Source organism: Tachyglossus aculeatus, chromosome 9 (assembly GCF_015852505.1).
Source record: "Tachyglossus aculeatus isolate mTacAcu1 chromosome 9, mTacAcu1.pri, whole genome shotgun sequence".
Lineage (NCBI taxonomy): Eukaryota > Metazoa > Chordata > Mammalia > Monotremata > Tachyglossidae > Tachyglossus > Tachyglossus aculeatus.
This window is the reverse complement of record NC_052074.1, coordinates 23,386,535-23,513,890: the sequence shown is the minus strand read 5'-3', so window position 1 is coordinate 23,513,890 and position 127,356 is coordinate 23,386,535. Positions and strand designations below refer to the sequence as shown.

Genomic DNA, 127,356 nt, shown 5'->3' with positions numbered 1-127,356 from the left:
CTTCTCTTTCCCCTCTCCCCAAACCCCTACCCCTTCTCTTTCCCCTCTCCCCAAACCCCTACCCCTTCTCTTTCCCCTCTCCCCAAACCCCTACCCCTTCTCTTTCCCCTCTCCCCAAACCCCTACCCCTTCTCTTTCCCCTCTCCCCAAACCCCTACCCCTTCTCTTTCCCCTCTCCCCAAACCCCTACCCCTTCTCTTTCCCCTCTCCCCAAACCCCTACCCCTTCTCTTTCCCCTCTCCCCAAACCCCTACCCCTTCTCTTTCCCCTCTCCCCAAACCCCTACCCCTTCTCTTTCCCCTCTCCCCAAACCCCTACCCCTTCTCTTTCCCCTCTCCCCAAACCCCTACCCCTTCTCTTTCCCCTCTCCCCAAACCCCTACCCCTTCTCTTTCCCCTCTCCCCAAACCCCTACCCCTTCTCTTTCCCCTCTCCCCAAACCCCTACCCCTTCTCTTTCCCCTCTCCCCAAACCCCTACCCCTTCTTTCCCCTCTCCCCATACCCCTACCCCTTCTTTCCCCTCTCCCCAAACCCCTACCCCTTCTTTCCCCTCTCCCCAAACCCCTACCCATTCTTCCCCTCAACTCAAACCCCCACCCCTTCCCTCTCTCCCCAAACCCACCCTTTCTTTCCCCAACCCAAACCCCTACCCTCCTTTCCCCCCACCAAACCTGCCCCTTCTCTTTCCCCTCTCCCCAAACCCCTACTTTCTCCTCCCCAAATCCCTACCCCTTCTTTCCCCCACCAAAGCCCTGCCCCTTCCCTCCCTTTCTCCTCTCCCTAAGCCCCTACCCCCTTTCCCCCACCAAAGCCTTGCCCCTTTCCTCCCTTTCCCACCTCCCCAAAACCCTGCTCCTTCTCCCTTCTCCCCCTCTTTTGGGGGCGGGGGGTCAGCCGGAGGAAGTGGGCAGCGGGGGCGGCTCAGCTGTTTATTATAGCCGGACAAGCAACTCCGAGTCACCCGAGATCTGGACAGACGTGGCAGTGGATGGGGCCCGGGGCCATGGGTGGACAGGGGTGCCGGTGGAGTGGATGGAGGCCCCAGTCCCAGTCTCTCCGGCCCCACGGCCTGGCACAGACCAAAATCTTGGGCACTAGGGGGTGAGGTGCCAGGTTGAATGGGGCAGCCCCCGTGGGGGGCACCAGGTATCCTGCCCAGCAGCCAGGCTGGCAGAGTCAACGGCTGAGGGGTCTAGTAGCGGCCCAGCACAGTAGCAAGGAGAGCCATACGCATGTACATGCCATTCTCCGCCTGGCGGAAATAGGCAGCCCGGGGGTCTGAGTCCACCTCCAAGCTGCGGGAAGAGAAAGAAAGAGTTACCACGAACCCCAAAGAATCGTGCCGTCCCAGCTACTCCCCAGGGCAGAGGGAGATCAGATGTCCCACGTCCCTTCACCATCCCGGGGGTCCGTTTGATAGCAGGGGCAGACCCCATCCCTACCGCTGATTGACTGATTCCACCTGACCCCTAATAATAATGGTATTGTTAAGTGCTTACAAGCTCTGGGGTAGTTACAAGTTAATCACAACAGAATCCCTGTGGGCTCTCAGACCAGGGGGTAGGGGGAGGAACAACAGTCATTAAATCCCTGGTGGACAGGGAATGTGTCACTTTGTCATTCTGTACAGGACATCTCATCCAGTGGGTGCTCAATAAATGCTAGTAGTACTCCTACACCGTCTGTGTCCTTCCCACTTTCGACAGTGAGTCCCTACAGGTCAGGGCCGGGTCTAATTAATTTCACAAGGATTCCCGCTATAGTCAAAAGAAATAAACATTTGGGCTTGACCGATCCGATCCTTCCTCTCCTTCGGCTCCCCAGGGACCCCTTCGTCCGAATGCCAGGTTTCAAGTGATCTGGAATCACCGTGCCCCCCGGCCTCCCCTCCCGCCGGCAATCCGGAGCTCTTCTTCCATCTCACCTAATCTCATTGACCCGGGGCATGGGATGCATCACCACCATCTTCTTCTTGGCCCGGGTCATGATGTGAGGGGTGAGGATGAACTGGCCGAAACACTGAAGGAGAGAGTGTTGCCTGTCACCTGACCCAGGCCTCCTGCTCCAGGGCCGGGGGTTCAGGCCGTGCCTCACAATGTCGGCTGAGCCCCAATTCACCTCCCCTGGGACCCTGAGACCAAGAAGCTTCTTGGGAAAGTAAACGTGTCAGAGTCACCCCACATCCTTGGATGCAAATCCCAGTCGTCCACGACGTCATCTTTTGAGTATCTTATGCTGCAAGTACGTCTACCAGCTCTGTTATACTGCACTCTCCCAAGCGCGCAGTACAGTGCTCTGCACATGGTAAGCGTTCAATAAATAGCACTGATTGATTGACTAAGCCCCCTCCCTCCCACCACGTCCGCCTGGGATGCTAGCAGGGCCCTGCTAGAGTCCTGCAACCTCAACTACAGCTGGTGCTGCCGCCAGAGAGGACGGCTCCCACCTCCTGGCAGCGCACGCCCACCCTTCTTGGGGACTTAATAAATACGATTGATGATGATGACTTGCACCCTCCCTCCGCTGCACTCACAGACTCGTACTCCTGGGCAGAACCAAACCGCTCCTTCTGGATCCGGGTCATGTAGAGTACGTCTGTGTCAGGCAGGGCCTCTTCGATGCTCTCAAACTCCTCCTGGCAGGGATGGGAGGGAGGGGTGATGGTGGAGGGGCAGACCAGAGTCGGCAGCTCCGGGCCGCCCTCAGCCTCTGGTGCCCGGCAGGGCTGTGCCACTCCTGGCTCCACCGGCCCAGCACTACGCAGCTGGGGGGACTTAGCCCAGCAAGGCCCAACTTTAGAAGAGTGAAGGAGGCGAAAGGGTGATGGCTAAAGGAGAAGAAGGGCAGCGAGCAGCAACCCAGGGCTCCACGGGGGACGGGGACCGTTCTCGATCCGAGTCACCCTATCTGTTCCGATTCCCGGCCCAGTCCCCGGCATGAGGGAAGCGCTGCCCGAATGCCGTAACTCCTGGGATGAAAGACCGGGAGAGCTAACCTGCTTGGTGCCCCTGGCAGCGACAAAGCCGAGGATGTCAGGGGGCATGCGCAGGCTCGGGGGTGCCACGTAGCGCAGGCTGACGCGGTACTGTGTGAGGAGGCAGGCCAGAGAGTGCACCGTGCGCCCGTGCTTCAGGTCTCCCACCATGGTGATCTGGAGTGGGGAGAGGGGGGAGACAGCCAGAGTGTGGATCTTGGCCCCCAACACCTGCCCGGCCTTCCAATCTCCCATTATAACCAGCATGAGCACGGAGGGCCCACTTGAGCCTCAACCTCGAGCCCCAGGAACCCTCCCCTAAGACACCTTTCCTCTCTCCCCCTCCTTCCCTCTCTTTCCTTCTCTCCTTCCCTCCCTCCCTCTCTTCCAATACTCTCTGGTCTCAGCCAGGGTTCAAACAAGCTGGTTGAAGGCTGGCAGTTTGAGGGGGTTCTAGGTCATCTGACTAACGATCATTATTACTCCTGATGAACAACTGAAGAAAAACCTGACCCCTACTTGGATAAGTTATTAGGACTTTAAAAGGGAAACTCGCCGATAGCTAGAAGTTATCAGCCCTGACCCATGATGTCGAGTTTAGCCTGCAGAGTCGCTTTTGCTCCCCGGTGTTCTGGATGATGAAGTCACTGATGGCCCCAAGAAGCTTGGAGAAGACCATTTCCTACCGGAAGCAGTGGGCACCTTTTGAAATGCCCTCCATCGAGCTAAACTCAGCACCTGTACGATACTTTTCTTAAACCCCCGGGCCTGTCCTTCTCTGGTCCCACCGGCATTTCTGTGGTGTGCTTTGTACGTGCAATTCATATCAGCAGCAAGCATCTCCCGTCCCTGGGGGCTGCCGTCCTCCGCTGTGCTCAGCGAGAGGGAAAGGGAATTTCCTCGGCGTCTCCTGGCTGCCCCCGTTGGTTCTGGGCATCCCAGAGGAGGGTGGGAAGGGAGCCTCGAGGTCTCTATCCCGAGGGCTGGGGGTGTGCGCGTGTGTCTGCCCTCCCTTACCGTCATGCCATTGACGGTGCCCAGCTCCTCGCGGATAGTGAACACGTCGAGCAGGGCCTGGGTGGGGTGCTCGCCAACACCATCTCCGGCATTGATCACCGGCCTCCGACAGTGCTTGGCCGCCAGCTGGGTAGAGGAGAGGGCAGGGAGGCGGTGCTGGCGGTCAGCCCCGTGCCCGGCCCCTCGGCACCCTCCTGCCGCCCGCCCCGTGGGCCCCTCGGCACCTCCACCGCCCCGGGCTGGGGGTGCCGGAGCACCACGACGTCCGCATAGCAGCTCATGGTCTGGACGGAGTCGGCCAGGGACTCGCCCTTCTGGACGGACGACGTGGCCTCGGAGAAGCTCAGCACGGACCCGCCGAGCCGGGCCATGGCCGCCGCGAAACTGCTGCTGGTCCGCGTGCTCACCTCATAGAACATGGAGGCCATCACCTTGCCCTGGCAGGGGACGGGGGCGGGGCGTGGGCGATGGTCGGCTAGCCGGGGCCGCCGCCGTTTCCGCGGCTCCCAGACCTGGGGGTCCCCCGGGCCCCGCCTCCCCCCAGCCAGGCCGGCCGGCCCCTGACCTTGAGGATGTCCAGGCTGCGCTCCTTCTGGACCATCATGCGCAGGGTGTGGGCCACGTTGAAGAGGTGGGACATCTACAAGGGTTCACATCCAGAGGTTATGTGGGCCGGGTCCCCACCCAGGCCGTGCCCACCCCCCCCGCCCGTCACCCCGGGGCCACCAAGTACCTGATCCTTGGTAAACTGCCGGACCGAGAGGATGTGCTGGCCCACGAGGGAGTGTAGCAGGGGGGAGGTCTGGGGGTGTGCCAGGCTGGAGCCCCCCAGGTTCTGGGGTGAAGCTTGCCTGGGCACCGGTGGAAGGTAGCCTTCAGGGGTTCCCGCGAGCTCTGGGGGCGGGGAAACGAGTGAGAGATCAGGGGCTTCCCCCCCGGCCCCTCCGCCGCCCCCTGAACCGCCGGCCAGCTTGGCTCTCGGAGTCCACTTCTAGGGACGCATGCAGGGAGCAGGGAAGCCCCACCTGGCTCAGCCGCCTTTCGGAGGGGCTTCTCCTTGGAGTCGTCAGCTACAGGCGGCGCAGAGACGACGGAGCAAAAGTGGTCAGGGGCTCTGGCCGGGGTCGGCAGCCAACCCCCGCCCGACCCCTCACCAACCCCCACACTCGGTGCAGGTTAGACCAAATTCACACCAAGAGGCTACGGCTGGTTAGTGGGGCGAGGGGAAGGACGACGGGAGGGGAGGGCGATGGGGTTGGGGGTTACGCGCACGGCCATCTCGGCCCCACGGCCGCTGCCGTCTACGCCCGGGGTGGAGTCCTCTGGTCTGGACCCTCCCCTAGGGGCTCTTCGAGAGAAACCCTGGCCCCCCAGCCCCCGCCCCCTGGAGGAGTCACTGCTGTGTGAGGAGGAGGAGGAGGAGAGCGAGGAAGGGGAGGGGGAGGAAAAGGCGACATAGGGTCACAGCAGCTGGGGGAAACCCCAGATTTACCCCACGCTCGGATGCCCTGTGGGGTCCTGGCTCCCGGGCGGAGGAACGCTGCTGCCCATGACACAAGAGAGGGGCTGGTAAGGAGGGGCTGGGGAGAGGCCATTCCTTCAGGGCCTACTTACCGGGGTGGGGGAGGAGGAGGGAGAGGAAGAGGAGGAGGAGGGAGAGGAGGAGGAGGAGGTGGTGGGAAAGAAGCAAGGGGCCCAGAAGAGGGAGACCGAGGACTGGAGCAGAAGGAGCAGGTGAGAGCAAAGGCCTCAATGGCTGGGGGCTGGCTCGACCACCCTCGCCTCCATCACCTCTGAAACCAGCCTGGGGGCGTGCGGGGGGCGCGTTGGGGAGGGAGCCCGAGCCTGGATTCCCTGTTTCACCGCCCCCCACCCTGACACCTCTCACAGACGACGGCAGGCCCCCGGCTTACCTGGCAGGCCGGGGTCTGAGGCCCGGTGGATTCGGGGTGGCAGGTGGAACCGCCCATCAGGGAGACCCGGGCCGCCCCGGCGGGGTCGCTCGGGGGTCTGTGGAGGCAAGCGCTGCCATTGCCCCGCGGAAACCACACCTCGCCTTCCCCACCCCCCACCACACCCAACCACTCTCCTAGGAAACACATTTTGGCCAGGCCCCATCAGCTTGGGACTGTGTCTACCTTCCACCGGGGGATTTTGTTGCCAAGGTTTGGAATGGTGTTTGGCACACTCGAAAAACACCATCACTACTACTAGTACTACTAGCTAGTACTGATCCTCATGCCTTCTAGACTGTGAGTCCGTCGTGGGGTAGGGACCGTCTCTAGATGTTGCCGACTTGTGCTTCCCAAGCGCTTAGTCCAGTGCTCTGCACACAGTAAGCGCTCAGTAAATACGACTGAATGCCAGTTTGCTTCTCCCGCAAGCGACAGGCTCAGCTGCAGGCCGGGCCGGGGCCCCCACGGCGGGTACCTTGGTGATCTCGTTTTGGGGGGCCGTCGGGGCGGCAGGTAGCAGCTGGGGCACGGCACCTTGTGGCCACTTCCTCACGTCCTGTCCGTAGCCCGGGGCCACCAGGACCTGCACACGGGACCGTCGGGGGAGGTTGGAAGGGGGGCCCGGGGACAGAGTGAAGAGGGGGACGCGGGCCGGCTGGAAAAGGGGGTGGGAAGCCTCGCGGGGTTGGGGGACCACCCACCTGGCCGTCGATGTAGGCAACCTCACCACGCAGCACCACGCGGCGGACGGTGCCCTTCACCCGCCGCCCCTCAAAGGGGGTCCAGCGGGCCTTGGAAAAGGGCATGTGGCTGGGGATGGTCCACTCGTGCTCCAGGTCTACCTGCCCCGCAAAATAACCCTTCAATCAGCACCGTTCGGCCAGTGCTCCCTAGGTGCCGAGCACTCTTCTCGGCACCCGGGAGAGTCGGCGGGGTAAGTAGACGCGATCTAGCAGACGCAGGGCAAAGCCAGACAGGGACCAGTGGGCAAACACCAGGGCACCACGCCATCCAGCGTCCCAAGAGAAGCTCCCTCTAGCCCACCCCCGCCCACCTACCTCTATGTACGTGTCCTCCTGGGCGGGCAGGTGGAAGATACGCCGAGGGTTGTGGTGCAGCCGCTGCAGCAGGTCATCCAGACTGAGCCGGCCCTCGCTCACAGCGGTCAGCAGCAGGGGCAACATGGTCTCCAGCCCGGGGAAGCCCGGGGGTGGGGAGGGCCCGGTTTTCTCTTCCAGGGTGTGGGGGGCTGGGGAAGGGAGAGGCAAGCGTGCCAGGGGGCTCGCATCCATCCCCCGCTCCGAGAGCGGGGCAGGGGCCCGGCCGTCTCCGGCACCCTGGGTTGGCATCCCAGGGTCCGAACTCCACTTCAGGTGGGAGAGGGCGAGGGCATGCTGCCAACCACCCTGCCTGGGGCTGATCTTCCCCCACACCGAGGTGGAGGGGGCAGAACAGGAGGAGGGAGACAGCGAGGCCGTGGGCCCAGACGTTGGCCGGCTTTCCCTCCCCCAGGGCACAGCGTGCCAGCTAGTCAACCAACCGCCTACCCCCTCCTCCTCCTCCTTGCCATCCAGGGGCCGGTCAGGGGGTGCGGGACGGGATTCTCGTGCCCCTCACCGTGATCGGTGGCGAAGCAGTCGATGACATCCATGTTGTTCCAGAGCGCCTCCACGTCCTGCAGGGAGCCGAGCGCGGGCCGCACCTCCGCCCGGCCGGCCCCGAGCCGCCCCAGGTCCTCTCGGCTGAGGAACAGGTGGTGAGGCGTCACCTCGCAGGTCACCGGCAGCCCTCGGGCCTTCGCAGCTTTGATCAGCAGGATCTGGGGGTCGGCAGGCCATGAACTCCAGGGCTTAAGGCCAGAGACGCCTCGCCCAGAACTCCTACCCCGATCCGGGCTCCCTGTGCCCGGGCACTGGGGATGGACGGTGCCCACGGGCACGATTCCCCAGTCACTGCATGCTGGAAGGTCTGGGCACTGCCTGGGGCAGGTCCCCTTCCCCAGAGCGAGGCTGGGCCCAACCAGGTCAGGCCAGGCTTCGGTCCAAATGCCTGGATTTGCCCCCGCTATCCCCCGGCAGCCCCAGGCCACCCAACTCTCTGGGCACTTCATCTCCATTTTCTGGGTTACAAGGCGGAGGAATACCCGAAGGATGGGGGTTTCCTTGCCTCCCCAGGCCCGCCCCCAAATCCCTGCGGACTTCCTGCCATAAGCCCCTCCCTCCGAGGCCACCCTCATCGGCACTCCCAAGCTCCCAGGGAAGGAACGGACAACCGGTGCTGCTTCATCGCCCCTTCGGGGCTGGAGCCTCGGTCTCGCCCCTGCCCGTGTGCCCACCTCACCTCCTCTTTCCGAGCCACGTGGCAGATGTGGACGGGGCGCTGGGCCAGCTGGGCCACCATGAGAACGGCCGCCACGCTCTGTCGCTCGGCGTGGGCCACGATAGGCAGATGGGAGGGCCACATCTCAAAGTGCTGGGGGAGCGAGGCAGCATCAGGGTGGGCACGGGGGCAGCCGGAGCCCATCACGCCCGGGATCCACGACGCCCATCCGCTCTTTCCCCGGGCTCACCCACTGTATCCTCCCTCAGTCCCCCACCCCCCGACATTCCCACCTCCATCCACTGTGCCAGGCTGTCCAGGCGCAGCTCGGAGAAGGTCTCGTTCAGATATAGCTTCAACCCGGCGGCGGCAGGGGCCAGCGCTCCCAGTGCCCCCACGTTCTCCACGGAGGCCCCAAGGAACAGGGCGAAGTCGCAGCGGGCTCCGGCCTCTGCCAGCTGGGGAGGAGGAGGAGGAAGATGAACCGGGGATGAGGGGAGCGGCACCACCAGAACCCGCCAACCCCCCAAGAGTTGAGACACCGGCCCAGGCTCGCTGTGTCCCTAGGAGCTCAAATACGAGGGACCACCAGGACCGGGGAGGGGGTGCCGGGAAATCGGCACCGCCCAGACGCTAGCGACACTCACCTTCTGTGCGAGGGCCAAGGAGGGGGCGTCAACGACGGGAGGCCGGGTATTGGGCATGGCGCAGACCATGGTGACCCCCCCGGCGAGGGCCGCCGCGGTGCCTGATGCGAAGTCCTCCTTGTGGGTGCCCCCAGGTTCCCTCAGGTGCACGTGCACATCGATCAGGCCTGGGAGAGAGGGAGAGGGCAGAGACGGGGTCAGGGGCAGCAGACCAATACCCATGCCAAGCTGGGTCATGCCAACGGTCCACGCCTGCCCAGGCTGTCTGACTTGGGCGGGGGACGTGTCTCCCAACCCTGTTTTACTGTACTCTCCCAAGCGTTGAGTACAGTGATCTGCACACAACAAGTACTCGATCAATACCACTGACTGATTTCCACCCTGACGTCCAACCGCGGGGTTAGGGACGGACCACCCGACACCCCCCAGCATGTTCTCCTGATGGTGCCAGGGCCGGGGGTTGAGGAGGGAAGGGATTATTGGGTGTAGCTCCCTGACTGCCCAACCAAACCAGCCTTCTCTGTCCAGGGCCCCCCTGCCTAGAGACCAAACTTGCTGCCCGCTCTCCGAACTGACCGGGCAGCCGGACCAGCTTCTGTGAGGTCATGCAGTCCACGTGCACCTTCAGAGGGGGAGCTGGGCCGATCTGTCCCAGTGCCTGCGGGAAGAGATATTCAGCTTAGTCCAGTGCTCTGCACACGGTAAGCGCGCAATAAATACGATTGAATGAATTCAGCTGAGGGTTGGATCATCGGGAGATGGGGGCTTTTGCTTTTAGTATGTGTTAAAAGCGTGTGTACATTCGTATACATGTTTGTGCGTATTACTCTATTCATTCTATTTATTTTATTTTGTTAATATGTTTTGTTTTATTCTCTGTCTCCCCCTTCTAGACTGTGAGCCCACTGTTGGGTAGGGACCGTCTCTATGTGTTGCCAACTTGTACTTCCCAGGCGCTCAATACAGTGCTCTGTACACATAAGCGCTCAATAAATACGACTGAATGAAACGTTTATGTTTTAGGCACTATTCCAGGTAATTGGGTCCCACAAGGGGTTCAGCCTTAATCCCCATTTTACAGATGGGGTAACTGAGGCACAGAGAAACGGCTTGCCCAAGGTCACACAGCAGACGAGGGGTGGTGTAAGGATGAGAACCCAGGTCCGCTGTGACTCCCAAGCCTGTGCTCTAGCCACTAGACCACGTTGCTTCCTTCCCCTCCATCTTCCCATCCTCCCTCCCGGGGACGGGGCAGCTGCGGTGGAAGGCAGAGGGAGGGCGGCCCCGGACCCGTGTGCCCACGGAGCCTGGCGTGAGGGTCCCCGTCTGGCCGTCCCACCCGTTCCCCCAGCCGGACCCCCGAGTCACCTCGACGAAGAGCTTGGTGCACTTGATGTCGATGATGAGGGGCACGGAGAAGTCGGCCGCCAGCCGGCGGGTGCGGTAGCCCTTGGTGACGAAGGAGGAGAGACGCCGGCCACAGGCCCCGCGCATGGACAGGTTGATCACCAGCTCGAAGTGGTTCTCGGCCAGCTGCTCCAGGATGCTGCGCTGAGGGGGGCACTCCCCATCCACCCCCTCCTCCAAGTGCCAGTCCACCGCCGTCACCTGGCCGGGCCGCGCCGCAGACAGACCGAGGGAGGTGCGGGGAGGGGAGCCCGTCAGTCTATCTTATTTATTGAGTGCTTACAGCACGCGGAGCGCTGGACTAAGCGGTTGGGACAGTACAATAGTACGCTAAACCTACACGTTCCCTGCCCAAGATGAGCTTACAGGCGGGAAGACAGACGTTAATGTAAATAACTGACAGATATGTACATGAGTGCCGAGGAAATGGGATGGGGATGAATAAATGGAGCCCCCCAGGGCGACGCAGAAGGGAATGGGAGAAAAGGAAAGGAGGGCTTAGTCGGGGAAGGCTTCTCGGAGGAGATGTGCCTTCAGTAAGGCTTTGAAGGTGGGGAGAGTCATTGGCTCTCGTCCCTGAGGTGGGAACACCTACCTTGACGCCGTGCTCGGTGTAGAAGTCGGCCGTGCCCAGGCTGGCGTACAGGCTGTAGCCCAGGCTCTCCAGCAGCCGCACCGTGGGGAGCAGCTCGCTCTTGTTCTGTGGAAGATGCCCAATCCAGGGGAGCGGTGCCCTCCGACCCCAACTGGGGGAACCCTCTTCCCTGCCGCCCCCCGGACTTCCAAAACCCACCCTCCCCCGGGCCCGGCCCCACCGGCCCCTCACCTTGTAGCTACCGATCGTCAGCAAGATGTTCTTCTTGGGGATCTTGAAGCCGGTGCTGAGCATGGCCTTCAGGTAGGCCTCGCAGCGGTTCTCTCCGAAGCCGGCCACCTCCCCCGTGCTGGTCATCTCCACCCCCAGCACCACGTCCGCCCCGGCCAGGCGGGAGAACGAGAACTGGGGCACCTGGCCGGAGGACGAGCTTGGGTTAAAAATGGCGAGGGCAGAGGGTGCCGAGCAGAGGGAGGTCCCTGGGGAGGGACCGCTTCTCTTAGTGGCCGTCCTCTCCGCTGGCCTCCTTTCAGCTCCTCCAGGGCAGGGATCGTGTCTGCTACCTCTAGCGTATTTAACCACACGCTCAATATAGCACCCCGCCCAAGGTGCTCAATAAATACCATCGGCGGGCCAGAACGGGATCGGCAACTCCTGTTCTCCCTGCCCTCCCTCCCCGTCTCCTACCCTGCAAGTGGGCAAGGAGAGATGGGCAGGAGGAGGTAGGACACAGCTGAGATCAAAGAAGGGCTACTCGTACTGGCTTCCCAACCCTTCCATCCCCTCTCCGACCTCTTCCCCGTCGCCCCATCCCCTCCCTCACCTTGACCCCCACGACTCCGGTGCCAGCCATGAGCCCCACAGGCTCCACCTCCTCGCCCATGATGATCCGCGTTGCCAGGGCCACCAGGTCCACCCCAAGCGTCTTAGAGACGAAGGGGAAAGAGCGGGAAACCCGGACGTTGCATTCGATGACCTTCAGCTGATCGTCCTAGGGAGGGAGGGAGGGTAGGGGGTCAGAGTCGGGGGCCCCCGAGGCCGCCCGAGCGTGGAGGTGGGGCCGCTTGGGCCCTCCGGTCCCCGTTACCTTGGCGATGAGCTGCAGGTTGAAGGGCCCCGTGACCTGAAGCTCCTGCCCCACAGAGTGGACGATGGCTTTGATCCGCTCCAGGGTCTTGGGAGTGATGTCTTGGGGCGGGGTCACCAGGGTGGCGTCCCCCGAGTGGACCCCCGCGTTCTCCACGTGCTCCGAGATGGCCACGGCCACCACCACGCCGTCACAGGCCACCGCATCCACGTCGATCTCCTGCGGGAGCCCAGGGTCCAGACGGTATTACCGGGGGGCCTGAGGGCATCGTCCCTTCCGCCCTGTCCCCCTTGCCCCCTAGCCGGTCTCCAGAGGGGCACACGGGGAGCACGTCTCCTCCGCCCCAGGGTCCCGGGCCCCCGGCCGTACCTTGGCCTCCTGGATGAACTTGGAGATGACCACGGGCTGCTCTTTGGAGACGGCGGCGGCGCTGCTCAGGAAGCGTTCCAGGTCTCCGTCCGTGTAGGCCACGTTCATGGCAGCGCCGCTCAGCACGTACGAAGGGCGCACCACGCACGGGTACCCTACGGTCTGGCAGAACTGGCGGGCCGACTGGGGCGCAGACAGCAGTCGGGCAGGGCCCGGGCACCGTCACGGACCCGTCCAGGAACCCTCCTCCCCCGCGTGCGCCCGCCCGCCCCTCCCCAGCTCCCGCCTCACCTCCATGTCGCTGAGCTCCCGCCACTGGGGCTGGCTGATGCCGATGGTGTCCAGGAGCCGAGAGAACTTGAAGCGGTTCTCGGCGGAATCGATGGCTTCGGGGGAGGTGCCCAGGACCCGGCACTGCTGCCGGTGCAGGGCCATGGCCATGTTGTTGGGCAGCTGCCCGCCCATCGACAGGATCACCCCCTCGGGGTTCTCCAGCTCGTAGATGTCCATCACCACCTGCGGCGGGGGGAGGGAGACGGGGGGCTCAGAGGCCGCCGCCGCAACTCTCTCCTCCGGCCCCACGCCCCTAACCCGACGTCCGCTCACCTCGAAAGAGATCTCGTCGAAGTACAGCCGGTCACACATGTCGTAGTCGGTGCTGACGGTCTCGGGGTTGTAGTTCACCATGATGGTTTTATAGCCCATCTGCCGAGCCGAAGCCGGGGAGGGAGGGAGGGGTGTCAATCCAGGAGCGGACCCCTCTCTCTCCCCCATCGGGGGCCGGGGACCCACCCTACCGCCGGGCCCGACGGCTGCGGCGGTGACCGCAGGGACGCCCGCCTGGGGCCGGGAAGGGGCCGGGGAGCCGAACGTCCCGCTGACCTTGCGGAGCTGCCGGATGCAGCCCACCGCACACCAGTCAAACTCCACGCTGGAGCCGATGCGGTAGACGCCGGAACCGAGGACCAGGACGTGGGGGGTCCGGAAGGCCAGGTCGTGGTCGGACCCTCCGTAGGTCAGGTAGAGGTAGTTAGTCTGGGCCGGCCACTCCGCGGCCACCGTGTCGATCTGCTTCACCGCGGGACGGATCCCCAAGTCCTGGCGCAGCTTCCGCACGGCCAGTTCGGTGCTGGGGGGGGGGGAAGAGCGGGCGGATGGGAGGATCGGGCCGGTGGGAAATGGTGACTGATCAGGCTGTGGCCGCCACCACCCAATCTGGGTAGGACCCTTTCTTCCACATTTCTTTTTTAATGGTACTTGTGAAGCGCTTACTATGTGCAAGGCACCATTCTCAGCGCTGGAGTACATACAAGGTAATCGGGATGGACCCAGTCGCTTGTCCTCACGTGGGGCTCACGGTCTTAACTCTCATTTTACAGATGAGGTAACGGAGGTACAGAGAAGTGACTTGCCCGCAGTCACGGGGCAGAAATGTGGTCGAGCTGGGATTAGAACCTCCTGGGCCCGGGCTCTTTCCACTACGCCACTTCCAGCCCCCCGCCAGCCTGCCCACCCCCGCCACCACCCCCCGGAAACCGACGCTTCCGCCAACCTGAGCACAGCGAGGGCGATCTGCTTGTCGGAGAAGCCGAGGCGCTTGGCCCGATGCAGCAGAGCAGGAGGCAGGGGCTGGCCGCGGTGCTGCTGCAGCTGCCGGGTGTGCTCCACGATGCGCTGCATGCGATGCAGGAACCAGCGGTCTATGCGCGTCAGGCCGTAGAGCCGCTCCACGGAGTAGCCAGCCCACAGCGCGGCCGCCACCACGAAAATCCGTTTGTCGGTTGGCGTCTCCAACTCCTGCGCGTGGAAGGGGAGGACGAGGGACAGTGTGTCGGCGGGAGCAGTCGGCCCAGCCAGGGTGGGGAGGGGACGGGCCCCAGCCAGATTGCGGGCGTGTGGGGGGCCGGAGGGGCAGAAGTCCTCACCACGTCGCTCACGGGCTTCACCGTGTGGTCGAAGCCGACGCAGTTCTCGTCCACCATGCGCAGCGCCTTCTGGAACGCCTCCTCGAAGCCACGTCCGATGGCCATAACCTCACCTGGGGGGTGGCGTTGCGGGAAAAGAGATGCCGTTGGGGCGGGAGGGGGGAGAACGGGATGCCGGCTGGGAGTCCCAGGGCCCGGGGGAGTCTGCCGAGGGTGCTCAGGCCGTATGCTCGTTGAGGACGGGGAACGCGTCTGCTGTGGCGTACTCTCCCGAGTGCTTAGCGCAATAAATGCGAGTGACTGACTGGAAAGCTGGTGGGGGCCGCCGAGAGGGACGTGGGGAGAGGGAGCCGGGGTAGGGGGTGGCACGTCTCTCTCACCAACACTCTTCATGCAGCTGCCGATCTTGGTGCTGACTCGCAGGAATTTGCTGAGGTCCCAGCGAGGCACCTTCACCACACAGTAATCCAGGCTGGGCTCAAAGGCCGCCGTCCCCCCTGTCACGGAGTTCCTGAGGACGACCGAGGAGTGAGACCCTCACGGCGCCCCTCAAATCCCCCACCCTGAGGCCGGCGTCCTTCCGGGAACCCTGACTCGGCTGCGACTGTGCTCGTCCTCCTCCCCCGCCCCTCTCCTCGGTCTCCTGCTCCTCCCTGGACCCACCCCTTCCTCCACGCCATACCTGAGTTCGGGCAGAGGGATGCCCAGAGCCAGCTTCGCTGCCACATAAGCCAAGGGGTAGCCAGTGGCCTTGCTGGCAAGGGCTGAACTGCGAGAGAGCCTGGCGTTCACTTCGATGATGTAATACTGCAGGGGGTGGGAAGGGGAGGGGAGACGGGGAGTCAGAGGCCAGAGCCCCACGGTCCCCCTCTTCCTCTGGGCAGGGGAGCCCTCTCCCCACGGACAGGAAGGCCCAGGGCGGCCACAGGGTGGGCGGTTGGGCGGTGGTGGGCTCCGGGGGGGTAGAGAGGGGGCCGACACCCAAGGCCCGGAGAGGGCCGTCAGCCTCGGGACCCCCGGCTGACCCCGAGGGGATTCAGAGGCCTCACTTTAGGAGCCGTCAGCGCCAGGTCCCGGGCCTCCGGCGGCCAAAAGGGCCGGGGCAGAGCCTCACCTGCTCCGACTCTGGATTCAGGGCGTACTGAACATTGCACTCCCCTATGATGCCCAGGTGCTGAGTCACTTTAATGGCCGTCTGCCGCAGCAGCTGGTACTCCCGGTCATTCAGAGTTTGGCTCGGCGCGACCACGATCGACTCGCCCGTGTGGATTCCCAGAGGGTCTAGGTTCTCCATGTTGCAAACCTGGAGAGGAGGGGGACTCCAGTCCTCACGGCAGGGCCTCGCCGAAGGCCCGGGGAGGGGGGTCGCCTTCGCCCACCCCCACCCAGCCCAGGCTCCCGGCCCCACCTCCGCCCGCCCTCCGGGGCCCCGGCCGCTTACAGTTACACAGTTGCCGTAGGCGTCCCTCACGACCTCGTATTCGATCTCCTTCCACCCCTTCAGGGACTTGTCCACCAGCACCTGGCTGGTGTGGGCGAAGGCCGGGGCCACCAGCGCCGACAGCTCCTCCCGCGTGGACGCGAAGCCGGAGCCCAGCCCGCCGAGCGCGAAGGCGGCCCGCACCAGTACCGGGTACCCCAATCGCTCCGCCGCCGCCTGGGCCTGCGGAGGAGCCGGGGAAGAAAGCAAGTTGGCGACGGGACCGCTCGCTCCCTCTGGCCCTGAGACTCCCGGTCACCCACGGCTTGGGGAACGGCGAGGGCTGCCCCCGTCCCAAACCCTCGGCTCTGCCCCCGGCACCTGCTCGAGAGAGTTGGCTGCCTCGCTGGGGGCTACGTGCTCCCCGATCTCGGCCATCCTGGCGGCAAAAGCCCGCCGATCTTCCGTCAGCTCGATGGTCTCCACGGGGGTGCCTAGGACCCGCACTCCGTAGCGGGCCAGCACCCCTTCTTTGGTCAGTTCCACCCCGCAGTTCAGGGCCGTCTGGCCCCCAAATGTCAGCAATATGCCGTCCGGACGCTCGTTCCGGATCACCTGGGAAGGAAGCGGGGAGGGAGAGTGGCCGCGGCGGCGGCGGAGGACCCGTCGCGGATACCCAGGTAGACCCGCGGCCTCTCGCCCACCACCCGTCCCCGCTCCAGAAGCCCACGCCGACCGAGTCCCCTCCCCTGTTACCTGGGTCACGTAATGGGGGGTGATGGGCAGGAAGTACACTTTGTCAGCCAGGCCCTGTGAGGTCTGCACTGTGGCGATGTTGGGATTGATCAATAGGGTCTGGATGTTCTCCTCTTTCAGAGCCTTGATTGCCTGGGGAGGGAGCAGTCACCACGTCATCCGGAAGGCAGGAGAGAGAGAGAAGGGAGAGAGGAGAGAGAGAGAGAGAGAGACAGAGGATGTGGTGACCGCTCCCTCCCTCACTAGCTCAGAGTTTTTCAGCCTCCCGGCAAGGGAAAACAAGAAGGAAACCCGGGGGAAAGGGGAGCCCCAAAAGAGCCTCATGAAGGGAGGGTTTGGGGTCAGGCCCGACCTGGGAGCCGGAATAGTCGAATTCTCCAGCCTGGCCGATGGAGAGGCCCCCGGAACCGAGGATGAGCACTTTGCGGGGGGGAGGAGCGGCTTCCCCAGGGGAGAGGGCATCCGGAGGACAGAGCCGCGCCGTCAGCCGCTCCCGCACTGCCAAAGGATGAGGCGGAGAGACCGTCACCACGGTTATCTCCCTCTGTTCCCATCCCCTCCCACACCTGGAGCCGACCCCTTCTGCCCCGAGTTCCCCCCCAACTCCCTCCTGACTGCCTCGGGCCCCCTACCCGTCTTATTCCCGGGCCCCCCAATGTTGTTCTCCTTGACAGTTTCCAGGAAGATGTCAAACAGCAACTCCATGTCCGAGGGGCCGGCTCGATGCTCCGGGTGGAACTGGACACTGGGGAGAGAGGGAGGGAGGGATGACGCTCCGACGTCGTCGTTGGCAATGGCTGTCCCCGCCGACCCAGCGCCCAAGGCCGGGGGCTCCCTGGGGCTGCCCCTGTTGGTACGGTCACTGGGCGTGCGCTTATCGAGCCCCCTCCCCTTCATCCCTGGCCGCCCCCACCTGAAGAACGGCAGCCTCTCGTGCACGATGCCTTCGTTGGAGCGGTCGTTGGCGTTGGTAAAGAGGGGGGCCCACCCAGCGGGTAGCGAGTCCGGAGCTACTGCAAAGCCATGATTCTGGGATGTCAGGAAGCAGCGGCCGGAGCCCTCCAGCAGGCACGGCTGATTGTGACCCCGATTACCGTACCTGGGGTGGGGAAAGGATCGGCAAGGGGAATCTCCCATACTCCTCCATTTCCACGAACGCGTGCCCCCCACCCAAACCCAGTCCTCAGATCTGTCCAAACACTCTGTAATCCTTCGCATTGGCTCTGCGGCCGCCCTCCAAGATCCCCCCAACTCCTCCTCCAGGTTAAATCCCACCTCCACCTCTCCCCCCCGCCCCACCTCATCTTGTAAGTCTTGGCGCCGACGGCCAACGCCAGCAGCTGATGTCCCAGGCAGATGCCGAAGATAGGCCGGGGTTTGGGTTGGGCCAGGACGCGGCTCAGTGCAGCCACCACGCCGGGGTAGGAGGCCGGGTCCCCGGGGCCGTTACTCAGGAACAGACCTTCGTACTCTGAGGTGGGATGGGGGGGTGTCAATGGACCGTCTACAGACCCTTCACCCCCCCCGAGGTGTGTAGTCTCCTCCCCTGACCCGCTTACCCTGGCTGTCCAAAGGGTGGTCCCAGGGCACCACGGTGACCTCGGCACCCCGCTGGCATAAGCAGCGGATCTGATTGAACTTGAGGCCACAGTCCAGGGCGAGGATCCTCGGCGTCCCTCCGGCATTGAACACCCGCGGAGCCTGAGGGCGGGGAGGAGGCTGGCACGGCGGGGCTCAGAGCTCTCTCATGGTTTCCCTCTGGGAAACCAAACCCACTTAGTGCCCACCAGGTACCCACTCCCTGGAGGCCACAGACCACCGACGACCAGCAGCCCCTTCGGGGCCGGCGGCGGCAGCAACGCCAACCACTTGCCCGGCCCTCCCGCTCCATGCTTCCCGCACCTTAATGGAGACCTCAGGCACCAGGGGGAGGGCGTTGGGATCCAGGAAGGGAAGGGCGGTAGGATCTGTCCCATCCTGTACCAGCTTTCCCAGGAGGGAGCCTTGCTCCCGCAGCTTCTTGGTCAGTTCCCGTGTGTCCACACCTGTCAGAAGAGCAGCCCAGAAACGAGAAGCCACCAACTCAGAGTTGCCCTCAGCTGGGGTTGCCCTCTTGAGGGTCTTGACCGTTTCGGGAAAGCCCAAGCCCTAGATTTTACCCCCACCCCCTTTACCATCCCCCAGGACTCCTCACTTCCTCTCTTTCAACGCCTGCTAGACTGTAAACTCCTTAAGGGCAGGACCTGAGTCTTCCAACGCTACAGTACCGACTCTGTTATATCATACTCTCCCGAGTGCTTAGTGCCGTGCTCTGAACATTAGTAAGCATTTTTCTTCTAATGGCATTTATTAAGCGCTTACTATGTGCAAAGCACTACTCTAAGCGCTGGGCAGGTTACAAGATTGTCCCCGCGTGGGGGGCTCAGTCTTAATCCCCATTTTCCAGATGAGGGAACTGAGGCCCAGAGAAGTGACTTGCCCAAAGTCACACAGCTGGCAATCGGCGGAGCCGGGATTTGAACTCATGACCTCTGACTCCACACCCTGTGCTCTTTCCACTGAGCCACGCTGCATTTGATACGGTACTCCCCCAAATGTTTAGTGCAGTGGTCTGCACACGCTAAGGGCCTTGGAAATACCGCACATCGTTTGACTGAACGATTCCCTCCCACCTCCTCCACCCTCAAACCTTGCAGGCTAGGTGGAGTGGCAGGCGGCCCTAATTTTCCTCCCCCATCACCCCCGTCCCCCATGCTAGGTGAGGCAGGCGGGGCCCCGGCACCCCCGCTTCTCCCAGCTCCACAGCCCCCGGGTACCTTCCAAGCCAGGGACACCGTGTTCCTTGAGCCACTGGTGCAGCGTGCGGTTGGTACTCCAGTGGCTGGGCGTAGGGCAGCATTCCCCCACCACCAGCCCCGCCACGTGAATCCCCGATGATTCGAACCACTGCAACGGGCAGGAAGGGGGGGGGGCGGGGGTCAGACAGGCCCATGACCACTCCAGCAGTGAGCTAAACACCACCTGGGGCCTGCCTCTGGCCCACCGCTATTTCGAGCTTGCTTGCTCACTCTCTCGTCCTCTCTATATATACGAGAGACCGCACGTGAGAATATCGGATTCATGTTTATTAATACATCTGTAGGTATGCGACTTGGTGAAAACAAGGCGTTTTTCACATGGTACCAGTTCCGTGGCTAGGTACCGTGAGCCCCAAATGTCTCATAAGCGCATCCCTCGGCAATTTGCTAAAGTTGGTTTAGTGGCTCCCTCCTTCCCATCCCAACTGCCCATCTCAGCCCTTTGGCATTGACACATTGTCACCGACGCCTTATCGGCATTTGAATTATGCTTTATAGAACGGAGAAGAGAGAATGAAGTTGGAGAGGAGTCCAAACCAGGACATTGCCGGACTCTAGAGAGGGGAAACAGCAAACTGGATAATTTGCCCGGAGTGAGAAGAGACTGAAAAGTGGCCCCTTTGGGGCCTATTTTGGTTACTTATTGTAACTCTATTCTTCTGGCCAGCTGAATGTGCGACTAATGGTTGTTTGTAATGGTTCTTGTTCCACGTGAATTCTTGTGAGACACGACCACGTCTGTTTTGGTTATTTTTCAATTTACCCCAGCACTTGGCAAATAGTAAGCGCTTAATAAACGCCACAAGTAACCGGCCAATCAATGGTACTTATTGAGCGCTTACTGGGCGCAGGGCACTGTACTGAGCCCAACCTGAGCGGTCCAAAAAGGCCAGCCCCTTGGCTACCCAATGTTACGGGACGGGGGAGGTGGTGTCGCGGGTAGATGCCCGTGCCGGGGGGCCTATTGGGGTCGGAGGGCAACTTGGCTGGGTGACACCGGGTTGAGAGATGGGGAAATTCGTTATCTCCCGTCTAAATCCTTCCTTCTTCAGGATGTTTCAAAGTTCCTCCCCAGTCCTCGGGGATCCAGGGTGGGATTAGTGTGGTCTGGGTGGGTCGGGCTGACCTGGTTTGGAGGGGGGCACCTGGGTTGGGGGGAGGTGGCAGCCCCTGACCCCTCGCCCTCCGGGGGTACCTGGCTGAGGCCGAACTCGTCTTCCTGATCGGGGGGGACTCCGTAGTTGCCGATGAGCGGGTAGGTGAGGACGAGGATCTGGGCCTTGTAAGAGGGGTCGGTGAGCGCCTCGGGGTAGCCGACCATGCCCGTCTGGAACACTGCAGGGGCGACAAGGGGCTGAAGCCGGGACCCCCCACCCCCGACCCCGCTGTCCAGGCCCCGGGAGCCCTCATTCATTCATTTAATCGTATTTATTGAGCGCTTACTGTGTGCAGAGCACTGTCCAAGTTGGCAACATATAGAGATGGTCCCTACCCAACAACGGGCTCACAGTCTAGAAGGGGGGAACAGGCAACAAAATATATTAACAAAATAAAATAAATAGATTAGTCCAGGGCGACAACGGGCTCACAGTCTAGAAGGGTGTCGGGTGGAGGGGGGCAGGCAACAGAATATATTAACAAAATAAAATAAATAGACTAGTCCAGGGCAACAACGGGCTCACAGTCTAGAAGGGGGGGGACAGGCAACAAAATATATTAACAAAATAAAATAAATAGACTAGTCCAGGGCAACAACGGGCTCACAGTCTAGAAGCGGGGGGGACAGGCAACAAAATATATTAACAAAATAAAATAGACTAGTCCAGGGGACGGGGTGGGCCAAGAGACGGGGGTCGCTCTGCTCTATCTGTCCTCTGTCCCCCAAGCGCTCAGTCCATTCATTCATTCAATCGTATTTATTGAGCGCTTACTGTGTGCAGAGCACTGTACTAAGCGCTTAGGAAGTCCAAGTTGGCAACACATAGGGACGGTCCCTAATCAACAGTGGGCTCACAGTCTAGAAGGGGGGGCCAGACAACAAACCAAAACATATGAACAGAATAGAATAAATATGTACAAGTCCAGTACTGAGCACACCGTTAGTGCTCCATTTCTAGATGGTGAGCCCGCTGTTGGATAGGGACCGTCTCTATATGTTGCCAACTTGTCAAGCGCTTAGTACAGTGCTCTGCACACAGTAAGCGCTCAATAAATGCGATTGATTGATTCCCAAGCGCTTAGTACAGTGCTCTGCCCACAGTAAGCGCTCAATAAATACGATTGATTGATTCCCAAGCGCTTAGTACAGTACTCTGCACACAGTAAGCGTTCATTAAATACGATTGAATCAATCAGTCAATCGCATTTATTGAGCGCTTCCTGTGTGCAGAGCACTGTACTAAGCGCTTGGGAAGTACAAGTCGGCAACACACAGAGACAGCCCCTACCCAACAGCGGGCTCACAGTCTAGAAGGGGGAGACAGAGAAGAAAACCAAACAAACTAACAAAATCAAATGAATAGAATAGGTCTGTACAAGTAAGATAACTGAATAGAGTAATAAATATGTCTGCTAGGCAAGTCATTATCATCATCATCAATCGTATTTATTGAGCGCTTACTGTGTGCAGAGCACTGTACTAAGCGCTTGGGAAGTCCAAGTTGGCAACATCTAGAGACAGTCCCTACCCAACAGTGGGCTCACAGTCTAAAAGGGGGAGGCAGAGAACAAAACCAAACATGCTAACAAAATAAAATAAATAGAATAGATATGTACAAGTAAAATAAATAAATAGAGAAATAAATATGTACAATCAATCAATCGTATTTATTGAGCGCTCACTGTGTGCAGAGCACTGTACTAAGCGCTTGGGAAGTACAAATTGGCAACATATAGAGACAGTCCCTACCCAACAGTGGGCTCACAGTCTAAAAGGGGGAGACAAAACCAAACATACTAACCAAATAAAATAAATAGAATAGATATGTACAAGTAAAATAAACAAATAGAGAAACAAATATGTACAAACATATGTACAGGTGCTGCGGGGAAGGGAAGGAGGTAAGATGGGGCCCAGACTGTGAGCCCACTGTTGGGTAGGGACTGTCTCTATATGTTGCCAGCTTGGACTTCCCAAGCGCTTAGTACAGTGCTCTGCACACAGTAAGCGCTCAGTAAATATGATTGATTGATGGGGGGGATGGAGAGGGGGACGAGGGGGAGCCTCGGTTCCCTCATCTGTAAATGGGGATTGACTGTGAGCCCCACGTGGGACAACCTGATCAAGTTACATCCCCCGCAGCGCTTAGAACAGTGCTTTGCACATAGTAAGCGCTTAACAAATGCCATCATTATTATTATTATACAGGTATATATATACATATATGTATATATACATATATAAGTGCGATTGATTGATTCCCCAGCGCTTAGTACAGTGTTCTGCACACAGTAAGCGCTCATTAAATACGATTGATTGATTGATTAAATACGATTGAATGAGTGAATGAATGGACAAATAGGGTGGAATAAAGGCGGGAATGGGGGGTGGGGGGGCTGGTGTCGCTTACCCACTTCCCCGGCGGCGGCCCCGGTGGCCCCGAAGGGCTGGCCCCGGAGCACCGTGCCGTCCTCCAACACCAGGGCCGCCATGGAGGGCGGTCCGCCGGAGCTGCAGTAAGAGGGATCGCAGGAGAGAGTCGAACCCACGTGTTGCTTGGGGGGGGGGGGGGGGGGGGCGCGCTTGCCGGGCGCCGGCCACGTGGTACGGGACGGCGGGAGCCCGGCCGGAGTGACGTCATCGGAGGGGGGCGGGGCCTCGGGGAGGGACAAACCATCTCGGGGGACGCGGGGGGGGAGAGGAGGACCCCGCTAAAATGGAACCGGCTAGAAATGGAACAGACCACGTCGGCCGGAGGGGGAGGGCGACCGGACCACGGCGGGTGGCGGGGCCGGCCCAGATTCAGTCAGTCAATCAATCAATCGTATTTATTGAGCGCTTACTGTGTGCAGAGCACTGCATTAAGCGCATGGGAAGTACATGTTGGCAACATCTAGAGACGGTCCCTACCCAACAGTGGGCTCACAGTCATTCAGTTATTCAGTCAATCATATTTATTGAGCGCTTACTGTGTGCACACAGTAAGCGCTCAATAAATACGATTGATGATGATGATGCAGAGCACTGTACTAAGCGCATGGGAAGTACAAGTTGGCAACATCTACAGACGGTCCCTACCCAACAGCGGGCTCACAGCCTAGAAGGGGGAGACAGACAAGACAAAACATATTAACAAACTAAACAGAATAAATATGTACAAATAAAATAAATAAATAGAATAATAAATACGTACAAACATGCATTCATTCATTCAGTCATATTGAGTACAGTGCTCTGCACACAGTAAGCGCTCAATAAATACGATTGATGATGATGATGATTTATTACTCTATTTTACTTGTACATATCTATTCTATTTATTTTATTTTGTTAGTATGTTCGTTTTTGTTCTCTGTCTCCCCCTTTTAGACTGTGAGCCCACTGTTGGGTAGGGACCGTCTCTATATGTTGCCAACTTGTACTTCCCAAGCGCTTAGTACAGTGCTCTGCACACAGTAAGCGCTCAATAAATACGATTGATGATGATGATGATTTATTACTCTATTTTACTTGTACATACCTATTCTATTTATTTTATTTTGTTAGTATGTTTGGTTTTGTTCTGTCTCCCCCTTTTAGACTGTGAGTCCACTGTTGGGTAGGGACTGTCTCTCTATGTTGCCAACTTGTACTTCCCAAGCGCTTAGTACAGTGCTCTGCACACAGTAAGCGCTCAATACGATTGATGATGATGATGATTTATTACTCTATTTTACTTGTACATATCTATTCTATTTATTTTATTTTGTTAGTATGTTTGGTTTTGTTCTCTGTCTCCCCCTTTTAGACTGTGAGCCCACTGTTGGGTACTACAGTGCTCTGCACACAGTAAGCGCTCAATAAAAACGATTGATTGATTGATTGATTAACAAAATGGAACAGACCACGTCGGCTGCGGGGGGGGGGGGGGAGAGGAGGAGGCGGGACCTGCTAAAATGGAACAGACCACATCGGCTGGAGGGGGAGGAGGAGGCGGGACCTGCTAAAATGGAACAGACCACATCGGCTGGAGGGGGAGGAGGAGGCGAGACCTGCTAAAATGGAACAGACCACATCGGTTAGAGGGGGAGGAGGAGGCGGGACCTGCTATAATGGAGCAGACCACATCGGTTAGAGGGGGAGGAGGAGGCGGGACCTGCTAAAATGGAGCAGACCACATCGGCTGGAGGGGGGGAGGAGGCGGGACCTGCGGCGGTGGGACAGACCACATCGGCTGGAGAGGGAGGAGGAGGCGGGACCCTCTAAAATGGAACAGACCACATCGGCTGGAGGGGGAAGAGGAGGCGGGACCTTCTAAAATGGAACAGACCACATCGGCTGGAGGGGGAGGAGGAGGCGGGACCCCTTAAAAATGGAACAGACCACATCGGCCGGAGGGGGGAGGAGGCGGGACCTGCGAAGGCGGGACAGACCACGTGGGGTAGCGGGGGGGGCGGGACCTGCGAAGGTGGAAGAGACCACGTCGCGTGGCGGGGGGCGCTAGAGGCTGCCTTCCTCCTCCTCCTCCTCCCTGGATTGGGACCCCACCCGTGGATTTTCGTTTTACCTCATCAATGGCTTTTACTGAACGCCTGATTACTGGTCAGCTGTGTGACCTTGGGCGAGTCACTTCACTTCTCTGGGCCTCAGTTACCTCATCTGTAAAATGGGGATTATTTCATTCATTCACTCAATCGTATTTATCATCATCATCAATCGTATTTATTGAGCGCTTACTATGTGCAGAGCACTGTACTAAGCGCTAGGGAAGTACAAATTGGCAACATATAGAGACGGTCCCTACCCAACAGTGGGCTCACAGTCTAAAAGGGGGAGACAGAGAACAAAACCAAACATACTAACAAAATAAAATCAATAGAATAGATATGTACAAATAAAATAGAGTAATAAATATGTACAAACATATATACATATATACAGGTGCTGTGGGGAAGGGAAGGAGGTAAGGGACGATGCGATCAATCTGCGCATCAAGCAGAAACTCCTCACCCTGGGCTTCAAGGCTGTCCATCACCTCGCCCCCTCCTACCTCACCTCCCTTCTCTCCTTCTACTGCCCAGCCCGCACCCTCCGCTCCTCCACCACTAATCTCCTCACTGTACCTCGCTCTCGCCTGTCCCGCCATCGACCCCCGGCCCACGTCATCCCCCGGGCCTGGAATGCCCTCCCTCTGCCCATCCGCCAAGCTAGCTCTCTTCCTCCCTTCAAGGCCCTGCTGAGAGCTCACCTCCTCCAGGAGGCCTTCCCAGACTGAGCCCCTTCTTTCCTCTCCCCTCGTCCCCCTCTCCATCCCCCCGTCTTACCTCCTTCCCTTCCCCACAGCACCTGTATATATGTATATATGGTTGTACATATTTATTACTCTATTTATTTATTTATTTATTTATTTTACTTGTACATTTCTATCCTACTTATTTTATTTTGTTGGTATGTTTGGTTCTGTTCTCTGTCTCCCCCTTTTAGACTGTGAGCCCACTGTTGGGTAGGGACTGTCTCTATGTGATGCCAATTTGTAGTTCCCAAGCGCTTAGTACAGTGCTCTGCACATAGTAAGCGCTCAATAAATACGATTGATTGATTGATTGACGAGGGGGAGAGGAAGGAAGGGGGCGCTTACTGTGCTTACTTATTGAGCGCTTACTGTGTGCAGAGCACTGGACTAAGCGCTTGGGAAGTACAAGTTGGCAACATAGAGAGACGGCCCCTACCCAACAGCGGGCTCACAGTCTAGAAAGGGATTATGATTATGAGCCCCACGTGGGACAACCTGATCACCTTGTAGCCCCCCAGCACTTAGAACAGTGCTTGGCACATAGTAAGCGCTTAACAGATACCATTATTATTGTTATTATTATTATTATTATGCTGGATGAACTCCAGCGCTTACTACAGTGAAATGCTCTGTGCCTGTTACTCATCTGTAAAATGGGGATTAAGGCTGGGAGCCCCGTGTTAGGCAGGAGGTGTCTATCTGTTGCCGAACTGTACTTTCCAAGTGCTTAGTACAGTGCTCAGCACACAGTAAGCACTCAATATATACGACTGAATGAATGAATGAGTGTCCAACCTGATTAGCTTGACTGACTTGTATCTACCCCAGCGCTTAGAACAGTGTTTGACACATAGTAAGCGCTTACCAAATACCGCAATTATTATTACAGTGTAAATACAGTCCCTAACAAGTAGTAGGCACATAATAATAATAATAATAATGGTATTTGTTATGCACTTACTATGTGCCAAGCTCTGTTCTTAAGTGCTGGGGGGGATACAAGGTGATCAGGTTGTCCCACGTGGGGCTCGCAGTCTTCATCCCCATTTTACAGACGAGGTCACTGAGGCACCGAGAAGTGAAGTGACTTGCCCAAAGTCACACAGCTGACAAGTGGCAGAGCCGGGATTAGAACCCACGATCTCTGACACCCAAAACCGGGCTCTTTCCACTAAGCCATGCTGCTTTTCCAGTAGTAAGCACTTAATCAATACCATAATTATTATTATTACAGTGATGCTCATTATGGGCAGGGAAGTGTCTGCTAGTTTTGTTGTACTCTCCCAAGCACTTAGTACAGTGCTCCACACAGAGTAAGCGCTCAATAAGTACCAATGATTACCAGATACTATCAATGTTGTTTACTGAACAGCTGATCATACTGAACCTAGCTCAGCACTTAGTACAGTGCCAAGTCCCTGGCGAGTAATAATAATAATGATGGCATTTATTAAGCGCTTACTATGTGCAAAGCACTGTTATAAGCACTGGGGAGATTACAAGGTGAGCAGCTTGTCCCACAGGGGGCCCACAGTCTTAATCCGCATTTTCCAGATGAGGTAACTGAGGCACAGAGAAGTGACTTCCCCAAAGTCACACAGCTGACAATTGGCGGAGCGGGATTTGAACCCATGACCTCTGACTCCATAGCCCGTGCTCCTTCCACTGAGCCACGCTGCTTCTCTGCACTACAGTACTAGGGCATGTGTCTACCAACTCTGTTGCGCTCTCCCCAATTCACAGTACCGTGCTTTGCACACAGCAAGCGCTCAAAAAATGCCATCGATGGATTGATTAACTGAGCACAAAGAGCTGTACTAAGTGGTTGGGAGAGTAGGATAAAAGCAAGGCACAGGTTCCCTGCCTTCGATGAATGGGGAAAGACAGAAATTCTTTACAAGAATCATGAGCAACAACGAAGAAAAAGGATGTAACCTGACGCATGGTCTTTATACCGGGATGAAATCACTGAATAAATTACTGAGTGAACAAGAGCACATACACAAATGCATCTGTTTAGACGGAGGATGAGCAATGTGCAAAAAATTTCTTTTATTCCTAATCCCATTCACCCGAGCACTTCGTATGCTCCCTTCTGTCATAACATATGCTTTCCCTACGTGTTTTGGCTGGAAAGTTGTTAGAGAATCAGGGAACATTCATCCAACAATGCAATCCTGTTAGGAAGCGGTGTGATGTGGGACTGGGATAAACTTTGCGTTTATATGTGTGGCTTTACATACACGGAGTAGTGAGTACAGCAACACAAGTTTTCCGTACCAGGAGTTTGGGGGAAGGAAAGGATTAATGTTTAGCAGGTTCCTTATGGTAAGGAGGTCCTAGTTCCCCACAGCACCTGTTTATATGTATATATGTTTGTACATATTTATTACTTGTACATATCTATTCTATTTTATTTTGTTAATGTTTGGTTTTGTTCTTTGTCTCCCCCTTCTAGACTGTGAGCCCACGGTTAGGTAGGGACTGTCTCTATATGTTGCCAACTTGTACTTCTCAAGCGCTCAGTACAGTGCTCTGCACACAGTAAGTGCTCAATAAATACGACTGATTGATTGATTGATTTCCAGGGGAACCAGCTCCCTAAGATAACGATGTGTAAAGAGGAGGATGACTAAGGCAACAATGAAAGCCACTTGCTGGCACCAATTGGAAACTGACAAGGCACCCCTCCTGCGGACCACCTAGAAGTTGACCTGCATCTTTGCCATAGCAACTAGATATACGCAGCAGCAAAGATGATGATTTAGAGGGATTCTGTGAGAGGTCATGCTAAACAGGGGTAAAACATGTGTGCATACTGAGCACACACAGTAGACACGTCGGATAGAGAAGTGACCAACATGGCTCCACCCTCTTGAAGCGCTCACATGAACCACGGGGTATAAAATGGGAACCCGAACATGGGACGGGTGCTCTTGCCCCTAAAATCGGCACCGATCAATCGGTTTTATTTAATGAGCGCTTACTGTGTGCGGGGCACTGTACTACACACTTGGGAGAGGACAATATAACAGAGTTGGATCTACTGGGCATTGCGTCCTTCGGGGATCTCTGCCTATTGCCAAGAGCGCTTAGGGGGGCAGGATCCTTGCCCTCAAGGAATTTACAATCCCACAGAAGTAGCAAGACACTAACATAAATTGCCGATAGGAAAAAATAATGCAGTGAAGGAGCGTGGTCGAGTGGAAACACGGGCCTGGGAATCCAAAGGACCTGGGTTCCAATCCCAGCTCGGCCACTCGTCTGCTGTGTGACCTTGGGCCAGTCACTTTTACTTCTCTTTGCCTCAGTTACCTCATCTGTAAAATGGGGATTAAGGCTCTGAGTCCCATGTGAGGCATGGATTGTGACTAACCTAACTTGTATCTACCCCTGTGCTTAGTACAGTGCCTGGCAAGCAAATAACATAAAGATATGTACAAAAGTGTTATAGGGGTATGTATGTGTGTGATGAGGCACAGTTTGTGCTCTGTCTCCCCCTTCTAGACTGTGAGCCCACCATTGGGCAGGGACCGTCTCTATATGTTGCCAACTTGTACTTCCCAAGCGCTTAGTACAGTGCTCTGCACGCAGTAAGCACTTGATAAATACGATTGAATGAAAGATGTGCTGAAGTAGCAGTTGTGTGGGGGGTGGGGGGATATCAGAAATTATCTTATTGGCCAGATTAGAAATGAACAGACGGCATCCTGGAGGAGATGTGATTTCGGAAAGGACACGAGCCATCTTTCCCTAAAATAGTGTTTATTAGAAACGGACGTCGAGTTCCGAACACTAGACCACCAAGTCGCCCTTTCCATCCTTTGCTTTAGATTGGGGAAGCTGCCTGCAGCTTCCCTTCCCCATTCCCTGCATCCCTAAGGTAGTGCCATCTACCTTTCCTTCTCCATCCCCTGAGGGGGATCTTCCCGAGGAGGTGGCGGGGTCCCAGTTCTCCGGGTCAGCGGCTGGCCGAGGCTAAGCCCGGAATAGCCCCCGGGGGGTCAGACCTTGACCTTACGGCGCTGCGTCCCCCAGAGCAAAACGGAGATGGAAAATGTAGCGGTTCCCAGGATTCCGAAGAACAGAGGTACTGGGAAGGAGCCCTGGGAAAACAACAATAGTGAGGGCTCTTAATGAGCTCCCGCTGAGTCTCAACCGGGGCATTAGGGAAAATACAACGGGCGCGCAACACCTACCACCTGTCCGCAAGGGGCTTACAATCTAATGGAGGGAGACAGACGTGCCAAGTCATTTAGAGGAGGAGAAAAAGGAAGCCCAAGGACCAGATAGGATGTAGAGCCAGGATGAAGTGAAGCAGCATGGCCCAGTGGAGAGAGCCCAGGACTAGGAGTCAGAAGGACGCGGGTTCTAATCCCAGCCCCGCCATTTGTCTAGTGTGTGACCTCGGGGAAGTCACTGCACTTCTCTGGGCCTCGGTTCCCTCGTCTGTAAAATGGGGATTAAGACTCTGAGCCCCACGTGGGACAGGGACTGTGTCCAACCCGATTATCGTCCGCCTGCTCCTCCTCTTCCTCGCCCCAGTTCCGCCATGCCCAGCTCCGTCCCGTGCCCCAGGCTTACCTGGCGCAGGCACTTGTAACCGTGGAAGCCGTCGGCACAGAGACACTGGAAGAGGCTCGGTCCGTCGGGGGCACAGTGCGAATTCTCGGGGCAAACCACAGCTGGAGGCGGAAGGCGGAACGGACCCAGGCCGTCAAAAACATTTTTCCCAGCCCGCTGTGCACCGAGCCAGGCTCCCCTTGACCCTCCCGGGCCGAGAACGACAGGGGACAAGGGGGGCCAGCCCCTCTTCGACTCTTTGATTGGAGAGTTGGAGAGCACATTCCCCAGAGCCGGGATGGCGGAGCAGAACCGGTCACTACTAGGAAATCTAGGATCGGTTTAGATGCCCAGCTTCCTCTACCTAAAGGCGACTGAGGCTACCGGCGGGGATGGGGGGCGGACAACATAGGACAACTGAGGGCCGAGGTCGGGGCTTGGGCTCACCCGCCTTCATGGTACCACCGCAAGTGTTCTTGGGCCTCTGGCAGATTTGGCTGCCGCCTGACTGGGTGATGTTGTCCCAAGAGGCGCTTCCCCCAGGACAGTCCACGGAAAGAGGCAGCAGCCTGCACACAAAGAGGTCGGTTATGCATCCCATCAAAACCCACCTCCTCCTCCCGCCCCCCCCGTCGACTCTTCAGTCACTCACAGAGTCTGGAGCTGGGTGAAGCCACGGAAGGAGGAAGCCAATAATTCCTGGAGAGGGTTTCCCTGCAGGTCCCTGCAAAACACACCCATTCCGCCTGTCGTTTCCTGCTCCCTAGGGAAACGCCCTTCCCTTCCCAGTCGACGTCCCGTTCCTCATCGGGGGTCCTCCTGGTTACAAAGGGGAGCCTTAAGATCTCCCTCCCCACCCCCAGGTAGCTGGCAGGCATCGCAAAACTCACAGGACCACCGCAGTGCGAGCCTGAGGGAAGTGGCGGACCAAATGCTCCAGGGCGCAGTTCTGAAGATCGAGCCTGAGGGGAGAGAGAGAAAGAGAGAGAGGAGTCGGCATATTTATTCGCCTCTGCCCTCTGGGAGGGTTTGGGTGGCCCTCTCCCTTCCCAGATTGCCTGAGGCTACAAAGCAAATGTCAGCAGAGGCATCAGTGCCTCCCAAGGGCCCAGATTCCCCTCTCCGGGTGGTAGGTCGGACCCAAGGAGCTGTTCTGGAACCCAAGACGCGATGCCTTCCTCTCCCTCACCCCACAATGGTGCCCTGCTGGGTCAGGCAGCAGCGATTCTGCAACTCCAGCCCTGGCTCCTTATCACAGTAACGGGCGACCTCCGAGCTATTCTGCAGGCTTCCGGGACACTCGGAACACACCTGTGGAAGAAAGGAAGATGTCAAGGGCACCGGAAAGGGAGAGAGAATCCAGTGTTCACCAGGCACTTAGTACAGTGCTCTGCACAGTGTAAGTGCTCAATAAATACCACCCACTGATTCCCTGCAAGGCTAAGGCGAAGTCATCAGACGGCTGAAATTCAGGGCCAGTAAACGGCCAAGACCCATTGGAAGCCTCCTGCCCAACCCCTGTTCTTCGAATGGAAAATACCGATGTGAAATTTAGGAAACTCTCTGCCTGGGAATAGAAGCAGCGTTCCCTTAAGTCAGTCCGTTGGCCGATCACATTTATTGAGCACTTAATGTGCGCAGAGCGCCGTACTAAGCACTTGGGAGAGTACACTACAACAGACACGTGCCCTGCCCACAGTGAGTTTACAGCCTGGGGCAGGGGGGATAGAGACGTTAATATAAATTACAGCCCAGTGCCTCTCCACAGTGGAGACAGGGTGAACTTTGCCTGCCTCAACATTTGTCCTCTCGAGTCTGGTGGCGACGACACCACTCTCATCCCTAACTTTTCTAATAACCCATTACGAACCCGTCATCCACAGAATCATCTAAACCGCGAAACTATACTTGCTGCTGCAATCACTTCCCGTGGGCTAGCTTCGACAATTGACGACTACTGCCCGCTTTCCTTTGGTCTTTTTAGACTGTGAGCCCGCTGTTGGGTAGGGACTGTCTCTATATGTTGCCAATTGGTAATAATAACCATAATAATAATAATGATAGCATTTATTAAGCGCTTACTAGGTGCACTGTTCTAAGCGCTGGGAGGATACAAGGTGATGAGGTTGTCCCACGTGGGGCTCACAGTCTTCATCCCCATTTTCCAGATGAGGGAACTGAGGCCCAGAGAAGTTAAGTGACTTGCCCAAAGTCACACAGCTGACAACTGGTGGAGCTGGGATTTGAACCCATGACCTCTGACTCCAAAGCCCGGGCTCTTTCCCGCTGAGCCACGCTGCTTCTCTACTTCCCAAGCGCTTAGTACAGTGCTCTGCACACAGTAAGCGCTCAATAAATACGATTGATTGATTCACAACAAAACACTCCTTTCACTTCCTTCAGACAGGAGCTGGGCACTACCCTCAAAACCCTGGACGACAGAGACATTTCCTACTCCATGGCTGAAAACTTAAAAATGTAACCTCTGCCGCCCTGTTCCTTCTCTACCTCAGTGGAAAGAGCCCGGGCTTTGGAGTCGGAGGTCATGGGTTCGAATCCCGGCTCCGCCACATGTCTGCTGTGTGACCTTGGGCAAGTCGCTTCACTTCTCTGAGCCTGTTACCTCATCTGTAAAAATGGGGATGAAGACTGTGAGCCCCACGGGGGACAACTTGATCACGTTGTAACCCCCCCAGCGCTTAGAGCAGTTCTTTGCACATAGTAAGCGCTTAACAAATGCCATTATTATTATTATTTACCCCCACCAAATCATGCCAACTAAGAAGTTCCACTCACTGTTCAGGTGGCCTGAACAGGACCTCTACTGGGAGTCCAAAGCAGCATGGCCTAAAGCTCGGGCCCGGGAGTTAATCAATCAATCAATCAATCAATCGTATTTATTGAGCGCTTACTATGTGCAGAGCACTGTACTAAGCGCTTGGGAAGTACAAATTGGCATCACATAGAGACAGTCCCTACCCAACAGTGGGCTCACAGTCTAAAAGGGGGAGACAGAGAACAGAACCAAACATACCAACAAAATAAAATAAGTAGGATAGAAATGTACAGGTAAAATAAATAAATAAATAAATAAATAAATAGAGTAATAAATATGTACAACCATATATACATATATACAGCGACCTGGATTCTAATCCCGGCTCCACCGCTTGTCTGCTGTGGGACCTCAGGCAAGTCACTTCCCTTCTCTGTGCCTCAATTACCTCATCTGTAAAACGGGGATTAAGACTGTGAGCCCCCCACGGAACAGGGATTGGGTCCAACCTGATTAGTTTGTATCTACCCCTCTCTGCCACTTGTCAGCTGTGTGACCTTGGGCAAGTCACTTAACTTCTCTGTGCCTCAGTTACCTCATCTGTAAAATGGGGATGAAGACTGTGAGCCCCACCTGGGGCAACCTGATCACCTTGTATCCCCCCCCAGCGCTTAGAACAGTGCTTTGCACACAGTAAGCGCTTAACAAATGCCATCATTATTATTATTATTATTATTATTACAGTGCCTGGCACATAGTGAGCGCTTAACAAATACCGTTTAAAAAAAAAACCCAAACCAATTCTGTCTGTCCGTTCCATGAGATTGAAGGGGGCTGCAATACCCTGGTCAGGCTAATTGGGGAGAGAGAATAAAAAACAAAGCACCCCACAAAAATTGGGTGGTTCAGTTAGTGTTTTCTGACAGGAACAGTTGCATTGCAGGGCCAGACTAGTCAGAATGTCAATCACCCCTTCAATCTTTTTCCATGGGGGAAGAGAGGGACTTGGGCAAAAGGGATAAACTTGCCTGCTGAGTGACCTTACGCAAGTCACTTCACTTCTCTGTGCCTCGGTTGCCTCAACTGTAAAAATGGGATTAATGCTATGAGCCTCACGTGGGACATGGATTGGGACCAACCTAATAGGCTTTATTGTCCGTTGGGTAGGGACCGTCTCTATATGTTGCCGATTTGTATTTCCCAAGTGCTTAGTATAGTGCTCTGCACACAGTAAGCGCTCAATTAATAATAATAATAATAATTATAATGGCATTTGTTAAGCGCTTACTACATGCTAAGTGTTCTAAGCACTGGGGTAGTTACAATAATAACGGTGGTATTTGTTAGGCGCTTACTATGTGCCAAGCACCGTTTTAAGCGCTGGGGTAGATGCAAGGTGATCAGGTTGTCCCACGTGGGGCTCACAGTCTTCATCACCATTTTACAGATGAGGCCACTGAGGCACGGAGAAGTGACTTGCCCAAAGTCACACAGCTGACCGGTGGCAGAGCCGGGATTAGAACCCACGACCTCTGACTCCCAAGCCTGGGCTCTTTCCATTATAATAATAATTTTGGTATTTGTTAAGCGCTTACTACGTGCCAAGCACTGTTCTAAGCGCCGGGGGAGATCCAAGGTCATCAGGTTGCCCCACGTGGGGCTCACAGTCTGAATCCCCATTTTTCCAGGCAAGGTAACACTGCCACACTGCTTCTTTAAATCTAAATATGACTGAATGAATGAATGAATGAATTTATAATAATAATAACAATAATAATGATGATATTTGTTAAGTACTTACTATGTGAAAAGCACTGTTCTAAGCGCTGGGGGGATACAAGGTGATCAAGTTATCCCACGTGGGGCTCACAGTCTTAATCCCCATTTTACAGATGAGGGAACGCGAAGCGCAGAGAAGTTAAGTGACTTGCCCAAGGTCGCACAGCCGACAAGTGGTGGAGCCAGGATTTGAACCCATGACCTCTGACTCCCAAGTCCGTGCTCTTTCCATTGAGCCACTCTGTTTCTTCAATAGTCTATACTGAGGGCTTCCCAGGTGCGAAGCACTGTACTAAGCGCACGACAGGATTATTCATTCATTCGTATTTATTGAGCGCTGTATGCAGAGCACTGTACTAAGCGCTTGGGACGTACAAGTTGGCAACATATAGAGACGGTCCCTACCCCACAACGGGCTCACAGTCTAGCCCCCTCCTCATTCCCCCCGCCTTACCTCCTTCCCTTCCCCACAGCACCTGTATATATGTTTGTACGTATTTATTACTCTATTTATTTATTTATTTTATTTGTACATATTTATTCTATTTATTTTATTTTGCTAATTTGTTTTGTTCTCTGTCTCCCCCTTCTAGACTGTGAGCCCGTTGTTGGGTGGGGACCGTCTCTCTATGTTGCCAACTTGTCCTTCCCAAGCGCTTAGTCCAGTGCTCTGCACACAGTAAGCGCTCAATAAATACGATTGAATGAATGAGTGAATGCATAGAAGGGGGGAGACAGACAACAAAACAAAACATGTGGACAGGTGTCAAGTCGTCAGAACAAGTAGAATTAAAGCTAAATGCACATCATTAGCAAAATAAATAGAATAGTGAATATGTTCAAGTAAAATAGAGTAATAAATCTGTACAAATGTATATAATAATAATGGCATTTATTAAGCACTTACTATGTGTAAAGCACTACATATAAACAAGTGCTAGACTGTGAGCCCACTGTTGGGTACGGAATGCCTCTATATGTTGCCAACTTGTACTTCCCAAGCGCTTAGTACAGTGCTCTGCACACAGTAAGTGCTCAATAAATGCGATTGAATGAATGAATGACTGAATGAATAGAAGGGGGGAGACAGAACAAAACATGTGGACAGGTGTCAAGTCGTCAGAACAAATAGAATTAAAGCTAAATGCACACCATTAGCAAAATAAATAGAATAGTAAATATGTACAAGTAAAATAGAGTAATAAATCTGTACAAATATATATAATAATAATGGCATTTATTAAGTGCTTACTATGTGCAAAGCACTACATATAAACAAGTAATAAATCTGTAAAAATATATATAATAGTAATGGCATTTATTAAGTGCTTACTATGTGCAAAGCACTACATATAAGCAAGTGCTAGACTGTGAGCCCACTGCTATAATAATAATGGCATTTATTAAGCGCTTACTATGTGCAAAGCACTGTTCTAAGCGCTGGGGAGGTAACAAGGTGATCAGGTTGTCCCACAGGGGCCTCACAGTCTTCATCCCCATTTTACAGTTGAGGTAACTGAGGCCCAGAGAAGTTAGAGAAGCAGCGTGGCTCAGTGGAAAGAGCCCGGGCTTTGGAGTCAGAGGTCATGGGTTCGAATCCCGACTCCACCACAAGTCAGCTGTGCGACCTTGGGCAAGTCACTTAACTTCTCTGAGCCTCAGTTACCTCATCCGTAAAAATGGGGATTAAGACTGTGAGCCCCACGTGGGACAACTTGATCACACTGTATCCCCCCTCCCAGCGCTTAGAACAGTGCTTTGCACATAGTAAGCGCTTAACAAATGCCATCATTATTAATCTTTTAGACTGTAAGCCCACTGTTGGGTAGGGACTGTCTCTATATGTTGCCAACTTGTACTTCCCAAGTGCTTAGTACAGTGCTCTGCACACAGCAAGCGCTCAATAAATACGATTGATGATGATGAAGTGACTTGCTCTAGGTCACCCGGCTGACAATTGGCAGAGCAGGGATTTGAACCCATGACCTCTGACTCCAAAGCCCGGGCTCTTTCCACTGGGCCACGTTGCTTCTCACTGTGGGGTGGGGACCGTCTCTAGATGTTGCCAACTTGGACTTCCCAAGCGCTTAGTCCAGTGCTCTGCACACAGGAAGCGCTCAATAAATACGATTGACTGATTGATTAGTCCAGTGCTCTGCACACAGTAAGCGCTCAATAAATACGATTGATTGATTGATTAGTCCAGTGCTCTGCACACAGTAAGCGCTCAATAAATACGATTGATTGATTGACTGAGGTAGGGCAGGGGGATGGGGAGGAGAAGAGGAAAAAGGGGGCTCAGTCTGGGAAGGCCTCCTGGAGGAGGTGAGCTCTCAGAAGGATTAGTGGACACGTTCCCTGCCCTTAACGACCTCTCAGGCTGGGGGGGGGGGGCGCTTAGGACAGTACTTGACATATAGTAGACGCTTACCAATACTATATTTTTTTTTAAAAAAAAGACAGTGTGAACTGGAGAGAGACTGGCGAGCTCACCTCCTCCAGGAGGCCTTCCCAGACTGAGCCCCTTCCTTCCTCTCCCCCTCTCCATCCCCCCCATCTTACCTCCTTCCCTTCCCCACAGCACCTGTATACATGTATATATGTTTGCACATATTTATTACTCTATTTTACTTGTACATATCTATTCTATTTATTTTATTTTGTTAGTATGTTTGGTTTTGTTCTCTGTCTCCCCCTTCTAGACTGTGAGCCCACTGTTGGGTAGGGACTGTCTCTAGATGTTGCCAGCTTGGACTTCCCAAGCGCTTAGTACAGAGGTCTGCACACAGTAAGCGCTCAATAAATACGATTGATTGATTGATTGATTGACCCCAACCCCCCTGGGTACCTCGGGAAGGTCCAGGGCCCGCCCCAGGCTGAGGGTGAGGAGAAGGACCAGGCCCCTCAAGGCCCGCCACACCCTCGAAGCCGCCATTTTCCGGCTTCTCCTCAGGGGACGACCACCTCTCTCGTCACGTGCCGCAAGCGCCCTCGTCACGCGACGCACGCACTCCCCCCGTCACGTGACGCCACCCCTCTGCACAAGACGCCCGCCCTCGTCACGTGACGCCGCACCCCTCTCCATGCGCCACACGCGCCATCGTCACGTGGTGCCCCTCCTTCCCCCCCGTCACGTGACGGGATCCTCTCCCGAGAATCCCGGACTCGGGCCGAGTCCGCTGCTCAGCATAATAATAATAATAATAATAATAACAATAATAATAATAACAATAATAGTGTTGTTATTTGGTAAGCGCTTACTAGGCACCAAGCACTGTTCTAAGCGCTGGGGGAGATCCAAGGTCATCAGGTTGCCCCGCGTGGAGCTCACAGTCTTCATCCCCATTTTACAGACGAGGGGACTGAGGCACGGAGAAGTGACTTATTATTATTGCTATTAATATTATAATTATAATAAATAATAAAAAATAATGATAATAATAGTGTTGGTATTCGGTAAGCGCTCACTAGGTGCCAAGCACTGTTCTAAGCGCTGGGAGAGATCCAAGGTCATCAGGTTGCCCCACGTGGGACTCCAGTCTTCATTCCCATTTTACAGATGAGGGGACTGAGGCACAGAGAAGTTACTTATTATTATTAATAATAATAATAATAGTGTTGGTATTCGGTAAGCGCTTACTAGGTGCCAAGCACTGTTCTAAGCACTGGGGGAGATCCAAGGTAGTAGGGTTGCCCCACGTGGGGCTCACAGTCTTCATCCCCATTTTACAGACGAGGGGACTGAGGCACAGAGAAGTGACTTATTAATAATAATAGTGTTGGTATTTGGTAAGCGCCTACTAGGTGCCAAGCACTGTTCTAAGCACTGGGGGAGATCCAAGGTCATCAGGTTGCCCCGCGTGGGGCTCACAGTCTTCATCCCCATTTTACAGATGAGGGAACCGAGGCACAGAGAAGTGACTTACCCAAGGTCACACAGCTGACAGTAATAATAATAATGAGGGTGGTATTTGTTAAGCGCTTACTATGTGGGAAGCACTGTTCTAAGCGCTGAGGGGGGATACAAGGTGATCAGGTTGCCCCACGTGGGGCTCACAGTCTTCATCCCCATTTTACAGATGAGGGAACCGAGGCACAGAGAAGTGACTTACCCAAGGTCACACAACAGACACTAATAACAATAATGACGGTATTTGTTAAGTGCTTACTATGTGGGAAACACTGTTCTAAGCGCTGGGGGGGGGATACAAGGTGATCAGTTGTCCCACGTGGGACTCACGGTCTTCATCCCCATTTTACAGATGAGGGAACCGAGGCACAGAGAAGTGACTTACCCAAGGTCACACGGCTGACACTAATAATAATAATGATGACGGTATTTGTTAAGCACTTACTATGTGGGAAACACTGTTCTAAGCGCTGGGGGGGGGGATACAAGGTGATCAGTTGTCCCACGTGGGACTCACAGTCTTCATCCCCGTTTTACAGGTGAGGGAACTGAGGCACAGAGAAGTGACTTACCCAAGGTCACACAACAGACACTAATAACAATAATGACGGTATTTGTTAAGTGCTTACTATGTGGGAAACACTGTTCTAAGCACTGGGGGGGTTACAAGGTGATCAGTTGTCCCACGTGGGACTCACAGTCTTCATCCCCATTTTACAGATGAGGGAACCGAGGCACAGAGAAGTGACTTACCCAAGGTCACACAGCTGACACTAATAATAACAATAATGACGGTATTTGTTAAGCGCTTACTATGTGGGAAACACTGTTCTAAGCACTGGGGGGGGATACAAGGTGATTAAGTTGTCCGACGTGGGGCTCACAGTCGTTTTACAGACGAGGGAACTGAGGCCCAGAGAAGTGAAGTGCTTAGAACAGTGCTTGGCACCTAGTAAGCGCTTACCAAATACCAACACTATTATTATTATTATTATTATTAATCTATTCATTTTATTTTGTCAGTATGTTTGGTTTTGTTCTCTGTCTCCCCCTTCTAGACTGTGAGCCCACTGTTGGGTAGAGACTGTCTCTATATGTTGCCAACTTGTCCTTCCCAAGCGCTTAGTCCAGTGCTCTGCACCCAGTAAGCGCTCAATAAATACGACTGATTGATTGATTGAGCCACGCTGCTTCTTTGCTTCCCCCCTTCCCGGAATGACAATGGTCCGGCCCCATCGGACCACCCGACCCCCCCCCCCCCCCGTCCGTCGGCCAAATGGTCTCGTCCCCGTCGACCTCTGGCAGCGAATGGGCACGTGCCCCCGGGCTCCGCGGCCCCGCCCAGTCACGCCCCCCTGACTGCTGATTGGCTGAGACCGCGGAGGTGTCCAGGTTTGCCGCCTCGCCATTGGTCGGGGCGTGGGTGGGCGGGGCCTCGGGGGGATGATGTCATCGGGCGCGCGCCCGGCGGAGCCGGCTGGCCTGGCTGAACCACGCGGGCCCACGTGCAGAGGGGTCGAGGGGAGGAGGCAGAGTGACAGCAAAACCGTCTAACAGGTAGGGGAAGAGTTAGGGAAGAAGGAAGAGGTCACAGCTACCCCAGAAGAGGAGAAGGGGAGAGGTGGGGGGGGACAGCTAATAATAATAATAATAATGATGGCATTTATTAAGCGCTTACTACGTGCAAAGCACTGTTCTAAGCGCTGGGGAGATTACAAGGTGATCAGGTTGCCCCACAGGGGGCTCACAGTCTTCATCCCCATTTTACAGATGAGGGAACTAAGGCCCAGTGAAGTGACTTGCCCCAAGTCACACAGCTGACAGTTGGCAGAGCCGGGATTTGAACCCACGACCTCTGACTCCAAAGCCCGGGCCCTTTCCAGTTGCTTCCCCAGATGCCGTATTCCTGCCTGGGAGGGGAGAGAGGGGGACGGGGAGATCCCGGAACCCAGCCTGGAATGGGGGGAGAGGGGGAGGGAGAAATCAGGGAGCCCGGCTTGGAGTGGGGGGAGAGAGGGAGGGAGAAGTCGGGGAGCCCGGCCTGGAATGGGGGGAGAGAGGGAGGGAGAAGTCGGGAAGCCCAGCCTGGAGTGGGGGAGAGAGGGAGGGAGAAGTCGGGGAGCCCAGCCTGGAATGGGGGGAGAGAGGGAGGGAGAAGTCAGGGAGCCCAGCCTGGAATGGGGGGAGAGAGGGAGGGAGAAATCAGGGAGCCCGGCTTGGAATGGGGGGAGAGAGGGAGGGAGAAGTCAGGGAGACCGGCCTGGAATCGGGGGAGAGAGGGAGGGAGAAGTCGGGAAGCCCAGCCTGGAGTGGGGGGAGAGAGGGAGGGAGAAGTCAGGGAGCCCAGCCTGGAATGGGGGGAGAGAGGGAGGAAGAAGTCAGGGAGCCCAGCCTGGAAGTAGAGAGGGACGGAGAAATCCAGCATTCCAGCCTGGAAGGAGAGAGAGAGGGCGGGAGAAATCCCGGATCCCAGCCTGGAAGGAGAGAGAGAGGGCGGGAGGAATCCCGGATCCCAGCCTGGAAGGAGAGAGAGAGGGCGGGAGGAATCCAGGCTCCCTGCCTGGAAAGAGAGAGGGACAGAGAAATCCCAGCCTGGAGGGTGAGAGGGAAGGAGGGAGAGAGCCGGTATTCCAACCCGGACGGGTAGAGGGAAAGGTACCGCAGCCTGGAAGGTATGACGGATGAAAAGATAGTTGCAGAATCCCAGACTGGAAGTGGGGAGATCCATTATCCCAGCCTGGAAGGTGAGGAGGAGGGAATGATAACTAGAATCCCAGCCTGGGAAGTGAAGGGGAGGGAATGATAGCTATACAGTTGCAGTCTGGAAGGTGAGGGGGAGAAAGAGATCCAGTATCCCGGCTTGGAAAAATGGGAAAGAAACTGGACTCTGAGTCTCTAGAGAAGCAGCTTGCGTAGTGGATAGAGCATGGGCCTAGGAGCCAGAAGGTCGCGGGTTCTGATCCCGGCTCCGCCACTTGTCTGCTGTGTGACTTTACTTCTGTGTGCCTCAATAACCTCATCTGTAAAGTGGGGGTGGAGACCGTGAGCCCCACATGGGACAGGCACTGTGTCCAACCCAATTTTCTCTTCTAGACTGTAAGCCCGGTGAGGGCAGGGATTATCTCTCATTGCTGAATTGTACTTTCCACTCAATAAATACGATCGATTGAATGAATGAATGGGATGGGGGAGAGTTTGAGATCTCTGTCTGGAGTGAGAGGAGGATCCAAAATTTCAGATTAGTAAAGGGGAGATTTAAGATCTCAGGCTGAGATGGGATGAGAGGAGAGGGATGTAGAGCCCGGCTTCCTTGGTGACGGCTGTAACAGAGTAAGGTAACAGGAAAAGGAGGAAAATTCCAGGGAGAATTGACCTCAACACACACAGACTAGACCGTGCTTCAGTAAGGGAAAGGGGAGGACAGGACTGAAGACAAGGAAGGAACAGGGGTCATAAAAGGGGTGGAGGAAACGGAACAGCAGGTCCAAGGAGCTGGAAGGGCCGAGGGAGTCAGGTGGGCATGGGTTTGCAGATCGTGGCGGAGGGCTGGGGATGGGAAGTAAGAAGAGCATGGTCCGGGATGGCAAAGATGCTGTGATCAGATCCCCACAGCCCCACTTTCTTTCCTAGAGAAATAAGTGATGAGAGGCGAGAAGGAGCCAGGAGCCTGGGGAGATTCTCTAGCCGTGGTCCCTGAGCAGAGCAGGTAAGGGAAGCACAGTCCAGGGAAGAATAAGGAATCTTCGTTGGTGGCATTGGAGGTGTTTGTGCGTGCGTGTGTGTGTGTGTGTGTGTGTGTGTGTGTGTTGTGCTAAACGGGAAGGGATACTGCAAACAGTGGTCTAAGGGATTGAAGGAAACTCTGCAGGAAGGGAGGGGTAGAGTAGGGGGATGGAGGGAATTTGCAGGGAACTCCTTGACTGGGAGAGGTTGGAGGTGGGAGGAGGGGTGGGGAGAGCTTCTTCTCCTCTCTCGTCTGGATTCCAGTGGGGCAGGGAGTCTGTGCTTAGGGAGTCCTCGGCCCTGATGTGTCTCCTCCCTGGGAGGTTCAGAGTGCAGAAGCTGTCTGAATGGGGCTAGGTTGTCTCCCCAGACGTGCAGGGGCCTCTGTCTGGGCATGCAGCAGGGCCCTGGGATGGGGGTGGGAGAGGGACGAGGGCCAGGCTCACCTTTCCCCTACAGTGGGAGGGGACAGAGGGGAGGTGTGGGGATAGGTTAATCTGTCTCTAAATTATTTGGAGTATAAACTCTGTTCCAAGGGTGACAGCCAGCGCTTCCCACTTCCTGCTCCCTCCTCCTGCGGCTTTTGAAGGCAAGGGGGCAGGGGTTGGAGCCGGGGAAGGGGGATTTGAATACCTTCGGAGAGGAGCTGACCCGGGTTAAGCATTCCCTGGCTCTGTCCCTTTCTCCTCCTGACACCATTGGCCCCTCAGGACATGTGCTGTTCTCCCCCTTCACCTTCCTCCTGTGTTGAAGAACTTCCCCATCCCTAAGGCAACCTGAGTTTCATCAGTCATTCCCCTCTCTCTTCTCCCCCCCCCCGCCGCCCCCCAATCCCTCATCCCCGCTTCCCTCCTCCCATACACACGGTGCCAGCTGGGACCATGTGGGAGGCCTAATCCCTCCAGGAATGCCTCTTCAGCTTGGACCCATAGCCCAGCCATGACCATTCCTGGATCCCCCTAGACCTTCTTGTTCCCCCAAAGCTCGGTTTGGGGGGCTGCAGGGCTCCCGTTCTCTAGAGGGCAGCTAATAAGTCGGAGGTGAAGAGATTTGAAGCTTAGGGACTGCCAGTCACCGGTGTCTGGGGGCTCACTGTATGCCGAGCTCTGCAATAGGGGCTGAACGGGGCCACGTCAGGAGCTTTTTGGAACCCCTCCATGCTCACCTTCCCCCCAGGGGCAGCTCCCACAGGGAGGACTGGACGGACCTGTACCATAAAGAGGCTCCCAAACCCCCTAAGGCTCTACATTTGGATCAAGTGCTTTGAGAGTTCAGTTGTAGCCAACCAATGCTCGTGTCCAATTCTTAGGTGATGTCGAAATTTGCCCAGGGACCTACATGGTCCTTTTTCCCCCTCTACTATTTTGAGAGCTGCGTCCAGGCTGAGGAAGCTCCTGTGTGGCAGCATGCCCAGTGTGTTGGCACTTGTGCATATTCTCAGCAGCCTACAAGGATCACCGGGCACATGCAGACGTACCATGGGTATGGAGTAGCGTCCCCCTTCTCCCTCCTGCAGCCCCCATCAGATGACCCCCCCCTTGCAGTGCTAACTATGGCTAGACCACGGGCCGGGAGTCAGAAGGTCATGGGTTCTAATCCCAGCTCCGCCACATGTCTCGTGTGTGGCCTTGGACAAGTCACTTCACTTCTCTGAGCCTCAGTTACCTCATCTGTAAAATGGGGATTAAGACTGTGAGCCCCACGTGGGACAACCTGATCACTTTGTATCCCCCCAAGCGCTTAGAACAGTGCTTTGCACATAGTAAGCGCTTAACAAATACCAACATTATTATTATTATTATTATTATTATTCTCTGGGCCTCAGTTACCTCATTTGTAAAATGGAGATGAAGAGTATGAGCCCTACGTGGGACAGGGACTGTGTCCAACCCGACTAACTCATATCCACCTCACCGCTTAGAACAGTGCTCGGCACATAGTGAGCGCTTCAAAGTACCATAATTAGCATATAAATTCCCTATGCGTCCTTAGGCAAGAAAGTCCTTAGGCAATGGGGTCCCAGGATTCTGGTTAGGTCCAGAAGGGTGGGATCAGGCTAACTCGGGCTGGGCAAAGGCTCTATTAGCTTCAGTCTGCATCTCCACTCCCAACCCTCCCCTACTCCTTCCTTCCCTTCTTTCCCTCCTCACCTTTCTCCCGCTCCCTTGACACCTGCTCCTCCACCCCCAGCCCGGGCAGCTTTAGTGACAGTTGACGGGATGTGCTTCCTTTGATTTCCCCAGCCTTCATATCCCCTGCATAGCACTGCCTAGGGTGCAGAGGAGGGGATTGTGGCCACAGTGATTTCCTCCCCCCAGCCTCCTGGCCCCACCCCAGCCTCCTCCCCACAGGCCCCAAGCTGTTAAAAAGGCAGCCGTCCAGCCCCTCGGCAGCAGCAGCCCGACCCAGCTCCAGAGCGAGGACCTCGGCACCAGGTACATTCCCCCGCTCCCGAACCTTGCGACCATTCCCATCCTCCCCCCGGCCCTGCCTTCCTAGAGCCCCGGTCACTGCCTCTGCTCTTCATTGTTCCCCAGGGACCTTCTTTCCCTCCTCCCTGCTCCCCTGCTCTGGTTGTAGCTGGCGGCAGTGGGAGTGGGGTGGGTTTCGCGGTGGGGAGATGCAGGCAGCGGGACTACGGGTGGCCGACCGGGTTTAGGGTGAGGGGTTGGGGCTCTGGGGGAAACCCGCCGAGGGGCAGGGTGTAGGGGCTGGGGAGCGTGGCCGGGGTGCCGAGAGCAGCAGTGCAGCAGTTAATCCGACATCCCTCTTCCCCGCTGGGCCCCGGCGCCAGACTGGGCTGCCCTGGCTCAGTGAATTGGGATGGCTGGAGCTTTGCCAACAGAGAAGGGCCGGGCCCACGGAGCCATAACAACTCGGGACCCCCGCGGTTTCCAATCTGCGTTTGGGTCTTTCCACACATCCGAGCCCTCCTCCTTCCCCGGGCGGCCCGCGTCGCCAACTTGCCCCAGTCCCACACTTCCCCCTCCAGGTACTTCCTCCAGCTGCCCGGCCACTGAGATGTCCCATTTTAGCAGAACGCATGGGCGTAGCTAATGAAGAAGGACCCAAAGTCTGACGAGAAAGTTCACCGGGTGACGGCCCAGAAATCGGTTCGCTCTAGTAATAATTAATCTCACCTGAACGGCTTGCTGCTCTCTCAAAGAACGGTATGTGAACAAAAGGCACCGGAGCTGGGATACTAGAATTAGATCGAGTGATTGGAGATTGAATATAAGTACTCTGTGTACCTGTGGGCCAGGAACGCGTCCCCCGACTCTGTTCTTTTGTACTTTCTCCAAGTACCGTGCTCTGCGTACAGTGAGCTCTCAGATACCGTGGATCGGTACAATTTAGGCCAACGTCTAGCCACGGGGCCACGTGATGGGTGTGAGCCGGCCGGTCTCCGGATGCAGGGGGTGGGGCCGAGGCCCACGGCAGGTGTTCTGGAGGATGGGGAGGCGGGGGAACCGGTTGTGGTCCTGATTGGCCCCGGTCCCCCGACAGCTCGACGTGTAACGATGCCCCCCGGCAGCCGAGGAGAACCGTGAAGAGCCCAAACGGGGCGTAACCTCCGGGCCCCCTGCCCTTTCGCTCCCGGATGGCGGCCGGAACGGCAGGGCAGAGCCCGTGAGGGCGGCCCGCCTGAGACATGGGCCCGGGTGAGGATGGCCCGGGTGGGGGGTCGACCCCCTTGCCCCCGACCCCCACGGCGGCGGCCCCCGCTGGGTCCTTATCCCGCTTCTCGCCCGTGGACTACGCGGTGTTCATACTGCTGCTGGTGCTGTCCGTCTTGATCGGGCTGTTCCACGCGGTGCGTGGAGGGGGCCAGCGCACCATCCGCCAGTTCCTGATGGCGGACCGGAGCATGGGCTGCCTGCCCGTGGCCCTCTCCCTGCTCGCCACCTTCCAGTCGGCCGTGGCCCTCCTGGGGGTTCCCGCGGAGATCTACCGGGCTGGCACGCAGTACTGGTTCTTGGGCTGTTCCTACGTGTTGGGGCTGCTCCTTCCTGCCCACGTCTTCATCCCCGTCTTCTACCGCCTGCATCTCTCCAGTGCTTATGAGGTGGGTGGGGAGCACGGGGAGGCTCCTCTCCTCGGCAGAGCGGCGCCGGGGGTGGGCAGGGGTGCGGTTTGCTTCGGCCCCTGCCTCCCTCCGCCTCCGCCCGGCACAGGATCCTGGATCCCGAGGGAGGGGACGCGGGCTCCGAGAAGTGCGGTGCAGTAGATGCCGTCGACCAGTAACACCCCTTTCCTTCCTAGTACTTAGAGCTGCGCTTCAATAAGACCGTGCGGGTGTGCGGGACCCTGACTTTCATCTTCCAGATGGCACGTAGGGGAAGGATGGGCGGGAGCTTCCTCGAGAGCGGGGCGGGAGGTGGATTTAGGGCCCCACCGCAGAGCTTTCTCAAGCCCATGCTTTTGCAGTTCGGGTCTCGAGCCGGGGCCCCGGGGCGAGCGGGGATGGCACCCCCAGGCAGGCAGGGATGACTTTCCTTAACCCGGGGACTCAAAGCACTGGAGCGCTGAGGGTAGTCCTTTTGTCAGGGCCCATCGGGGCTCTCTTGGGATGGGGCAGAGTCAAAAGAAGCCAGGAGGCGCTTGGTGGGTCAGAGGGAACGGCAGAGGACATTGGGAGTGAGCGAAATCCTTATCTGTCTGTCTTCTCCCCGCCTCCGCTGCATGCAGGTGATATACATGGGCGTTGTACTGTATGCTCCTGCCTTGGCACTCAATGCAGGTAAGGAGCCACGGCCGTGGGCTCCCCGCCGAGCCCGGCTCCGGGACGGGTCCTAGGCGATGAGTCCAGGGAGGGACAGCTGTCTAGGAAGGGGCGAGACCCCTGTGGCAGGGAAAATCCCAACTGCGGTGGGGGGATCGGGGTACCGAAATGGCCTCGCTCCCCATCAATCCAAGTGAATTTAACATCCCGTGGCGGCGTCCTTCACACTCACCTCTTCGGGGTTAGCGGACGATTCGCTCTCATACTTCGGTCCTTGGGCAAATCGAGCGTGGTGTCACTAGGGCAGACCTAGACCGGTGATTTCAGGAGCAGAGAAGAGGAATCGGGGGCTGTTAACTAGTGCTTGTTTCTCATGTGTTTGACACCAAGAGTTGTTAAAGCAACTTCTCCAGCTCCCATCCCAAGGGCGCCCGAGATGGAGCCCAGAGCAGAGAGATCAGTCCAACCAGGGACCCCTTCCACCCTCCTGCTGGAGATCACCCTCTCACCTGCCCAGGACACCCCCTGGCATCCATCTCCCGCTCTAAGGCTACTGGCCGTGGGTTTGGGGAGAGGTTTGTCCCTGGAGGGAGCCCCTCGCCCCTAAAACGAGAATCTTTTTTCTGCTTCCAGTGACGGGCTTTCATCTGTGGGGATCGGTGCTGACCCTAGGCATAGTCTGTACCCTCTACACCACCCTGGTAAGTTCCCGCCGGATGGGCGTGGGGGGGACAAAGCCCTCGGTGGGGGTCCCCACGGCGGGGGGTCAGGGACAAAGCCTCGGTGGGGGTCCCCACGGCGGGCGTCCGGCCAGGCGAGCACGGAGAAAGGAAGGAAGGAGACCAGGCGGCGGCTCGCGGCGGGACCCCGCGACGGATGTCTCTCTCCCACCCGCAGGGCGGGCTGAAGGCCGTCATCTGGACGGATGTGTTCCAGGCGTTGGTCATGTTCCTGGGGCAAGTGACCGTCATTGCCGTGGGCGCTGCCAAGGTGGGCGGGCTGGGGCATGTGTGGAATGTGGCTGACCAGCATGGCCGGATTTCTGGGATTGAGTGAGTGTTCGTTCCTCTAATAATAATACCGCGAATGAATATGGCTCATTATGGGATTTTTTTTCCCCCCCAAAGCACCTTCACACGAGCCCTCTGTCCTCACTGCATCCCGGGAGGTGGATCGGGCAGGTGTCGTTATCCTCATCGGATAGGCGAGGAAACGGAGGCTCCTTGAGAATAAATGACTTGCCCCAAAGCAGCGTGGCCTAGTGGAAAGACCCTGGGACTCAGAGGACCTGAGTTTTAATCCCGGGTCTACCGCTTGTCTGCTGTGTGGCCTTGGTCAAGTCACTTCACTTCTCTGTGCCTCAGTCTCCTCTGTGGCAGAATGGGGATTCAATAATCCGTTCTCCCTCCTACTTAGACTGTGAGCCCCACGTGGGGCAGGGACTGTGTCCGACTTGTATCTACCCCAGTACTTAGGACGATTTTGACACAAAGCGGTGAACAAATACCATTATTATCGCCACGGTCATAGACCGCTACTCAGACTGTGATTCCCTTGTGGGACAGGGACTGTGTCCAAACTGATTACTGCATGACATGAGGGATAGAGCCCAGGCTGGAAGTCACAAGGTCATGGGTTCTAATCCCAGCCCCGCCACTTGTCTGCTGTGTGACCTTGGGCAAGTCACTTCACTTCTCCGGGCCTCAGTTACCTCATCTAAAATAGGAATTGAGACTGGAAGCCCTACGTGGGACGGGGACTGTGTCCAACCCAATTTGCTTGTATCCACCTCAGCAGTCAGTACAGTGCCTGTCACACAGTAAGCGCTTAACAAATACCGTAATAATAATTATTACTACTACTACTGATAGTATTCGTATTATTATTGTCATTAATATTAGTTATATATAATAGCCACTGAGCCCTAGCGTGGCTCAGGGGAAAGAGCCCGGGCTTTGGAGTCAGAGGCCGTGGGTTCAAATCCCGCCTCCGCCACTTGTCAGGTGTGTGATTTTGGGCAAGTCACTTCACTTCTCTGGGCCCCAGTTCCCTCATCTGTGAAATCTGGATTAAGACTGTGAGCCCCCCCGTGGGACAACCTCATCACCTTGTAACCTCCGTAGCGCTTAGAACAGTGCTTGGCACATAGTAAGCGCTTAATAAATGCTATCATCATCATCATGGATAGTTTTTAAAAGGCAGAGCCAGGACCCAAACCCAACTCTTCTGACTCCCAGCACAGCTCTCTGTCTCCTAGGCCATGCTCCCTTACCTTGCGAGGTACCCACCTCACCCCAGGTACCGTGCAGGGGGCAGCTTCTTTAAGCAACAGGTGGATTGCTGAAGCAGGGGGAATTCCAGGCCAAAGAGAGAAGCCGGAGGGAGCCAGCGTGGCCAAGAGGGGCGGGAAGCCACAGCTTCTGTCGAGGAGTCAGGGCAGTGATGAGACACCAAAGAAGGCAGGATCTGGATCTTTTCCCGTTCCATCCCAGGCTTAGCAAAGGCCTCCTGAGCTGACCGAATTGGGAGCCCGATTGGCCTGTGGAGAAAGGAGAAGTGGACTGTCCCACTGTTACCTTCCCCATCCCTCCCGGGGGTGATCGCTTTTCCCCCCCTTCTGCCCTCGATCTTCCCAACCCTGGGCTAGTGGTTGGTGTGAGGTGGGGCTTGCCCGCCTCAGGACCAGCCCCAACTTCCATCCTCTGCTCTGCTCCCCCCCGATCCCGACCCGGGGAGGGGGGCAGGGGGCAATGCGGACCACCGGGCCTTGTGTTGCAGGCTGGACCCGGACCCGTTTGTGCGCCACACCTTCTGGACGCTGGCTTTCGGGGGGGTCTTTATGATGCTCTCCCTGTATGGCGTGAACCAGGCCCAGGTGCAGCGTTACCTCAGCTCCCGGACGGAAAGGGCGGCTGTTCTGTGAGTGGGAGGGGGTACAGGGCGGGAGGGGGGGAAGAGGGCACATAAGGTGGGACTGGGCCACCGCCCCACGCGAACTGCAGATCAGAGAGGTGAGGGGCCGCGTCCCCCAAGCCCCTTCTGGGGTCCAGGTGTCATGCCCTGCCCACTTTCCTCTCTTATAGCTCGTGCTATGCAGTGTTCCCCTTCCAGCAGGTTGTACTCTGCCTCGGCTGCCTCATTGGCCTGGTCATGTTCACCTATTACCAGGAACACCCCCAGCCTCCCCACCAAGCCCAAGCTTCCTCCGACCAGGTATGTCTCCCCCCGGGTTCGCTCTTCAATCAGACGTCCCCTGGCCCGCGGGCACCAGCCTCCCTTCCTCATAATTAACTTTGCCCTCCCTCTGGGAACTCCGCCAACCAACATTGGCAGGGAGAGGGAAAAGCGAGGGGTGGTCTCCGCCCGCCGCTATCGCAGCACTCGCCACCCTCCCACAGCTGCTGCCAACACTACTCCTCCATCGCCCGAAGCCCCTTGCCCAGCTCCGGAGTGGGTGACGCCGAGCCGGGTTCCCAGCCCACCTGATAGGGTTGGCAGAGGAGCTGTGTTAGCCTAGTTGCCCGCTGCAGAGGGCCACAACTTCCAGCAGTCCTTGCAAGAGGGCCAAAGGGGTACAGTTGGAGGCACCGTTAAGGTGGCGTTTCATGTGCCCACGAGCCTGGTCCCGTCTCTGAGATGCGTACCCTCGGGGAGCATGCCGGAGTAGGAAAAGGTGGCGGGGCCGGGGTTGAGGAGCTGGAGCTGGGTGCCGTAGCTAGGAGAACAAAATGTAGTCTTGCCCTTTTTTCCTTATGAGCCATAGAGGAAATAGTAGTAGTCAAATAAAGGTATTTATTGAGTGCCCATCGGGAGCAATACGCTGGTCTCAGCCCTGAGAGAAGCGCAGAAGAGTGGCGAGGACCCCGTTGTTCCCGTGACGCAGCTTCCGCCCGCTTCCTCAGTTGAGGTGGGGGGTGGGTGGGAAGGGCCAAGCCCTTGGGCCTGGGTTCCTCACAGGAAGACGTCCTGGTGGGGAGGGGTCCCGGCCCCTGAACTTGCCCAGTGAGGCCTCTCTTCTTTTTCTGCTTCGCTCCCAGATGGTTCTCTACTTTGTGATGGACATCCTGGGCGGGCTGCCGGGCCTACCCGGGCTCTTCATTGCCTGCCTCTTCAGTGGCTCCCTCAGGTACCCCGCTCCTCCCCACCCCAGACGGCCCAACTCCACCCCCGTAGCATCCCCAGGGCGTGGAGGGACTGGGCTCTCTTCTGCCTGAAAGGAGGAGAGGGAAGGAGAGAAGGCAAACAGCCCAGGGAGAGAGCAGAAGGCCTTGTCCTTCCTTCAGAAAAGCTCTCCTGCCCTCTCGCTCCTGGGGCAAATGGAAGCAGCTTGGCCTAGTCGGAAGAGCATGCTCTCCCCATGGGCTTGGAAGTCAGAAGGACCTGGGTTCTGATTCTGGCTCTACCAATTGCTTACTGTGTGAACTTGGGCAAGTCGCAACTTCTCTGTGCTTCCATTTCCTCCACTGCAAAATGGGGATACCTGTTCTCCCTCCTTAGACTGTGAGCCCCTGGTGGGGCAGGGACCGAGTCCGACCTTTCATTCGTTCATTCGTTTGTATTTATTGAGTGCTTACTGGGTGCAGAGTACTGTACTAAGTGCTTGGGAGGGTACAATGCACAATTAACTTGTATCTATCCCACCACTTAGAACAGTATTTGACACATAGTAAGCGCTTAACAGATAACTATTTAAAAAACAACTCTTCTCATTCATTCATTCATTCATTCAATCGTATTTGTTGAGCGCTTACTGTGTGCAGAGCACTGTACTGAGTGCTTGGGAGGGTACAATGCACAATTAACTTGTATCTATCCCACCACTTAGAACGGTATTTGACACATAGTAAGCGCTTAACAGATAACCATTTAAAAAACAACTCTTCTAATTCATTCATTCATTCTATCGTATTTGTGAGGCGCTTACTGTGTGCAGAGCACTGTACTGAGCGCTTGGGAAATACAGATTGGCAACATATAGAGACGGTCCCTACCCAACAATGGGCTCACAGTGTAGAAGGGGGAGACAGACAACAAAACAAGTAGGTGTCAATACTATCAGAATAAATAGAGTTATAGCTATATACACATCATTCTAACAATACTTTTGGTATTTGTTAAGCACTTAACTATGTGCCATTCATTCAGTCGTATTTATTGAGCGCTTACTGTGTGCAGAGCACTGTACTAAGCACTAGGGTGGGTACAAGCGAATCAGATTGGACACAGTCCCTGTCCCGCGTAGGCCTCACGGTCTTATTGCCCATTTTACAGATAAGGTAACTGAGATCCAGAGAAGTGACGTGGCTGGCCTAAGGTCACACAGCAGTCGAGTGGCAGAGCCGGAATTAGGACCCATGACCGGCTCTACCCACTACGCCATGCTGCTTCCCTACCACCCGTGCCACCCTCCCTCCTTACGCTAGCGGTGGCACAAAGCCAGGCCCCAAAATGCCAGGAGCCCACCCTCGGAGCTCTGCCCCACACACTCTGAGGAGCCCATATCCTCAGGCTTCCTCCTCCTCCTTCCTTTCCCAAAACCCATGCCAAGGCTGCTGCTTGTCACCCCCGAGGCCCAGTTGAATGCGGGAGGGCTGGGGAGGAAGCGGGAGATTGAGCCCCCACGTCTCCCACACCTCAGCCAGTATTCCCAGGCAATCCCTCACCACCCTCTCCCCACTCCCTTGGCTTTCCAGCACCATCTCCTCAGCTTTTAACTCCTTGGCGACTGTTACCATGGAAGATCTGATCCGGCCCTACTTCCCCAGGTTCTCCGAGGCCCAGGCTACCAGACTTTCTAAGCTCCTGGGTGAGTCTCCGTTCGCTTTCCCCCCTCCTGCCCTCTTTGACCTCCAATAATCTATTTATCTTCATCAGCAATTCAGAGAAGCGGTGTGGCCTAGTGGAAAGAGCACGGGGGTGCCTGGGAGTTGGAGGAGCTGGGTTCTAATACCGGCTCTGCCAGTTGCCTGCTCCGTGACCTTGCCTGTGTTTCCTAATCTGTAAAATGGGGATTCAAAACCTGTTCTCCTGCCTACTTAGGCTGTGAGTCCCTTGGGACAGAGACTGTATCTACCCTAGCACTTAGAACAGCGCTTGACATATAGTAAGTGCTTAATAAATGCCTTTTTTAAAATAAAAAATAAGGAAGGTTTATTACAGGCCCACCTGAGCAAGTGAAACAATTGATTCATGCCCTCTTGGAGATTCCAGTTTAAGCATCTCCTGGGCTTTTTTGGGGTGTGGGAGAAGACCCCTTGCTCCAAGGTGAGGAGGGCTCTGGGTTGGTTAGAGAAGGCAGCAAGAGGAAATCCTTTGCTTAGATGGGAAGCATGGCCTCATTTCTCCCTTCCTGACCCCCCTCTCTCCCTCCTCAGCCTTTGGCTATGGTCTGCTTTGCCTGGGAATGGCCTATATCTCCTCTAAGATGGGCCCTGTGCTGCAGGTGAGGACTGCGGAAAGGTAGGAGGTGGAGGTCAAGGCGGTAGAAAAGGCTGGGCGGGAGTCTGGGGGAGAGGGAAGGGGAGATGGGGAGAGGGAAAGAGAGACAGGGCCTCTGCCTTCATTTGGGGCACAGGCAGAAGTTCCTGGGTGCAGGGAGCAGAGCTCCCGTGGGCCAGAAGGGTCCGGGGGGTCTGGGCCCCTCCCACCTGGCACCCAGGGGGGCTACCCAAAAGCTTCTCTCGCCTCAAGGGTGAGGGTGGAGAGTTGGCGGTGTGGGAGGGATGGAAGTCTTGGCTGCCCTCATTTCTCCCACAACTGCCTTTGCTTGCCCCCTCGCTCCAGGCAGCCATAAGCATCTTTGGAATGGTCGGGGGGCCGCTGCTCGGACTGTTCTGCCTTGGCATGTTCTTCCCTTGTGCCAACCCAGCTGTGAGTACTCTCCTCCTCCTCCTCCTTTTCCTACCAAGTGGAGCTGGGGCCGGGAAAGGACCGTGTCGGTACCCTGGGTCTTGGGGTGGTAGAGAGCAGACCTCAGCCCTTGGATTTGGAAGGGCAAGGAGGGCTGGGGTGTGGGGACGCTGAACAGGAGGGCATTCTATGTCTCCGGGCAGGGTGCGATAGTAGGCCTCGTGGCTGGCCTCCTCATGGCTTTCTGGGTTGGCATCGGGAGCCTGGTGAGTAACGCGAATGCCGGGGTGGCCCTCTCTCCGCCCAATGGGACTAGCTTCCCTCTGCCCGGCAACCTGACCACTGCTGCTGTGACAACCATGCTGGCCTCAACGACCGTCATGCCCAAGTGAGTGTTTATCCCAGGCTGCTGCCACTTCTGGAGGTGACGGAAGGGCCCTGGGGATTGTACCGACTGGGGAAAGTGCCCTGGGGCCAGGGCGGGGCAGACCCGGCTGAGGGGATGGATGTGTCCCGGAGGCAGTTCTGATCTCGTGGGGTCCCAGGGCCCACACCAGGGTGTGTTGGGGGGACTGTAGGGGCGTGGGGGGAGGGGGAATAACCTGAGTGGGTCACCCCTCCCCTCTCCTCCCAGGCCCACGGGGCTGCGCCGTTTTTACGCCCTGTCCTACATGTGGTACAGTGCCCACAACTCCACTACCGTCATCGTCGTGGGGCTGCTGGTCAGCCTGCTCACAGGTGAAGTTGGAGGAATCTTGGGGGATGGGGCGTGGGTACCAGCCCGAATGGAGTTGTCGCTTAAGGGGAGGCACTGAGTCAAGCCATCAAGTTTGTCGGGGGCCCCGACCTTTCCGTAGCACCGAGATACCTTAGCCTGTTGCAAATGGGGGTGGGCCAAGGCCACGGTCGGGACTAGGTGGATGGAGAGCTGCCTAGTGCCCGGTCTTGTCCGGGACCCGGGGCAGGGCTGAACAGCCGGGCACACCCCCGGCATGGGTGGCGAGGCTCACGGGATCCTAAGGAGAGCATCTCTGCCGCCTCCAGGTGGGATGCGGGGCCGTGACCTGAACCCTCGCACCCTCTACCCGGTGATACCGCGCCTCCTCGCCCTTCTGCCGTACTCTTGTCGGAAACGCCTGCCCTGCCAGGATTGCAGCCAGGTAGAAAGTTGGTTCCTCCAGCCTCTTCCCGCCGCCTCCCCCGGAGCCCTCCCCATGCCGATTTGGTGCCGCCCCACTCAGCTCGCTCGCTCGCAGTTCCCTCCCTGACGTGGCCCGAGGGCGAGGGCTCAGACCTCCTGCCTCCCGATTCCCTCCTTCAGCCCCACTTCACTGGTCCTCCTCTCCCACCCCCACCTTGTCTGTCCTCCAGGAACCCTCCTGGGGCCCAGACGGCTGCCTGACACCTGGGAAGATGAGTAATGGTGGGCTGCATGCCTTTGGGGAGGAAGAGGTCAGAACAGGGCCCCAGCAGGACCCCACTCACCAGGCTGCCGGTCCTACCTTCGTGCTTCAGGAGACATCACTGTGACCCGGGGGCAGAGACCCTCCGCCAAGCCCACCTTCCTGAGGCCAGGAGTGCCCGACACCCGGGCCGCACCAGCCGGGAGCCCTTTCCCTCCCCTTCTGTCTTCGAAGCCTGGCTGGGGCCTTGGACTGGTCCTGGGTTAGTGAAGGGGGAGAGAGAGGAGGAGGAGGAGGACAGAACCACTCTCTCCACCATACCCAGACTCCTAGGAAGGGCTGCTCCTTGCTGATGAGACTAACCCGGTTGGGCGACATCCAATGGCCCCGGTGCCTTGGGTCTGTTTCTGCTAGCCAGGCCCTCCACCCCCACAGCAGACCAGCTGGGTCCTTTCTACCCTCTTCTCCCTCTTTCTCCCCCTCCCAAGTCCAAGTATGACACTGACAGAGCTGAGGCCTCTCCCTGCCTCATTCTGCCCATCCCCTGATGCAGAAGCAAAGCCCCCATCCAGGAGAGCCCTCCACCCATAGGTGACCTGAATCCTCCACTCCCTCTGCTGCTAAGTGATGTGAAGGGAGGGTGGGGGCAGTGGACTGACCTCAGCTCTTCACTCCTGCTGCTGCTCTTGCGGCCACCGCTGCTAATAGACCCACTGTGGGGAGGGGGAGCCAGCCTGGGGGTGGGGGTCGTCCATCCGGAGAGCACTGGGACCAGGGCCGCTCGGTGGTCTCACCCCTCCGATCCCGCCCGTGCCTCGGGCCGGGCCACCTCGGTGCCATTTTGCCATGCCCTGTTTCTTTCTCCTAGGAATCCTTTGTCCAGATGAATAAAATGGTCATTCCAGCTGAACTTGGTCCAGTGGAACTTGGTTCCCTCTGGGGTCAGTCCTGGGCTAACCACGGCCTCCCCAGACGAGAGCTATGCCCTTTGGAAAGTTAGATCTGAAGTCAAACTGCAAACCAGGAGGGAGGAGGTCAAAGACCTAGCTACGGCCTCTAAGAAGGGGCCGGTTGCCCCAGGCGACTTAGAGGATCTGGATGGGGCTGGGGGGAGATTAAAATAAATGCAGGAGGGGCAGGGTGGGGTATGCTAGAGGAAAACTGAAAACTCTAAGCCTGACCTGGGCTAGGCCCAGCTCCAGGCCAAGATGAGAGATTACCCACCTTGGCTCATCTTCCCTGCTGCCTGTGGGCAACCTCCAACATCCTCTTACGCCATACCGGAGTGCAAGACTCCCAGCTTCTGGGAAGTGGGAGCTTCGGGGTAGGTTGGGAAGGTGCTGCCTGGCTGTGGGCCAGACAGACGACTGGAGCCAGCACCACTTTCACCCAAGTGTTGAGAGCTCTCCTGTGGAGGTGGGAAATGGGGCCACCCTGAGCTGGGGACGACAGAAGGGCCAAAAACCTCATCTCTCTCCACCCTCATCCCCGCAGCTCGACTTCGCCTTGGGCCTCAATCCCCGCCCTTGCAAGTAAAAGTGCCAATAACCGGTGGGACCTTAGTGGGCTGAGTTAAGCAGACCTTTTCTCTTTGCCCAAGGCCCGGCCTTGAGTGGAATTTGAGAAGGCTCCAAGCCCCACCTCCACGGTCCTGAGCTTCCTTCAGTCAGTTTCCTGTCTATGGGGCACTGGGAGAAGTCATTAGCCCATTTGTGCGGTGTTCACAACCTCCCTCTGTTTTCCACCCACGCATCCACCAGTCCCCACTCCTTTAGACAGATGTGGCCTTTTAACATTAAAAATAGAAAATTAGACTTGGATTTTTATGGTCTCAGGCGTGAGGAACATTTTGCTCTCACACCTGGATTCTTCCCCATCTCCTGGTCCAGCTGCCTTAGCAGTAGTTCTGTCCAAGCTCCCCATAGCTCCCAGGCAGCTGGCGAGGCCCAGGCAGATTTATGAGTTCAGCCTTGGCCAAAGACTCCTTCCCATGGCTCCCAGCCACATCTCAGTACCTCCTCCACCTCCCAAGCACAGCTAGACCTGTGACCTGTTCCCTCTTCCCCTCACAAGTCCAACCCGCATTCCCATCCCTTAGTTTCCAACTCTTCCTCAGCCCTCCAGGCCCCTTAACCTCTTCGTCTCTGAACCAACCCTTGTCTTTGGCCCACGCTAGCCCCACTGTTTTGGGATGAGTGTTATCCTCGTTCTAAGGCCCAAACCGCCATCCCAAAGTTTCCCTGCATCCCCAGGATCTGGATTCTGCTCTAATAATCACGGCTTTTGTTAAGCGCTTACTTTATGCCAAGCAAGTGCTAGCGGGGGATACAAGATAATCAGGTTGTCCCACGTGGGGCTCACAGTCTTCATCCCCGTTTTACAGATGAGGTAACGAGGCCCAGAGAAGTTAAATGACTTGCCCAAAGTCACACAGCTGACAAGCGGCAGAGCCGGGATTAGAACACATGACCTCTGACTCCCAACCCCCGGGCTCTTTCCACTGAGGCACACTGTTTCTCTTGCCCATCCTCCTTGGGGGTTCCAGTGGCTGCCTGGAGAACCTTTGGCCTCATATCACAGACACAAGTGTGCACAGATAAGCCTTCCCCTCGCCTATTCTTAATTCCTCAGAGCTACCATGGGGCTCCTCAGATCTTTCGGAGATGTCCACTGTGTGATCTTGACAAGTTGAAAGGCTCATAGGCCAGTTGGCTGGCCCCCCTCCTCCTCTTCCCTTGGCCCTGTTTCCCTTTCGACTTTTGGGATCGTGTTCACCGCTCTCTGAGGGTGGATTCAGGAATTAGAGAAGGTCAGTGGGCAGGGTGGAGGTTTCACACGGTCCCAATCTAGGCAACAGGACCGGACTTCCCCCAGCCCAAGAAAACATAGGTAGCTGTGCCTCACGGGCGGCCCACCATCTTTTGCAGGTTCACTGCTTCTGAAACAGCTGGGCCTGTGGACTCACAGGGCCGGGGGCATACCGTGAGGTGGGCTGGGAGGCTTGGAGTCCCAGGTGGGGCGAGGGGAGGCCAGCACAGGGGAAGAGGGTAGGGATCGTCTCTGGGATCCAATTGCCGTCATTTGCAACTAAGCGCTGGTGAGATGGTTCTAGGAGGAACGACTTCCATCAACTCCCCACAGACTTGGAGGCCGTCCTCTGGGCCCCACTGCCTCTGCCCAGAAGCAGTGACCACTGGAAGGTCAAGACCAAGGGTCCCCAGGGCTCCACCGTAGAGACGAGAGCGCATCGGCCACTTCTGCAAGACAGGGGTTTGCGATGGGTCAGCGATTCATCCCCAGAAACCTAGAGCCCAACGCCGACTTCTCTCTGCGTTCAAGAACCTCAAACTTCCCAGCCCGGCCGCCCCTGTATAATTTCCCGGCACCTCTCTTCTCCAACAATCAAGCCCCAGGATCCTGACAGTGACCCGGGCAACATTTTCCTTGCTTCCTGGGCTCGTGAAATCTGGCTCCAGGTAAGCACCTGTTCTGCCAGCGGGGCCCCGCTGAAGAGGCCACTAGACCGGCTCACGAAGCCTCCTGTCATGGGGCAGAGAGAACCTTGCTCCTTGACCCCCATGTGACTTGCCCTGCCCTGGGAAAGTACTAGGGTCAATCCCAGTTCTTCTCGCCTCGACTTCCAGTCCCTTGACCCCCCCAGTCTCTCCCCTGCTCCCACTGTTCCTCTCTGGGCAGGATTTCCACTCCCAATTCACATGGAGAAACAGGTACGTTGGGGTAAAAATCCCTATCATCATCATCATCAATCGTATTTATTGAGCGCTTACTATGTGCACAGCAATGTACTAAGCGCTTGGGAAGTACAAATTGGCAACATATAGAGACAGTCCCTACCCAACAGTGGGCTCACAGTCTAAAAGGGGGAGAAAACCCTATAGAACCCATATTTGGATAAAAACCCCAAGACGGTCCACAATTATTACACTTATTATTACACTTTAACCGAAGTAATGAAATGACTGTAGTGCAGAGTCCTGAACATTCATGTCAGTAGTGTAACTCCAGTCCTCCCTGCCTCAAAGCACCAGCCACTGAATGACTGACTGCCCCCACCGCCCCCCACCCCACCGAACTTGGGGCCCCGCATTCCTTCCATCTCTTACGGGGGCAGTTCGGGTTCAGGAAGCTCCCCGGCTTATCCACTGCGAAAGAGGGGATTGGGCTCTTTCCCCAGCAGCTGTGTCCTTGGCTCTATGTCCCCCCAGGGGAGCGGGAAGCAGCTGGCCCCAGACCAGGGGAGGGATCCTGGCAGACCCAACGATCCAGCAGGATGGGGTTCAATCAGTCATCAGTCTCCCCTCCCGTCCCCCCACTATGCCCTGCCTCGGTGCCATACCTTCATGGGATGCAGATACTGGGGTCCCCGCCGGAGCGGAGGCCCGGCCGGGTCAGGCGGCTCTTGGCGCAAGGCGTGGGTAAGGTGGGCAATGTAACTTGTGGCCAGGACCAGGATATCCAGCTTGGAGAGCTTGGTGTCGGGTGGCACCGTGGGCAGAGCCGCCTGCAGCGTCCGGAAAGCCTGGCGCAGTGTCCGTACCCGGCTCCGCTCCCGGGCTGCATTCTCGGGTCTTGGCTCGCCCTGCACGCGGGATGTAAGGCAGACGGGGGTTGACGGCAGGGCCGCCCTCGACCCCGTCTTCCCTTCCCCAAAGGGAAGAAGGATAGGGATACCTTGTGCACCCCAACCCCTAATCCAGCCCGGAAGCTGGGTCAGGGAGCAGAGGGCCAGTCTGAGAAGACACTCGAGCTTGGTCCGGGGCGGGGGTGGGTTAAGTGAGGGGAGGTGAAAATTGTGGCGCATTTCAAGGTTGAGGCTTAGTGGAAGGAGCCCGGGCTCGCGAGTCAGAGGTCAAAGGTTCCAATCCCAACTCCGCCACTTATCAGCTGGGTGCCTTTGAGCAAGTCACTTAATTTCTCTGTGCCTCAGTTACCTCACCTGTAAAATGGGGATTAAGACTGTGAGCCACAGGTGGGACAACCTGATCACCTCGTATCTACCCTTAGAACAGTGCTTGGCACACAGTAAGCGCTTAACAGATACCCTCAGTGGAAACAGCACGGGCTTTGGAGTCAGAGGTCAGGGGTTCGAATCCCTGCTCCGCCACATGTCTGCTTTGTGACCCTGGGCAAGTCACTTAACTTCTCTGAGCCTCAGTTCCCTCATCTGTAAAATGGGGATTAAGACTGTGATCCCCACGTGGGACAACCTGATCACCTTGTATCCCCCCCCCAGTGCTTAGAACAGTGCTTTGCACATAGTAAGCACTTAAATGCCATCATCATCATCTTTTTTTATTATTATTGCCCCCTCCAAGGATCCTTTCATCCCCTCTTAGGACATATCATCCCCTCCAAGGACCTGGTCGTTGCCCTAGAGCCGGAATTTTTGTACAGTTGGAGCTTCATTTTTACCCCATTCTAGATTCATCTCGATCACGAAGTCCGTTGTTAAGCACCCTGCCCTCAGTCCCGGCTTCCCTTTGGGGAATTCCTCTTCAACCCCACCATGCCTAATCCCAACTCTCCCCTTTCCTCTCTCCGTTATCCGTCCCAACAAATCCACGTTCTTCTTACCTTGCTGCCGGCCAGGCTCCCAGTTCTGGGATGCGGTGCGGTGGGGCCGGCTCGGCTCCGTCTCCAGCTGTTGCGACCGGGCTCTGCCCACAGGCTCCGCTTCACCCCGCGGGCACGATTCCTCTTGTCTGTGGCCGGTGCCAGCCGCGAGCCGTCACAGGGGCCACCCAGTCCGGCCTCCCTCCTGGCACCCAAAGCCTCCCCCCGGACGAAGCCCCACTGTTTGGATGGGGTGCTGCCCAGGGGCCAGGGAAGCTGCTCCTGTGAGGACCCCATAGCTTGGGCTGGCTGGGCTGGGGCTGGGCGGTCAGCTGGCCGCTGAGAGTCCTTATCGGAGGGAACCGGCGCCAGCCCGGCCCCCGCTCTGCTCCTCGCTCTGGGAAAACCGCCCACCCGAGCCAGCCCCCGCGTCGGCCTCCCGCCTGCCTTGCACCCAGGCCTGGGCTGGGGGAGGGCCGTGGGGGCTGATCCTGATCAGGGGCAGGCAGGATGTTGGATGGGATCTGATGACCGCTTTTGCCACCCCCTGAAGTCCCACTCCATCAAGACTCGAGTCCCATAGCTGCCCCCAACCCGAGCTCAGTGGTTGGAGAGAGAAGCTTCCAGGGGGGTCCTGTAGCCCCGATATAATCCTGGATGGTATCTTATTCCCCCACCAAGAGTCACTGCCACGCTCCCCCTCCCCTGTACCAAGCTAGTGAGCTCTTTCCTTTCATCCATTCATTCGTTCAATCGTATTTATTGGGCGCTTACTGTGCGCAGAGCACCGTACTAAGCGCTTGGGGAGTACAAGTCGGCAACATATAGAGACGGTCCCTACCCAACAACGGGCTCACTTCCCCGCAGGACACCCAGGCCTGAGAATCCCTGATACAACAGTGTAGTCCAGTGGCTAGAGCACAGAAAGATGTGGGTTCTAATCCCGACTCCACCACGTGTCTACTGTGTGACCTTGGGCAGGACATTTCACTTCTCAGAGCCTGCAGGCCTGGTCCCCCCCCCCATTCTGGTCCGCTGTGCTCCGGGACCCCCCAACTGGGTCCACCCTAGCCTGTCTTGTTCTCAAACCATGCGAAGCAGCGTGGCTCAGTGGAAAAGAGCCCGGGCTTTGGAGTCAGAGGTCATAGGTTCAAACCCCGGCTCCGCCAATTTGTCAGCCGTGTGACTTTGGGCAAGTCACTTCACTTCTCTGGGCCTCAGCTACCTCATCTGTAAAATGGGGATTAAGACTGTGAGCCCCACATGGGACACCTGATCACCTTGTTACCTCCCCAGCGCTTAGAACAGTGCTTTGCACATAGTAAGCGCTTAATAAATGCCATTATTATTATGAGAAGTCCTTCTAGACTGTAAGCTCTTGGTGGGCAGGGAATGTGTCTGCCAACTTGTTATATTTTTACATTATACCCTCCCAAGCACTTAGTACAGTGTTCGGCACACAGCAAGCGCTCAATAAATGCGATGGATTGATTGATTGATTGACTGAGACCAAATGGCACCATAAAAGAGGGATAGACTCCCTTAAGTTCCTTGTTGAACCCAGCATTCCTGGACTGGAGGTAGCCAAAAAAGCAACTGAGTCCCCTCATCCCCCTCTGAGCTCTGCCCTCGGTAATGCTGTCCCCGGGTGCAGTGGCCGCTTCTTTGCCTCAGAGAGAACTGAAGCGCCAAATCACTCCCAGATTGATCAATCAATCAATCAACCAATCAATCAATCGTGTTTATTGAGCGCTCACTATGTGCAGAGCACTGTACTAAGTGCTTGGGAAGTCCAAGTTGGCAACGTATAGAGACAGTCCCTACCCAACAATGGGCTTACAGTCTAGAAGGGGGAGACAGAGAACAAAACCAAACATTAACAAAATAAAATAGAGTAGATATGTACAAGTAAAATAAATAGAGTAATAAATGTGTACAAACATATATACAGGTGCTGTGGGGAAGGGAAGGAGGTAAGGCGGGGGGGTGGAGAGGGGGGTGAGGGGGAGAGGAGGGAGGGCATTCCAGGCCAGGAGGATGACGTGTATCCACCCCACCGTTTAGAACAGTGCTTGGCACATAGTAAGCGCTTAACAAATACTATTTTATTATTATTATTACTGTTTCCTGCCCCGCACAAAGATGGCGCAGGTAGCTTGAGGGAGGGAGATTGATGTGCCCTATTGACAGGGCCTCGCCGCTTTAATGAGTAACGTGCTCGAGTAATGTGCTTTAATGAGGACAGTGCTTGGCACATAGTAAGCCCTTAACAAATACCATTATTATTATATTATCATTATTATTATTAATGTTCTCTGCTGAACAGAAAGGGAACTGAGGCCTGGACAACACCAGGCCTCAATACCAGGGTTCTGTTCCGGCTCCACCACTTGTCTGCTGTGCAACCCTGAGCAAATCACTTAACTTATCTGTGCCTCAGTTCCCTCATCCATAAAATGGGGATTAAGGTTGGGTGCCCCATTTGGGACAGGGAGTGGTCCAACCTGTTTACCTTGTACCCACCCCAGCGCTTAATACAGTGCTTAGCACATAGTAAGTGCCTAACAAATACCTCCAAAAGAAAACAACACTACAGGGTTACCTGGAGAATACGGGACGTTCCTACTTTCATCCTAGAAGCAGCTTGGCTTTGTGAAAGGAGCCCGGACTTGGGAGTCAGAGGTCGCGAGTTCTAATCCCACTTCCGCCACTTGTCAGCTGTGTGACTTTGGGCAAGTCACTTCCCTTCTCGGGGCCTCAGTGACCTCATCTGTCAAATGGGGGTTAAGACTGTGAGCCCCAGGTGGGACAGCCTGATGACATTGTATCTCCCCCAGCTCTTGGCACAGAGTAAGCGCTTAACGAATGCCATCATCATAACTGTTATTATCACCGCTTTTCATATTCTGCTTCATCTCCCTCCTTTTCCACTTAGGGCACGTTCCCTTTAAAGGCCCTTGGGTGTTCAAATCCCGACTCCGCCAATTGTCAGCTGTGTGACTTTGGGCAAGTCATTTAACTTCTGTGCCTCAGTTCCCTCATCTGTAAAATGGGGATGAAGACTGGGAGCCCCCCGTGGGACAACCTGATCACCTTGTAACCTCCCCAGCGCTCAGAACAGTGCTTTGCACATAGTAAACGCTTAATAAATGCCATCATTATTATGATTCACTGAGGGACCGGGCTGAGGGCCGGAGGCCTTTCCGAGAAGTCTGGGGGAAACCTACCAATCAATCAATCAATCAATCAATCGTATTTATTGAGCGCTTACTGTGTGCAGAGCACCGTACTAAGCGCTTGGAAAGTCCAAGTTGGCAACATCTAGAGACGGTCCCTACCCAACAGCGGGCTCACAGTCTAGAAGGGGGAGACAGACAACAAAACCAAACATATTAACAAAATAAAATAAATAGAATAAATATGTACAAATAAAATAGAGTAATAAATCTGTACAAAGATATATACAGTCCATCAATGGTATCTACTGAGCGCTCGCTGAGGGCACAGCACTGTACTAAGCTGGATGAGTACGATATAACAGATCTCATTCCCTTTTAGACTGTGAGCCCACTGTTGGGTAGGGACTGTCTCTAGATGTTGCCAACTTGGACTTCCCAAGCGCTTAGTACAGTGCTCTGCACACAGTCAGCGCTCAATAAATACGATTGATGATGATAATAATAATAATGGTGGCATTTGTTAAGCGCTTACTATATGCAAAGCACTGTTCTAAGCGCTGGGGGGGATACAAGGTGATCAGATGTTGACGATGGTAGACATGTTCCCTGCTCCCAAGGAGCTTAGAGTCACAGCGCTTAGAACAGTGCTTGGCACATAGTAAGCGCTTAACAAATACTATTTTTTTATTATTATTACTTAGTGGAGAAGAGCCCGGGCTTTGGAGTCAGAGGTCATGGGTCCGAATCCCGGCTCCGCCACCTGTCTGCTGTGCGACCTTGGGCAAGTCACTTCACTTCTCTGAGCCTCAGTTCCCTCATCTGTAAAAGGGGGATGAAGACTGTCAGCCCCACGTGGGACAACCTGATCTCCTTGTAACCTCCCCAGCGCTTAGAACCGTGCTTGGCACCTAGTAAGCGCTTAATAAATGCCATTATTATTATTATCATATTTATTACTCTATTTATTTATTTATTTATTTATTTTACTTGTACATTTCTATCCTACTTATTTTATTTTGTTGGTATGTTTGGTTCAGTTCTCTGTCTCCCCCCTTTTAGACTGTGAGCCCACTGTTGGGTAGGGACTGTCTCTATGTGATGCCAATTTGTACTTCCCAAGCGCTTAGTACAGTGCTCTGCACATAGTAAGCGCTCAATAAATACGATTGATTGATTGATTGATTGATTATCACTATTATTTTTAGACTGTGAGCCCACTGTTGGGTAGAGACTGTCTCTATATATTGCCAACTTGGACTTCCCAAGCGCTTAGTACAGTGCTCTGTACATAGTAAGCGCTCAATAAATACTACTGATGATGAGGATGAGTTTCTTGCCCCGCACAAAGATGGCGCAGGCAGCTTGAGGGAGGGAGGGCGGGATGACCCACGTGACCTTCGCTCGGTTGGCGCTCGGCCCCCCGACTGTGCTGACGTGTTCGGCCGGCTCTGCGCCTGCGCGAGAAAGGGGGCTGCGCCGGACGGCGCCTGCGCGAGAAGGGAGCCAGCCGGGCCGCGCCTGCGCAGTGGGGGGCGCCGCCGGGTTGCGCCTGCGCAGTGGGGGCTCGCTGGGGGCGCCGCCGGGTTGCGCCTGCGCAGTGGGGGCTCGGAGGGGGCGCTGCCGGCTTGCGCCTGCGCAGTGGGGGCTCGGCAGGGGCGCTGCAGAGTTGGCGTGCGGGAGCAGGCCGGGGGCTGCGGGTCAGGGGTCAGGGGTCAGAGGTCAGGGGTCAGGAGGGGATGGGGCGGCGGCGGCGCCGACCCCCGGAGCTGTACCGGGCGCCATTCCCGCTGTACGCGCTGCAGATCGAGCCCGAGGCCGGATTCCTCATCACCGCCGGTGGGGGCGGCGCCGCCAAGACCGGCATCAAGAATGGAGTGGTGAGATCCATTGGCATTGATCCATTCATCGATCATCATCATCAATCGTATTGATTGAGCGCTGACTGTGTGCAGAGCGCTGGACTAAGCGCTTGGGAAGTCCAAGTTGGCAACATCTAGAGACGGTCCCTACCCAACAGTGGGCCCGCAGTCTAAAAGGGGGAGACGGAGAACCAAACCAAACGTACTAACAAAATAAAATAAATAGAATAGATATGTACAAATTAAATAAATAGAGTAATAAATATGTTGGTTGATTGATTGATTGATTGACTGAGCCCCCCACGGCACCATCAAAGAGGGGCCCCAAGTCCCTGGTGGAACCTGCCTGTCTCCCCCTTCCAATCAATCAGTCGTATTTATTGAGCGCTTACTGTGTGCAGAGCACTTACTAAGCGCTTGGGAAGTACAAGTTGGCAACACATAGAGACAGTCCCTACCCAACAGTGGGCTCACAGTCTAAAAGGGGGAGACAGAGAACAAAACCAAATATACTATCTATTCTTACTGTATGCAGAGCACTGTACTAAGCACTTGGGAATCAATCAATCAATCAATCAATCAGACTGTGAGCCCGCCGTTTTTTTTTTAATGGTATTTGTTAAGCGCTTACTATGTGCAAAGCACTGTTCTAAGCGCTGGGAGGGGATACAAGGTGATCAGGTTGTCCCACGGGGGGCTCGCAGTCTTCATCCCCATTTGACAGATGAGGTAACTGAGGCTCAGAGAAGTGACTTGCCCAAGGTCACACAGCAGACACGTGGCAGAGGCGGGATTCAAACCCGTGACCTCTGACTCCAAAGCCCGGGCTGTTTCCACTGAGCCAGGCTGCTTCTCTGAGCCGCTGTCGGGTGGATGTTGCCAACTTGGGCTTCCCAGGCGCTTAGGCCAGTGCTCTTGCACGCAGTAAGCGCTCAGTAAATACGATTGAATGAATGAATCATCATCATCGATCGGATTTATTGAGCACTTACTGTGTGCAGAGCACTGGACTAAGCGCTTGGGAAGTACAAGTTGGCAACATCTAGAGACGGTCCCTACCCAACAGTGGGCTCACAGTCTAAAAGGGGGAGACAGAGAACAAAACCAAACATGCTAACAAAATAAAATAAATAGAATAGATATGTACAAGTAAAATAAATAGATAGAGTAATAAATATGGGCAAACATATATACATATATACAGGTGCTGTGGGGAAGGGAAGGAGGTAAGATGGGGGGGGATGGAGAGGGGGACGAGGGGGAGAGGGAGAGGGGAATGAACCTGGCATCCCTGGGCTGGAGGCGCCCCAAGGGCCTCAAGTAATAACAATAATAATGGCATTTATTAAGCGCTTACTGTGTGCCAAGCACTGTTCTAAGCGCTGGGGCAGTTACAAGGTAATCAGGTTGCCCCACGGCTTGGCTCAGTATTCCTCCCCATTTTACAGATGAGGTCACAGAGAAGTGACTTGTCAAAGTCACACAGTTAAGTGGCGGAGACGGGATTTGAACTCATGACCTCTGACTCCAAAGCCCGGGCTCTTTCCACCGAGCCGCGCTGCTACTCCCTAGTAATAGTAGTATTTGTTAAGCGCTTACTATGTGCCAAGCCCTGTTCTAAGCGCTGGGGCGGTTACGAGGTGATCGGGTTGTCCCACGGGGGGCTCACAGTCTTCATCCCCATTTTCCAGATGAGGGAGCTGAGGTCCAGAGAAGTGACTTGCCCAAGGTCACACAGCTAAGTGGCGGAGACAGGATTTGAACCCATGACCTCCGACTCCCAAGCCCGGGCTCTTGCCACTGAGCCACGAAATGGGGGGTGACCCCGGGGGGGTGGGGGACTGTGCCCAGCCCCACTTGCTGGGATCCACCCGAGCGCTTACTATGGTGCTTGGCACAGAGTGAGCGCTTAGCAAATACCACTGTTGTTGTTCTTGTGATGATGATGATTATGGAGGGGCAGGGGTCGGGGCTCTGCAGCCGCTGCCGGCAGTACTCCGGGCCAGCGGAGGATCGGCCGTTTTGGGCCTGCCACCGTGGCTGAGGTCGAGGTGCCACTCGCGGGGAGCTGCCAATCAATCAATCATATTTATTGAGCGCTTACTGTGTGCCGAGCACTGTACTAAGCGCTTGGGAAGTACAAGTTGGCAACATATAGAGACAGTCCCTACCCAACAGTGCGCTCAAAGTCTAGAAGAGGGAGACAGAGAACAAAACCAAACATACTAACAAAATAAAATAAATAGAATAGATATGTACAAGCAAAATAGAGTAATAAATATGGACAAACATATGTACATATGTACAGGTGCTGTGGGGAAGGGAAGGAGGTAAGATGGGGGGGATGGAGAGGGGGACGAGGGGGAGAGGAAGGCCTGCAGCGCTGCGTTGGCACCCTTGCCCCCCAACCCCTACATAACAACCATTATCGGTAACAATCGTTGTGATATCTGTCGGGCGCTTACTATGTGCCAGGCACTGTTCTAAGCACTGGGGTAGAGACAAGATCATCGGGTTAGTAATAATAATAATGATGGCATTTATTAAGCGCTTACTATGTGCAGAGCACCGTTCTAAGCGCTGGGGGTGGGGGGGGGGGGATACAAGGTGATCAGGTTGTCCCACAGGGGGCTCACAGTCTTCACCCCCATTTGACAGATGAGGGAACTGAGGCCCAGAGAAGTGAAGTGACTCGCCCAAGGTCACACAGCAGACCTGTGGTGGAGTCGGGATTCGAACCCATGACCTCTGGCTCCAAAGCCTGTGCTCTTTCCACTGAGCCGCGCTGCTGGACGCAGTCCCTCTCCCGTATGGGGCTCACAGGCTTAATCCCCATTTACTTCCAAACTGTGAGCAGGGACCGTCTCTCTATGTTGCCAACTTGTACTTCCCAAGCGCTTAGTACAGTGCTCTGCACACAGTAAGCGCTCAATAAATACAACTGAATGAATGAATTGTACGGATGAAGGGACTGAGGCACAGAGAAGTTAAAGCGACTTGCCCGAGGCCACACACGCGAAAGCAGCGGGCTCGGTGGAAAGAGCCCCGGCTTGGGAGTCAGGGGTCGTGGGTTCTAATCCTGGCTCGGCCACTTACCGGCTGTGTGACTTTGGGCGAGTCACTTCACTCTTCTGTGCCTGTTTACCTCATCTGTGAAATGGGGATAAAGACTGTGAGCCTCACGTGGGGTGGGCCCGTGAGGGGCGGGGGGCTGGGGGGGACGCTCTGCCCTGTGACCTCGGACAAGTCACTTCACTTCTCCCTGCCTCAGTTCCCTCGCCTGGAAAGTGGGGATGAAAAGAACTTGTACTACCCAAGCGCTTAGTACAGTGCCCTGCACACAGTTAGCCCCTTCCTTCCTCTCCCCCTCGTCCCCCTCTCCATCCCCCCCATCTTACCTCCTTCCCTTCCCCACAGCACCTGTATATATGTATATATGTTTGTACATATTTATTACTCTATTTATTTATTTATTTTATTTGTACATATCTATTCTATTTATTTTATTTTGTTAGTATGTTTGGTTTTGTTCTCTGTCTCCCCCTTTTAGACTGTGAGCCCACTGTTGGGTAGGGACTGTCTCTATATGTTTCCAATTTGTATTTCCCAAGCGCTTAGTCCAGTGCTCTGCACATAGTAAGCGCTCAATAAATACGATTGATGATGATGATGAGTAAGCGCTCAATAAATACGACTGAATGAATGACTCCCCACAGCACCTATGTACCTATGTGTAATTTATTGTTTTATCTATTTGTATTAATGTGTGTCTCCCCCTCTAGACCGTGAGCTCGTTGTTGGGTAAGGGACCGTCTCTATATGTTTCCAACTTGTACTTCCCAAGCGCTTAGTACAGTGCCCTGCATGCAGTAAGCGCTCAATAAATACAATTGAATGAATGACTCCCCACAGCACCTATGTACCTATGTGTAATTTATTGTTTTATCTATTTGTATTAATGTCTGCCTCCCCCTCTAGACCGTGAGCTCGTTGTTGGGTAGGGACTGTCTCTATATGTTTCCAACTTGTACTTCCCAAGCGCTTAGTACAGTGCCCTGCACACAGTAAGCGCTCAATAAATACGATTGAATGAATGACTCCCCACAGCACCTATGTGTAATTTATTGTTTTATCTATTTGTATTAATGTCTGTCTCCCCCTCTAGACCGTGAGCTCGTTGTTGGGTAAGGGACCGTCTCTATATGTTTCCAACTTGTACTTCCCAGGCGCTTAGTACAGTGCCCTGCACACAGTAAGCGCTCAATAAATACGATTGAATGAATGAACAACCCGATCACCTTGTATCCCCCCTTGCACATAGTAAGCGCTTCACAAATACCGTCATTATTAAGTGGCAGAGCCGGCCCAGGTCCTTCAGACTCCCACACTCGGCCATTCGGCTCTAGCCACTTGGCCACACTGCTTTTCCGCTCCCAACATCCCATCCTGCAGCCGACTAATGCGATCCGGCCTGCCCGGGGCCGCTCACGGACCGCAGACCGGGCCGCCATGGCGGGATCATCATCATCATCATCATCATTCGTATTTATTGAGTGCTTACTATGTGCAGAGCACTGTACTAAGCGCTTGGGAAGTGCAAATTGGCAACATATAGAGACAGTCCCTACCCAACAGTGGGCTCACAGTCTAAAAGGGGGAGACCGAGAACAAAACCAAACATACTAACAAAATAAAATAAATAGAATAGATATGTACAAGTGAAATAGAGTAATGAATATGGACGAACATATATACATATATACAGGTGCTGTGGGGAAGGGGAGGAGGTAAGATGGGGGGATGGAGAGGGGGATGAGGGGGAGAGGAAGGAAGGGGCTCAGTCTGGGAAGGCCTCCTGGAGGAGGTGAGCGCTCAGCAGGGCCTTGAAGGGAGGAAGAGAGCTAGCTTGGCGGATGGGCAGAGGGAGGGCATTCCAGGCCCGGGGGAGGACGTGGGCCGGGGGTCGACGGCGGGACGGGCGAGAACGAGGTACGGTGAGGAGATTAGCGGCGGAGGAGCGGAGGGTGCGGGCTGGGCTGGAGAAGGAGAGAAGGGAGGTGAGGTAGGAGGGGGCCAGGGGATGGACAGCCTTGAAGCCGAGAGGAAGGAGTTTTTGCTTGATGTGAGGGTTAACTGGTAGCCACTGTAGATTTTTGAGGAGGGGAGTGATATGCCCAGAGCGTTTCTGGACAAAGATAATCCGGGCAGCAGGGTGAAGTATGGATTGAAGTGGAGAGAGACACGAGGATGGGAGATCAGAGAGAAGGCTAATGCAGTAGTCCAGACGGGATAGGATGAGAGCTTGAATGAGCAGGGTAGCGGTTGGGATGGAGAGGAAAGGGCGGATGCCATCGGGGCATCCCGGCGAGACGCCCCAGGGGCCGGCCCCGGGAGCGAGCGTCTCGGCGCGCCTCAACGTCCCTGCCCGCTCCTACAGCACTTCCTGCAGTTGGAAAAGATCGGCGGCGGGCTGAGTGCCTCCCTGCTGCACTCCCATGACACGGACACCCGGGCCACCATGAACATGGCACTGGCGGGGGACGTTCTGGCTGCGGGGCAGGATGCCAGCTGCCACCTCCTGCGCTTCCGATCCCAGCCGAGGCGAGAGGGCGGCCGCAAACCGGACGACAGAGGTGAGCGGGCCCCCGGGGGGAGAAAGGGATCAAGCGGGACTGTTTTGGGAATGCTCCTAGTGACTAGAGCACCCGTCTGGGAGTCAGACGGGCTCTACCACTTGCTTGCTGCCTGCTTCGGGCAGGTCGTATAACTTTTCTCGGCCTCGGTCTCCTTGTCTGTAAAACGGGAAGTACATACCCGTTCCCCCTCCCCCGTAGACTGTGAGAATCGTGTGGGACAGGGACCGTGTCCTGTATGATTATTCGGAATCAAGACAGTGCTCGGCCCGCACAGGAAACGCTTAAGTCAGAGGGACCTGGGTTCCAATTCCAGCTCCGCCCCTTGCCTGCCTCGTAACCTTAAGTCACTTCACTTCTCTGTGCCTCGGTTCCGTCACCTGTAAAATGGGGATTAAGACTGTGAGCCCCATGTGGGACTGGACCTTCCTTCCTCTCCCCCTCGTCCCTCTCTCCATCCCCCCCATCTTACCTCCTTCCCTTCCCCACAGCACCTGTATATATGTTTGTACATATTTGTTACTCTATTTACTTTACTTGCACATATCTATTCTATTTATTTTATTAGTATGTTTGGTTTTGTTCTCTGTCTCCCCCTTTTAGACTGTGAGCCCACTGTTGGGTAGGGACCGTCTCTAGATGTTGCCAACTTGAACTTCCCAAGCGCCTAGTACAGTGCTCTGCACACAGTAAGCGCTCAATAAATACGATTGATGATGATGACCTGTGTCCAACCTGATTTGCTTGCATTCATTCAGTCGTATTTATTGAGCGCTTACTGTGTGCAGAGCACTGTATGAAGCGCTTGGGAAGTACAAGTTGGCAACATATAGAGACGGTCCCTACCCAACAGTGGGCTCACAGTCTAGAAGTCCCGCTTAGTACAGCGCCGGGCGTATAACAAATACCACGATTCTTGTTATTACTGTGTGCGTGCAGGGCACTGTACTGAGGGCTGGTGGTCTAAACTGCACCCCCTCCCTCCCTTCATCCCTCTGAACCCTGCGGGGAGACTGGGACAATTTAGGAAATGGTTGTGGGAAGGGGACTAAGGGGAGCCGGGGGAGGGATGAGCCCCAGTTAGTCGTATTTATTGAGCACTTACCGTGTGCTGGGCACTGTACTAAGCGTTGGGAGAGTGCAATATAACAATAAACAGACAGATTCGCCACCCACAACGAGCTTACGGTCCAGAGGGAAGCGTGCAGTTGTATGCGTGTTGTAGGTTCCGGGGAGCGGGGCCCCCGACAGCGGAAAAAGCAGGCGGCGACGGAGCCAGCGGAGAGTGAGCCGGCCGCGCCGGAGGCCGGGGCAGAGACGCGGCAGGATGGGGTGGAGCTGAGTGTGGAGACCCTCCGGACCGTGCAGACGGACTTCAGTCCGGACCCCCTGCAGAAGACGGTGCGCTTCAACCACGATCGCTCCCTGCTCGCTACCGGCGGCTCCGACGGCTACGTGCGCGTCTGGCAGGTGTGGCTCTCCAGGACCTGGGGCGCCAGAACTGTCGGGTTCGGGGGAGAGCTTGGAAAACTTTGAGATCCAAGGGTGGAAGGAGAAAGGAGAGAATCCGGGGACCCCTCCTGGGCGAGGCCTGTCTGATCCGGGCCTAGAGAAGCAGCACAAACCCCGGCTTGCTTGCTGCCTGCTTCGGCCTCGGTCTCCTCGTCTGTAAAACGGGAAGTAAACGCCCGTTCCCCCTCCCCCGCAGACTGTGAGAACCGTGTGGGACAGGGACCGCGTCCCGCGTGATTATTCGGAATCAAGACGGTGCTCGGCCCCCACGGGAAACGCTTAAGTACCTCAGTTTCTAATAGTACCGTTCTCGTTGTTGGGGGGGTTCGGTCGAAGGTGCCCACCCTGGAGAAAGTTCTGGAGTTCGAAGCTCACAAGGGGGAGATCGAAGACCTGACCCTGGGCCCTGACGACAAGGTGAGGCGCCGCGCCCGCGGAAGTGACGGAGGCAGGGGAGAGGGGGAAGGGGCTCCCGCTAATAGCCCGTCCCGGTCCCGCCTACCCAGTTGGTGACCGTGGGCCGGGACCTCCGGGGCTGTGTGTGGCAGAAGGACCAGCTGATGACCGGGCTGTGCTGGAACGAGAACCTGCCCACCCTGCATGACACCCCTTATCGCTACCAGGCCTGCAGGTATCAGGGCCTGAGGCGGAGGACCCTCGCGGAAGGGGGTTTGGGAAGGGCTAAGGTGAGGGGGCTCGGTCGTGCCACAGGCCCGGAGGGGCGAAGGGCATCTACCGTTGGTTTCCAAGGGCCGATCGGGCCTGGGCGGGAGAGCGGGGATCTAACTCGGCCCGTCCCCGGTGCCCAGGTTCGGGTGGGTGCCGGACCAGCCCGCCGGGCTCCGGCTCTTCACGGTCCAGATCCCCCACAAGCGGCTCCGCCGGCCGCCGCCCTGCTACCTCACGGCCTGGGACGGCCGCAGCTTCCTGCCGCTGCGCACCGAGCCCTGTGGCCACGAGGTCGTCTCCTGTCTGAACGTGAGGTACGAAGGGGAGGGAGTTGGCTGGGGCCGTGTCGGGGGGAGGCCGGAGGCGTCAGGTTGCCGACCGGCCGTCTGTCGTTACAGTGAGTCGGGCACCTTCCTCGGCCTGGGCACCGTCACTGGGTCTGTTGCCATCTACATCGCCTTCTCCCTCCAGGTAATGGGGCAGGGGATGGCCGGGGGTCTGAAGGGGGTTGGAGGGAAAAGTGAACTTTTCACACCCCTGTCTCAGCGGACGTGGACTTACGGGGGCCTAGAGGAAAGAGCCCAGGCCTGGGTTTCAGGATAGCAGGGTTCTAGTCCTGGCTCCGTCCCTCGCCCGCCTTACGGCTCCGGGAAAGTCACTTGCCGTCTCGTCTCTGGGCTTAGTTTCCTCATCTGTGAAGGGGAATAACGCTTAACCTTCTCCGTTTTGAATGTGAGCCTCTCATGGGACAGGGGTTGTGTCTGATCCAGTTGTCTGGTATCTACTCCAGTGCCCGGTCCAGTGGTTGGCACTTAGTCAACAACAATAATACTAGCATCTATTAGTCACGGAGGTGGGATGGGTACGCTGGCTGTGACTTTTCTCAGCGAGTGGCGCCGCGGTATTCTTCAACGACCCCCGCCTCTCCCTCCCCAGCGCCTCTACTATATCCGGGAGTCCCACGGTATCGTCGTGACGGATGTGGCCTTCGTGCCGGAGCGGGGCCGGGGCCGGGAGCTCCTGGGGGCTCACGAGGCAGCGTTGCTGTCTGTGGCCGTGGACAGCCGCTGCCAGCTGCACCTGCTGCCCACCCGCCGTGAGTCCCAGGACAGGGAGGGGTGCCGGGGCGTGGGGGAGTCCTGGTACCCTCTCCTTGCTGCTGTTGTGCTGAGGGCCGGGGTACTTGCTGGGTGGGGGCGCGCACTGGGCCGGTCCCCTGAGGCCGTGACTCAGCCGTGTCCCGCTTTGACACCTGCCGTTCCAGGAAGCGTCCCTGTGTGGCTGCTGCTGCTGCTCTGTGCCGGGCTCGTCATCGGGGCCATCCTGCTGCTCCAGAGCGCATTCCCGGGCTTCCTCTAGCAGCGCCTCAGGAATAGGGACAGTGCACCCCTGACGCGACCAAAGCAGAGCCCCGCGGACCCGGCCTCCGGCCACTGGCTCTCGCTCCGTCCTCCGCGCTCCGTGTTGCTTTCTGCAAGCGGCTGAGGCAGCTCCGAGGCCCGGAGCCTCCCGCCCGCCCGGCCGGCCTACTGGCGCTCAAACAGCCCCTGCCCTGTGACAATGTGAAGATGACTGGAGCCCAGAGGCTGCGGCCCCCAGCCCTGTGGCAGGGAGAGACTGGAGGGGTGGGCGGGGAGGGGGAGGACAGTGGTTCAACTGCCTCCTGTGGCTCAGTGTAGGGGCAGGGGGCCTTCCCCCTAACCCCCAGCTGCTCACTGGGCAGTGAGATTAAACCAGCATGATGCCCCCAGTCCTGTGCTCTGTCCTCACTGTAGCCTGTACAGGTGCGGATAAGGAGGAGGAGGTGGTGGCAAGGAAGCCGGGCCACTGCACAAACCCAGCTCAGCCGCCCCCCACCCTGCAAGGGACCCCGAAGGGACACAAGCCGCAGCCGGGCTAAGAGGAGTTGAGTTTTAATTGAGCAGTCCGCACCCCGTGGCCCTCCCTGACCTCAGAGGGTGGCAGTGCGGGGAAGACTGAGCTCCTGCAGGGCCCCTGGATTCTCGAAGACGGCGGCAGCGAACTGGTGAAAGAGCCGGCTCATAAACCAGTCCCGGCGGGGGATCAAGCCTTCGACGAAGCCGATGTGGCCGCCGCGGGCCGTGACCAGCAGAGCGACGTGGGGCAGGTGCCTGGCGGCCTGCACCGGGACCGCTGGAGGGAAGAGAGCCCGGGTCGGCGGCCGGGAGCTGGACGGAGAACCCGCCCCGGGCCCGGTCGCCGAGGGCAGGGGACTCACCACGGGCTGGGGAGAACGGGTCATCGGCCGCACTGAGGCACAGGACGGGGACCCGGATGGCTTTCACCTTGGCCGCTGGGCTGGACGCGGAGTAGTAGGTGTCACAGTCCTTGTAGCCGAAGGCCACCGTGGTGTACCGCTCATCAAACTGGCGGATGGTCCGGGCCTGGGCGGGGGGGGCAGGCAGGGCGAGACTAAGGCGGGGAGGGAAGCCAGGTGCACTCCGGGGTTGCCAGGGGGTAAGGAAGGGGTGGAGGGAAAAGAGGCTAGCTGGGGGTGGGTTGGGGGGAGGTAGTACCTTCAGCACATAGTCCACATCCACCTTTCCCTCCATCACCTTCCTGTGACTGTAGTACATTGTGGCTGTTAGGGGAGCAGCCCTGCCCCTTCCTCCACCCCCTCCGCCGCCGCCCCCCGGCCTAAGAGAGGGGCTGGTGTCCCCCCCCCCACCGTCGCCGCCCGCCTGCCCTCCTGAAGCCTCCCCCGGGCCGGGGCCAGATTCCGTACCGTCCCACGATGCGGCAGAGCCCCGCCGTGAGGTGCTGGTTGAAGAGCAGCCCGTTGAGCGGGGTCTGGAGGGAGCGCATGGTCTCGAAAGAGTCCCAGCACACAGACAGGGTGAGAGCTGCCGTCAGCCCCGCCGACGCGCCGCGGCGGGCCAAGTAGTTCAGCACCAGGATCCTGCCGGGGAGGGGAGCGGAGGAAGGGGCCGTTCGGAGCCCCGACCGCTTCCCACCACCTGGTCCCCGAGCCAGCCCCGCGACCCTCACCCGCCCATCGAGATGCCCACGGCCAGCAGCGGAGAGTGGGGATGGCGGCGTTTCACGTGGGCCACGACCGTCTCCAGGTCCTCCGTGTTGGCGGCGCAGAAAGCCCTGTAAGTCTGGAGGCAAACGGCGACAGCGGTGGGCAGGGCGTTAAGCGGAGGCTGCGGGTTAATAATAATAATAATGATGATGATAGCATTTGTTAAGCGCTTACTATTTGCAGAGCAAAGTTCTACCCGCGGGGAGGGGATGTTGGGGGAGAACTGTGCAATAAGTGGAGGGCAGAAGCCAGGGGCGGGACTCACCAGCAGTTCCTCCCCCCGGCAGCCCCGGTTATTAAACACGACGGCCCTGCAAGAACACAGCGTTTCGCATCTGGAACAGGCAGGGTACCACCCGGCCCTTCTCCCGTGACCTGCCCGGAGCTGGAAGCCGCTACCCAGGTGACTTCTCCTTGTGGTGGGGAAGGCCCGGTCCCCCGGGGGGGTGGCCGGAGCCGCACGGGGCCTCGGAACCTGCCAGCCAACCGCTCCGGGTTCCCCCCCCGGGGCTGTGCCTCACCGGTAGCCATCCCGAGTAGCCTGGTTCACCAGGTGCAGGATGTAGGTGGCTTGGCTGCTGCCCGTGATGCCTGGGAGAAGCAACACCGTGGGCCGGGTGGCCGGGTCGGGGTAGGGGCCGTCCTCAGGTTCCCTGGCCCAGTCCAGCAGCAGCTGTCCCCCGTCGGGGGTCCGGAGCACCTCGCTGCAGGAGGGAAGGGGGACGTGGCCCCGGCGGGCTGGGAATCAGCAGCTCCCACAGTCACCCTGAGCGCCGTCTGGACCCCCCCCGGAATTCCTGGAATCGATCCCCGGGCCGTCCCGGCAGGCTCCAAAGGGAACCTCGGGTACCACCAGCCTGCCCTAGGGAAACCGTTCTCCGGCCTAGGCCTCCCCCGCTCCTCTCCACACGCTTCCCCCATCCCTTTAAGCTCCCTCTCACCTCTGGTAGGAGACGGGGGCTCGTGACTGCAACAGAGCACGGAGGACGGTCTGCAGTCGCCCCTCGAAGCACCAAGGGGTGGGGTAGAAAGTGTCTCCGGTGACAGGGCAGTGCTGCTCCAGGAAGGCCCGGAACGGTGGCCCGGCCACCAGCCGCGGCTTCTGCAATCACACGGCACAGCTGGTCTCCCGCTCACCACCTCCTTCGACCAGGGGCCAGCGGCCACGAACCACCGCGGGGTGAACGTCAGGCTGAACGGCACGCTGGCCCCCCAATTCCAGCCAGAGAGGGGATGCAGACTGGGGAGGACGCGTGGGAGTCAAGAGTACAAGGAGCATTTATTGAGCACCCACTGGGTCCCACGCAATATAGGAGCTGGACCGGGAGGCCCTTTGGGCTAGTATTTGAAAGCCTTTGGCTACAGACTGTAAGCTCGCAGGGAATGTGTCTGTTTATTGTTTATTGCGCTTGTTCCAAGCGCATAGTACAGTGCTTTGGAAACGGTAAACGCTCAGTAAATACAACCGACTGAACCCTCTCTGCTCCAGCCAAGTCCGCCCCACTTGCCACCCCGGCCTGCAGACAGCGGGTCCCTTCAGATCCCTTCTCCCTAGGAGATATTGCTTGGCTTGGTGGATAAATCCCAACCCTGGGAGTTCCAAGGACCTGGGTTCTAATTCCACCTCCACCACCTGTCTGCTGTGTGACCTCGGCCAAGTTGCCTCACTTCCCTGGGCCTCAGCTCCCTCATCCGTAAAACCGGGATTAAGGCTGTGGGACAGGGACTGTGGCCAACCCAAGCACCTTGCATTCTTTCATTCAATCGTATTTATTACGCAGTCACTGTGCGCAGAGCACTGTGGCCAACCCGATCGCCTTGCATTCTTTCATTCAATCGTATTTATTACGCACTTACTTACGAACTGAACGTTTGGGAAAGCACGCTGCGGCAATAAAGTGACAATCCCTGCTCAAAACAAGCTCACGGTCTAGAGTCGGGGAGCCAGACGGCAATACAAATAAGTAAAATTACAGATATATGCAAAAGTGCTGTGGGGTGGGGGTGGAGAGCAAAAAGAGCAAGTCATGGCGATGCAGAAGGAAGTGGGAGCTGAGGAAAAGTGGGGCTTAGTCTGGGAAGGCTTCTTGGAGGAGACGTGCCTTCAGGAAGGCTTCGAAGGCGTGGGGGAAAGAGTAATTGTCTGGCGGATTTGGGGAGGGAGGGTGTGGGCCGGCGCTTAGTCCAATGACTGGCAGAGAGTAAATGTTTAATAAATGCCACAACTCTGATTATTACCTTGATTCCCCCCAGTGCTTAGAACAGTGCTTCGCACATAGTAAGCGCTTAACAGATACTATTAATATTATCGTTACCCCCCTCCTCCTCCTCCACCTCGTGGCTCAGAGCCAGGGCTCGGGAGTCAGAGCTCATAGGTTTTAATCCCGACTCCGCCGCTTGTCAGCTGTGTGACTTTGGGTAAGTCACTTCACTTCCATCATCTGTAAAATGAGGACGAAGACTGTGAGCCCCACACAGGACAACCTGATAATAATAATAATGGCATTTATTAAGCGCTTACTATGTGCAAAGCACTGTTCTAAGCGCTGGAGAGGTTACAAGGTGATCAGGTTGCCCCATCTGGGGCTCACAGTCTTAATCCCCATTTTACAGATGAGGGAACTGAGGCACGGAGAAGTTAAGTTCATTCATTCAGTCAGTCGTATTTACTGAGCGCTTGCGTTGTGCAGAGCACTGGACAAGCGTTTGGGAAGCACAATGATAGTAATAATGGCATTTATTAAGCGCTTGCTATGTGCAAAGCACTGTTCTAAGCGCTGGAGAGGTTACAAGGTGATCAGGTGGCCCCACCTGGAGCTCAGTCTTAGGCCCCATTTTACAGATGAGGGAACTGAGGCACGGAGAAGTTAAGTTCATTCATCCATTCATTCAATCGTATTTATTGAGCGCTTACTGGGTGCAGAGCACTGGACTAAGCGCTTGGGAAGTACAATGATAATAATAATGGCATTTATTAAGCGCTTACTATGTGCAAAGCACTGTTTAAGCACTGGAGAGGTTACAAGGTGATCAGGTTGCCCCACCTGGGGCTCACAGTCTTAATCCCCATTTTACAGATGAGGTAACTGAGGCACGGAGAAGTTAATCACCTTGCATCCTCCCCGGCGCTTAGAACGGTGCTTGGCTCATAGCAAGCGCTTAACAAATAGCCATCGTTGTTCTTAGTATTCACGGCGATCCCCGCCGGATGGCAGATGGTGAGACCGAGGAAGAAGCGGGGGCCGGCTCCTCGGTCATCATCATCAATCGTATTTATTGAGCGCTTACTGTGTGCAGAGCACTGTACTAAGCGCTTGGGAAGTACAAATTGGCAACATATAGAGACAGTCCCTACCCAACAGTGGGCTCACAGTCTAAGCTCACAGTCCCTGGGGTCACCCAGGGAGGCACCTGCCTACGTGTTTGGTTTTGTTGTGTGTCTCCCCCTTCTAGACTGTGAGCCCGTTATTGGGTAGGGACCGTCTCTGGAGGTTGCCGACTTATACTTCCCAAGCGCTTAGTCCAGTGCTCTGTACCCAGTAGGTGCTCAATAAATACGACTGAATGAATGATGACGTGTATATAGCTATAATTCTATTTATTCTGACGGTGCTGACACCTATCTACATGTTTTGTTGTGTGTCTCCCCCCTCTAGACTGTGAGCCCGTTGTTGGGTAGGGACCGGCTCTATTTGTTGCCAACTTGTACTTCCCAAGTGCTTAGTCCAGTGCTCTGTACCCAGTAGGTGCTCAATAAATACGACTGAATGAATGAATAATGATACGTTTATAGCTATAATTCTACTTATTCTGACGGTGTTGGCACCTATCTCCATGTTTTGTTTTGTTGTCTGTCTCCCCCTTCTAGACTGTGAGCCCGTCGTTGGGTAGGGACCGTCTCTAGATGTTGCCAGCTTGTACTTCCCAAGCGCTTAGTCCAGTGCTCTGCACACAGTAAGCGCTCGATAAATACGATTGAATGAATGAACTTAACTTCTCCGTGCCTCAGTTACCTCATCTGTAAAATGGGGATTAAGACTGTGAGCCCCACGTGGGATAACTTGATCACCTTCACCTTCAATCCATACTTCACGCTGCTGCCCGGACTGTCTTTGTCCGCTGTTGGGTAGGGACCGTCTCTATATGTTGCCAACTTGTACTTCCCAAGCGCTTAGTACAGTGCTCTGCACACAGTAAGCGCTCAATAAATACGATTGAATGAATGAATACACTTAACTTCTCCGTGCCTTAGTTACCTCATCTGTAAAATGGGGATTAAGACTGTGAGCCCAAGATGGGGCAACCTGATCACCTTGTAACCTCTCCAGCGCTTAGAACAGTGCTTTGCACATTGCAAGTTTTTAATAAATGCCATTATTTATCATTGTACTTCTCCAAGCACTTAGTCCAGTGCTCCGCACACAGCAAGCGCTCAATAAATGACTGAATGAATGAATGAACTTAACTTCTCTGTGCCTCAGTTACCTCATCTGTAAAATGGGGATTAATCAATCAATCGTATTTATTGAGCGCTTACTGTGTGCAGAGCACTGCACTAAGCGCTTGGGAAGTCCAAGTTGGCAACATATAGAGACAGTCCCTACCCAACAGTGGGCTCACAGTCTAAAAAACAAGACTGTGACTGAATGAATGAATGAACTTAACTTCTCTGTGCCTCAGTTACCTCATCTGTAAAATGGGGATTAATTGCCCAGGGGCAACCTGATCACCTTGTAACCTCTCCAGCGCTTAGAACAGTGCTTTGCACATAGTAAGCGCTTAATAAATGCCATTATTATTATCACTGTGCTTCCCAAACGCTTGTCCAGTGCTCTGCACACAGCAAGCGCTCAATAAATACGACAATGAATGAATGAATTTAGGTTCTCCGTGCCTCAGTTCCCTCATCTGTAAAATGGGGATTAAGACTGTGAGCCCCAGGTGGGGCAACCTGATCACCCTGTAACCTCTCCAGCGATTAGGACAGTGCTTTGCACATAGTAAGCGCTTAATAAATTCGCTTAGTACAGTGCTCTGCACACAGTAAGCGCTCAATAAATTCGATTGAATGAATGAATAAATGCCATTGTTATTATCACTGTACTTCCCAAGCGCTTGTCCAGTGCTCTGCACACAGCAAGCGCTCAATAAATACGGCTGAATGAATGAATGAACTTAACTTCTCTGTGCCTCAGTTGCCTCATCTGTAAAATGGGGACTAAGACTGAGCTCCAGGTGGGGCTAACCTGATCACCTTGTAACCTCTCCAGCGCTTGGAACAGTGCTTTGCACATAGTAAGCGCTTAATAAATGCCATTGTTATTATCATTGTGCTTCCCAAGCGCCTAGTCCAGTGGTGTGCACACAGCAAGCGCTCACTAAATACGATTGAATGAATGAGTAAGCGCTCAATAAATCTGAATGAAGGGAGGAGGAGGAAGCCGAGGGAACCCCGGGGATCCCGACAGCACACCTACCTGAGGGATACATGCCCAGTAGTAGCCCAAATAGAGAACAGTAACGAGGACCAGAAGCCAGGGCAAGGGCTGGGCCCAGGGTTGGCCATCCAGGCCCACCGCGAAGGATGCCGGGAAAGCCGCCGCGAAGGATGCCGGGAAGGCCAACGCCGGCATCTTCTGCGGCTCGGGCGGGAAGCCCCGCCCCTTCCCTCTGATTGGCCCGAGGAGGCTCCGCCCCCTGGCCGCGAGCCGCAAGGACCCAGCCTGAGGGGCCGGCGGGCTGCCCCAAGAGCGCCTGACTTCTTCCGGCCTCAGGCAGGGAGGAACTCGCAGGCAACGCCGCAGACAACCTCCCGTGGGGCCTGACGCCGCCATCATAAGGACGGGCAGTCGACGTCGACGTCGACGTCTCTCTCGTTCGTTCGTTCGTTCGTTCGTTCGTTCGTTCGTTCGTTCGTTCGTTCGTTCGTTCGTTCGTTCGTTCGTTCGTTCGTTCGTTCGTTCGTTCGTTCGTTCGTTCGTTCGTTCGTTCGTTCGTTCGTTCGTTCGTTCGTTCGTTCGTTCGTTCGTTCGTTCGTTCGTTCGTTCGTTCGTTCGTTCGTTCTGGAGTCGGTCCCTACCCAACAGCGGGCTCACAATAAATAAATAAAATATAAATATATAAATAATATATAAATAAATATATAAATAATTTATAAATAAATATATAAATAATATATAAATAAATATATAAATAATAAATCAAATAGAATAAATATGTACTAGTAAAATAAATAGAGTAATAAATATGTACAAACATATATACATATATACAGGTGCTGTGGGGAGGGGAAGGAATCAGCGGTGTTCATTCATCCATTCAATCGTATTTATTGAGCGCTTACTGTGTGCAGAGCACTGTACTAAGCGCTTGGGAAGTCCAAGTTGGCAACATCTAGAGACGGTCCCTACCCAACAGCGGGCTCACAATAAATAAATAAATAATATATAAATAAATATATAAATAATATATAAATAAATACATAAATAAAATATAAACAAATATATAAATAATAAATCAAATAAATAGAATAAATATGTACAAGTAAAATAAATAGAGTAATAAATATGTACAAACATATATACATATATACAGGTGCTGTGGGGAGGGGAAGGAATCAGCGGTGTTCATTCATTCATTCAATCGTATTTATTGAGCGCTTACTGGGTGCAGAGCACTGGACTAAGCGCTTGGGAAGTCCAAGTTGGCAACATCGAGAGACGGTCCCTACCCAACAGCGGGCTCACAACAAATAAATAAATAAATAATGTGTAAATAAATATATAAATAATAAATCAAATAAAATAAATAGAATAAATATGTACTAGTAAAATAAATAGAGTAATAAATATGTACAAACATATATACATATATACAGGTGCTGTGGGGAGGGGAAGGAATCAGCGGTGTTCATTCATTCATTCAATCGTATTTATTGAGCGCTTACTGTGTGCAGAGCACTGTACTAAGCGCTTGGGAAGTCCAAGTTGGCAACATATAGAGACGGTCCCTACCCAACAGCGGGCTCAAAATAAATAAATAAATAAATAATATGTAAATAAATATATAAATAATAAATCAAATAAAATAAATAGAATAAATATGTACAAGTAAAATAAACAGAGTAATAAATATGTACAAATATATATACATATATACAGGTGCAGCGGGGAGGGGAAGGAGGTAAGGCGAGGGGGAGAGGAAGGAATCACGGTGTTCATTCATTCATTCAATCGTATTTATTGAGCGCCTACTGGGCGCAGAGCACTGGACTAAGCGCTTGGGAAGAACATCTAGAACAGCGGGCTCATAATAAATAAATAAATAAATAAAATATAAATAAATATATAAATAATAAATCAAATAAAATAAAGAGAATAAATATGTACAAGTAAAATAGAGTAATAAATATGTACAAACATATATACATAGATACAGGTGCTGTGGGGAGGGGAAGGAGGTAAGGCGAGGGGGAGAGGAAGGAATCAGCGGTGTTCATTCATTCATTCAATCGTATTTATTGAGCGCCTACTGGGTGCAGAGCACTGGACTAAGCGCTTGGGAAGTCCAATCACTTCGTGAGGCGCTTTCTATAATAATAATAATTATGGTACTTGTTCTTTCATTCATTGAATGAAAGCGCTTAGTCCAGTGCTCTGCACACAGTAAGCCCTCAATAAATACAATTGAATGAATGAATGAATGAACTTATGAATTAATGAATGTATTTATTGAGCGCTTACTATGTGCAGAGTACTGGACTAAGCGCGTAGAGGCGGTCCCTACCCAACAGCGGGCTCACAGTCTAGAAGGGGGAGACAGACTACAAAACATATTAACAAAATAAAATAAATAGAATAAATATGTACAAGTAAAATAAATAGAGTAATAAATATGTACAAATATATATACATAGATACAGGTGCTGTGGGGAGGGGAAGGAGGTAAGGCGGGGGGGAGAGGAAGGAATCAGCGGTGTTCATTCATTCATTCAATCGTATTTATTGAGCGCTTACGGTGTGCACAGCACTGGACTAAGCGCTTGGGAAGTACTAGTCGGCAACAGATAGAGACGGTCCCTACCCAACAACGGGCATTCATTCATTCAATCAATCAATCAATCAATCGTATTTATTGAGCGCTTACTGTGTGCACCGCACTGTACTAAGCGCTTGGGAAGTACAGTTCGGCAACAGAGACGGTCCCTACCAAACAACGGGCTCACGGTCTAGAAGGGAGAGATAGACTACATAACAAAATAAGTAGACAGGTGTCAATCAATCAATCAATCAATCAATCGTATTTATTGAGCGCTTACTGTGTGCAGAGCACTGTACTAAGCGCTTGGGAAGTGTGTCAATACCATCAAATGTCAATTCAGGACCGTGGGGCTTCGCAGCCCTACAAGCCCTAGCTATATAATCAATCAATCAATCAATCGTATTTATTGAGCGCTTACTGTGTGCAGAGCACTGGACTAAGCGCTTGGGAAGTCCAAGTTGGCAACATAGAGAGATGGTCCCTACCCAACAGTGGGCTCACAGTCTAGAAGGGGGAGACAGAGAACAAAACAAAACATATTAACACAATAAAATAAATAGAATAGACTGTGAGCCCACTGTTGGGTAGGGACTGTCTCTATATGTTGCCAACTTGTACTTCCCAAGAGCTTAGTACAGTGCTCTGCACACAGTAAGCGCTCAATAAATACGATTGATGATGATGATGTACAAGTAAAATAAATAAATAGAGTAATAAATACGTACAAACATATACACATATATACAGGTGCTGTGGGGAAGGGAAGGAGGTAAGGCGGGGGGGTGATGGAGAGGGGGAAGATATACTTACTTAACTTTTCGCTCAGGGGCTAAACGATTGACAATTGCCCCCAAGGATTTCCGGATTTGCCCAACTGAGCATAATAATAATAATAATGGTATTTTTTAAGCACTTACGATGTGCCCAGCACCGTTCTAAACACAGGGGTAGATACAAGGTAATATCAGGTTATCCCACGTGGGGCTCACAGTCTTCATCCCCATTTTACAGATGAGGGAACCGAGGCCCAGAGAACTTAAGTGACTGGCCCAAAGTCACACAACTGACAAGTGGCGGAGCCGGGATTAGAACCCACGACCTCTGACTCCCAAGCCCGGGCTCTCTCCACTAAGACACACTGCTTCTGATGATAACTGTGGTCTTCGTGAAGTGCTTTCTATAATAATAATAATGATGGTACTCGTTCTTTCATTCATTGGATTGTATTTATTGAGCGCTTATTATCATCAATTGTATTTATTGAGCGCTTACTGTGTGCAGAGCACTGTACTAAGCGCTTGGGAAATACAAATTGGCAACATACAGAGACGGTCCCTACCCAACAACAGGCTCACAGTCTCGAAAGGGGATACGGGCAACAAAACAAAACAAGTAGACAGGAGCCAGAATGGATAAATAGAACTGTAGCTATATACACATCGTTAATAAAATAAATAGAGTAATAAATGTGTACAAATATACACAAGTGCTGTGGTGAGGGGAAGGGGGTAGGGCAGAGGGAGGGAGTAAGGGGTGATGGGGAGGGGAGGAGGAGCAGAAGAAAAGAGGGGGGCTCAGTCTGGGAGGCCTCCTGGAGGAGGTGAGCTCTCAGCAGGGCTTTGAAGGGAGGAAGAGAGCTTTAGGTCAAGCACTGTTCTAAGCACTGGGGTAGATCAATCAATCAATCGATCATATTTATTGAGCGCTTACTGTGTGCAGAGCACCGTACTAAGCGCTTGGGAAGTACAAGTTGGCAACATCTAGAGCCAAGTTAATCAGGTTTAACACAGTCCTTGTCCCACACGGGGTTCACAGCCTTAATCCTTATTTTACAGATGAGGTAATTGAGGCCCAGAGAAGTTGAGTGACTGGCCCAAGGTCACACAGCAGCCATGTGGCAGAGCAGGGATTAGAATCCGGGTCCTCTGACGCCCAGGCCCGGGCTCTTTCCGCTTGGCCACCCTGCTTTCATGCTGCTTGAGAAGTCCCTCCCCCAAATCCTGTCTTTGTGACTTGTGACTTTGTGTCTTTGTGACTTGTAAGCCTGCTTATCACCACCTTGAATAAAATTCATCCCCTAAAATGAATACTGATTATTATTATTATTATTATTAATAATTGTTATTATGGTGCTTGTTAAGTGCTCGTGGCTTAGTGGAAAGAGCACGGGCTTGGGGGGGCAGCGGTCATGTGTTTTAATCCCGGCTATGCCACTGATCAGCTGTGTGACTTTGGGGAAGTCTCTTGACTTCTCTGTGCCTCAGTTACCTCATCTGTAAAATGGGGATTAAGACTGTGAGCCCCACGTGGGACAACCTGATTACTTTGTATCTACCCCAGCGCTTAGAACAGTGCTCGGCAAATAGTAAGCACTTAACAAATGCCATTATTATTATTATTATTATTATTATTATTATGTGCCAAGCACCGTTTTAAGCATTGGGGTAGATACAAGATAATCAAGTTGGACACAGTCCCCATCCCACATGGGGCGCATAGTCTTAAACCCCATTTTACAGATGTGGTAACCGAGGCATGGGGAAGTTCAGTGACTTACCCACGGTCACACAGCAGATATGTGGCAGAGTTGGGATTCATTCATTCATTCAATCGTATTTATTGAGCGCTTACTGTGTGCAGAGCACTGTACTAAGCGCTTGGGAAGTACAAATCGGTAACAGAGAAGGTCCCTACCCAACAACGGGCTCACACTCTATAAGGGGGAGACAGACAACAAAACAAAACAAGTAGATGGGCGTCAATACCATCAGACTAAATAGAATTATAGCTATATACACATCACTAATAAAATAAATAGAGTAATAAATATATACAAATAAAATAGAGCAATAAATATGTAAAAATATATACAAGTGCTGTAGGGAGGGGAAGGGAGTGGGGCAGAGGGAGGGAGGGGGCGATGGGAAGAGGAGGAGGAGGAGAGGAAAAAGGGGGGCTCTTAATCCTTATTTTACAGATGAGGTAATTGAGGCACAGAGAAGTTAAGTGACTTGCCCAAGGTCACACAGCAGCAGTGTGGCAGAGCAGGGATTAGAATCCAGCTCCTCTGACACCCAGGCCCAGGCTCTTTCCACTTGGCCACACTGCTTTCATGCTGCTTGAGAAGTCCCTCCCCCAAATCCTGTCTTTGGGACTTGTGAGCCTGCCTGTCACCATCTTGAACCCCATCCTGAAGCAGCGTGGCTCAGTGGAAAGAGCCCGGGCTATGGAGGCAAAGGTCATGGGTTCGAATCCCGCCTCCACCAATTGTCAGCTGTGTGACTTTGGGCAAGTCACTTCACTTCTCTGGGCCTCAGTTACCTCATCTGGAAAATGGGGATGAAGACTCTGAGCCCCCCCGTGGGACAACCTGATCACCTTGTAACCTCCCCAGCGCTTAGAACAGTGCTTTGCACATAGTAAGCGCTTAATAAATGCCATCATAAAAAAAACAAACAAAAAAACACTTCTCTGACAATATTAATACATGAATATAGCTATTTCACTCCTCTGTAATTGCTTTGGTATACAATTTCTTTTAGACTGTGAGCCCACTGTTGGGTAGGGACTGTCTCTATGTGTTGCCAACTTGTACTTCCCAAGCGCTTAGTACAGTGCTCTGCACATAGTAAGCGCTCAATAAATACAATTGATTGATTGATTGACTGTGTCTATGTGTTGCCAACTTGTACTTCCCAAGCGCTTAGTACAGCGTTCTGCACACAGTGAGCATTCAATAAATACGATTGATTGATTGATCCTGCATAAAATCCATCCCCTAAAATGAATACTGATTATTATTATTATTATTAATATCTAGTATCTATTAAGATCTTACTCTACACCAAAACATGGTGCTAAACTCTGGGATGGGTGCAAGATGATCAACTCAGAACCAGGCCTTTCCCCACGCGGAGTTCACAGTCTAAGCCATAAAATGTTGGCACCCGTGCTCATATCCTGCTGTGTTTTCCACAACACCAAATCTGCCCCACCCTGTCCTATTTCCTAAGGGCATTTGGTTTCTTTCCTGTGTGCTCCCATATACACATACACACACACCCCTCCCTGCAAAAAAAAAAAAAAAGTTTCCATGCACTAATTAGAGATATTCAGTGCCAAGCACCTAGTTCGGTGTTTTGTACCCATTGCTGCTTACCTAAAATGTTTTCCGAGGGTGGTACCTAAAAGCAGGAGCCTGGAAACCTGGTGTTTTGGGCAGGAGAAAGAGAGAGTTTCAAGGCCCACAGATGCCATCGTTAGTAGATCCCTCCACTAATTTCCAGCTGTCGATCCAAAGCCATTGGGCTTAGAACAGCGCTTTGCACATAGTAAGCGCTTAATAAATGCCATTATTATTATTATTATTATTATTATTATTATTATTGGGGTTGCTTTTGTTCCTAGAGTCTCTGACAAGACTTGAGAGAAAGGTTAAATAAACCTAAAATTGGGTCTTCGACGACGGCCTGTCGCAGCCAAGTCCCTTCCAGTCTGCTCTTACCTCCCCAAAGCCCCACTTCCCCTTACCCTCATAAACACACTCTCACAAAACACACACACACACCTGTCTATCACCTTCTTGAACCCCATTCTACATAAAATCGATCCCCCAAAATGAATCCTAATTAATGATAATTACAGTGCTTGTTAAGTGCTTACTATGTTCCAAGCACTGGGGTAGATACAAGATAAGCAGGTTGGACACAGTCCCCATTCATTCCATTCATTCAATCATATTTAATGAGTGCTTACTATGGTGCAAAGCACTGTAATAATAATAATAACAATAATAATAACTAATAATGGTATTTGTTAAGCACTTACTATGTGCAAAGCACTGTTCTAAGCGCTGGGGAGGTTACAAGGTCATCAGGTTGTCCCATGGGGGGGGCTCACAGTCTTAATCCCCATTTTACAGATGAGGTAACTGAGGCACAGAGAAGCAAAGCGACTTGCCCAAAGTCACACAGCTGACAGTTGGTGGAGCCGGGATTTGAACCCATGACCTCTGACTCCAAAGCCCGGGTTCTTTCCACTGAGCCACGCTGCCTGGGAGAGTACAATATAACAACAAACGTTTTCCCTGCCCACAAAGAGCTCAGTCTAGAGAGGGAGACAGACATTAATATCAATAAATAAACTACAGATATAATAATAATAATAACAATAATAATTATAATAATGGCATTTGTTAAGCGCTTACTACGTGCAAAGCACTGTTCTAAGCGCTATACATACGTGCCTTGGGGAAGGGAGAGAGGATCAATCAATCAATCGTATTTATTGAGCGCTTACTGTGTGCAGAGCACTGGACTAAGCACTTGGGAAGTACAAGTTGGCAACATATAAAGACAGTCCCTACCCAACAGTGGGCTCACAGTCTAAAAGGGGGAGACAGAGAACAAAACCAAACATACTAACAAAATAAAATAAATAGAATAGATATGTACAAGTAAAATAAATAAATAGAGTAATAAATATGTACAAACATATATACATATATACAGGTGCTGTGGGGAAGGGAAGGAGGTAAGATGAGGGGGATGGAGAGGGGGACGAGGGGGAGAGGAAGGAAGGATGAATGAAGGAGCAAGTATGAGAGCGGTGCAGAAGGGAGTGGGAAAAGAGCAGAGGAGGGCTCAGTCAGGGAAGGCTTCCTGGAGGAGATGTGGCTTTAAAGGAGGGGAGAGCGATTCCCTGTCTGATAATTGGGGCTCACAGTCTGAAACCCCATTTTACGGTTAAGGGAACTGCAGGCACAAGACAAACAGGTTCCAACAGTTCAAGTAGGAGGAAGGGAGGGGTTGAATTCCCATTTTGCAGATGAGGGAACTGAGGCCCAGAGAAGTGGCTTGCCCAAGGTCACGCAGAGGTATTGACACCTGTCTATGTGTTTTGTTTTGTTGTCTGTCTCCCCCTTCTAGACTGTGAGCCCGTTGTTGGGTAGTGGCCGTCTCTTTCTGTTGCCCAATTGTACTTTCCAAGCGCTCAGTCCAGTGCTCTGCACACAGTAAGCGCTCAATAAATACGATTGAATGAATGGATTTGCCCCTCTCTATTTATTGGTATGTTAACATTTATTCATTCAGCCGTATTTATTGAGCGCTTACTGTGTGCAGAGCACTGGACTGAGCGCTTGGAAGGTACAATTCAGCAGTAAAGGGGGCCAATCCCTGCTTCCAGTGGGCACCCTCGCCCCTTGGCTTCAGCCTGCTTCATTCATTCATTCAATCGTATTTATTGAGCGCACACTGTGTGCAGAGCACTGTACTGAGCGCTTGGGGAGTACAAGTTGGCAACATCTAGAGACGGTCCCTACCCAACAGCGGGCTCACAGTCTAGAGAAGCAGCGTGGCTCAGCGGAAAGAGCCAGGGCTTTGGAGTCAGAGGTCACGGGTTCAAACCCCGGCTCCGCCAATTGTCAGCTGGGTGACTTTGGGCAAGTCACTTCTCTGGGCCTCAGTTCCCTCATCTGTAAAATGGGGAATAAGACTGGGAGCCCCCCCCCGTGGGACAACCTGATCTCCTCGTAACCTCCCCAGCGCTTAGAACAGTGCTTTGCACATAGTAAGCGCTTAATAAATGCCATCATTATTATTATTAGAAGGGGGATCATCATCATTATTATTAGAAGGGGGAGCTAGACAACAAAACAAAACATATTAACAAAATAAAATAAATAGGATAGTGAATATGTCCAAGTAAAATAAACAGAGCAATAAATCTGTCCAAACATATCTACAGGTGCTGTGGGGAGGGGAAGGAGGGGAGTGGGCTGGGCCGGGAGGACTCCTGGGTCCTGGGCATGGCTCTCCCGCCCTCTGCCCAACAAGTAGCCACGTGGAGCGGCCACGTGGAGCTGCCCTGGGGTGGGGACGGCCTCTAGGTCCGGGAGCCGCAGGCCAGGCCAGAGTGGGCAGGCCAGGCCAGGGCAGGGCACCCGGCTTAAAGGGAAGGACCACAGAGAACGTCTGACGGTGCCCAGCCTGTGCCTCAGTGTCAGGAGCCCTGGATCTGCCCTGCGCCCAGCGTTTAAGTCAGTATGTGCTGCTCTGGGTCTCGGTCTGTGCCTGCGAAGTCCTCCGTGCTGGCTTATATTTCTTTCTCTCTTTCTCACAAAAATCCTCAGTGCTGCCTCTGCCTCTTTCCGTGGCATCCGTATGTGCCGGTCTGTGGCTCAGCCTGGGCCTGTGAATTCCTCTGTGTTGCGCTGCATTTCTTTCTCCCTCTTTCTCAAACACACATCCTCAGTGGGGCCTCTGCCTCATTCTGTGGCATCCTTATTTTACTTGTACATATCTATTCTATTTATTTTATTTTGTATGTTTGGTTTTGTTCTCTGTCTCCCCCTTTTAGACTGTGAGCCCACTGTTGGGTAGGGACCGTCTCTGTATGTTGCCAATTTGTACTTCCCAAGCGCTTAGTACAGTGCTCTGCACACAGTAAGCGGTCAATAAATAGGATTGATGATGATGATCCTTATGTGCTGGTCTGGGTCTCGGTCTGTGCCTGTGAATCCTCTGTGATGGGCTATATTTCTTTCTCTCTCTCCCTCTTTCTCTCTCTCTCTCACACACACATCCTCAGTGCTGCCTCTGCCTCATTCTGTGGCATCTTTTAGACTGTGAGCCCACTGTTGGGTAGGGACTGTCTCTATATGTTGCCAACTTGGACTTCCCAAGCGCTTGGTACAGTGCTCTGCACACAGTAAGCGCTCAATAAATACGATTGACGATGATGATGCTGTGCTGGTCTGGTCTGGTCTGGGTCTCGGTCTGTGCCTTTCAATTCTCCGTGATGGGCTATATTTCTTTCTCTCTCTCCATCTCTCACACACATCCTGTATAAAAAAATATATATATTATATATATATATGTGTGTGTTTGTATATACTTATTACTCTATTTTACTTGTACATATCTATTCTATTTATTTTATTTTGTTAGTATGTTTGGTTTTGTTCTCTGTCTCCCCCTTTTAGACTGTGAGCCCACTGTTGGGTAGGGACTGTCTCTACATGTTGCCAATTTGTACTTCCCAAGTGCTCAGTCCAGTGCTCTGCACACAGTAAGCGCTCAATAAATACGATTGATTGATTGATTGATTGATTGATCCTCAGTGCTGCCTCTGTCTCATTCTGCGGCATCCTCATGTGCTGGTCTGGGCCTCGGTCTGTGCCTGCGAATTCTGTGCTGGGCTATGTTTCTCTCTCTCACAGACACATAGCCATAAGAGAAGCAGTGTGGCTCAGTGGAAAGAGCCCGGGCTTGGGAGTCAGAGGTCATGGGTTCCAATCCCGGCTCCGCCACTTGCCAGCTGTGTGACTTTGGGCAAGTCACAACTCCTCTGGGCCTCAGTTACCTCATCTGGAAAATGGGGATTAAGTCCGTGAGCCCCGTGTGGGACAACCCGATTACATTGTATCTCTCCCAGTGCTTAGAACAGTGCTTGGCACATAGTAAGCGCTTAATAAATGCCATTATTATTATAGCCTCAGTGCTGCCTCTGTCTCATTCTGTGGCGTCCTTGTCTCCAGCTATCCTCCCTCAACCCCACAGGACTTCTGCACAGATCCATAATTGGTTTATATTAATGTTGGTCTTTCCCTCCAGGCGGCAAGCTGGCTGTGGGCAGGGAACGTGTCTGCCAACCCTGTTATCATGTACTCTCCCAAGTGCTTACACAGTAAGTGCTTAATAAATTCAGTTGATTGATTGAGCTGTATTCGTGGCACCGTAGGAGCCTCTGGGAGTTAAGGAATGAGAAGATGTGACCCTTCCGGCTGGGCACTGACTTTTGGGGGGCTGCTTGGATTGTAAAGACCCTCGAGGGAGATCTTGTTTAATTCTCACCCATGTAGCCTTTCCCAGCACTTAGCACAGTGCTTTGCACGTGAAGAACGCTTGATAAATATCATTACCACTGATACGGACCTTGTTGGGGTTCGATCAATACCGTCAGCCAATTGGCCCAAGGGTGAGCCCAACAGGCAAACGTACAGAATGTGGTTAACAGCCGTTGGAAAACGTTTAGTACATTTTTACTATTCTTTTTACTTTAATGATGTGCATATAGCTTTAATTCTATTTGTTCTGACGATTTTGACACCTGCCTACATGCTTTGTTTTGTTGTCTGACTCCCCCTGTTAGACCGTGAGCCCGTTGTTGGGTAGGGACCGTCTCTATACGTTGCCGACTTGTACTTCCCGAGCGCTTAGTCCAGTGCTCTGCACACAGTAAGCGCTCAATAAATACGATTGAATGAATGAATAACAAAAGAGCAAGCAGGGGTAGAGTGTGGGTAAAGGGCTTAAGGGTGATGGTCAAATTTTGCTTAGCACGGAAAAGCTTCCGGGAGGTGAGGTCTAAGCTGAGCCTTGAAAATTGGAAAGTATCAACCTCAATCCCTGTGTGTTTCATTGATGCCGCTGACTTTCCTGGTCCATTTTTTCTCTCTTTCTGGTCTATTCCTGTCTCTCCAGCTACTGGATAAATACGAAACAACATTTTAGCTCCTTGCCTTCTTATAAAGATCTTTTAAGAGCCGAGGTGTGTTCCTGTCCATTTTGGGGGCTGTCAACATCTCTAACTCAGTATCTCTGTCTCAGTGTCCCCTTAGCTCTGACTCTCTCAAATGGCCTTGACTCTTTCCCATCACGTTTTAAGGGAATCACTCTAAGCTCCTGTCTTAAGCTTTTTCTGTCCTGTCTTTCTGTTATTCTCACTTTGGTCCCTGTGATGGAGGAGCAGTGAAGCGCAGGGGGACGGAAGTTGGGGGGAAGAGGTTGAGGGGCAGGGTGAGCTTGGCACCCCGGGGAGAAGGTATGTTAGAGAGGGGGAGCCCCTCATCAATCGTCAATCGTATTTATTGAGCGCTTACTATGTGCAGAGCACATAGTACTGCCCACAAACCGGCAGTCCTGGTTTCAGTCGCAGGGAAGATGATGCGGTTGGTGTTGCCACCTCTGCTGTTGCTGCTGTTGCCACCGCCGGGGCAGATGGCACCCAAAGACGGAGGCTTGAGGTACAGGGGCGCAGCGCTGCTGGAGAGTGGAGGGAGGGGGAAGTAGGAGCCCTGAAAGTGGGTGGGAATGGGAGGAGGAAGAGGGAAGATGGGAAGGGGAGGCAGCCCTGCCAATTAAGTGTCTCAACAATTCATTCAAACACAATCAGTGAAGAGTATCTGGCGGTTTTCCTGGTCCTGCTTTCTCTGCGGTGTTTGGGCTGTATATAATCATCAATCGTATTTATTGAGCGCTTACTGTGTGCAGAGCACTGTACTAAGCGCTTGGGAAGTACAAGTTGGCAACATATAGAGACAGTCCCAATAATAATTGTGGTACTCGTTAAGTGCTTACTATGTGCCAGGCCCTGTACTGAGCACTGGGGTAGATGAGCCCATTCCTGGGAGGGATTGTAGAAGCAGCATGGTTCAGTGGCCAGAACACGGGCTTGGGAGTCAGAGGTCGCGGGTTCTAATCCCCGCTCCGCCACTTGTCAGCTGTGTGACTTTGGGCAAGTCACTTAACTTCTCTGTGCCTCAGTTGCCTCATCTGGAAAATGGGGATGGAAACTGTGAGCCCCACGTGGGACCACCTGATTACCTTCTATCCCCCCTGTGCTTAGAACAGTGCTTGGCACATGGTAAGCGCTTAACAAATGCCATCATTATTAGTCTCTGCTGCCAAATTGTACTTTCCAAGTGCTTAGTACAGTGCTCTGCACACCGTAAGCACTCAGTAAATACGATTGAATGAATGAATCCAAGGTAATCGAGTTGGATGCAGTCCCTATCCCACATAGGGCTCACAGTCTAATCCCCATTTTTACAGATGAGGTAACAGGCACAGACAAGTTAAGTGACTTGCCCAAACAGCAGGCAAATGGCAGAAATGGGATTAGAACCCAGGTCCCTTGGACTCGCAGGCCCGTGCTCTATCCACTAAGCCACACTGCCGTGTGGGTGGAGGGTGTATGGTTGGGGGGAAGGGTTTATTTTGGGAGGGGCAGAGGCTCCTGCCTTCAGTGGGGTGCCCTGGCACCAGGGAGAGGCTGATGGGGACAGAAGATGCTGCCAATAAATCCAGATTACCCTCCCCCCTCCGACGGCTCCAACACTGACAGTGGCTCAGGGCTCTAGGTCATTTTTGATTTGGGGTTGGGGCAGCCGGAGGGATAGCTCAGATGGCTGGGGACAGTGAGGCCTCTCTGCTCCTCCACTTCCCGGGCCACCAGGCCATCTTTAGACCATCCACTCGCTGTCCTCCCCTACTCCTTTGGGAGGCCCGGACGGAGGGCATCTCCTGACTCGCTGCCCTTTGGCTCCTCTAGGCTGGATGCTGCAGAATGGGCCAAGCCCCTGCCCAATCCCTTCCAGCCGGGACAGGAGCAGCTGCGGTAAGAGACCACGGGGACAGGGCGGTGGAGGAATGGGGGACGGCCCTGGGCCGGGGGCGAGGTCCTCCTTGGGGCTGAGACTCCGCTGTCCGGCTAGGCTGCTGCAGACACACCTGAAGGGCCTGGAACAGGCAGCTGGAGACCCAGAGCACATGGACCGGGAGCAGGGTGAGGAGCGGGGCTGAGGCGGCGGGAGACCCACGGTGCCCGAGGTGGGCAGAGAAGAGCGGCTCCCTCTCCCCGTGCCCCTTCCCTGACCCTGCCCTCCTCCCCCAAGTGCTCTTATACCTCTTGGCGCTGCATGACTACGACCAGAGTGGACGGTTGGATGGGCTGGAGCTGCTGGACCTGCTGGGAGTGGTCCTGACTCCGAGAGACGCTGCTCCACCCCCCTCCACCTCCCAGGTATGTACTCAGGGGGAGAAGGGAAGCCAGGATCACACAGACCCCCTCTGGCAACTACTTTTGATCCCCAAGGCCTGGGGCAGGTGGGTAAGGACAAGGTGTCTGGTGGCCACCACAGGTCCAGGGACCCGTGGACAAGCGGGGATGAGGGGAGGGTTTCTCTGCTTGAGAGGAGGTGGGGAAGGGGTAGGATAATGGGTCAGGGGGCACTGGGAACTGAGTGACCTGACTGGGCTCCTGCAGGTGATTGACCTGGTCGACACTATGCTGGAGACCCGGGACTTCGACGGAGATGGACTGCTGACGCCTGCGGAGTTACTGGCCCTCCCCGGGGACACGCCAGAAGACCAAGAGGACCAAGACTCGCTGGCTCCAGTGCTCCTGGGCTCCGAGCAGGTTGGCGAGGAGGTGCCAGAGCCTGCAATTCCATTGGAACAAAGAACGGGAGAGACTGGAGAGCTGGGGGAAGCTGTAAGGCCCAGCAAAGAGGCTTTGGAGCTTACAGGGGAGGCCGAGCAGCTGGGAGGGGCTGAAGGAGAGGCTGAGGGACTGGGAGAGGCCACAGGAGGTAGAGGGGAGGATGAGGGGCCGGGGGAAGGGGCTTCAGAGCAGGGGAAGCTCCAGGCGGAATTTGAAGAAAATGTGCCGGAGGAGGCCCACAGCGTCCACATAGAGAATGAGGAGATGTAAGCTCAGGCACCTAGGGAACAGAGAGTAGTTCTCAGGGTTGAGGGGCTGCTGGCAGTTCCTGGGGTGGTCCCGGGGCCACCCGTCCTTCCTGCTCCTAGCCCCAACAGAGCCTCCGCTCTCTCTGCAGTCCAGCGGGAAGAGAGGCCCTGAATGACAGGGCCCGGGGTTCAGCACAGCTAATAAAAAACTCCATCCCCTTCCACCGCCTGTGGTTCCACTGTGGTCCCCGAGATGGAGGGAGGATGGAAGTCGAGGAAGCAGAAATGCTGGCCGATTGGAGGTGGGACGTGGTCAACTGAATGCCCATCGGCCTCAATGCGTCTCCGGTCTGTTCCCACCCAGTATCCGAGGGTTTGAACCTGGACTGCAGCCCGCAGTTCCTTTCCCATCTACCCCCGGCAGAAGGGAGAGGAGGCCACCTGAACTGGGCCAAGCATCTCCCTGAATGACTGCGTTGGTTCAGATAATTCTTCAGTGGGTTCGGGGTGACTCTGAGGTTCTGGGATGGAGTTGGGCTCCTCACACCCCCCAGGAGAGCTCGGAAGTGACCCAGTCTCCCTGAGGGGCTTTGGGACTAGGGCAGCTCGGAGCAGCTGCTGACAGGAACGCACCTTCCCCCAGCTCAGAGTGGAACCTGGAACTTGTAGCCAGAGCCAGACTGGCCTTGGGCATTTGGGGAACAGGTCGGTCACTGACGCAGAACGGCAGAGTCCCGCTGCTGCTGCTGTAATGGCTGGAGGGAAGGTGGGGCGATTGGGCAAGGCACAACCGTTCCAAGCATGGCAACTAGTAAGAAACTCGCCCCATTCTTGAGGGAGTAGATAAGGGGCTCCCACCACTCCCTGAGGGTGGGGTACACCCAGCATCCAGAAGCAAAAATAACCACTGTCCCTAAACCCCTTCCATCCCAACTGTCATTCATTCCAGGAGGGAAGTCCAGTCCCAGGCACAGCTTTGCCTCTATTCCCCGGCCCCTGGGCTGTGGGGTGGACCCTCAGGGAGGGGCCTCTTTTCCCATCCATCCAGAGCTGGGGCAGCAGGGGCCAGCACAGCTCTGCCTAGCAGAGTGGACGGTCCTGGAGCCACAATGCCCCCTCCCTCCTCTCTCCCCCATCTCCGCTTCAGCTGCAGCTCTGGGACAACAGGATCCCAGGACTGACACTGTTCAAAGCCATCCCGGGGGTCGGGGTTGTCATCATTCCCAGAGATTATGCCGGTTGGGAAGGAACTGGGGACGGGGGTCATCCCCCCGTCCTCCTGGTCCTGGCTCACTCCCAGGGATGATGCCCCGCTGGACCTCGGGGGATGGCTGTTTCCTGGAGCAAAAGGATTGGAGTTTAGGCTTCCCTCCTAGGGTGGTCTGTGGAGGTCCCTCCCCATCAGGATCCTTCCTCCGGCTGGAACGGGAACAGGCCGCCTCCACACATCTACCGACAGGCTGGACTTGGCTCCTCGGGGACATGTCTATTTAATTTGGGGAACCGAATAATGAAGACAGCCAGGGGCTGAGGTTGGAGTCGGGGAGCAGTAACCCCCACCTTCGTGGGAGTTGAGCCCATTGGCATGGCTGTGGCCGTCTCTCAAGCTCCTCAGGCTATTGTTGCGGCCGGACAGGTTGGGTCTGCAGCCATTGGGAGCCATCACACGATGCCATCGTAGCCCTGCAGCCCACACTTCTTGCCTGCCACTTGACAACCGAAGACCAGGGCCTCCTGCACGCTTTTTCCTGGAGGGATGGGCGTGAACACCCACTGAAGGCACAAAAGGATAAGCACCCACCCCTGCTACTCCCTGCGAGGCTGAGGCTGGCCTGATCCCTCCCCAGCTCCTTGGGATCAAACTGGTTCTGGCCCCGCCTGGAAGTGTGGTCAGAGGCAGCTAAGACCTTAGGAACCCAGAGAGACCAGCTGGCCAGGTGAAGATTAAAGCCATTCTTTGCTGGGGGTCTGGTCTGCTCGATCCAGGCCCCCATAAAAGCCCCAATTCCTTAGAGCCCTGAGACAAATCACCCAGAAAGGAAGAAGGAAGTGGACAACTGTCTGCCCAGGGTCTCCAGAACAGTGCCCAGCGCTTAGAACAGTGGTTGGCACATGGTAAGTGCTCAAATACCATTATTATTATTATTAAAGGGTGGCCCAGGACCAGTTCAGAACACCAGAGGCCACAGCCAACAAGGGTTTTGGGGGACCAGACAGCGGCAAAGCTCAATCCACCTTATTATCCCTTTGCTCATTCTCACGCTCCAAAGGTAACCCAAGGACAGGAGGGCAAATCGGCCCATCCGCTCACCCCCCGCCGAGACCCCGGTCTCCCCTGCTCCCCGTTCCTAGACCTTGCTCCTCAGTCCCCAGGGTGGTTCTCACCTTGAGAGAGGCTGAAGATGAACGAAGCGTTGAAGGTGTCCCCAGCTCCCAGCGTGTCCACCACCCGGGGAGGGGGGAAGGCATCCGAGTGCAGGAGCTGACCATCGGGCCCCAGCGCATCTGCTCCCTGCTCCGCCCAAGCGCACACAAGCACGGCCCTGCGGGACAATTTCCTCAGCCCCGGCCCGGCCCTCCTCCATCACCCCTCCCCTCCAGTACCAAGCTGGTCACTGGGCCCAGGGCAGGGACAGGCCAGGGTGCCCCACCCCAAGACCAGGCCCCCAGTCCGCAGGGCTACACTGCTTTTGGATGATTCCCCAGGACAAGATGAGGGGGATGCTGAACCCGCTCCCCACCCCTCAGCTTCTGCCCCAGCTCACCCCTTCCTCACACGGCCATAAAGCCCCTTGAGGGTCTCTGCCGCCGACTGGAAACCCATGTGCTTGGCTACATCCTTGCTGACGAACACCTGCAGGGAGACGGGTCCAGTGAAAGGAAGGTTCCCCCGCTTTCCTCGCTCTGCATCTGCTGCATTTTCCCAAGCATTGAACAAATAATCAATCCACGGTATTTACTGAATGCTTACTGTGTGCAGAACACTCTGCTAAGCACTCGGGAGAGTACAATTCAATAGAGTTAGACACATTCCCTACCCACAACTAGCTTAAAGTCTAGAGGACTGTACTGCAGTCACTACTCCTGTATCACAAATGCCACAATTATTATTACCAGTCCTGCCCAAATATATCTCACGTTCCTTCATGGTAAAGATCCCACTGGTAATAATTATGGCATATATTAAGTGCTTACTAGATACTAATTTTAGATACTCTTTTAGACTGTGAGCCCACTGTTGGGTAGGGACTGTCTCTATATGTTGCCAATTTGTACTTCCCAAGCGCTTAGTACAGTGCTCTGCACACAGTAAGCGCTCAATAAATACGATTGATGATGATGATGATACTAATTGCTGAGGGCCGTACGATATAATCAGATCAGACACAGTTCCTATCCCTCACGCGGTTTACAGTTGGAAAGAGAATAGATATCTTCAATCGCACTTTACAAAAGATAAAACTGAGACCAGGAGACGTAAAGGGGCTCGCCCAAGATCATTCAGCAGGCAGTTGGCGGAGTCTGGACCAGGATGCTGGGTCTCCTGACCCCCAGTCCAATATTCTTTCCACTAGACCACACTGCCATTGGGTTGACCAGTCAAGCAGACGGCTGGGCACAAGCAACACATGCCAAATTCCTATGCCACTGTTAGGCCTCAGTTGCCACGCCTGGCCCCTAGCAGGTCATTCTGCTTCTTTCACTCTATAGCCAGGTATTTCCTGGTAGACCTGGCAGACCTGAGCACCCAGGCCCTGCAGATTTCCATCATCCTCGTGCTGGGCCAGCCCAGCTCCTTCCAGGAGATGACCAGTCTTCAGCAGTGACCAGGGCTGGCAGGCATGGGTTTGAGGGGAGTCTGGCCCCAATCTGGTTGTGGTGAGGGTTATCTGCTGCCTATTCCTAAGGCGCATACTACTACTACTACTACTAATAATAACGGTATTTGTTGAGCACTTACTATGTGCCAAGCACTGGGGTAGATATAAGGTCATCAGGTTGTCCCACGTGGGGCTCACAGTCTTAATCCCCATTTTACAGATGAGGCACAAAGAAGTGAAGTGACTTGCCCAAAGCCACACGGCTGACAAGTGGCGGAGCCTGGATTAGAACCCACAACCTCTGACTCCCAAGCCCGTGCTCTTTCCACTAGGCGACGCTGCTCGTCGCACATCTTACCACATCCCCGTATCCGAACAGCTGATAGAGCTCATCCCGGGGCTTCTCCACCTCCACAGATGTTCGGATCTGCAGTTCAGGGGGACGAGCCTTGTTATACTGATCCACCCGCTGCAGCATCTTCACCTGCTCCGCCGCGTTCCGGCCCTGCGGTGCCCAGGGAGGAAGCAGGGTCAGTGTACATCATCATCATCATCAATCGTATTTATTGAGCGCTTACTATGTACAGAGCACTGTACAGCCCCCAGGGGAGACACACAGCCCCTAGGGGAGACACACAATCCCCAGGGGAGAAACTCAATCACCTGGGATGACACACAGGGCCCCTTGTCGACACAAAGCTCCCTGGGAAGCTCTGCACACAGTAAGCGCTCAATAAATACGATTGATTGATTGATTGGGAAGGCTGGGTCGGGGTCGGGGGGAAGGTCCTCTTCCCCGGTCCCTCCATCTTCATCTGGACTTGTAGCCGGGGCCCCAAGCCAAGCCCTCAGAGGCGCCAGTCCCTGGCCCTCCAAGCCCACTGAGAATGAGGGGGAATGAAGAAGCAGAGAAAAAGGAACCCAGCAGCCAAACACTAATACACGGGTTCTAATCCCGGCTCTGCCACTTGTCAACTGTGTGACTTCGGGCAAGTCACTTAACTTCTCTGTGCCTCAGTTACCTCATCTGTAAAATGGGGATTAAAAGTGTGAGTCTCACGTGGGACAACCTACCTTGTACCCCCCCAGCGCTTAGAACAGTGCTTGGCCCATAGTAAGTGCTTAACGAATGCTATCATCATTAATACAGGGTCCCTGTGCAGGTGGTTTCACTGGGCTGAAGACTCCAGAAATTGCAGTTCCCAGCAGGTCGAGAGCTCTTGGCACAGGGCCACAGTCTCCTCACCGAGGGCAAGGGCAGCCCTGGCCTCCCTGCTGGGAGATCTCTCAGCATCTCTTCGGCTCCACAATATCCGAGCTCCCTGTGGCTGCCCAAGGGACCCGAGTGGCTGAGTATACCGAGCTTCCCTCCCCACGAGGACGTAGTCGGGCTCCAAGAAGAACACAGGTACTTTCTTCAATTTCCCTGGCACCGGCCCCAGCCGGGGCCACCCTGAGTCCAGCCAAACCCCAGGGCTTCAAAAGCACAAGCCTGGAGTCGTCTGCGGTTGGTCTCCACCCTCTGGCTTCGACAACGTGGCCGTGGCATGGGAGTTGAGGGGGCCTGGCATGGGGAGGCCTCAGTGACCACAGGCTGAGATTCCGCCCCTTGGCTCCGGAGCCAGGCCTCTGCGAAAGCAGTAGCGTGAGCCGTTGAGGATGGTGGCAGAACTTGCCTCAATATGGATCCACTTGTATCGAGTCAGGTCAACCTTCTCAAAGTCTTGGGCTGTCACATCAGGCAGGTTCCTGGGCCACAGGGGAGAGCACGGGACATCAGGCGGGGTGTACCCTGGCACCGTTAGCCTTCTGCCCCGGCCCACCTGCAGCATGGCAAGAGTCTTTAACCAGGAGGCATTTGCCCTGCCTGAGAGGGGGCAGGGGTTGGAAGGGAAGACAGGAAATCCCAGTTGGGATCTCACCTAGCATTGGCAACTCGGAGCAGAGGACCCTAATCCACCCCGAGATTCCCAGACCCCACTCTGGGTGTAACATAGAGGAAGGGGTGCAACAATTTGACTAGCAATTTGACTAGCTTACAGTCCTCTAGACTGTTACAGGCAGGGAATATGTCAGTTGTATTGTTATAGTGTACTCTCCCCAGCTCTTAGTACAGTGCCCTGCTCACAGTAAGTGCTCAATAAATCTGATTGGCAATTGAACACTGTACTAAGTACTTGGGAAAGTACAGCAGAATTTGTCGACCTGATTCCTGCCCTCAAGGAATTTACCTGCTGGGAGACAAACCTAGAGTCAATTATAGACAGGAGATAGTAATAAGAGTACATAGGAGATGAACAAAAGTGCTATGAGGGTTAAGTGCTTATGTGGTGTGAAAATGCTGATGTGTGAGTTGGGGCATATACAGTGAGGAGATTAGAGATGCTTGGGGGCAGACCCCCTGGAGGAGTTGTGATTTCAATCAATCAATGCTATTAACTGTTAACTAAGCACTTGGGAGAGTAGCATCAATCTGAATAATCAATCTGCCCCATCAATCAATGGCATTTACTGAGCGTTTACTATGGGAAGAGCACTGTACTAAGCACTTGAAAGAGTAAATATAGCAGAATTAGCAGTCGCATCCCCTGCCCATAATGCCGGTGGGAAGCGGTGAGGCAGCCTGGGAGCGGTTGGCTCCCTTTCACATCTGGCCATTGCACCCAAGAATTTCCAGCCTCGTTTCCTTGGTACACGTGCCCTCCTGGAGCTCCCCTCAGCGGCCTCAATCCACGGTAGTTTTTGAGCCCCTACTGTGTGCACAGCACTGTACTAAGCACCTGGGGAGAGTACTTCAGGATTAATAGACGGGATCCCTGCCCTCAAGGACCTGACAATCTTGTGGGGCAGAGAGGCATTAAAATAAATTATAGCCAGGACCCAGCAATCGCTGGAGGGAGTGGAAGGTGGGTATTCATGTTTGCGGAGATTACTAAGTAGGGCTAGTGAATGCTTATGACTCTCCCTCAGGGGCCAAACTCTGCCTAGAGAAAGGGAGTGTCAGGTTAGAGTTTGGCCCCTCAATCATTAATAGCTCTTCCCAGGATGCCTGGGTTCTATTCCCAGCTCCTGTCACTGGCCTACTGGGAGACCCGGGGCAGCAAGTCATCACTTCTCTGGACCTCAGTTTCCCTATCTGTAAAATGCATCTAAGACAGACTGTGAGCCCTGTGTGGCAATGGGCATGGGTCCAATCTCAAAGCTTTGTCTCTACCCTAGCACATAACTCACAGTAAGAGTTGAATAAATGCCATGATTATTATTAGGGAGGAGCGATCTTTCATCCCTAGGCCCATGCCTGGCCCTGGGGAGTCTGGGATTGGACATGGTATGAGATCATCATTATCATCATCAATCGTATTTATTGAGCGCTTACTATGTGCAGAGCACTGTACTAAGCGCTTGGGAAGTACAAATTGGCAACATATAGAGACGGTCCCTACCCAACAGTGGGTTCACAGTCTAAAAGGGGGAGACAGAGAACAAAACCAAACACACTAACAAAATAAAATAAATAGAATAGATATGTACACATAAAATGAATAAATAAATAGAGTAATAAATATGGAGAGATTAAACCATCTAGAGTTAGGATAACTCCTGCTTAAAGCAGGATCCTCTGCGTCTGAGCTCTGGCCCCCAGGTTGCACGTTCCTTGGGAGCATAAGGGAAAAAAAGGGGGTGAGTACTTTTAGAATCAAGGCTTGGGAGGGTCTGGCAGCTTCAAAGAGTCGGTTTTAGGCCTCTGCACACCTCCTCAGAAATTTTTAAGCTCTTTTCAGCCCTGTTTAGAGGAGGTTTGAGGTCTAGCCAGAGACCGGGCGTCCAGCACAAAATGTTGATGGCGAAAATGGTGGTTTCCCAAGACAGCAGGAAATCAGGGAGGGCGTCAGCCCCATTGCCACGGAGTTGGCACGTGTAGCTGGCACTGCTGCAGTCATACCCAGCAAGCAAGAGAAGCCGGAGTTCTGGAGGGGGAAACCCTTGCTGGGAGCCCCAGCTGGACTACTCCAACTGCAGTACCGGCCTAATGAGTGAAATGAGAAGGATCCAGCGGTGAGGCAGACGGTGCTGGGAGGGCCAGCCGGAGGGGGAGAAGAGACCATCCCCAACTGCCAGTGCTCCATCCTCTCCTTACCCTCTCCTGGAGATACTCAGGGCTGGTGATCCTGTATCCCCAGCTCCTCTCTCTCCTTGCCTCAAAGAGGCGGGCAGCTCCTTCCCAGACCCCGACTCCCCCCGACACGGGAACTCGTCCGCGCTATTTACTGCCCGGCATCCCCAGGTTCCCGCCAATCCTCTCTACCAGCTGCCATGCTACAAGTGGCCAGCCTGGGGCCCAGTCTGAAGGCGGGTACCTCCCCGCCCTTCGGGGGCCCCGATACAGGGTCTAAAGGGTGGTCAGTCCCCCCGTCACCAAGGAGGACGACCCCACCCTCCAGCCATCACTCTTCAACCCCACCACCCAGCCCCGCACCAGATTTCTTTCATCCCAATCTCAAGCTGCTGATTGGCTGATCACGGAAGAATCAATCCATCGGAGCAGAAACCTCATCAACTTGCCCACTTAGGTGGGACGCCCCGCTAAGCCAAATCACTGGCCGAGCCAGGCCCTCTGCCCGCTCCTCTGTGCGATTGGAGATCATTCAGAATCAATGACCGTCTCGGTGAAAGGGGCAATTTTCAGAGGCAAGGTAGAAGGGCTTGAGGAGGAGCAGCATGGATGGAGACCCAGCGACACAGCAGAATCAGGGTCTGCTGCCTCCGCCCCGGAGTCCGGGGGACGGCGCGGGGGACAGGGAGCCGACTGGCCGGTTGCGGGCGGGGCCGGGCCTTACGTGTCGTAGAGCACAATGGTGCGGGAGCCATTGGAGCCGCTGATCATGCAGCAGGAGCAAGGCGTGTCTCCGCCGCTCTGCCATGCCACCTGTGACACATCCACTCCCCGCCGCCCAAAGTCAGCCACGAGGAAGCTTCGAGTGGAACGGTGGGGGCCGGCGGGGAGACACAGGTTAGACTTGGGGGGGGCAGGGGTAAGAGGAGCGTGGGGAGCGGGCCGCTCGGAGCCTGACTACCTAGCCTGCCTTGGGTGGGGCAGAGGGAACCGGGAAGAAATACGCACCTGTTGGTGTGCAGGATGGTCCGGCTGCCACTGGCTGCATTGCTGATGACGATGGAGACGGGGATGGAGCTCTCAGCCTGAGGGACGGCCTGGCTGAGGTCCACAGAGTAGCGCTGCAGGTCTTTCACGACAAAGCTGCCGGGGGGCGGTGGGGGCGGGGAGCAGAGGCGGAAGAGGGAAAGGGGGAGGCGGGGATGGGCCACAGAAGCGGGGTGGTGGATTTCATCAAGAGGTTCAATGGGCCCCTATGGCCCCAGGAAGCAGGAGCAGTAAAGACCAGGATCCACGAAACCAGTGCTCCCAGCCTGGAAGGGCACATAGCACAGCGGGAGTGAGGGGCGAGTGAAATGACCAGGGTGAAAGGGGCCAGAGCTGGGACGAGGCATGATTGCCTTTGGCAAACCAGAACCACAGCACCCAGTGTCCTGAAGAAAACTGTCCCTTAGTCTCCGGGAACTCCTGGGCCAAGTAAGTCACTTTGCCCCTGCCCCGTGCCCTGGTCTGGGCCATATTAATCATTAATCAGAGGTCATGGGTTCAAATCCCGGCTCTGCCAATTGTCAGCTGTGTGACTTTGGGCAAGTCACTTCTCTGTGCCTCAGTTACCTCATCTGTAAAACGGGGATTGAGACTGTGAGCCCCACGAGGGACAACCTGATAATCTTGTAACCTCCTCAGCGCTTAGAACAGTGCTTTGCACATAGTAACCGCTTAATATATGCCATTATTATTATTATTAATAATAATGATCAGGGGGAGATACTCTGCCCTCAGCACAAATTCTTCTGCTTGGCCTCAAACTGTTTCTCCCCACCGTGCGCTGGGTGCCCAGCTTTTGGGTCGCTCCGCCAGAAGGAGGCAGGGAGCTGAATTGCAGGGGAGCCCATCCAACGAGCCCCAGCCAAAGATGCTCCAGTAATGATAATAATAATAATAACCAGCAAATTATTAGAGAAGCAGCTTGGCCTAGCAGACAAACAAGGGCCTGAGAGTCAGAAGGACCCTGATTCTAATCCCGGCCCCGCCACTTGTCTCCTGTGTGACCTTGGGCAAGTCACTTCACTTCTCTGGACCTCAGTTACCTCATCTGTAAGCTGGGGATGAAGGCTGTGAGCCCCACGTGGGACGGGGACTGTGTCCAACCTGATTGGCTTGTATCTTCCTCAGCGCTGAGAACAATGCTTGACACATAGTAAATGCTTAACAAATACCATCCTCATCATTATTATTATTTTTATTCCCCCAGGAGAGTGGGGCTTGTAGCCCCCGGCCCCACCCACACCGCAGCAGGAGGCAGGGCCCGATCTCTACTGCATTTTTCCTAAAATCAAGTTCAAACCCTTGTCTCGCCTCCCAGTTTGGTCCTCACCCCCAACAGAGAGAGAGCCATATTCCTGACTCAGAATGGGGAAGAAGGGTGGAGGACCACCCCCATCAGGCTCCTAGGATCTATTCCCGGCTCTGCCCTGGTCTCAAAGCCCTTGACTCGGTTTCCTCACCCTGTCCCTACTCCAGGCCCCCATCATCTACACAGTGGGCAGGGAATGTGTCTGTTATATTGTCTGGCATTTTGCTGAGGCCGCCCAAGCAAGCCGAGCTCGCAGCAGGCCTTTGTATTTCCCTGGCCACAGGGGAGGTTCAAAGTCCTGGCCCGTGGCAGCCTTCTGATAAACCATTTACCGAGTTGGCAGAAATTGGGGGGCCAAAGGGCTGCTCAGTCCCTGACAGATCCCACAGAGTGGGAGTGAAGATCTTGGCTAGGGAAAGAATCCCGGGGTCTGGTCTCAGCTTGCTCAAGGTCCTGCCGTCCGTCAAGGATTAGGGGGACCGACTTCACCCTAGCCTCTACCCCAACACCCACCCTGGCTCCACCTTGCACCCCGATCCGAGAAGTGGCTGCTGCAGGGAAGCGGGAGTTGCTGTCCCTAAAATAATTATAACTGTGGCATTTGTTAAACACTGTGTGCCAGGCACTGGGGTAGATACAAAGTAATCAGGTCAGACATCGTCCTTCTCTCCCAAGGAGCTCAAAGTCTACGGGTCAGCAGGGGGAAGAACAAGTAGTACAGTGCTCTGCACATAGTCGGTGCTCAATAAATACCGTTCATTGATTGACTGAACAGGTATTTAATCACCATTTTTAAAGAAGAGGAAACTGGGGCACAGAGAAGTTAAGTGACTTGCCCAAGGTTGCTACCAGGCAGATGATGGAGCTGGGAACAGAACCCAAGTCCCCCTGACCCCCAAGCCCCTCTTTCCACTGGGCCATGCTGTTTCTCCCTCATCTGCTGGCACTGATCCCGCTCTCAGGGGTTAGAAGGGGGATGGAGAGGGATAGAAGCAGAGTTTCTCAGGATCCACCTCTCAGTCCCAGACAGGAAGAAGCCCCACGGGTGTTTAGAGGTGGGCAGAGGGGTTGGCAGAGAGGGAAAGCCGGAGGGAAAGAGAAAGCAGGCTCGAAGGGGACTAGGTAGGGAGAGAGGTCCAGGGCTCCCTGGACACCTTCCTGCGTGATAAATCTTTAGCAGCAGACTGTCTCTCCCTGAGACTGTAAGCTTATTGTGGGCAGGGAATGTGTCTGTTATACTGTACTCTCCCAAGCGTTTAGTACAATGCTCTGCATACAGTAAGTGCTCATTAAATATGGTTGGCTGGCTGACCGACCGACTGAAGGAGGGAAGCCCACCTCACCCCCAGCTAGTTCTCTGCCTCTCGGCACAATTTTCCAATTTGGGAGACCGGAGCTCTGGGATTTTCCCAGCCCACTTGCCCGCTCCACGCTGGCTCGGCCGCCTCGTGGAGTCCCCCTCGTGAGCTTTCTCCTTCTTCACCCTGTCCCATCCCGGAGCTTCGGTGCCTCCTTCAACCCTCCACCACCTTCCCGGGCCTTGGGCTCCTTCCAACACTCACTCAGCAATATGGCCCGGGGCCAGTGAGCCCATGAAGGCACAGGGTGACCCCAGCAGGGACAGAACAGTGCAGGAGTTGGAGGCATTGCCGCCCCTCTGCCAGCGCTGGCTCAGGCACCTGAGAAGCAAAATAAAGGCCGTCATCGTGTCCGGCCCCGCAACCCTGCCCCGCTGATCCTGGCCTGTGTCCGGCTCAATCTGCTCATATCCACCCCAGTGCTTAGAACGGTGCCTGGCACATGGTGAGCACTGAACGAATACCATCATTATTCTGATTAAAGAAGAGAGAGTGGTTGATACTATCAGGGACAGGAGAGAAGTCCAGAAAGACAGAGAAGAGATTATCGGACGAGGTCATCAGTGCCTTTGGCCGAAGCAATTTCAGTCAATGTGCATCTTTTTATTCCGTTTTTCTGAGGTGCAATCTCTGTTGGTATATTCCATATTTTAAACAATTTCAACTCCCCCATTAAACTGCAGTTCTTTAAAGTCAGGGATCCTCTCTTTTCTTCTCCTTTGAAGAGCCCAAGGAAAAGCTCTATACACAATAGATAAAGTTGAAAGAATGAACCCCAGAATCAGTCATCTTTACCCTATGATCTTGCATCCCAGGCCTCTAAACTTCTGGGGTAACCCCCCTACTAGGGAACAGAGAGGCCCAGAATAAATGTTCCATTGCAGAGAAGCACAGGGTGGATGTTGCGGGTACTAGCCTAGGTGCAGAGGAGCAGGGGCAGAGAGGTTTTTGAAGACGTAGTGACACTCGGGCACATTGCAGGCCAGGAACTATGATTACAACTCTTTCCCTCTGGAATCTCACCCGTCTCGCTGCCGACCTCTGGCCTGAAATACCCTTCCCTCCTCAAATCCGACAATGACTCTGCCCCTCTTCAAAGCCTTCCTGAAGGCACATCTCCTCCAAGAGGCCTTCCCAGACTAAGCCCCACTTTTCCTCAGCTCCCACTCCCTTCTGCGTCGTCCTCACTCGCTCCCTTTGCTCTCCCCTCCCCGCTCCCCAGCACTTATGTATACATCTGTCATTTTATTTATTTGTATGGATGTCTGTCTCCCCATCTCTAGCCTGTAAGCTCGTTGTGGGCAGGGACCATCACTGCTTACTGTTGCACTGTACTTTCCTCAAGTACTGTCCAGTGCTCTGCACACAGTCAGCGCTTAATAAATACGATTGAATAATAATAATAATGGCATTTATTAAGCGCTTACTATGTGCAAAGCACTGTTCTAAGCGCTGATGAACGAAGGAATCTCCTGGCAGCTGAAGATAAGACTGTAGTTTCTAATTTGTTAGTTCTAGTTGGTAGGATGGGTTTATTATGGGGAGAGGAGGCCACCTGAACCCATAATAATAATAATAATAATAATGATGGCATTTGTTAAGCGCTTACTATGTGCGAAGCACTGTTCTAAACCCATCACCTTCCCCTACCTGCTGTCGGAATCCTCTTCAGGGTATTTTTCCACCACATTGATGATGTCCAGGACGACGAGCCCCACGCACAAGATCTGCTTCTCTTCCATAGGGGCTGCTCCGGCTCTGCCACTGGTCTGCCGTATGACCTCGGGCAGGTCACTTCGCTTCTCTGGGCCTCAGTGACCTAATCTGTAAAATGGGGATGAAGACTGTGGGCCCCACGTGGGCCAACCTGATCACCTAGGATGGAGAAGCAGCGTGGCTCAGTGGAGAGAGCCCGGGCTTGGGAGTCAGAGGTCGTGGGCTCTAATCCCGCCTCCGCCACTTGTCAGCTGTGTGACTTCGGGCTAGTCACTTCACTTCTCTGGGCCTCAGTTCCCTCATCTGGAAAATGGGGATTAAGACCATGAGTCCCATGTGGGACAACCTGATTACCTTTTACCCCCCCCCCCCCCCAGTGCTTAGAACAGTGCTTGGCACGTAGTAAGTGCTTAACCAATGCCATTATTATTATTATTACCCCAGCACTTAGAACAGTGCTTGGCACATAGTAAGCGCTTAACAAATACCATTATTATTATTATTATTATTATTATCCCAGCGCCTAGAACAGTGCTTGGCACATAGTAAGCGCTTAACAAATACCATTATTATTATTATTACCCTGGCACTTAGAACAGTGCTTGGCACGCAGTAAACGCTTAACAAATGCCATTATTATTATTACCCCAGCATTTAGAACAGTGCTTGGCACATAGTAAGCGCTTAACAAATGCCATTATTATTATTATCACCCCGGTGCTTAGAACAGTGCTTGGCACATAGTAAGCGCTTAACAAATGCCATTATTATTATTATTATTATTACCCTGGTGCTTGGAACAGTGCTTGGCACAGAGTAAGCGCTTAACAAATGCCATTACTATTATTATTATTATTGCCCCGGTGCTTAGAACAGTGCTTGGCACATAGTAAGCGCTTAACAAATGCCATTACTATTATTATTATTATTACCCCGGCGCTTAAAACAGTGCTTAGCACATAGTAAGCACTTAAATGTCATTATTGTTCTTATTATTACCCCGGCGCTTAGAACAGTGCTTGGCACATAGTAAGCGCTTAACAAATGCCATTATTATTGTTATCACGCCGGTACTTAGAACAGTGCTTGGCACATAATAAGCGCTAAACAAACGTCATTATCATTATTATTATTATTATTACCCCAGTGCTTGGCACATAGTAGGCGCTTAACAAATGCCATTACTATTATTATTATTATTATTATTACCCCGGTGCTTAGAACAGTGCTTGGCACATAGTAAGCGCTTAACAAATGACATTATTATTATTACCCCAGTGCTTGGCACATAGTAGGCGCTTAACAAATGCCATTACTATTATTATTACCCCGGCGCTTAGAACAGTGCTTGGCACCTAGTAAGCGCTTAACAGATACCATTATTATTATCATTACCCTAGCGCTTAGAACAGTGCTTGGCACATAGTAAGCGCTTAACAGATGCCATTATTATTATTACCCCGGCGCTTGGAACAGTGCTTGGCACCTAGTAAGCACTTAACAGATGCCATTAGTATTATCACCGTAGCGCTTAGAACAGTGCTTGGCACCTAGTAAGCGCTTAACAAATGCCATTATTATTATTATTACCCTAGCGCTTAGAACAGTGCTTGGCACCTAGTAAGCGCTTAACAGATACCATTATTATTATTATCATTACCCTAGCGCTTAGAACAGTGCTTGGCACATAGTAAGCGCTTAACAGATACCATTAGTATTATTTTTATTATTATTATTATCCCAGCGCCTAGAACAGTGCTTGGCACCTAGTAAGCGCTTAACAGATGCCATTATTATTATCACTATCAATCAATCACTAACACGTGGGACAACTTGATCACATTGCGTCCCCCCAGCGCTTAGAACAGCGCTTCGCACATAGTAAGCGCTTAATAAATGCCATCATTATTATTATTAATACAAATGAATATAAATAATAATACTAATGATTATTTATTAGCTCTCCCCACTACCACTGAGGTCCGGGCTGCCGCTGAATCACCGCACCTTCCGCGGCCTCTTCTCCCGCGCGGAGGGGCGGAGTTTAAACCTCCGTCGCCGAGGAGAGCGACCGTAGAGCCTCCGCCCACGACCAGGGCAGCGCCCACAAGTCAGCGACCACCCACCGCCTGCCGTTTTATAGGGCCGCTCCAGGGCCACGCCCCTCCAGAAGCCCCGCCCCCTGGAAACTGACCAATAGGGAGAGCGAAGGCTCCGCCCCCTCCCGGCCGGCAGGCCCCGCCCCCGGGAAACTGACCAATAGGAAGAGCGACGGCTCCGCCCCCTCCCGGCCGACAGGCCCCGCCCCCTGGAAACCGACCAATAGGGAGAGAGGGCCCCGCCCCACCCGATAGGCCCCTCCCGAAGCCCCGCCCCCGGGAAACCTACCAATAGGGAGAGGAGAGGGCTCCGCCTCCAGCCGACAGGCCCCGCCCCCGGGAAACCGACCAATCAATCAATCAATCGTATCTATTGAGCGCTTACTGTGTGCAGAGCGCTGTGCTAAGCGCTTGGGAAGCACAAGCTGGCAACATATAGAGACAGTCATCATCATCATCATCATCAATCGTATTTATTGGGCGCTTACTGTGTGCAGAGCACTGTACTAAGCGCTTGGGAAGTACAAGATCATCATTATCAATCGTATTTATTGGGCGCTTACTGTGTGCAGAGCACTGTGCTAAGCGCTTGGGAAGTACAAGCTGGCAACATATAGAGACAGTCATCATCATCATCAATCGTATTTATTGGGCGCTTACTGTGTGCAGAGCACTGTACTAAGCGCTTGGGAAGTACAAGCTGGCAACATATAGAGACAGTCATCATCATCAATCGTATTTATTGAGCGCTTACTGTGTGCGGAGCACTGCGCTAAGCGCTTGGGAAGTACAAGCTGGCAACATAGAGAGACAGGCATCATCATCAATCGTATTTATTGAGCGCTTACTGTGTGCAGAGCGCTGTGCTAAGCGCTTGGGAAGTACAAATTGGCAACATCTAGAGACAGTCCCTACCCAACAGTGGGCTCACAGTCTAAAAGGGGGAGACAGAGAACAAAACCAAACATACTAACAAAATAAAATAAATAGAATAGATATGTACAAGCAAAATAAATAAATAAATAAATAGAGTACCCAACAGTGGGAGACAGGGGGAGACGGAGAACAAAACCAAACATATTAACAAAATAAAATAAATAGAATAGAATAGAATCAATCAATCAACCAATCGTATTTATTGAGCGCTTACTGTGTGCAGAGCACTGTACTAAGCGCTTGGCAAGTCCAAGTTGGCAACATAGAGAGACGGTCCCTACCCAACAGTGGGCTCACAGTCTAGAAGGGGGAGTCTGGGTCTTGACCCAGCCCTTCGGCCAGGCCTCAGCTACGACAATAATAATGATGGTATTTGTTAATGAGCTCTTACTACGTGCCAGGCACTCTACTAAGCGCTGGGGCGGGGGGGATACAGTCAAATCGAGTAGGACACAGCCCCTGTCCCACGTGGGGCTCACAGTCTCAATCCCCATTTAACAGATGAGGTAACTGAGGCCCAGAGAGGTCATTCATTCATTCAATCGTATTTATTGGGCAGAAAGGCATAATGGCTCAGTGGAAAGAGCCCGGGCTTGGGAGTCAGAGGTCATGGGTTCTAATCCCAGCTCCGCAACACGTCTGCTGTGTGACCTTGGGCAAGTCGCTTAATCAATCAATCAATCGATCGTATTTATTGAGAACTTACTGTGTGCAGAGCACTGTACTAAGCGCTTGGGAAGTACAAGTTGGCAACATATAGAGATGGTCCCTACCCAACAGTGGGAGACAGGGGGAGACAGAGAACAAAACAAAACATAGTAACAAAATAAAATAAATACAATAGATATGTACAAGTAAAATAAATAAATAAATAAATAACAAAATCAAACAAATAAACAAATAAACAAACAAATAAATAAATAAATAGACCAATAGGGAAAGAGGGCTGCGCCCCCTCCGACAGGCCCCTCCCCTCCCGAAGCCCCGCCCCCGGGAAGCCGACAAATAGGGAGAGAGGGCCACGCCCCCGACAGGCCCTCCCCTCCCGAAGCCCCGCCCCCGGGAAACCGACCAATAGGGAGAGAGGACTCCGCCCCATTCGGCAGGCCCCGCCCCTCCCGAAGCCCCGCCCCCTGAACAGCGCTCAGGGGGAAACTGACCAAAAGGAAGAGAGAAAGGACTCCGCCCCCTCCAAAAGGCTCCGCCCCCTGCGGCGCGCCCCTGAGAGGGAGCAAAGGCTCCGCCCCCTCAGACATGCCCCGCCCCTGCGGCGCATCCCCGAAAGGGAGCAAAGGCTCCGCCCCCTGAGGCGCGCCCCCGAGAGGAGGGAAGGCTCCGCCCCCTCCGACAGGCTCCGCCCCCTGAGGCGCGCCCCCGAGAGGAGCGAAGGCTCCGCCCCCTGAGGCCCGCCCCCGAGAGGAGCGAAGTCTCCGCCCCCTCCGACAGGCTCCGCCCCTTGGCATGCTCCCTAGAGGAGCGACGGCTCCGCCCCCTCCGACCGTCATTCATTCATTCATTCATTCATTCAATCGAATTTATTGAGCGCTTACTGTGGGCAGAGCACTGTACTAAGCGCTTGGGAAGGACAACTCAGTCCTCTCCCCTCACAGGCCCCGCCCCCTGGCGCGCCCCCGAGAGGAGCGAAGGCTCCTCCCCTCCCATAGGCCCCGCCCCCCTTGGCGCGTCCCCGAGAGGAGCGAAGGCTCCTCCCCCTCCGACAGGCCCCGCCCCCCTTGGCGCGCCCCCGAGAGGAGGGAAGGCTCCGCCCCTTCAGACAGGCTCCGCCCCTGAGGCGCGCCCCCGAGAGGGAGGGAGTCCCCGCCCCCTCCAAGCCCCTCCCCCCTCGGGCCGAGGGCAGCTTCCGGTGAGAGCGCCCAATCAATCAATCAATCAATCAATCAATCAATCGTATTTATTGAGCGCTCACTGTGTGCAGAGCACTGTACTAAGCGCTTGGGAAGGACAAGCCGGCAACACACAGAGACAGTCCCCACCCAACAGGGGGCCCACAGTCTAAAAGGGGGAGACAGAGAACAAAACCAAACGTACTAGCAAAATAAAATAAATAGAATAGATATGTACAAGTAAAATAAATAAATAAATAAATAGAGTAATAAATATGGACAAACATATATACAGGTGCGCCCACTGCCCAGCGCTTCGCCCAGTGCTGGCACCAACGGGTGGGGGGCTCAGGGATGGGGCTGGACTCCCCCAGCCCACCCAAACCGCTCCTGCGTAGGGGACGGAGCCCGGGCCTAACAGTCAGAGGGCCTGGGTTCTAATCTGGACCCCGATACTTGTCTGCTGGGAGACCTTGGGCGAGTCACGTCACTTCTGCACATGATAAGCGCTCAATAAGAATGATGGCATTTGTTAAGCGCTTACTATGTGCAGAGCACTGTTCTAAGCGCTGGGGGGGATACAGGGTGATCAGGTTGTCCCACGGGGGGCTCACAGTCTTCATCCCCGTTTTACAGAGGAGGGAACTGAGGCTCAGAGAAGTTAAGAAGTTTGTACGTATTTCTTACTCTACTTGTACATATCTATTCTACTTATTTTATTTTGTTAATATGTTTTGTTTTGTTCTCTGTCTCCCCCTTTTAGACTGTGAGCCCACTGTTGGGTAGGGACCGTCTCTATATGTTCCCAACTTGTACTTCCCAAGCGCTTAGTACAGTGCTCTGCACACAGGAAGCGCTTAATAAATACGATTGATTGATTAAGCGACTTGCCCAAGGTCACACAGCAGACGTGTGGCGGAGCTGGGATTAGAACCCATGACCTCTGACTCCCAAGCCCTGGCTCTTTCCACTGAGCCATTATGCCTTTCTGCCCAATAAATACGATTGAATGAATGAATGACCTCTCTGGGCCTCAGTGACCTCATCTGTAAAACGGGGATTGAAACTGTGAGCCCCACGTGGGACAGGGGCTGTGTCCTACTCGATTTGACTGTATCCGCGCTTAGTAGAGTGCCTGGCACGTAGTAAGTGCTTATTAACAAATACCATCATTATTATTGTCGTAGCTGAGGCCTGGGCGACGGGCTGGGTCAGGACCCAGACTCCCCTTTCTAGACTGTGAGCCCACTGTTGGGTAGGGACCGTCTCTCTATGTTGCCAACTTGGACTTGCCAAGCGCTTAGTACAGTGCTTTGCACACCGTAAGCGCTCAATAAATACGATTGATTGATTGATTGACCCCAGATAGCACGAAGCCGGACTCTCCCTCCGCCCTCCCTCCGGCCCACCCCGGTGCCCGGTGCTCGGGAGCTTTCCCCTTTCCCCTCACCCTGGGCCTCCCCTCCAGCTCCCAGGTCCTCTCCAGCCGCGTCCCTTTCAGGAAGCACAGGACGGGGCCAGGAATTTTTTAAAAAACAACAACCAGGTGACTTTATTCCAGAATAGTTTAGTGGCGGGGAGGGGGCAGGGGTGCGGCCCGGCCGGAGGTCCGTCCCGGCGGGCACCGGGTGGGCCCGGGGCCTCCTCCAAAGCCCGGGATGGATGGGCAGAGCGAGGGGCGACCCCGGGGGCCGCAGGGGCCGGGAGGCTGGAGGGCCCAAGGAGAGGGAAGGCCCGGCCTCCTTCTGCGGCCTCACCTCCTCCGGCCTCCCCGGCTCTGGGTGGGTGCGGGTGACCCCGGGGTGGTGGGGTCTACACCTGTCCAGCGTCTGGGTCAGGATCCGGATAGAGCAGGGCCCCGCTGAAGACGGTGAGCGGCTCCTCGGAGTGGGCCAGCTGCCCCACGACCAGGTCGACGCAGACCGTGTCCCCGGCCTGGAGCGGCAGGATGAGGCTGAAGACGCCCAGGGCGCCCGGGCTGGGCTGCCTCTCCGCCACGGGCTTGTTCTCCAGGCCCTCGGGCTCGTAGCCGCCGGAGTCGATGCGGGCGACCCCCCGGTTGGAGCGGCTGAGCACGGCCTCCACCTTCCCGTGCCGGTGTCCGGTCAGCACGGCGCTCAGCAGGTAGCGCCCGGACCGCGGCGCCGTGAACAAGCCTGCCCGGGGGGGTGGAGGGTGGGCAGGGACGTCAGGCCGACCAGGAGGCCGGCCTCGCGCAGGGGGACACGTGGACCACATAGAAAGGGGACGGATACAGGGGACGAGGGTAGCACCGGCACGGCGGGCAGACGGGACCGGTCTCGGGGCCCAGCTCTAGGGCCCCCACCCCTGGCCTTACCCGTTTGGGGGTCGTAGAAGCCGCCGTCGTTGAGCAAGACCTTGTCGAAGGGGATGGTGCCGGGTTCTGAGCGGGGCGAGCCCAGCGCCGCCGAGAAAGCCACGCGGGACACTGGGGCCGCCAAGCCCATCGCACCTGGGGGGGCGGAGGGGCAGGGGGTGGGTTCGTACCAGTCAATGGAGGCCCCCTGCCCCCTCGATTCACCCACTCAGCCCCGGCTCTCCCCCGCACCCCATCTCCATCCTCTCAGGTTCCCCGCCCACCCACCACCCAACTTCGAGGACCCCCGCAATTTCCCCCGGCCCGCAGGAGCTGGAAGTAAATGTAACCTCCCCAGCGCTTAGAACAGTGCTTTGCACATAGTAAGCGCTTAATAAACCCCATCATCATCATTATTATTATTAAAGAGGCAGCGTCATCTTCTACCGGACGATACATACCCTGCTCTCCCTGAAGACCTGTCCAGAAGGAAACGGAGCAGTGGTTAGGAACCCCAGAGAAAAGACTGGCAATTAGGAGCCCCTATTCCATTCTCCCTCAATCAGCAGCTCCAGGACACACACACACACACCCCATTTATTTACAAACAATACTGATTTACGTATCTTTCATTCCACAGCAAAATGTCCAGGCCCTCACCAGCCCCTGCTCTTATCTCTACAAAGTTTTTTCCAGAGGCCAGAAGCATCGGGGCCCAGTGGAAAGAACACAGGATTGGGAGCTAGGAGACCTGTCGTCTAGCTGGATTCCGCTACGTGACCTGGAGCAAACCATTTCATCTCCGTGTGTCTCCGTTTCTTCCTCTGTAAAATGGGAATTATGTATCTGTTCTACCTCCCGCTTAAACTGCGAACCGCACATGGACAGAGACTGCGGCTAATCTGATCGTACTGTATCAACACCAGCACTTGACACGTATTATTGTTATCATTATCATTATTATTCTTCTCCCTGCAGCTAAGAGAAATATTTAGGGTTTCTTAATCTCCCTGCAGAGCTCTGTTCCCTACATTCCCCCAGCTTCCCCTTATCCCACGCTTAGCGCAGCGTTCGGCTCCCAGAAAGTGCTCGATAAATACCACTGATGGAGCGCTAGATGGATACTCTTTTTATAGGTTTCACTCCCAGGACCCCCACTGGACATCCAGGCCGAGGGGACGGCTCCCCTTGCCCCCACCTTGGCCCGACCCTGCCTGTGGAATCCCGATGGCTCGGGTTGGGAGCTTTCATTCATTCATTCCTATTTATTGAGCGCTTACTGTGTGCAGAGCACTGTACTAAGCGCTTGGGAAGTGCAAGTTAGCTTTCCCGGTTAGGCCCACGTACCCGGTGGCCCGACGGGTCCTTCTTTCCCATCTTTGCCAGGGGGGCCGGAGGGTCCCACGGGGCCGGGCGGGCCCTGCTCCCCAGGGGGGCCCGGGGGGCCCGTCTCACCCGCTGGTCCTGCAAGAGTGAAGTGGCGGTTGGGAGGTGGGGGCAGAGGGATTGCCAGAAGTGGGAACCGGGGGAATCCGAGGGAGAAACCACGGGCTCGACAAGGGCCGGACCAGCGGGTTCTTGGGGGGGGGGGGGAAGGGCGAGGTGAGTCCTTAGCAAGGTGAGGCTAGGTGGAAGGAGAGGAGGAGGAAGGGGAGGGGGCCCGGGCCCTCTATAGGGTCAGCGGAGGGGAAGATACAGTCAAGTCTGCGGCCGGCCGTGGAAGGAGGCCAAGCAGGGGAGGGGTGCGCAAGCAGGGGCTATGCCCGGCCAAAAGCCTCCCCGCCCCACCCCGCATCCCCCCGGTTCTCCGGCCCCGTCGTGGCTGCACCCCCGCCGCCGCTCCCCGGCCCCCAGGGATCCGTACCGGTGTGATCGATCTGGCCGAACCGGTGCAGTTGGTCTTCCAGGGCGAGCAGGGAGCCATTGAGGAGGCCCAGCCTGCGGCCTAGGCCCGCCTGCCCGCCCAGCAGCTTCTCCAGAAGGGCGGCCTGCTCCCGGCTGGTGCCGTTGGCCTCGCGCAGGCCCTCCCAGAGCCCGGCCACGTGGCCCGCCAGGCCCTCCCGCAGGCCCCGCAGCCCTCCGGCCACCGCGTCCAGCCGCTCGCACACGCCCTCCAGCCGGTTGAGCCGCCCCTCCAGGTCGGGGCACGGGCCGCCGGGGCCCCGCCCGTCCTCCAGGCCCCGGAAGCGCTCCTCGCTCTCGGCCGCGTGCTCCGTGGCCTCCTGCTGCAGCCGGTTGATCTCCGAGATGATGCGGTCCTTGGTGGCCCCCAGGTCGGCCAGGTCGGAGCCCTGGCCCTCGACCATGACCTGCAGCTCCCGCACGGAGTCGTTGAGGGAGCTGAAGGTGAGGATGACCTCGGACAGTTCTCCCTGGAGGGCCCGCAGGGCCGCCCCCGAGCTGCCCCCGAACACGCTGAACCCGTCCAGGGGCCCCCGCGCCGGGCCGCCCCCGCCCCCGGCGGCCCCGCCGCCGCCAGCCCCGGGCCCTCGGGGGGGGAGCAGGGGGCAGGCGCAGCGCTCCACCCCGTCCCGCAAGCGGCCCAGCTCCTCCTGCAGCCCCCCGCAGCCGCCGCAGCCGCCCTCACCGGCCCTCACGGCCTCCTCCAGGAGGCTCAAGCGTCCCCCCGTGAGGTTGAGGTGCAGGGCCAGCTCCCCGGCCCCCTCCGCCTGGGCCTCCAGCCGGCCCCGCAGCAGGCCCAGGTCCCCCCGCAGCCCAGCCACGGCCCGCCGCAGGTCCTCCCCGGTCACCCCCAGCCCGTCGAGGCGGGCGCCCACCCGCTTCAGCTGGGCCTCGTTGCCCAGCACTCGGCCCTCCAGGTCGCTGAGGATGGCACTGATCTGGGCGTCTTGGGGCGCGGGGGTGCTGGGGCAGAGCTCCCCGCAGGCCCGGACCGCCCCCTCCACCCGCCCTGCCAGCTCGCCCAGCCGACCGCCCAGCTCCTGGCTCAGGGCGGCCAGGCCCCGCTCCAGCCGGGCCAGCTGGGCCTCCGCTTCCTGGAGGCGGCGTCCCGGCCCGCCGGGGGCCGTGCCCCCCGCCGGCCCTCCCTCCTCCGGGCGGCCCAGGGTGGCGTTGAGCTGGTGCTCCAGCCGGCCGAGGCGGGCGGCCAGTCCGGCCAGCCCCGGGGGGTGCCCCCCGTGCCCGGCGGCGCCCCCGAGCTCGCCGTCCCGCCAGCCGCTCATCCGGGTCACCGAGTCCAGCCTCCGCTGCAGCTCGCCCAGCCTGCGGTCCAGGTCCGGGGGGCAGCACTGGCGAGGGGCCGGCCGGTCGCCCGCCGGCCCGGCCTCCCGCTGCCGCTGCTCCACGAGGCTCAGCCGCTTGTCCAGCTCCCGGCCGCGTTCCCGCTCCTCCTGCTGCTGCCTCTGGAAGCCCCCCAGCCCGTCCAGGCAGACGGCGCAGGACTCCCTCAGCCTGCGCTCCAGGTCTCGCAGCCACCCCTCGCCTGGTGGCGGGGGGCCCAGGGCCCCTCCTCCGTGGTTCAGGTGGCCCAGCTCCTCGTCGTGGGTGGACACGCGGTTGTCCAGCAGCTGCAGCCGGCGCTGGATCTCGCTCAGGGTCTCCCGCACGGCCGGGGGGGCGGCCGCGTCGGCCGGCTGCTGCCGCCCGTTGAAGGCGGTCTCCACGGCCTGCCGCACGTCCTCCGCCAGCCGCCCGCTCAGGCCCTGCAGGGTCCCCTGCAGCCCCCGCACTTCCTTGGCCAGGCCCTGCACCTGCTCCTCCAGCTGCTGCACCTTCTCTGACTCTCTGGGGCCTGGACGACCGCGGCGGCGGTGGGGGGAGGAAAGCGGGGAAGCTTGTTGTGGGCGGGGGAGGTGTCTATTTATTGTTACACTCTGCACAACGTTCATTCAGTCGTATTTACTGAGCGCTTCACTGCGTGCAGAGCAAATGCGACGTGCTCAATAAGCACGATTGAATGGAAGGGATGGAGAGGGAGTGGGGAGGGCGGTTGGGGTGTGTGTGAGGAAACTCCCTCTCTCACTCCCAGCCCCTCCACTCCCCCACTGCATCAGCTCGTCCTGCGGGCCACAGGACACTGGGCACCACGCTGTGCTCTGCCCGCCCTCCCCCTCCTTTTTTAAAAATGGTACTCTATCCCGGAAACTCTAAGGTGCTGGGGTTGACCAAAGGTAATCAGGTTGGACCCAGTCCACGGACCCCCATGGGGCTCGCGGCCTCAATCCCCAATTTACAGATGAGGTAACTGAGGCACAGAAAAGCGAAGTGAATTGCCCAAAGCCATACAGCAGACGAGTGGCGGAGTGAGGATTCGAACCCAGGTCTTCTGATTCCCAGGCACTGCCCTGTTTCTCTCTAGGCATGGAAGCCTGCCCCTGCAGAGAGGAGAGGAAACCGCCCCCCGGCCCCTCCCTGACTCCCGTCAATGGGCTTTAATACCCATGAGAACATTTGGGAGTCCCAGTTCTGGGCCTTCCTGGCTAGGCGGGCACGGCAAAAGACCAAGGGATAGTCATCTATAACAGTTGTCATCCCTGGGCCAGGAGGCATGGCCTAGTGGAAAGAACACGGGCCCGGGAGTTGGAGAACCTGGGCTCTCGTCCCGGCTCCGCCACTTGTCTGCCGTGTGACTTGGACAAATCACTTAGCTTCTCTGCGTCTCAGTTTCCTCATCTGTAAAACGATTGAGACTGAGTCCTGTGCGGGACGGGAACCGTGCCCAGCCCGCTTAGCTTGTATCTATCCCGGCACTTGGTACAGTGCCTGGGTGGACCCTTAACCCATATTGTTTTTCTTAAAAAAAAAAAGGAGACTATGAGGGGTCAGAAAAGGAGGGACCTCAGGTTCCATTATGCGATTGGGATCGGCGGCTCGGGGAAACCTGGAGTTTCCCAGAGCTCCGCCGCAGCGTGGGACTGACTGGTGGTGGGGCTCGGGGCGTGCTGGGATGTGTGGTTCCAAGTGGGTAGGCTGGGGAGGGTTGGAGTATGCTGTCCCTCCAGCTTGCTCTTCCCAAGAAATTCCCGGACGAGAGTCATCCCCTTTCTAGGAAACCCCTTGGCTGCACGCACCACCCTCGGCGCCCCACACACATCCTGTTTCCGAGGAGCTCCTTCCTCCGCCCACGCGCCCCAGGCTCAGACGCCCAGTTTCTCACCCATCACGCCCTCGCCCTAGGGAACCCGACACCCACCTTCTCCTCCCAGTCCACTGAGGTGGCTGCCGGCACTGGATCCGGAGAGGTTGGGGTGGGCCGGGCGGGGGTGGGAGGCGGGCCGGGAAGTGGCCAGCTGGGTGCCCTGGGCCGGAGAGGACGGCCCCTGGCTGCAGTCGTCCCCGCTGTAGCCCTGGCAGCACCGCCACTCCATGTCCGTCACCGTTTTGTAGGCCACGCGATAGCGCGGGCGCAGGAAGCTCCGGTACCTGTGGGCCGTGGGCGAGGACCCAGGGATGGGACGGGCTGAAGGGGGGCGAGCCCTTCCTCCTCTCCTCGCTCCCATCGGCTCCCTCCTGCCCAGGTTGGCGGGCTCCCGCCCGGGCGCCGGGACATCTGAGACCTCCCCGGCTCTTCCCTCGGCTCCTGACCCAATCCTTTTCCTTCTCCCGTCGTGGAGGAAACACTGGAGGTCAGGGAGAGGCCCCGGGATCCGTTTCCTCCGTCCGAGGCATCTGGCTTTTCGAAACTCTTCTTTCTCTGACCCCTTTCGGCTCGCCGCCCTGGGAACCGGGCTGTGCCCTTCACCCTTCAGCCCACTCCCCCCGTCCCTCTTCTCCACCCTACCGGCCCGGGCTTCGCCTCAAATCCTCCAGGCCCCGGGGGCGAGGTCTCCTCCCTCACCTTCTGTGCCCCTGCCCCTTCTGGGGTCCCGTCTCCCAGCCTTCTCCGGCATTTGACCCTCGGGAGACTCACGTGACGCTGCGCGAACACTGGGGCTGCCCCCAGCCACAGGGCTGGTAGTCAGGTTTCACAACGGTCTCCACTCCATCCTCCAGAACGCAGCTCACCGTCCGCGTGACCACAAAGGCGCACCAGTTCCTGCGGGCACGGCCCCGGCCCGGGGCCCCGGAGTCCGGGTCAGGGGCCCCATGGGGAGAGCGGAGCAGTACGGGGGGCAGAGAGCGGTGAGATCAGAGAAGGTGGGAAGTCCCGGGACCCACCCAAGACGGTTATGCCATGTGAATGGGTGAACGTGGGGATCTGGGGCAAGCATTCATTCAATCGTATTTATTGAGCGCTCACTGTGCGCAGAGCACTGTACTAAGCGCTCGGGAAGTACAAGTCTGCAACACATAGAGACGGTCCCTACCCAACAGCGGGCTCACAGTCTAGAAGTAGGCCGAAACTGCCTTCCAAAGAGAGCCCCGCTGCCCCTTTCGGGTCCACCCCTGCCACTCTGGACACTTCATCATTGACTCCTGCCTTCCGTGGCCCCCGGCCAGCCCCCTGCCACTACGGTGGGGAGGGCAGAGAGGAAACTGTGCCCCGGAGGGCCGGGCGGGGGGAGGTTTTCTCCAGATAAGCTGTTCCAGACCAGAAATGGAGTTGCAGAGGCGCACCCGCCACCACAGAAGGGGCCGTCAGTGTCCCCGGCAGAGCCAGAGGCTGCGTGCCAGCCGGTGCGGTCCGACTTAAAGCTGGGACTGTAGATGGCTGATCGGGACGGCAATCGCTAGCTCCTTCCTCCAGCCCCAACACTTCAATTATGTAAACTACCCTGGGAAGCTGGGGATTGAGGAACAGAAACCCCCCCGTGATGCTCTACAGAGTTGTGTGTGTGTGTGTGTTTGCGTCCACCCACAGGGAGATGAGTACAGGTAAATTCATCTCTGCCTGTGGGTTCTCTAATACGTGTCTGAGTGTACGTGTGTGTATGCATGTGTATGGGTATCTATGTTCGAGGATCCATCGATCCGTGTATAAACATCTAGCTACAGGGAGGCGAGCCCAGGTAAGCCCGTGTCTCCATGTGAGTTCTCTCATACTTGCTTGAGTGTGTGGGTGTGTATGTGTGTGCGTGAGAATATGTGTGTGTGTGTGTGTGTGTCTGTGTGCCAGCTGTGTCCATCCAGAGCCTGCCCGGGGGAAGGAAGAAGGATGGGGCTGTTGGCCACAGCCCAGCGCAGATAGGATAATGGGTCATTGATCCGGCCCGGCCCAGCCCCCAACTCTCCCGCTCACACTCTTGCCCTTCCCCAGGCCTCTGACCAGTGATGGGAGGTAGCCAGGGTCCGAGGGAGAGCTAGGCCAGATGGGGGACGGGGGTCAGAGCGGCACGTGGAGCTGCAGAGAGGAAATGAAGGCAGGCAAGGGCCCCCCATCCCCCCGTCCCATCCCCTGCAGAGCCCCAGACCCCGCTGACTGCCGTCCTGGGGGAAGATGGATTGACGTGGGGGACCGTGGCGGGCATGGAGGAGACCGGGGGATGGAGAGACTGGCGGGGAGGGGACGGGGAGCAGCCCAACCTTCCCCCGACTGAAGGGACCGGCGGGGTTGTAGGCGGAAAGTGTCCCCGAGAGGGCTGGGTGCCTGCCCCTGGAGAAGCCTGGGAGAGTTCGCTCCCCAAGAGGGCAGGGAGGCAGGGAAAAGTTGGCCGGACGGCAGAGTGCGGGGTCATCTTAGGGGCCGGCCAGGTCACCTCTGTCCTCAGCTTCTCCCCACCCCGGGGAAGGAGAGGAGCTGAGCCGGGCTGCAGGAGGGTCGGGTCGGGGTGGTGAGAGTTGGGGTGGGGGCGGACAAAGCCGTGGCAGGGGCCCTTCCTTACCTGTGTCGGTTGGCGGGGCGGGACCGGCTCTGGCCCTGTGGCCCCCCAGGCCCGAGGGGGCCGCCCCCGGTGTAGAGGCTGTAGCCGCGAGGCGGGTAGCTGGCCGCCCAGGAGGCCCCGGTCAGCAGGCAGCAGAGGCAGCAAGTCCAGAGCGGGTTTGGGGCCGTGGTTGGGGCCATGCTGGGGGGAGGGTCCACTCCGGGCCTGGGCTCAGCTTCGCATCCCGGTCCAGCTCGAGGCTGGTCCGCCTGGCTGGGTCCTCCTGGTCCCCTGTGGGATCCGGATGCGCTTCAGGAAAGGGCCACCTCCACCCAGCAGGACACAGGACTCCTGTCCCCTGGCTTCCTGCTTGCCCTCCTGGCGCAGCTCAACTCCTCCAGCCTCCCGCTCCCTCCCTCCCCTCTTCCCCTCGCCTCCCTCCCTTAGTCCTGCTCTCCCTCTCCGGCCCTCCCTCTGCCTTTCTGCTCTCCCTGCTTTCCAGGCCTCTTGTTGCCCTCTTCTACCGTCCCTCCTCCGTCCTTTCCCTCTTCTGGCTCCCTGTCTGCGTCTGTCTCCGTCTGTCGTCCTTCTCTTCTCCTGCCCCTGTCCTGCCCTGGCTCCCTCACAATCCCAGGCCCCACTCCAGGTCTCCCTGGCCGTCGCCGGTGGCCCCAACCGTGCACTGTGGGCTGCGGTGGGCTGGCTGGGCCGTGCCCCTGTGAGGGCCCGGAGCTGGGGTGGCTGGGGTGGGGCGGGTCCCGGCCTCCCGCCCCCCCTTCCTTCCCCGCCCCCCACCCCCTGGTCTGGCTGGCTGGCGGTCCTGCCCCCCAACCCCCCTCCGCTCCAACCGGGCCACATCTGCTTCTCGTTAATGCCGGGAAGGAGAAAAAAAGGGAAAAACAGAGAAATGTGGAGTTGCCGCCGGGCACGAGGCCAACGGCTCAGACAGGGCCGCGTGGAGCCGAGGCCAGGGCTGGGGAAGAGGAGGAGGGGGAGAAGGAGAGACTGAGGCCGGCTCCTCTGCTACGGCCTAGGTAGGGGGCAGGGGGAAGAGCTGCTCCAGAGCCCACGGTGGGCAAAGAGAGGAGTAGGCCCCGGCGGGAGGAAGGGGCACGGGAAGGAGAAGGGATCCAAAAGAGGATGTTTGGGAGAAAGAGCAGAGGTGAAGGGTTGGGAGAGCACAGAGAGGCTGAACTCGAGGGCAGGGAACGGGGCTACCAACTCTGTTATATGGTACTCTCCCAAGCGCTTAGTATGGTGCTCTGTGCACTGTAAGCGCTCAATAAATAAGATTGACTGATTGAGCGCAGAGAAGGAATGTCGGGAAGAGGGAAGAGGAAGGGTAGGTAGGGAGCACGAGGCCAGAGAGGAAAAGAGAGCAAGGGGAGCTGGGAATAATAGTAAGCGCTGACTATGTGCAAAGCCCTGTTCTAAGTGCTGGGGGGGTTACGAGGTGACTAGGTTGTCCCACAGGGGGCTCACAGTCTTAATCCCCATTTTCCAGATGAGGCCCAGAGAAGTTAAGTGACTTGCCCAAAGTCCCACAGCTAATTGGCAGAGCTGGGATTTGAACCCGTGACCTCGGACTCCAAAGCCCGGGCTCTTTCCAGTGAGCCACGCTGCT

General features: G+C 55.3%; 9 protein-coding genes across 21 annotated transcripts; 3 read left to right on the top strand and 6 right to left on the bottom strand.

Annotated features, from left to right (window-relative positions):
* Positions 1-915: 915 nt before the first annotated feature.
* On the bottom strand, positions 916-22,980 carry CAD (carbamoyl-phosphate synthetase 2, aspartate transcarbamylase, and dihydroorotase). 3 transcript variants are annotated; one of them, XM_038751219.1, is made up of 45 exons: positions 22,899-22,980; positions 20,525-20,664; positions 19,288-19,417; positions 18,374-18,516; positions 18,031-18,172; positions 17,771-17,942; positions 17,385-17,570; positions 17,104-17,216; positions 16,824-16,969; positions 16,472-16,603; positions 16,097-16,330; positions 15,737-15,958; positions 15,410-15,598; positions 14,978-15,102; positions 14,676-14,806; positions 14,296-14,408; positions 13,923-14,167; positions 13,253-13,499; positions 12,977-13,075; positions 12,662-12,886; positions 12,371-12,553; positions 12,002-12,220; positions 11,738-11,905; positions 11,146-11,328; positions 10,915-11,019; positions 10,281-10,520; positions 9,489-9,570; positions 8,913-9,079; positions 8,559-8,723; positions 8,287-8,418; positions 7,564-7,765; positions 7,005-7,195; positions 6,648-6,788; positions 6,422-6,529; positions 5,905-6,001; positions 5,484-5,534; positions 5,017-5,061; positions 4,725-4,885; positions 4,557-4,631; positions 4,216-4,428; positions 3,992-4,117; positions 2,996-3,151; positions 2,534-2,635; positions 1,925-2,019; positions 916-1,295 (listed from the first exon to the last, which is right to left on the bottom strand). In XM_038751219.1, exons 1-45 carry the CDS (start codon positions 22,978-22,980, stop codon positions 1,193-1,195), a joined length of 6,726 nt encoding a protein of 2,241 aa, XP_038607147.1. In that variant the 3' UTR covers positions 916-1,192. The 3 variants fall into 3 exon arrangements, with proteins under 3 accessions (XP_038607147.1, XP_038607148.1, XP_038607149.1); XM_038751220.1 differs by lacking the exon at positions 5,484-5,534; XM_038751221.1 differs by lacking the exons at positions 5,017-5,061; positions 5,484-5,534.
* A 6,528-nt stretch (positions 22,981-29,508) lies between these two features.
* On the bottom strand, positions 29,509-37,829 carry ATRAID (all-trans retinoic acid induced differentiation factor). The gene is made up of 7 exons (XM_038751255.1): positions 37,727-37,829; positions 31,513-31,634; positions 31,214-31,285; positions 30,976-31,047; positions 30,771-30,892; positions 30,345-30,445; positions 29,509-29,866 (listed from the first exon to the last, which is right to left on the bottom strand). Exons 1-7 carry the CDS (start codon positions 37,811-37,813, stop codon positions 29,765-29,767), a joined length of 678 nt encoding a protein of 225 aa, XP_038607183.1. The 5' UTR covers positions 37,814-37,829; the 3' UTR covers positions 29,509-29,764.
* Positions 37,830-40,265: 2,436 nt separating this feature from the next.
* On the top strand, positions 40,266-56,396 carry SLC5A6 (solute carrier family 5 member 6). 3 transcript variants are annotated; one of them, XM_038751224.1, is made up of 19 exons: positions 40,266-40,345; positions 42,419-42,494; positions 44,863-44,946; positions 45,504-45,681; positions 46,019-46,577; positions 46,775-46,840; positions 47,201-47,252; positions 47,868-47,935; positions 48,132-48,286; positions 50,013-50,153; positions 50,318-50,447; positions 51,272-51,360; positions 52,928-53,040; positions 53,609-53,676; positions 54,018-54,104; positions 54,287-54,471; positions 54,718-54,821; positions 55,128-55,243; positions 55,455-56,396. In XM_038751224.1, exons 5-19 carry the CDS (start codon positions 46,164-46,166, stop codon positions 55,611-55,613), a joined length of 1,947 nt encoding a protein of 648 aa, XP_038607152.1. In that variant the 5' UTR covers positions 40,266-40,345; positions 42,419-42,494; positions 44,863-44,946; positions 45,504-45,681; positions 46,019-46,163; the 3' UTR covers positions 55,614-56,396. The 3 variants fall into 3 exon arrangements, with proteins under 3 accessions (XP_038607152.1, XP_038607154.1, XP_038607153.1); XM_038751225.1 differs by lacking the exon at positions 40,266-40,345 and adding an exon at positions 41,503-41,532; XM_038751226.1 differs by lacking the exon at positions 42,419-42,494 and having other exon boundaries at positions 40,283-40,345.
* A 1,572-nt stretch (positions 56,397-57,968) lies between these two features.
* TCF23 (transcription factor 23) lies at positions 57,969-61,360 on the bottom strand. Its single transcript, XM_038751254.1, has 3 exons — positions 61,082-61,360; positions 59,844-60,086; positions 57,969-58,743 (listed from the first exon to the last, which is right to left on the bottom strand). The coding sequence occupies exons 1-3, from the start codon at positions 61,355-61,357 to the stop codon at positions 58,564-58,566; spliced, it is 699 nt and encodes a 232-aa protein (XP_038607182.1). The 5' UTR covers positions 61,358-61,360; the 3' UTR covers positions 57,969-58,563.
* Positions 61,361-65,975: 4,615 nt separating this feature from the next.
* Positions 65,976-75,901, top strand: PREB (prolactin regulatory element binding). Of its 2 annotated transcripts, XM_038751227.1 has the most exons (9): positions 65,976-66,116; positions 71,536-71,731; positions 72,957-73,201; positions 73,580-73,660; positions 73,750-73,874; positions 74,053-74,226; positions 74,311-74,383; positions 74,849-75,008; positions 75,177-75,899. In XM_038751227.1, exons 1-9 carry the CDS (start codon positions 65,976-65,978, stop codon positions 75,269-75,271), a joined length of 1,290 nt encoding a protein of 429 aa, XP_038607155.1. In that variant the 3' UTR covers positions 75,272-75,899. The 2 variants fall into 2 exon arrangements, with proteins under 2 accessions (XP_038607155.1, XP_038607156.1); XM_038751228.1 differs by lacking the exon at positions 65,976-66,116 and having other exon boundaries at positions 71,541-71,731; positions 73,792-73,874; positions 75,177-75,901.
* ABHD1 (abhydrolase domain containing 1) lies at positions 75,810-82,792 on the bottom strand. Its single transcript, XM_038750854.1, has 9 exons — positions 82,436-82,792; positions 77,900-78,060; positions 77,480-77,662; positions 77,224-77,269; positions 76,922-77,034; positions 76,659-76,832; positions 76,450-76,498; positions 76,152-76,317; positions 75,810-76,066 (listed from the first exon to the last, which is right to left on the bottom strand). The coding sequence occupies exons 1-9, from the start codon at positions 82,790-82,792 to the stop codon at positions 75,864-75,866; spliced, it is 1,452 nt and encodes a 483-aa protein (XP_038606782.1). The 3' UTR covers positions 75,810-75,863.
* A 10,867-nt stretch (positions 82,793-93,659) lies between these two features.
* Positions 93,660-97,684, top strand: CGREF1 (cell growth regulator with EF-hand domain 1). The gene is made up of 6 exons (XM_038751253.1): positions 93,660-93,686; positions 94,932-95,025; positions 96,333-96,398; positions 96,496-96,566; positions 96,676-96,803; positions 97,047-97,684. Exons 1-6 carry the CDS (start codon positions 93,662-93,664, stop codon positions 97,491-97,493), a joined length of 831 nt encoding a protein of 276 aa, XP_038607181.1. The 5' UTR covers positions 93,660-93,661; the 3' UTR covers positions 97,494-97,684.
* A 1,258-nt stretch (positions 97,685-98,942) lies between these two features.
* KHK (ketohexokinase) lies at positions 98,943-110,940 on the bottom strand. Of its 8 annotated transcripts, none has more exons than XM_038751229.1 (9): positions 110,771-110,940; positions 109,325-109,441; positions 106,415-106,549; positions 106,131-106,265; positions 102,969-103,041; positions 101,651-101,797; positions 100,237-100,325; positions 99,857-100,014; positions 98,943-99,244 (listed from the first exon to the last, which is right to left on the bottom strand). In XM_038751229.1, exons 1-9 carry the CDS (start codon positions 110,860-110,862, stop codon positions 98,958-98,960), a joined length of 1,233 nt encoding a protein of 410 aa, XP_038607157.1. In that variant the 5' UTR covers positions 110,863-110,940; the 3' UTR covers positions 98,943-98,957. The 8 variants fall into 8 exon arrangements, with proteins under 8 accessions (XP_038607157.1, XP_038607161.1, XP_038607160.1 ...); XM_038751234.1 differs by having other exon boundaries at positions 99,042-99,219; XM_038751233.1 differs by lacking the exon at positions 106,131-106,265.
* A 6,353-nt stretch (positions 110,941-117,293) lies between these two features.
* On the bottom strand, positions 117,294-126,116 carry EMILIN1 (elastin microfibril interfacer 1). The gene is made up of 8 exons (XM_038751223.1): positions 125,754-126,116; positions 123,902-124,027; positions 123,185-123,414; positions 119,897-121,783; positions 119,380-119,496; positions 118,494-118,511; positions 118,054-118,188; positions 117,294-117,871 (listed from the first exon to the last, which is right to left on the bottom strand). Exons 1-8 carry the CDS (start codon positions 125,930-125,932, stop codon positions 117,528-117,530), a joined length of 3,036 nt encoding a protein of 1,011 aa, XP_038607151.1. The 5' UTR covers positions 125,933-126,116; the 3' UTR covers positions 117,294-117,527.
* Positions 126,117-127,356: the final 1,240 nt, after the last annotated feature.

Excerpts from the sequence above, each read along its gene's own strand:
- SLC5A6 (XM_038751224.1), top strand. The coding sequence starts at position 46,164 with ATGGGCCCGGGTGAGGATGGCCCGGGTGGGGGGTCGACCCCCTTGCCC. Across the intron at positions 51,361-52,927 it reads CTCTTCAGTGGCTCCCTCAG|CACCATCTCCTCAGCTTTTA; the intron begins GTACCCCGCTCC and ends TTGGCTTTCCAG. Across the intron at positions 53,041-53,608 it reads CAGACTTTCTAAGCTCCTGG|CCTTTGGCTATGGTCTGCTT; the intron begins GTGAGTCTCCGT and ends CTCCCTCCTCAG.
- KHK (XM_038751229.1), bottom strand. The coding sequence starts at position 110,862 with ATGGAAGAGAAGCAGATCTTGTGCGTGGGGCTCGTCGTCCTGGACATC. Across the intron at positions 109,442-110,770 it reads GAAGAGGATTCCGACAGCAG|GTGCCTGAGCCAGCGCTGGC; the intron begins GTAGGGGAAGGT and ends TTTGCTTCTCAG. Across the intron at positions 101,798-102,968 it reads ACAAGTGGATCCATATTGAG|GGCCGGAACGCGGCGGAGCA; the intron begins GCAAGTTCTGCC and ends TGGGCACCGCAG.
- CGREF1 (XM_038751253.1), top strand. The coding sequence starts at position 93,662 with ATGTACTCTCCCAAGTGCTTACACA. Across the intron at positions 93,687-94,931 it reads CTCTCCCAAGTGCTTACACA|TCGCAGGGAAGATGATGCGG; the intron begins GTAAGTGCTTAA and ends TCCTGGTTTCAG. Across the intron at positions 95,026-96,332 it reads CCCAAAGACGGAGGCTTGAG|GCTGGATGCTGCAGAATGGG; the intron begins GTACAGGGGCGC and ends TGGCTCCTCTAG.
- CAD (XM_038751219.1), bottom strand. The coding sequence starts at position 22,980 with ATGGCGGCCCTGGTGTTGGAGGACGGCACGGTGCTCCGGGGCCAGCCC. Across the intron at positions 18,517-19,287 it reads CGGTGTCCCTGGCTTGGAAG|GTGTGGACACACGGGAACTG; the intron begins GTACCCGGGGGC and ends CTCTTCTGACAG. Across the intron at positions 9,080-9,488 it reads GAAGCTGGTCCGGCTGCCCG|GCCTGATCGATGTGCACGTG; the intron begins GTCAGTTCGGAG and ends CCTCTCTCCCAG.
- PREB (XM_038751227.1), top strand. The coding sequence starts at position 65,976 with ATGGGGCGGCGGCGGCGCCGACCCCCGGAGCTGTACCGGGCGCCATTC. Across the intron at positions 73,202-73,579 it reads GCTACGTGCGCGTCTGGCAG|GTGCCCACCCTGGAGAAAGT; the intron begins GTGTGGCTCTCC and ends GTTCGGTCGAAG. Across the intron at positions 74,227-74,310 it reads GTCTCCTGTCTGAACGTGAG|TGAGTCGGGCACCTTCCTCG; the intron begins GTACGAAGGGGA and ends CTGTCGTTACAG.
- ABHD1 (XM_038750854.1), bottom strand. The coding sequence starts at position 82,792 with ATGGCGGCGTCAGGCCCCACGGGAGGTTGTCTGCGGCGTTGCCTGCGA. Across the intron at positions 76,318-76,449 it reads ATGTGGACTATGTGCTGAAG|GCCCGGACCATCCGCCAGTT; the intron begins GTACTACCTCCC and ends CCCCCCGCCCAG. Across the intron at positions 76,067-76,151 it reads CCCGTTCTCCCCAGCCCGTG|CGGTCCCGGTGCAGGCCGCC; the intron begins GTGAGTCCCCTG and ends TCTTCCCTCCAG.
- ATRAID (XM_038751255.1), bottom strand. The coding sequence starts at position 37,813 with ATGGCGGCTTCGAGGGTGTGGCGGGCCTTGAGGGGCCTGGTCCTTCTC. Across the intron at positions 31,286-31,512 it reads CAGCAGGGCACCATTGTGGG|GCTCGATCTTCAGAACTGCG; the intron begins GTGAGGGAGAGG and ends CTCTCCCCTCAG. Across the intron at positions 31,048-31,213 it reads GCTCGCACTGCGGTGGTCCT|GGACCTGCAGGGAAACCCTC; the intron begins GTGAGTTTTGCG and ends TGTGTTTTGCAG.
- EMILIN1 (XM_038751223.1), bottom strand. The coding sequence starts at position 125,932 with ATGGCCCCAACCACGGCCCCAAACCCGCTCTGGACTTGCTGCCTCTGC. Across the intron at positions 123,415-123,901 it reads CAGTGTTCGCGCAGCGTCAC|GTACCGGAGCTTCCTGCGCC; the intron begins GTGAGTCTCCCG and ends CACGGCCCACAG. Across the intron at positions 119,497-119,896 it reads CGGCCAGATCGATCACACCG|GACCAGCGGGTGAGACGGGC; the intron begins GTACGGATCCCT and ends TCACTCTTGCAG.
- TCF23 (XM_038751254.1), bottom strand. The coding sequence starts at position 61,357 with ATGGGGTCCTCACAGGAGCAGCTTCCCTGGCCCCTGGGCAGCACCCCA. Across the intron at positions 60,087-61,081 it reads GGAGCCTGGCCGGCAGCAAG|GGCGAGCCAAGACCCGAGAA; the intron begins GTAAGAAGAACG and ends TCCCGCGTGCAG. Across the intron at positions 58,744-59,843 it reads AGTATCTGCATCCCATGAAG|AAGTGGCCGATGCGCTCTCG; the intron begins GTATGGCACCGA and ends CCTGTCTTGCAG.